Source organism: Notolepis coatsorum (assembly GCF_963971535.1).
Source record: "Notolepis coatsorum genome assembly, chromosome: 2".
NCBI lineage: Eukaryota > Metazoa > Chordata > Actinopteri > Aulopiformes > Paralepididae > Notolepis > Notolepis coatsorum.
In genome coordinates this window covers 185378488-185490039 of record NC_140166.1, presented here as the reverse complement: position 1 = coordinate 185490039, position 111552 = coordinate 185378488, and the positions used below count along the sequence as shown (strand labels likewise).

Here is a 111552-nt window from a genome sequence, read left to right as displayed (position 1 = left end):
CATGCATCAACGTGGACGTAGAACTTGACCTACTTCCACACGTAAGCACGGAATGTAGAACTAGCGTACGCACAGGGAAGTCGGCATTCATCACACGTGCGTACGCAGGCTCTATGGTCCTCCGTGTTGATGAATACCACTTTGTTCTACCGTCAATGCTCGTGCATGATTATCCATATATGGTCATGAAAATGAGGAAACACCCCCCATGGGATGTGAAATAATGGACCGACCCGAGCGGGACTCCGAGAAACTCCACGGAGAATGCACTGCTGTCGAACCAAGAAGACACTATCGCGTATTGTGGGATAAATAAACGGTGATGTCAGATATCAACGGCTCCCTAAGACCATTGCTGCAATTCTGCCTGGACAGCTCAAAATACTAATAAAGACCGTTCGTTGACCACTGTTTGGCGTTGGTTGTGTGTCATTATAACCGTGCTTGTAATATGAATGCCTTTATTAGTTGTGTTCGATTGGCTATATGATTTCTAGATGCATCTATTTTGTTGTCGGCTAATAAAGACCGCGCTGGAATATGACTGCCTTTTCCCGTGTTGTTTGATTAATACCCCAGGGATTAAAGTTCTCCTCAATTTTATTCCAAATCGCGATGGATCTCCCGTCAATTTTCTACCTGCTGCATATGATTTCTAGAGGCATACTACAATCTATTTTGATGTCAGTATTGGGTAGCCTATATAAACAATATAATACGAGAGCATATACAAGAACAATGAATCTCACTGCATGTATGATAGCCTGCCTTTCAATACATGAACTTGAATCCCATCATATACATAGTCTGTCCACTATGGTGTCATTGCAATGCGTTTTCTATTCTTTCTTATACAGTAAAAAGGGGGAAGAACACTATATTAATATGACTTGTATTCTGCTTACAGCTTCGAAGTTCCACTTGTTTCGTTTAACGTAAAGCCTTTTAAATATAATCAAAACGTGCCCGTGTTTCTGCGGTCTGCGCAGAATAATAACGAGTTGAGCTTTATGATTTATGATGAATTGAAAATGGGGGACCCTGATGTAAACAAGACGAAAGTTGGTCTGCATCCTCAATTAACAATTGTATGTACTGAGCTGTACTGTACTGTACCCATTCTGCAATCTGTTAATAAACTTTTCAATCAATCAATCAAGCTACGCGGAGCGCAGTCAGTCAGTAGCCTACACCCCGTATATTCCGATAACGCTATATAAACCATGCTGCATTCATTCTGAGAGAAAGATCTATTATTCCAAATGCTATTTATAGGGTTTTGACCATAATTACACTACTGTTGCTATTCTACAATGAACTATAATGAACTACGGTTCGTACAGAACATGCCGGTGTTATTATGCACAGAAGCTCATTTCCTTGTTGTAATAATATATTCTACCACTGGGAGCTAGGTACGCCAGGTCTGAAATGTGCGTAGATGTAAGCACGAAGTCAAGTTCAAGTTCAAGTTGATGAATCCCACTCTTTGCTTAGAAATGATCGTACGCACAGGGTAAGCACAGATCTGTGCGTAGAACACGTTGATGCATGAGGGCCCTGGTGTGGGTCATGATCAGGTGGGCGTGGAAAACCTGAAAACAGAGACACAGCTTTCTTCCAAAAAGAGGCCAGAGGAAAGCCAGTGGACATAACATGCACCTATTGCACTCTAGTACTTGAAATGTGTTCTTAACGAAAAGTGCATTACAATCAAAACGTATGATAACTATTCTTATTATTATGATCCCACCTCTGCATACCTTAAATCACATAATAAAGACCATTCATTCAAGTGTGTATTTGATATTTTTTATTATTATTATTATTATTATTATTATTATTATTATTATTATTTTCACACCAGCATCATGGACACTGAACAGTGATGTTTCCAAGACATCTGAGTGAACTGGTCTCCAATTTAACAAATAAAACACAAAAATCAACCCACCCCTATCGCCTTCAACTCCCACCCACCCCTCACATACCAAACTGCTTACATAAACGTATACATTACACTAGTAACAGACATAGTTATACCACCAGGCATGTAGTGATGGATGGATTCACGGTGTCCATGGCCTAGATCAAATGCAACGAGGAGAACAGTGATGTACAGAGTAATATAACCCTTATCCCTTGGTGTCTGGTGGAGGGGAAGCACTTTGAGCATATAGGGAGAGGAGCTACTGTATGTAAGATGATAACTCACTCATTGCCAGTGTTCATTTGTTTTACTTTCCTAATATCATTGTTTATATTTTTCTCTGTTACCTTTACCATGTATTTTGCTTTGTGGGGTCCTGTCAACATGTGACACTAACACTTGGTATCCAGCCTTCTTATCTGAAGTCCAATCATAGCTAAGTTATTTTACTTTGCCCTACAATTAGAAGATTTACTTCATTACTTGTATTTTCACATATCCCCTATAGATAAATGCACATCACCCTACATATACAGTATGCATTTCATCAGTATGGTCGGAGGTCAAGGTTTGCCTGCAGGGAAGTGCCCCATGGGGCAGGTTGAGTCAGACCATGACAGTTCGGTCAGTCGTGAGCATGCACTACTCTCTCATAAAGCTAGAAATCAGAAAGAATCCTCCAATCGGTGATGTCACTGGGGCATAAAAATCTGCTCCATAGAGAATGAATGGGGCTCTGCAGTGTGCAGTGTGCAAAATACCCAGTGGCAATCAGGGGGTCTCCAACCTAAACATATAGTGCTAATGATAGGCTGCAGTCTTCCACAGATTCAATATGCAATACAGAAGGCAATGGAGTAGACTATACACACTTTGCACAGTGCACACACATCGACAAGGCCAATAGCATTGTACACAATAAGGACAAGTCTCAAGCAACAACACACAACAACTATGCCTTGCAACAGAATCCACACCGCAAGTGATGAGAGGAAACAGCATGAGAGAGAGCAATTTGTAGTTTTCAATGGTAATCGATCACAGCTGGCTGTACTAAAATGTGGTGTTCCACAAGGGTCCATTCTAGGACCCTTGTTGTTTTTGATTTATGTGAATGATCTTGCAAATGCATCCAGTTTATTGTCACCTATATTATTAGCTGATGACACAAATCTCTTCGTCACTGACAAGAATTTTGATTCCCTTATTGATAAAGCAAATTCTGGACTCATTCATTTTTCCTATTGGTTTCAGTTAAACAAGTTATCACTCAATGTCAAAAAATCTAACTTCATTATTTTTTGAAATAAGAACAAAACCATTTCAGACGGAACCAAGATTTGTATCAATAACAATGAACTTGCACAAGTTTCATCAGTGAAATTCTTAGGTGTCAATATCGATGAGAAACTCTGCTTTAAGAATCACTGTGAAATTTCTTGATTGGAAAACAACCTATAAGATTCCCTAGATGGGAAAAGCAAGGCATACACACATTAGGAGACGTTTTCAACAAACAGGGTTTTTGTAGTTTTGATGAGATATGCAAAATTTTTTATCTCACCAAGTCCTCATATTATTTTTACGCACAGTTATTGGCATGTTTGAAGGCTCACGGTGTTCCATTAAGGATACCAATTGTACACCACAGATACCACAAATTCTTCTATGAAAGAGAGACATCGAGAGGTTTTGTTTCAGATTTTTATCATCAATTACTAACGGCCTCGTATGAAACCCTACATCTAGACTCAGTCTGGAGGAGGGATATACCAGACCTGGAGATAGACTTTGACTGGCAAGAAGCCTGGGCAAATGTACGCCTTGCATCAAGGAACCCGGACCATCAACAAATCAATCTTAACTATATTCACAGGACATACTTAACTCCTATAAGACTGAACAAAATGGGTCTTAAACAAGACTCCAAATGCTCCTTATGTACAAATGGGGATGAAGGGACATTTATGCACATGTACTGGGACTGCCCACCAGTTAAGATATTTTGGAAAGAAGTGACCCAGCAATTGTCAAATCTCTTAACTCTGGATATACCTGTACACCCCTCTGTATTACTGCTGAATGATGTCTTTGAGCATGCAGTACCTCCACAGCTAAAGAGATTGGTTTTATCCGGTATCACAGTGGCTAAAAAGCTGATAGCATCACGATGGTTTCAACCGGAAAAAATGTGCCGTAAGGTCTGGATTCTTACATATCTCGATGTGATTTATCAAGAAATATCAACAGCTAGAATTTTGGGTCTCAATGAATCCAAAATGGCAATGTGGTTAGAAGTGGTGGAGAGAATAAAAGCCAGCATATAATGGTAGTGTCTGGTTAGGAACAAATTATAATGGTTGGATTATCCAATGGGGGGTCCGGGAGAGGGGGGTACGAGCTGGAGCATATGTGTATTTGTATATCCTATTGTGTGTTGTCATGTTTGTTTATGTGTTTGTTTAAAAAATAATAAAAAAATAAAATACAAAAAAAAGAATCACTGTGAAATTGTTTGCAAGAAGGTTTCAAAATCGTTGGGCATTATAAAAAGGGTTAAAAACCAATTTAAAAAGAGCACATTACTAACTTTGTATTACAGTTAAATGTATCCTCACATCTCTTACTGCAATATAATTTGGGCCAGCACTTACCCATCTTACTTACAAACAATCCATAGAGCTCAGAAATCCTTTGTAAGAATTGCAACCAACTCTTCTTATTTAGCCCCAACCAAACCATTATTTAAACAACTGCAACTACTCACAATTTATGAGGTCAACAAGTACCAAACAGGGGTTCTTATGTACAAAGTGATTGGTCTTCCTTTATCTTTGCCTAATTTTTTTCAAAGTTATTTAGAGTTTCATTCTCATTATCATGCACATCTCACAAGAAGTAATAAAGACTTACGCATTCCTTTCTGTAGGACCTCTGTTGCCAAATTCTCATTTGTTTATCGAGGTGCAGTGATGTGGAATGATATACAAAATCTAACAGAAACATGTTCCACTTTAAATATATTTAAAAGTAAGCTTAAAAAAAGAACTACTCTAGAACATAACGTACATTATGTACCTTTTTCCTGTGGTTGATAAGTACTTCATTTACGTATTTTAAGCGAGATCGGGCTGGAAATAGAGTAACTGGACAGTGCCACCATGTCCCGAATCCTGGGGCCCTCGGCCGCAGTGGCCTGGGCGGTCTGGTCACCGGGCCGGGGGGGCACCGGGCTTGGGGTCACGGGGGGTCGGGGCAGGGGCGTATCTAGACCCAGCACTTCAGTAGGGCACAGAAGGGCACCAAAAACTATGAAGAAACATTTGGCTGGTTTTGGCCGGTTTGTGGGCGAAAATGGGTGGATTTTGTAACAATTTTTTTTAAACTTTATTTCGGTTTTAGGGTTAGGTTAGGGTTATGTTATTTAATTATTTGGGGGAGCCAGCCCCCCAAACTCCTGAAATGCATAGAAATCTATGAAATAAATAAAACAATCTGACATTTATATTAAAAAGAGCTAGCCTCCCAAACCCCTAAAATACATAGAAATCTATGCATTTTGGAACAGTTACTATATATATAGTCAAGAAAGCATTTAGTCATACTTAAAGTTTAAAGTGCTTTACTTGCATTGAACATTGCATTGAACATTGAGGAGACATCATTAGAAAGCACAATGTATGTTTCCATAGTTACGCAGATGACACACAATTGTACATCTCCGCTGAACCAAATGATCACACAGCTATAAACTCCATTTCCGCCTGTCTCTTAGCAATAAACAAATGGATGACGAACAACTTCCTAAAATTAAATGAGGGCAAAACTGAAATCCTACTAGTCGGTCCTATAACAAAAAGAGAAATGTTACAGAGCAATATGGGGCAACTTACTCCTTGTATCAAACCCGAAGTTACAAGTAAGTAACCTACACTGGCTTCTGGTAACATTTAGAATTGATTTAAAGGTCCTCCTCCTTATAATATACAAAGTATAAACATTGTGATCATCTACTACTGGTCTATTGAAGGTTCCAAGCCACAGTCTAAAGATAATCAGGGATGCAGCCTTTGCTAACTATGCACCAAAGTTATGGAACACACTACCTATGGACATTAGGGAAGCTAGATCTCTTAATATTTTCAGAAATAAGCTAAAAACGTACCTCTTCACCATAGCCTTCTAATACACCCCGCTGTTGATTGTACTGTAGCACTATTTTACTCTGGCCATTCTATTGCATAATTTTACTATCTATTCTACTATTGCACTGTATTATTGGTGTGTAAACCAGTCAACTTACAAAAAAGAGCCTGTTGGAGGATTTCAACAAGATAAATGCAGTGCAAAATATTTCACTATAATATTTCAAAGCGAAGTAAAAAATATTATAATAATTATTTGATCATGTTAAATGATCATTTGATCATGTTAAAAAGGGAAAATAAAAAACATTTGTTAAATTTTTTTTTTGTTTTTTTTATCACTGGGGCACAGATGATCATCAGTAGGGCACGTGCCCTAGTGATAGTGGTCTAAATACGCCGATGGGTCGGGGGATCATTGAGGCGTGGTGCTTTGGCCTTCTGCGGGCCTGGGCTTGGGGTTCTCATGGACCGGGGGCCTGGCGGTCGGGCAGGGGCGGGTGGGAGCTCTGGGTGCTCGGCTCCGCGCATGGTGGACCAGGATATGGGGGTGTTCTGTTTCTCTGGGAGGAGGGCGGGAGGGAGGGGTTTCTCTCAGGGGGATCAGAGCGGCTGGGCTTTGCCCGGCGAGGTCCTGTGTGTTGGGGGGTCGGTGGGCGTGGGGTGGGGCTCTCGGTGGCATGGGAAATAGGGGGCTTGGCTCGGTGGGGGGGAGTCCCCTATCCTTTCCTCTACTGGGCTGGCCCAATTGATTCAAGGGACCCGTGTCGCTGGGGGCCCGGTGGCACGCGCATCGGCCTGTATATGGGGGGCTCCTATGGGCTTAACTCAGGGGGGGATGTCTAGGGAGGGGGACCATCGTTTCCGTGGTTTGGCCCGGGAGAGTGGGGTCTTGGATGTTGTGGGGTCGTCGGCCGTGGGGTGGGGTGCTGGGTGGCATGGGAGGTAACAGGCTTGGCTCGGTGGGGGGGGGAGTACCACCCCTCGCCCCTCTACTGGGCCTGGCCCAATCAAATTCAAGGTACCCGTGTCGCTGAGTACTCGGTCCCGCGTGAGACGGCCCTGGGATGTGGGGGAGCCCTGTTTCTGGGGGTGGATGGCGGGAGGGGGGGGTCCCTCTCATGGAGGTCTGGGAGACTGAGCGCAGCCGAATTCAAGGGGCCCATGTGGATGTACTGTTGTGTTGTTGATGTCATTGTAGGTATTGTGTAAGTGTTGTTTGTCTATAAATGTTAATAAAAAATGTAAGTAAAAATTAAAATAAAAAGCAGCCATTTACCATTTACCATTTATACAAAAACATCCAGTTATGCCGATCTTAGTTGTAAGTAGAGGAAAAAATACAATTATCTTAGGTCCTGAAACACGTGAAGGCCGGTTTTATCATATAGCTATATCCCCCAGAGTGTGAACTCCCTTCCTTTCTCACTGAGGAATGTTAACAGGTTTATGCCCAACAAGTAGTGGTTGGTTATGAAATATTGGAGAGTCGAGGTGCCATGGGAAATTGACAGCACAAGATCTCATTGTGCATTGTGAAAATGTAAAAAAAAATTACATTGTGCCATGTTGGAATCACATGGGATATGATAGGGCCATATCGTAATTGGCATTTTGATATACTGTAGGGGTGTTGGAGTATACTACATCTTGTAATCTTTGCGGTAAGACTGCTGCTGTGTGGTAAATTCCCACAGACTTTCTACAATAATTTGAGGTTATTGTAGTACAATACAATGAGATTGACTATCTGGAAGGAGGAGGAAAGATTCATACTGATAGAATTGTTGGTCTCCTCATCTGACTTAGCAGATGAGGAATAAAACGTGTACGCCAGACAAACCAGAACTGTAGTTCAACTCAACTGATTTATTCAGGGCCAAGAGTGAATAAAAGGTTGCCTTTCACATACAAAAGATTATCAGAGAACATTAACAGGGCTGTCTGTTGTACAGAAATATCACAATCAGGTTTGCATCTCAAACCTCAATAATGTACATGAAACAGTCGGTAACATAATCTGAACATACATTGACCATGCTGCACACATTATACATGAGTAAATCTGGTTTCAGATATTAAGGATTTACACTAAACTTTAAACAACAAATGGTGTTTCCCATGTATTTTACTCACATAAAATGCAAACAGCACAGCAGTCTCTCGATGGTCGAAGGAGCGGTGGAGCCCCCAGACCCCCTGGGGTTGGGTCCGGTCTGAGAGCTCTCGAATTACAATTTGTCTCTTCCTTATATACCCAACTTCTAGCCAAAATAGAATCCAGTTCACTATTACAGTTGATCCAATCATGCATCTCCTGTGGGCGCCTTCTGTGAGCGGTGTCCTGTGAGCGCTGGCAGCCCCTCCCTCTGGGTTTCTCTGTGTGTCTTCTCACGGGGGGGGCTGGCCTGATGTCCTTCTGGTGGGGGGTGTGAATACACTTTGACCCTTTGGGCCAAATTACCATATAGTACTAATCTGATCACAGAGTGGGGGTGGAGAGTAGCTCTCGTCACCCCTGCTAGTTGGCAGAGTAGCTGTGATGACTTCTTTAACACGAGTGTAATCACCCTTCAAACCTTATTTCTAATATTATGGTTTACTCTTTTGATACTAAACAGTTGATTAATAGATCCATGACTCTTCAGCATGTAATCAGCATTTACATACAGTCAGTTTGAGTGAGGGCTTTGTGACTTGTAACTATTCCCCTATATACCATTTGGGTATGCAGCCTTCTCATGCGAGGGGGTTGGTGTGAAATGTCTGTCTCTCCTACATTATGACTCTCTAATTATTCACACATATTATTTATGAAATTCAACTCAATATTACCACATTTCCCCGTTTTGACGATTCTTATCGTCACATATGATATATTGACTTGATTTTCTATACATTCTAACCATACATAATAAAATTCATTTTTTCCAAAATTAATTCATTTTTTCAAAATTTCTCCATTTTTTCTTTTTCCAATCTAAACATTACACATTTAAAGTCTAATCAATCAACATTTTTTAAGATTACAGTATTCGTTTACATGATCTGGGGAGGACACAGAAATTATTATTCATTCTTTCATACATTTTGCTTCTCCTCTCCTGTTAATTCCTTTTCCAAGTCAGCCCAATCACATTTTGCATAATCAACTCAGTTGGTCTTCCCACCTCTCCCCCCTTTATGAACATCCCATGGACATAAATAAAAGTAACAATACCTACCACCTCAGCGCACAGTCGACAGGGAGGGCGGAGCATCACGCAAGGAAAAAATTTTTTTCACCATGTCGGCCATAACCTACACCTAATACTCTACCTATGTGTATGTGTTTAGTTTAGTACTCTTGCGTTGTGTCATAATCTATATCAGTTGTTACCGTTCAGTCACCTCCCGTCCAACATACCAATCAATCACACAGAGGCCCTTGTTCAACGCTTTGGTTGCACAGTCTCTGACCGTTTTCGCCCCCCCCCCCTCCACCCCATGTCGGCCAGCCTCAGCTGAAGCCAATGTTTGTAGGCCTGTGACCTCGTTATATTCTGTCCCATGACTGTATTTCCATGGATCTACAGACGAACGACTCTGTCAGTCTGGAGGTTTGTCTCAAACCCCCGGCCTTTGTATCCGGGGCTATATTGAAGGAGGGGCAGCGTCACAAGCGACCTTTCTTCACAATCCAACAATCTCCCACAGGAACTGACTGAACGGGTTCACACCATCGTGTCATAATCAAATGAAATGTATTCCTACACATTTTCCCCATGATCCCTCCACTTGTGATGGTCCATCCTCCCCCTCCGACTGAACTGCAAGGGAACAAAAACACAAAACAAATTTTCTTTACACAATATGTCAAATATTTCTCAAGAGAAGCCAACTGTTTAACCATTATGCAAACGTGATGGGACCACTTAACTGCCATCGATCTGATCCAATGTATCCCGGCCTCGATCTGTCCCAATGCATCTCATTCTCCAACCGTCCTCTCACCAGATCATAACAGAGAAATTTAAGAAACAAAAGGCAAATAATCAAAAAAACATTCCAACAGATGTGAAAGCAAATCAATGAAATTAACCAGCTCCAACCGCAGACCACCTTAATGGTTATTTAGAAAGAAAAGAAAATAAATCTAAACGCTAAATTCAAAGATTAAAAATAGAAAAGAACTCTAAAAATCTAATTCAATCCCTCATCCAATTGATTATGTGTGTCTGTGTGTGTCTGTGTGTGTGTGTGTGCGTGTGTGTGTGTGTGTGTCTGTGTGTGTGTGTGTGTGTGTAAATGTGAATGGGTGTGTGTGCGTGTGCCTGTGTGTGAATGGGTAATCAAGGCCTCCTGGCCCCCATCCCCCGCTCAATCATTCACTGAAATCAAAAGGACATCTCAATCTCACACATACATACAAAAATTAAATTTAAATAAAAGTAGTATCTGTACCAAAATAAAACTTAACACTTTGAATATGACCTAATCAAACGCTTTCATCCAATTTCTCATAGTCACATTCATTCGATCCTGAACATTTAGAGTTAGAAAAGAAATAAAAGCAAAAACCACCTGGCACACAATCCTCTACCGTTCACACTGATCATTTGAAACTAAACAAACACTTCCAAAACTCTCTCTCATACGACTCATTAATCAACCACAGACCGACAATGGTTTAGTTTGTTCCTCCCTCTTCAGCTCTCTCATCAGGCTACACTCATTATCAGGCTAATCCAGTACACACTTTCTCACCATACAGTCCTCACTGTATCTTCTACTCCTCACATCCAGAGGAAGTCTGGGAACCCCCTCAGCGATAGACCCCAAAACATACCCAGTGTCCTGAGAGCCAAAGCTAATCCTTCTAATCAAACAGGTAGCCCCCCAATGTAATTAACCTCATCTGAACTGGCTATCCTAATTCAATTACTGTGCTCACTCCTCCATCAGCTGTGTTCTGTATTAGCACGCTTCCTGTCTCAACATTTCCCCCGTCATAAAAATAACTGCCAACTGTTCTCTCACTCTACAACTGTCTCCTGCATCTTCACCTCTGACCCTCTCCTGTTGCATCTAATCTCACGCCATCCTGTCATAAAAGAACCGCCATTGTAAGCAGTTGTATACACGACCCCCCTTGGGCCGCTTACTGCCTCAAAAGGATTCCTACCCCCCGGGCAATATAACCTCCTCACTTTTGTCTCTTCCATGCTCCATGCATACAGTCTCCCCTGAGCATAAAGGCTTTTGACACAAAGACCCTATCTCCTCACTTCATGAAATAACTCCATCTGTAAATCATTAAATGGTTAATCACACTTCTCATCTTCCCAGAGGCAAGCCGCCCCCAGGTTTTTGAATTAATCACACATTCCCAGGGAGAAGGCCAACCCCCTCCCCAGCGTATAAAATTATTAAGGATCAATAAAAACAATCATGTCGATCACTGTAAACACAACCATATCAAAATTTGTCATTGCAGCAAGCCTCCATCAATAAATTATCCTACAAGTCGGAGGCTTGTGTCAACATTTTAACAGTGTATTAAAGATTTAACAATCTAAAACAAGCATCAGCAAATTATCCTGCTTCACAACTGGGCTTGTATCAAATTCCACTATAAAACATTTAGCAAATAATATAAACATTATCCTATTTAAATCAACAGTGTCATTAAAGCTATAACAAGTATCAACATCTGACATTTCAACATCAATGCATTCTATACAAGCATCTTAATTCAAGCTACATAAAACACAACATCATTATTCCAAGCTCACAATTGTACATGTTACACAAATTAAAAAAACTGGAAATACCCCATCAACTCTAATTATTATACATGTAAGCATGTTTCATTTCAACATAACATTATAGTGGTTAGTCCTAAATGTGCACCAAGCCTCAATTGTTGTAAACAGGTTTAGGAATGTTCCTATATTCAAACGTGACTATTTTTAATCAATCAACTACTCCTCCCCCCTTGGATAAAAATATTCCTGTGTCAAACGTGCGTATGTAAACCAACCACTAACAATGATACATTTCTTAGCCCGTGCACTTGTATCAAATCGCCAATGTACTAATAAAACTGCTTTCTCACACAGACAACAAGGCCCCACCAACAAATTATAATCTCCCATAAATCTGAGACCTGTGTCCACATAATAACAGTGTACTAAAGATTTACCTCATACAAACATCTTAAAATAATCAAATCACATTTGTACATCCTAAAAAAGCACATTATTTATCAGTCAAGTTCCCACCATGCTAAGTCTCATAACTGTAAACAGGATATTCTGGGAACGCCTACCACTGTATACAGGTGACATGTGACTATAATGTAGACGCTTTAATCAAAATATGATGCAAGCGATATGCCTTGGATAAGACTCCCCCTGTGTAACATATTTATTGCCCATTTATTACAAGTACAATGTGTGTCTGGTATATGAATCCCAGTGTAAGTTAAGGGCATGTATTTTAAATCATCCCACCACATGCTACACCTATATAATTTGTAGTAATACCACCAAAACCCACTCCCAGAACATTGTTTACAACCCACAGAATGCACAATGCACAATACACAAACACAACCATTTTACATAATGCAGAATATTCCCTTACCCGTTATTTCTGTCCCCCGAGCGAACTATCACGAATGCAAATAGACCCAATCCACGCTGTACCGCGCATGCGCAGTGGCAACCGAAGCGACTGTTATAACGTCGCTTACGACAACCAAAATCTGCCACGACATTCACAACATGCCCCGATATTCATAATCTGCCACGACATTCATCACGTTCTCTACCCCTTCCCCAACATCATTCTCAAAACTCGAAACGTAACATCTGCCGCCCGCAAACGCCACAAAACAACGGCATGCAAGCTAACTAGCTCAGCCAGCTCTAATGCGACGTTCAAGGCCCTCACGGGAGCCGTGCCTTTCAAGATCCGTTCATCCACGCAATTCGCTCAGTACCAACCAAAGCATTAACAACTCACACAAGCTTAAAATAGCCAACCACTCTAACAGAAAATAATTTTTAAAACATTCCCACCAACCAGCGCCGCACATATAGTTCAACACGAATCCTTTCTCCTACCTACTCCGCCTCACTTCATAGCACCGCGAACGTTACATACTCCCCACAACACCATGACGCCATCAAGCAGCGAATCCTTAATATCATATACCATCGTTACTGCATCAATAATAACCCTCAAAACGGCCACAATTTCGCCAGTCTACGTCTCGGTCCGCTTCTTACCTGTAATCGCCGCCACAGTGTTCAAACAATTCTCCCATAACGCCATTGTAACGTCCCCAGTTTCACCGCGGACTCATCCACAGAGCTAAGCTAGCTAGCCCCAACCAACAGTAGGACTCGCATCCGACCTATGTCCGCTGGTTATTAAAATATCATAACAAAATAACAATAAGCTCCTACGTTACGCCAATCATTCCCAACCACAGCCATAACTCATTCATGCATTTCTTAACCATAGCCATACTCTCCATACTGAATGTTTAAGCCTACCATAGCTCCGTTGAATTCCCACTAAGTACTTATCAGCCATTTCGACCGAATAGTTTTTGTATCACAGCGAACGTAATTAATCAACAGGCCGGTTTCGCTCAAGATTAAAAAGGATACTATGCCTAAGGACGGCAAATATATCTACATTTAAAACAGGCCGGTTGGTCCCCCAGACTTCAGTCCGTCCATTATCAAGCCTTGTCTTGAACACGCCGGCACCCTACACTTCTATTAATTACTACGTTTTTATCCTGTAATCGCACAGACCCCTGCGCTGATCATGCCAGGGTCTAACAATCTTTCACCATACTTGACTTGCATGTTCTGAAATAGTAACAGAGCCCTTAGCCCGACGCATTTATGCCCATACTGACCCACTCACGGTCCCCGTCCCGCCTATTCTGTGGCTACAAGCAGGGTCACAATGCACATTGGACACAGCTCTCCTTCCATTTCAGAACAACCAAATCTCCCCAACTTACCCGCGCCCTCTTCCTGAGAATAATTTTAGGGCAATTACATACTCAGAACGCGCTCCTGTCGTATACACCAGAATAACCGTGCTTCCTAGCAAGAAAAGCCTTTTACCTGCCGTCATGCGACGCTAATTCCAATAACCATGATCAGATAGTCTGCGCCCCACCAATACGTCACCCCATTACATGCCGTATCTTCTTGGTGCAACTCCCCCGTACAGTTCATAAAGTATATTCCATACGAGTTAACCAACCCAACCCCCGTGGCCCGCTGGGCCGAGACCGGCCTCCTGTGTCTGAATGAACATACAAACATAAAAAGCCCACGTTTGCATGTTCACTGCACAACAAGCGCGACCTCCATACCTCCGGACATCCTAACCTAAGTCACCGCACCCCCACCCCTGCATGCAGAAGCCATATTCACCGTGGGCCCCAAACAGCGGCGTACACAACCAACCTTCATCCTGTCCCTCTCTCTCCTCCATTCAGACAACAAGCCCCTCGTCTATAACTCCAAACGCAGCAACACCCCAGCTCTTTGCCCCGTGTCCCCAACACACAGCAAGGTCCAGATATGATACATATGACAAGACCCTACCGCACCTTTTCAGGGGGAGACACAAAGGATCCGGGTCACGGCACCATTTCTGTGGTAAATTCCCACAGACTTTCTACAATAATTTGAGGTTATTGTAGTACAATACAATGAGATTGACTATCTGGAAGGAGGAGGAAAGATTCATACTGATAGAATTGTTGGTCTCCTCATCTGACTTAGCAGATGAGGAATAAAACGTGTACGCCAGACAAACCAGAACTGTAGTTCAACTCAACTGATTTATTCAGGGCCAAGAGTGAATAAAAGGTTGCCTTTCACATACAAAAGATTATCAGAGAACATTAACAGGGCTGTCTGTTGTACAGAAATATCACAATCAGGTTTGCATCTCAAACCTCAATAATGTACATGAAACAGTCGGTAACATAATCTGAACATACATTGACCATGCTGCACACATTATACATGAGTAAATCTGGTTTCAGATATTAAGGATTTACACTAAACTTTAAACAACAAATGGTGTTTCCCATGTATTTTACTCACATAAAATGCAAACAGCACAGCAGTCTCTCGATGGTCGAAGGAGCGGTGGAGCCCCCAGACCCCCTGGGGTTGGGTCCGGTCTGAGAGCTCTCGAATTACAATTTGTCTCTTCCTTATATACCCAACTTCTAGCCAAAATAGAATCCAGTTCACTATTACAGTTGATCCAATCATGCATCTCCTGTGGGCGCCTTCTGTGAGCGGTGTCCTGTGAGCACTGGCAGCCCCTCCCTCTGGGTTTCTCTGTGTGTCTTCTCACGGGGGGGCTGGCCTGATGTCCTTCTGGTGGGGGGTGTGAATACACTTTGACCCTTTGGGCCAAATTACCATATAGTACTAATCTGATCACAGAGTGGGGGTGGAGAGTAGCTCTCGTCACCCCTGCTAGTTGGCAGAGTAGCTGTGATGACTTCTTTAACACGAGTGTAATCACCCTTCAAACCTTATTTCTAATATTATGGTTTACTCTTTTGATACTAAACAGTTGATTAATAGATCCATGACTCTTCAGCATGTAATCAGCATTTACATACAGTCAGTTTGAGTGAGGGCTTTGTGACTTGTAACTATTCCCCTATATACCATTTGGGTATGCAGCCTTCTCATGCGAGGGGGTTGGTGTGAAATGTCTGTCTCTCCTACATTATGACTCTCTAATTATTCACACATTATTTATGAAATTCAACTCAATATTACCACAGCTGCTTTCAAGGTACGCCACGACACAGCAATTTCTGGATCAAACCAGTTTATCAGGGGTCTCAGCGAGAAGGACCAGAAGTATAACTTAAATCTGGGATTGCTAAACCCCCATCCCGTTTCCTACGTTGAGTGGTGGTTCTTTTGATTCTTGGGCATTTGTTATTCCAAATACATTTAGATATCATAGTTTGTATCTTGCGCCAGTGGTCCATTGGAGGGGGCAAGGGGAGCAATGAGCTGACAAAGTTTATCCTGGGCAGTACGTTCATTTTAACTATGGATGCTCGGGCCTGTAATGAGTTGGGAAGGCTTGACCATCTATTTAGATCTTGGTGTATTTTATTGTATGTGCCTGTAAAGTTATATATGGTTGTCGGATTAAGGGTGGGATAAATCTCAATGCCCAGGTATTTAAAGTGTTTAACTATGGGGATGTCTGCGGGTAGTTGCACCGCTTTGGTCAACTCATTTAGAGGTCAAGTCAAGAGTTTTATTTGTCACGGCATACAAGTATACAATGAAATGCGGGGGGTCTTGCCCGCAACGATGTGCATAATACAATAGTAATATATAATAAGAATCCAATAGAAGGACATTGTGCAATAAAACAAGTAAACAAAGTAGGGAATATCGGTATATGTACATGAGTTATTTACAGAGCATGGTACCTTGGCAAAATTAGTGTTTTTTAAGTATAATGCAGCTGTTTGATTGCGATGACAGACAAATATTTAATAGACCACAGATATAGCAACAATTAAATGTCAAAGCCTGTAAAAAACTACAAAATAATAATAATTAAAAGAAATGTTAAAAAACGTTTCTACCAGCCTAAAACTCGAATATTCTTTTATTCACAGGAGATTGTGCATGTGTCGCTTTTTTTTGCTAGTATGGTGAAATTGGTATTACATTTAGCTCCAAGTGGTGTTAAAAAGGTCTTAAATTTAACTTGTTGAAACCTGCAGATACCCTGAGATAATAAATCACAAGGCTACATCCAGATCCGCCATGGGTGTGCAAGTCATTGAAGTATGTTGTATGTATCATACCAGGGGTGTAAAGTACTTGAGTAATTGTACTTTGTTACAATACTTAAGTACTGTTTTGGGGGATTTGTAATTTACTCGAGTATTATTAGGTTTGTATACTTTGTACTTTTACTCCATTACATTTCAGAGAAAAAAAAACGTTTTACTCCTTACATTTAAAATGCAGACCTACAAAGTACAAATCTCACAGGTCCAACCATTTTAATTAGTATATTTGAATTGTTTATCTGACCGAACTAACGTTAACGTTATGAATCCTGCGACCACAGGTAAACAGCCAATCAAATCCCCATCAATGGAAAATGAACCCGCCCATACCCATGCTGATTGGTCCTTGTGCAACACTAGAAAGCGGGGATCTTTGATTAAACACCTGCTATCAGAAGAATAGACAGTCAGATCCGCATTATGCTGTGGTTAATATTGTGATATTATTCAGGGTACTCCAGTATTCTGTCTTTAATATTGTGATATTATTCAGGGTACTCCAGTAGTCTGCCTTTAATATTGTGATATTATTCAGGATACACCATTCTGTTTTTAATATTGATATTATTCATGCTGTGATGTGAATGCCGTCCATGTTAGTTTACCTTCAATGGAGAAGTGCATTAAATAATTTTAATGCAAAAAAAGTGTCCCGTTCTTTCATTTCAGCATTGTCTATCGCAGAACACATTCCATTGTGGGCAGAGTGTATGCTTGGTTTCATTCCAGCCTTGCCTAAACACCAGCTGATGATTTCACTAATTGGCTCACCTCTTCAACTAACTCACCTGGTGCAATGTATAGTTAAAATGAAAACTTGGCCCACGATGGAATGAGTTTGAGACCCCTGGTGTATCCCTTTCAAAAAAAAATATGTACTTTTACTTTTTAGTACCTCTAGTACTTCAGTCCGACATGATATCTTGGAGCTATTGTTTCCTGAGGAACCCAGTGTATTACTACGCACAGTCAGTCAGAAAGAAGATTGAAGCATTGGAAATAAGAGGACTGTTGTATTATATTGTGAATGGTTAACACTTTTGTTTGCATGTTGTAGTACGTGGCTTAAAACCTTTTTCTTACCGGTCTGAAGCTGAGCCATCTCACTCGCAGCACAGTCAGAACTTTAACCACAGACTTATTTTTTTGTATCTACTTTTTCTCCCCATTTTTTAATTAGTCTCCCGTCCCCAATTTCGTATTGTCCAATTCTACCCTCCCCTGTTCTATCAAATGATAATGTTACTGTATCCTGATAAATGCTGTTAAGTGCCATACAACTATTTATTTTCCATTCGGTTTCTTTTGTTAGTTTTTTATTTATAAGTGCAGAGACAGAGTTAAATGTTCATTCAAGTTCATACATTTTGTCTCATTTGTCAAATTAAATTGTTGTATTTTATCAGATGCAAAATGCAAATAAGTAAATATGGCATTATATATCAGAGGTGAGTAAGACAATGAGACTGAATAATGACATCACACAATAGTCTAATGATTAGACTGTTGTGTGATGTCATTACGTATTAGTATTAGACTCTAATCCTAATGAGATATTCCTCTAATGACTTCGAAAACGGCCACAATTTCAGGAAAAAAATTAAAATTAATAAAAGAGTACAAAATAAAACGTGGTTTCGGGGGGCCCCATAGCTCTCAGGTGATAACTCTAAGCACAAACCTCATTGTAGGAGCACGATGTGTGAGTCAGCACAATACTACTTAACACTGACCGTGTCCTGGAGCAAGGGAGGGGGCAAACCCCATCCCTCATCACTTGCTCTTGTCATTCTCTCTCCTTCACCATGTGGCTCTCTGGTCTTTTGCTGTGGCTCAACCTCAAGGGAATACTGCTGTTTATATTTTTCTTTCTACTGATAGCCGGTCTCCTCAAAAATAGGAATCCACCCAATTTCCCTCCAGGACCACTGGCTCTCCCTCTTGTAGGAAATGTGTTCAGCGTTGACCCCAAGCAGCCTCACATCTACCTGACCAAGGTAAGGAGCACATTTTACATTGCATAGTAAGCAGGTAAGCACTCTATGTCCACACGACCACACCATTTATGACAGTAATTCTTAGATCCTGAATTATTTCCCCAAGATAAACTAAAGAAAGAACTGAACTAATTGGTAATTAATGAGTGCCGACATACCAGTATCCCTGCTACATATACATGAGATAATTCTCCTACCTCTATTACATAATACATCAATATTACAATATAACAGTATGCATGATTAACATCACTATCGGGACACCCTTCTTCTAGCCTTTGCTACAACAGAAATGTATGTATGTTGAATGTAAGCTGTATCATTTTGAAAACCCAGCAGATATGAGTCAGAATCACATGCAAGACAACAGGGAACCTATTCTCTGCTCCTGTGTCCACAGCTAGCCGGCGTCTATGGGAATGTGTTCTGTGTGCGTCTGGGGAGAGACAAAACAGTGTTTGTGTCTGGATACAAGATGGTGAAGGAAGCCATAGTGACACAGGCAGAGAACTTTGCAGACCGTCCCTTCAGCCCAATGGCCTCCAGACTCTATTCAGGGAACTCAGGTGAATAGAGAGAGTGCCTTCAGGTGAATAGAGAGAGTGCCTTCAGGTGAACATAAAGCTAACTATATAACAAAAATAAAACAAACTATAAAGATTATGATATTATAATGAAATATAGCCTATTTGCACTTGAAGGCACACACACACACACACACACACACACACACACACACACACACACACACACAGATATTGCATTACAACTTAGCTAAACCCTGCCTCCTAATCTCAATTTTGTTTTCTTGTTTTGTCCGGTTAGGCCTTTTCTTCAGTAACGGGAAGGTATGGAAGAGACAGCGTCGTTTTGCCTTGGCCACCCTGCGAAGCTTTGGTCTGGGCAAGAGCTCTATGGAGCAGAGCATCTGTGAAGAGAGTTGCCATCTACAAGAGGAGATGGCAAGGGAGAAGGGTAGGCGAATAGAATAATAGAGAACAAAATAAACATGGTACAGTGTCACAGTTGTCTGGATTCAGCCCCCGAATCATAAGTTACTTGTCCCACTTAATCATCTTTTTTTTGTATCTACTTTTTCTCCCATTTTCTAATTTTCTCCCATCCCAATTGTCCAATTCTACCCTCGCCTGTCTCGAACGCCGTTAGGCCATGCCTCCCACTGGCCGGCTGCAATGTGGACGAAGCCTTGCATCACGTGTCCCCTCCGGTACACGAGGAGGCAGCCGTCGCATCTTTTCACCTGCACAGCACGATCTCTCAGCGGCGAGGGTCTGTGTGGGAGGGTCACGCCGCCCCCGTCACTTCCTGATTCTGCTGCGCAGGCGCACCAACCGACCTGTAGGAGTCGCTGTCCACAACGTCCGATCCCCACCCACCAGCTTCCCACCCCTAACACTGCCAATTGCGTTAGTATGAACGACCAGCCAAGCTGGTAGCAATGGCGAGAGCTGGGCTCGAACCCAGCATCTCCTGCATTAGTGGCGATCGCCTTGCCCACTGCGCCACTTAGCAATAATAGAGCCTGAATTCAGCCAGTGAAGTACATTCAGACTGAATAATGTAGTGGAATGGAATCCTATTCAGGCAGCTGTCACAGTTGATTGAAATTCCTGACCCGGTCCACCTCCTCATGTTTCAGGTGAACCTTTTGACCCGGCTCACCTCCTCATGTTTCAGGTGAACCATTTGACCCGGCTCACCTCCTAATGTTTCAGGTGAACCTTTTGACCCGGCTCACCTCCTCATGTTTCAGGTGAACCTTTTGACCCGGCTCACCTCCTCATGTTTCAGGTGAACCTTTTGACCCGGCTCACCTCCTCGTGTTTCAGGTGAACCTTTTGACCCGGCCCACCTCCTCATGTTTCAGGTGAACCTTTTGACCCGGCCCACCTCCTCATGTTTCAGGTGATCCTTTTGACCCGGCCCACCTCCTCATGTTTCAGGTGAACCTTTTGACCCGGCCCACCTCCTCAACAGCGCCGTGTCCAACATCATCTGCCAGATGGTGTTCGGGAGGCGCTTCGACTACGACGACCACAGCTTTCGGACCCTGCTGAAGAACCTGTCGGAGACCATCCATCTGGAGGGCTCCATATGGGCTCACGTAAGACACAGCAGGGGCTCAGACACATCGCTAAACTAGAACGGAACACTTGCATCTAAATCACAAATCTTTGGTGGACCAATGGCTTCATTTAGCGAAAGTCTGATTGAATGTACAAGAATGACGCTAAGGGAAAAGTGTAAGTTAACTGGATAAATCCTTTGTTTTCTCTCTGCGTAGCTCTATGATTCATTCCCTGGAGTGATGAAGCGCCTGCCAGGGCCCCACAATGACATCTTTAGTAATTATAAATCCTTGGAGGTCTTCATCAGTGGAGAGATAGAGAGACATAGGCGGGACATGGAGCCCAGCAACCCTCGAGACTACATTGACGCCTTCCTTACGGAGTTGGAGAATGTAGGGACAGAGCCCACCATGTTTGTCTGTCTGTACAATCCGTCTTGTCTCTTTGTCCATACAATTGCATTGTCTCCTATGTTTGTGTTTATCTGTTCGTTCATTCATTCATTCATTCATTCATTCTCCCTGATAGCACAAAGGAGAGCCTGACCTGGGCTTTCACGAGTCCAACCTGGTTCTCTGTTCCCTGGACCTGTTCCTGGCTGGCACTGAGACCACCTCCACCACCCTGCAGTGGGCCCTGGTCTTCCTCATCAAGTACCCCCATATCCAGGGTGAATATTCATGAGAAAACTAATTTGTCTAATTTCTTGTACATAGACTGCAGTGTTCTGACCCGAGTCCTGGTTCTAGACTAAAGCCAATGGAGATCTTGACACATAATTATTTACAACCAATTATTAAAAAAAGAAAATTACCAGGGATTAGACTTAATCTATGTTGAGAAACAAGGTAATAGTGTACTCAACTCTGAGTATTAGCACCCAGGTAAATCATTTGAAAATGCCCTTTGTCCTTCCACTCAGAGAAAGTCCAGGCAGAGATAGACGGAGTGATCAGACAGTCCAGACAGCCCACTATGGCTGACAGACCCAACTTGCCCTACACTGACGCTGTCATCCATGAGATCCAGAGGATGGGAAACATTGTACCTCTTAATGGTCTCAGGATGGCTGCCAAAGACACAACACTGGGAGGTTACTTCATACCAAAGGTATGCGTGTGTGAGTGAGTGAGTATGTTTGATTGATTGATTGATTGATTGATTGAAAACTTTATTAACAGATTGCAGAATGGGTACAGTACAGTACAGCTCAATACATACAATTGTTAAGGGGATGCAGACCAGAGAAAGACTTTCGTCTTGTTTACATCAGGGTCCCCCATGTCAGTAATGTTGTTGATGACAGTAAATAAATCTTCCAGTTGAACCTGTCTGACATAATAGACAGGCATTTTAGTAATAATAATAATAATAATAGAAATACACATACAGTATTGTTAACTCACAATGTGAAAAACACAATACTGCCTGTCATCCTTCAGCAGTGACAATGTGAGGCTGAGATGCCTCTCCCCTGTTATGACAAGAGCCTGTTCACTCACTGCCCACACAAGCTATGGCTGTATTCAAGCAAGCTGAACTAGTTTCCTATCTTTTGTCATAAATCTCGTCTTCGTTGTGGACCAACAAAAGGACTGCATTCTATTAAGTTTTTGCTTGCTATTGTGTTACTGCAACTAAGAACCAACCATTTGAACGCCTGAACCGGTTTTCCTGTATTTTGTTTACTAGGGAACCAACTTGATGCCCAACCTGACCTCTGTGCTGTTTGACAAGACTGAATGGGAGACACCAGACACCTTCAACCCTGGACACTTCCTCGATGCTGATGGCAAAGTTTTGAGGAGAGATGCATTCTTGCCCTTCTCTGCAGGTGACCTTTGACATTAAACTGATAAAATTCAAGATCCTGAATTGTTAATGAACCAGCTCTAACCATGGAGTTTGGTCCAGATCGTGGGGTTGAGACAGAGGGGAAAAAACATATACTCATATTATGGAATATGTGTGTCTGTACTGTAGGTGCTAGGTGGGTTGTAGGAGTATGTTGAGGGGGTTGAAACAGAGTAAGTTGAGGTGGTTGAAACAGAGTAAGTTGAGGGGGTTGAAACAGAAAGTTGAGGGGGTTGAAACAGAATAAGTTGGGGGGGTTGAAACAGAGTAAGTTGAGGGGGTTGAAACAGAGTAAGTTGAGGGGGTTGAAACAGAGTAAGTTGAGGGGGTTGAAACAGAGTAAGTTGAGGGGGTTGAAACGGATACCCTTGCTTTCTTTCTCCCACGGGTGTCTTCTTCCTCAGGTAAGCGTGCGTGTCTGGGTGAAGGCCTGGCCAAGATGGAGTTGTTCCTGTTTTTCGTCAGCCTGTTCCAGAAGTTCCATTTCTCCACTGTGGATGGAGCAGAGCTGAGTACAGAAGGAATCGTTGGAGCCACGCGCACACCGTACCCATTCAAGGTCCATGCCCAGGCTCGTTGATCCACCTGCAGAACCTCAGTGGCGCAGCTCATATAGACTGTATACTAAACAGCTAGCTTTAACGGTAAAGAAAAGCCAGCTAAATCCATAACAGTATATTGTAGTAAAGCCAGCTAAATCCTTAACAGTATAGTAAAGCTAGCTACATCCTTAACAGTATAGTAAAGCCAGCTACATCCTTAACAGTATAGAAAAGCCAGAGAAATCCTTAACAGTACAGTAAAGCCAGCTAAATCCTTTGGACAAAATCGGGCTGAACATGAGATACTGTGTACTGCATGATTGATCCAGTTTTGCCTTGCCTATAGCAACTACATGGCTACAATTTCCTTCACACTATTTCACCTCATCTCACCCACTGTCAGTTGAGACGACATATAATCCTAATAAGCCACATGGACAGGACGCTTGTGTTGATGTCAGAATGAGGAATTTACTGTTACTAATTTGAAAGCTATTTTTAGTGTTCAAATCCTTGTACCGGTAAACATAAGATGAGCAATGTCTTCTATCAGGTTACATACAGTAATAAGTTAACACTTATTATTTATGCTTATTTTGATATATACAATAAAAAAGGTCATTATCAACCTTTGGTTCCATTTGCCTTCATTCATTTACGTCCCTTGAGATGCAAAACGCCTTTCATACACAAGCAGCAGAAAAACGGTCCCTCTTTTCAGACTCCAAAGGCCATCAAAACAAGAGCCCAATAATAATTAATTTGAATACCACTTCACTACCAGGGTGGCTGAGGAGGTAGAGCGGTCATCTGGTAATCAGAAGGTTCCCGGTTCGATCCCAGCTCCTCCCAGCAACATGAGCAAGAAACTTAACCTCCAACTGCTGGTTGCCTCCGCCGTCGGTGTGTGAATGTGTGAGTGAATGGATGAATGTGACACATATGTTGAATACAGTCTTGTTTGTCAAGAATCTAAATGGAGCAGTTGTAATATTTCCCACTGTAGTTAACACACATTATTATGGTTCAGTTGAACAGGCTGAACACAATACAGGCCTACTACTGCTAATCCCCTTCTTGTCCTACTTATACTGCAAGTCTCAGGATCAACACATCTGTTCTCAAATACCATTAACAGCCTTTTCACAATTTAACCCAACCCAAAGTCACTGGCAATGTATCTACAAGATAACAACACCTCCCTCTAGTGGGCTTTAGATATGTATTTAATTTATATCTAGCCGCAACTGATTAAGAAAAGAAAAACTCTTTGAAATAGAAATTTATTTATTTATTTTCCACAAGAAAACCAAAAGGCTTTAGAACTCAAACTCCATAAATTCATAAGATTTCACTTCTCTTACATTTTTACACAAACACACTAAATATGTAGGCTCTTTACAGTGCTATGCTTAATCGTAGTGCTTGAAGATAAATATAACCGTTTTCTATTATATAAATGGCATTGCTTGTAAAAATCAATTTATGTGTCATTCACTGCAAAGGAAACAAACAAAAGAGCTTTAACATAAATCTCTAAAAACATAAATGTCTTTTCCAGTGAACTTGCAAATATACATAATGGTGAGGCAAATGACAAACCCTTTCATATTTCGCAAAATATTCTAGCCTTTAAATTAAGCCGAACTATGAGGCTGGATGTCCAACCCACTACAGTACTTACAATATTAAAAAGAGAACAATAAGATAGCATTTCTACACTTGCTTTTCACTCTGAAATCCCAGCGGACCAAAGGACCGTAGGCACCATGTGGGCACAGAATGGAGGACCACGACGTGATCAACTGAAAAGGTATTTTGTCACCGCCTCGTCAGAGGGGATCTAGATCTCACTAGTGCTGATTTCAATGACCCAGATTAATTTAGCTCGGGTGTGAGTATAAAAAAGTGTTTTCACATGTTATCCATCGATTGCGTTCAGTATCAAGAATAATGCATGTGGAACTGGAACTTAATTTTCTTTTTTTTATCAACTGTAGCATAATTTAACATATCTATCATTAAAATATCAAAATATAAAATGTTGTGGATGAAATTACAATTTGCAGGTACAGTATGAAAGCTAAACCTGGGCCTGTAACCGACAGCTGGATCAAAAGCTGGTGTTGAAATCAGTACATTTGATAACTTGACTTCTCACGTTTTTTCCTGTTGATCGCTCACTACTCTGACTCACTACTAAGCAACACACAAGACATTCAGAGAATGCAACCTAACAGCTTTCAGTTTGAGCATGCTGCAAAGAGACAAGTCCAATCAGGCGCATAGAAAACAAACATAAATACACAAGCCCTGGGTTTCCCTTTTGATTGAACATATGTTGTTACAGCACCTCAGAGGTTGTCAGTTCATATGAAGTATGGGCTCCTTTTTTTTTTAACTAAGAAATTAGTAAGCTCTGATATTCACTGCAAAAGCAACTATTGGTGGCCAGCACCAAATATATATACCTCAATCCCCCTCCCCTTCTCAGACATTTCTGGTAGCATTTCTATAAAGATGACTCTGGATTAAAATATACATGGAGGTAATTCTTCTTTCATTTGTCCTCTGAATGACAGTGACAAGTAACCCTTTAGCTGCATAGTATGATGGTACCACTGTACAAAGATTTAAAAAAAAAATCATCTGATGTTACATTTAGCTGGCTTTAGCATTCAAGTAAGTCTCGTCAAGACCACATTCAATTTAGAATAATATCATTGCGCATTAATGTACCTCATTCCTGTTCAATTATATAGCATGACAAGCAATCAAGGCTAAGTGATTCTATGGTCTTCAACTCTAAGCCTGCAGCTAGCCAGGCTAACATAGGGGGGGTTGGGGTAACATGCACGTTTTATCCATAGGACATTGTTACAGGACAAAAGGCTCTGGACTAGCCTTAACTAGCATGGGTGCACACGGTTGTGGGTTACAGAATGTTCTATGTAAGGTTAGTCTGTTTCCATTGTAGTGCCGGATTGGATGCTATAAACTAGAGAAGTGGACGTACGAGGAGTATCTGTGATGTTAAGTGGCTCATTGATCAAGTCAGTCATCCTCGATCCCTCCCCCAAGGGCTGAGAGCTATTGTGCTTTAAGGTCACTTGAGTGCTCAATTGTGGGAGGGAGCATGGGGGTCTAAGGGTCGATGAACCCATTTTGTATACGAGATGCTGATCTAAGGTCAGGTTTTGCCATTTTCCCCTCTACTGAATACAATGAGACATTCTGATCCGTGAAGTAGGGTGTGTGTGTGTGGTGGGGGAAGGGTCTACTTGGAGGTGGCGGCAGGCACGTTGACAGAGAGGGCCCGGCGTGTTGCGTTGGTGACCTGCCGCTGCTGAGACAGGAAGGACTGGCCAGGCGGAACCAGGGAGGGAGCACGGCCCCCCAGTCGAGACTCGATGGCCAGCTTCTGGAAGCTCAGGCTCTGAGGAAAGACACAAAGGTTGTTATTTTTTACTGCAACTAGAATTTTAGACTAGAATTTGTCCCAATTCCTGTTCCCTAGTCTGCCTCACTTCATGCCTCATTGTTATTTTGTATAGACAGTAACTGTTTCACAAACAAGGACACAAAGTGTCATCGATGCACAGGGTTGACGTTCCTGGTTGTGAGCTATTGATTGAACAGGTCTTACATAAAGTGCCATGCCTATGAGCCGCCACTAGGGGCAGAGTGGCTAATGATGAGTTGGTGACATTGTTGGTCCATGAGGTGCCCGAGGATGAATGTGATAAAGCTCTGTTCTTATCACTTTACCTTGTTGTACCAGGCTGTTACAATCAGCTTCTCCTCATACTCTCTCAGCTTGGCCTGTTCACATTCCCGCTAGGAGACACAGAGAGACAGACCAAAAATCTATTAGACAGCTGCTCTAGAAATATCCTGAGATGTACATCAATATGACACTGAACACTTAACTGCTTGAGTGCCAAAAACTACATAAGTAGTTTCTGGGCCTAAGTCGTTCAGTGCCAAAAAATGACTTAAGTTGTTTCTGGGTCGTTTTTTCTCCGATATTTCTATTCATTATCCACCCTGAGGTCGCCAATGTACTGATTGATTGATTGAAAAGTTTATTAACAGATTGCAGAATGGGTACAGTACAGTACAGCTCAATACATACAATTGTTAAGGGGATGCAGACCAGAGAAAGACTTTCGTCTTGTTTACATCAGGGTCCCCCATTTTCAATTCATCATAACATATATGACATACATGACATACAGATAGACAGTACTGCTACATCTATACATTTATGACATATCAGATTTGCAAATACAGTACTGTTTAAGATACAAAAGTGTCCAGAAAAAAAGTGTATATACATTTGACGTAGAAACTGTACATTGGAGGAGGTTGGGTGGGTGGGGTGGGGTTGGGTGGGTGGGTGGGGGCTGTACATTGGAAGTGTGGGGGGGGGGGGGGGGGGTTGGGTAGGGGGGACACACACTGTACACTGGAATACTGACAAAGCCATGCTAGGTCATTTACTGTACAACTGGGTTAGGACATTTGTAGGGGCCAGTTTCGAATTGCAGTCTCCCGTAGGTGTTTTTTGAGAGTGTTTTTGAAAGTGGGTAGTGATTCACATTCCTTTACAGCTTTGGGTAGGGCGTTCCACATTGATGTGGCATAATTGCGAAACGTGTTTAGTCCCTTGTTTGAGCCGAATCTGGGTTTAACATGATTTGTGGAGCTCCCTCTGGTGTTGTAATCGTGGTATTCACTACCTTTGGGAAGTATTTTGACATGTACATGGGTACCTTGGTCGCGTAGTGTATCTTGTAGACCAGGCCCATTGCAAGTTGCTGTACTCTACTCTGTCGTCTACTCTAAGCCATCCTAGGTTGTCAAAGTGGGCAGGGGTGAGGTGGGTTCTAGGAGTCAGGTCAAGCAGTAGTCTGACTAGCTTGTTTTGAGATGTTTGTAATTTGTTTTTTTAGTGCCTTTGAGGTGCTTTGGTACCATGAGGTGCAAGCATAGTCGTAGTACCCTTGAATGAGTGCTCCTGCTAGAGTCTTCACGGTATTCTTGTTTACCAGAGAGGAGATCCGGTACAAGAATCGAGTTCGTTGGTTGACTTTTTTTATTACATTGGATGCCATTTTGTCACAGGAAAGATTAGCCTCTAGGATGGAACCCAGGTACTGCCAGGTACAGCCTCTAGGATGGAACCCAGGAACCCAGATACTGCCAATGTTCCCTCTAACGTGCGCCTGTGCGCGCACATGGCAAAACACTCCCGCGCACATCTGAAATCTGTTGCGCACAGAAACGTTTATGTAAAATAAGCATGTAGTTAAATTGACTGGCGCGTTGCACCGAATAACCCTGTTGCGTGTGACGTTACCTAGAGAAGCCCGCTTTCAGTGCTTTGTGGGTGTCGCTACTGTGCTCACACACACAACAGAGGAGGAAGCGGACAGATCCAACCAGCATTGATTCTGCTCACAATGCCAAAGCGAAAATGTACATTACAGATGAACTGCAGAGAAAATTCCCAATTTACCGTCCCGGTCAAGACTAATTGGAAACGGAGTGCAACGCGTGCAAAGCTTGACCATATGTTTCTGTGTCTAATAAAGGTGCTGGCGATCTCAAAGCTCACATGGACACAGAAAAACATTACAAATAAAGCTGTGTGAGGCGAGAGTTTGATGGCAAAGTTGACCGAATTGATTGAAGTATGCAGTTATATAGAGAGAGAAAGATGCCTCAAAATGATGTTTTGGTTTATAAGATGCTTATGATACAATCATTCTAAGGATTATGTGTATAATAAATTAGTTTTGTATACGAATTGCAAGTTATGCAAATGTAAAGAAATCCAAAACTGCATAGTGCACTTTTAAATTAGTATCTTTGTGAGGTTACTGTTTTCTAATTTACATTACATTGAAAAGATACAAAGATATATTTTTTAAAGCTGGATTTTCTAATACAGAAGAGGTATTATTTAGAATGTTACTTCATGTTTTTCTTGTTATTTATTTTGTCCAGTAAGACATGAAAATATATATTATTTTGTCATAGGTTGATTTAGTTATTTTCTTGAGATTTGTCAGATAGATTACTTTAGGCATAATACAGCATGTTGAGTAACTTTGGTTATATTTCATATGGCTTTACGCTCTGCTCTATTGGAACTGTCCCTTTAATCATATGCTATCATGAAAACGTTCAACCACGTGCACTCACCTACACCTGCCTGACCACGCCTACATCCGCTCACATATAAACGGGGGCATGGCCCTACTACCAGCTCCTTCCCTACTTTCACCACCTGGAAGTCCGTGCTGCAGTGCACCTTCTTCAGATCAGTGCTGTAGTAGTTAGTGTTAGTTAACACATTCCCGGCCATTTGGATCCGTCTAATATCACTCTAGACAGCCAGCATTTCTAAAACAGACTTGCATAGTCCGTGAGGCTGTTTGTAGAGCTAAATCTATACTTTATAGTATTGCTATCTGTCCATTCTCATTGTCAATTGACACCATAAACCGTCCCTTCAAAATGGCTTAAAGAAACAATTTTTTCATCAATAAGTTCTCATTTTATAGCATCTTGAATATAAGCGTTATATGGGATTTCGGCTGGTATATTTCCTGGAAGGCGAGATACAGGGCGCTAAGCTACTAACATTAAATCCAATGGTATTTCAGCTATAGAGAAGCTACAGTTAAAAATCAAACTGCATATGATCGGTATGACGGTCCACCATGAATGCATGAAAGGGGGGGAGGCGGGGGACGTCGTTTCTGATTATTGATTACCAATAACCGTGTTAGCTTCAGTAGCTACATTCGCTGATCGGGTGGATGGCTATCATAACAAGGCCTGATCTGCGTGTAATTTACGTGAAAAAGATCTTACCGTGGGCCGGTTGGATCCCCCAAAGGATTTCCCAGTTATCGATCGCCATCTGGTAGATCAATATGTCCATTGGCTGATCATATATTCCTTTACTGCACACTGAAATCCGCGTCCCAAAACGTATTCCGTGCTACATGCTATAGGCATAGCTTCAGGTTAGCAGAAAACTACATTGGAGATCCAGAAAAAACAAGACAACTTCTGCCACAGGGAACACTGCATTATCGAGATAGCGCCCCTAAGAGGATCTGGCCGGTAATGCACTTTTTCGAATTCAAAGAGTAGGGTACTTCTGCAGTGCTGCTCGGTGACATCGAGTAGTTATTCAAATGGAATAAAAGCCAAAACAACCTTGCCACGGACATGTCCGAGGATGGCCCTCTAGTGGTGGATCCGAAAGTACGCAAAGGGAGTTGCGTGCTTTGTTCCCCGAGCTCATGACGGCAGCGGCCCGTGCTAACGGGGTGCCGCTGCCGACGCCACTGCTGGCACCTGTTCCCGATGACATGATAGGTAATCTCTGGCAACGCCGTCCTGTGAGGGAGGCGAGCGTTGTCTGCCCGTTCTTCCCTTCAATGGAGGCCTACGTGTCGCGGGGACAGGTAATCCCCCGCATCATCGGCCTCACCCCCACCTACGTGCCTTTCACGCGGGTGGTGGGCTTGGTCCAGGGGTTAAAGGAGGGGGTGCCACGGCTTGATAGTCTGATGGCATATTCCCAAGGGGAAGTCGGCTAAGCAGTTGGCTGTCTGGAGTGACCAGGTCTACATCGCCTCGACCCAGAGCCTAGCTGCGACGTCCAACATCGCGCAGCTAGCACGCTTCATGTCGGGGCTGATGGCGGGCGGAGTGGTACTGGATGACCACCAGAAGTACCTCCAGACGACAGGAGCCATCCTGCATCTCTCGCAGCTACAGGCAATAGCTGCAGGGAAGCAACGTGCCCTGGCCACTCTCATCCAGCGCCACCTCTGGCTTGAGCAGGCGGCGCTGACGGACCACCGGAGGATCCCCCTCCTCATGGCCCCTCTCCGACGCTGGGCTCTTCGGCTCTGCGATGCAGGAGATGGTGTCAGCCTGCAGGGACATGGAGGAGCAGCGGTCAATCCTACAACCCCACTTCCCCCGGCCCGACACCACCGCGACCGGAGGCGTGACGTGGAGACGACGCCGGAGCAGGACTCTAGCCGTCGCCACCGCCACTGCTGGCCCTCCCAGCAAGAAGCCTCGTGGACGGGGAGAGGATGGCGCCAGTCATCCTGCGCCCGGGGGGAACGGTAGGGAACGACGGGGCCAGACGGCTCCCCAGCACCGTCCCTCCGGGCCAGCTGCTACGCACGTGACATTTATCCCTTCTGCCCTCACATCATGTAAATACGTTTTCGGATCAAATGTAGCATTTGAGTCCGCAACTGGTGTGCTACTGTTAGCTTACAGAGTTATACATATGTAGCATGTAAACCAAGGACTTTTTGAGTCCCTCTCTTCAGTCTGGTATTTTTTCTTTGCTTGAGGGTAAAGATAAAAAATAGCGAGTGGCAAGTTTTCCGCACATAAGCCAGAGCCGTGGATAAAACCAGTTTTTTACACAAACAAGGTTATCGGCTGTGGTTGGCGTGTAGGATGTGAAGCTATTACACTACAGGTGTATGTGCTTTCATTTTAGCGCACTATACAACTGGTGTCACGGCTCTGCCTTTTTTATTGCGTCATATCAGGGGTGATGTTGTTGAGGGGGGTGGACAAATAACGCCCCCCCCCCCCCCCCCCGGATATAGTTATATCCTTTACGAAACTGATTGGCCGAGAGGTTGTGCCTTTCTACCCATCAGTCTCCCTGACGAAGGTGTTCTCTCTCGTCACAGGGAGGGGGGGGGATTTCCCTGTCTCCCACACCAAATTAGGATAGTGGGACACGGGATTTCCCCGGCCATTGAAGACGTCACAGGCACGTTTTCTTATTGGCCAAGAGACATGTCCGTGAGTTACAGGGCCTGTGCTACAGACCGCTGTCATTGTAAAGGATAGATGATGCGATGCAGTCGAGACTGTTGGTCCTTCTGCTCTGCTCTCTAACAGTAGTGTATATTGGACCGTTTTGTCTACTTAGTCCAATCTGTTACATGAACCTTTTTCAATTGTTTCACTCACGTTGAGGTGTCTCTGGGAAAACCGCTGTCTTCCCCTCTTACATAAAGAGCAGAATTGGCGGGTTTTTATTCCCAGGCTCGTCGTATAAGAGCCCGTGTTTGTGTCTCTAGTACCGGCTTCCTGCTGCTCGTCCCAGACAGCGAGGGGGAACATTGTGGGGCTCTTTCTTGTTAGAAATTCGCTGTCACTGTTCTCGGGTTCTTTACGAGCATACACGCCGTTTCATAAAAGAAAGCAGCGTTTGGTCTTACGACGCCGATCAGCGCTGGCCCAGGGTGTTTTTCAATGATTGAATCCGCTTTTTGGGACCGGCGCGCCTTGGTTGCCCAACATCATAAAAACAGTTTTTTATGCGGTCGGCTGGGAAGTATTTTTGTATCTCTACCGAGCGCCAGTGCACTAGGTTAGACTCGAGGACTCGCGTACATCTCCGGGGGGAGATGACAGAGTAGATCGAACATTGGCAGGGGGGTTTCACGGCCGTTAGGTGGGCCACCGGGAGCGGTGCGTTCGCGTACTGACCGTCTTAGTGGCGGCCCCTGTGATGTTTTTGATCGACACGCGTACCTACCCCCCTCTTAGGACTGGGGGCAGTGCCGTGCCGGATCAGTTTAACCCGTTGTCCGCCGGGGCGCAGACAAGTTCTGGTACCGCGAAGGACCCTGAGCTTTTCCGGGGGGAAAATGCCAGGGCGGGCCGGACGTCACAGGGGTTGATGTCATGAATGTGTGTGTCATATAGATGCCACTATGAGTTGCCCTTAACAGTGGTGTGCATTGGTCCATACTATGTTGTACCCTTTTGCACAATGTTAGGTGGGTTGGTCCTTCTCCATTTGTTTCACCCCTCCCTCCCTGCTAAACCGGGGATGGGAGGGGGCTGTCGGGGAGGCTGCTTCTGTCAACTCCTCTATGCATCCCTGTGTAGGTCCCGGTCCTCCAGGCCCAGGCCGGGCCTTGCCCTCGTTGACCTGTTGGCCTGGGTTAACCCTTTTTAAACCTGAAACGCCTTGAACTGCATTGTATAGCCTGTGTATACGCACAGTTATGTTTCCGGGGTTTCTTAATGGGTTAAGGGAGCAACCATTTTCTGTTAATAAACATAGGGGGGTGATTGTCTTCCCGGAGTCGACTCTCCGGTTGAGCCCGAGTCTGACCCCGGCTGCCCGAGAGTATGCCCCCGCATGTTTCATGACGTCTGCCAATTGTGTCAAACTCTCTCTGAACCTCGACCCTGCGGGATTACTAAATTGGCAGGGTCAGGGTTCGTGGTGGAATCTGTTCGCTGGCGGAGTTGGCTAACTCCGACTCCACGAGGTTCGTGACCCCATGAGATTGTGACATGGTGCACGGCATACCGGTATACTGTTCTTACAGTTAGCCCCTTAGGCGCCTGCCTAGTCCGCAGTGCTCCGGGCGCAGGTCGAGTTCTGCTCTTGTTAAGACCTGTCGGCCTGGATTGAGGGATCAACCTCCTTGGAGGGTTGTCTCCCCGGTGCGCCAGCTGGCCCCACGACATTGTGGGGGGGAAGCCTCCTTGGAGCGCTTCGAGCGGCGTGCCAGGTGGAGAAGGGCCTTCACCTATTGTAGGCCCTGTCCAGTATGCTGGCGATGGGGGGGGTGGTGTCACCAGTGACCGTCTGGTGGGGTCTCGATGCCGCTGCCTCATTGACCTCGCCAGGCGCCTTTTCGGGGGGTCCTGGCCCCCGGGATGTGGCCTGGGGCTGGGGCCTCCTCCGTGCCCCGCTGCTACGGCCTTGCCACGAGGTCGTTTTTTTTTTACTCCGACCCCGCGATGTTGGGGGCTGTGACGTGGGTGTGACGTGGGTTTTTTGCTTCACGTCCGTTCCCTGGTGGTGTGCGGTATGCGCAACCGAGTAGTCACAGGCCCTTCTAAACAAAGGTGAGTCCCGCGGTCTGCTCACCCTGTGCATTGAGGTACTGTTCCCTCTTCGCACAGTCGGGTCCGGTCTCCCTCCCGTCCCTCACTAAGGGGGGCCCGGATCCTCCCCGGTATTCTGATTGTTGTAAGGGATCTCAGCGGGTACATCTGTCGGGCTCTCCGCTCTGCTCCGCTCTTGTGTTCCAATAGAGCAGAGCGTAAAGCCATATGAAATATAATGAAGGTTATCCTATAACCCTAGTTATATGAATATGGCGAGCGCTCTGCTCTGACTCACTGAGGACCCCATGTGTCTTCCGTTTCGGCGGTGAAAGACTGGGGAAGGAGCTGGTAGTATGGCCATGACCCCGCTTATATGTGAGCGGATGTGGGCGTGGTCAGGCAGGTGTAGGTGAGTGCACGTGGTTGAACGTTTTCATGATAGCATATGATTAAAGGGACAGTTCCAATAGAGCAGAGCGCTCGCCATATTCATATAACTAGGGTTATAGGATAACCTTCATTATAGAGAGATATTATTTTGTTATATAAAATAATATAAACAATAATTGTATATCCATACAGAGGAGGCATACTTTAAATATATTAAAATGATAAGGCATCTTTGAGTAAACTTCGAGTATCATTAAGTATCTTGAGGCTGAAGGCAGAGTGTCGTCTTTTAAAAAAAAATCACAATATGATCACCCTTGAAGTTGCATGATAATTCACTTAATAAAATAATGACGAGTCAGCCTCCTAAAAAGACAAAACTTAGTGACACGACTCACATCGCCGCCGCCAACTCATGCTGATGTCCCGAGGGAGAGTCGAACTCGACAGACCGCTGCACTAAGAAGTGAATTCACCGGGGACTTCAAGATGGTGGCCGTGCAGTAGACAACTCACACCACATGCTCCCGGTGATAATTGACTAAACTATCTGAAAACACGGCTTAAATCCGAATACCCCCAGAGAAAAGCGAAGGGGAAAACAGTTTCAAGACTACTCTATTGAGAAAATGAAATGGAAAACTCTAGAGTCGGAAGGAAAAGGCGATGGAGAGTCGGAGATAAATAGGCGCTCCACTAGGCACAGACAGACCCATGTACCGGAGGCTTTGGGCCTAGGAGCGATTAGCAAGAAGCTAACGGCGGTAGACACCAGGACACAGATGGCTAGTAGGGCTGAAATAAGCGCTGGCAAAGAGATACGCAAGGAAGAGATAGCAGCGGGTGTGGAGACTGGAGAGAGAGAAGGAAAGACGGCTATGACAATGGAAAACATGCGCTCGCTATTGAGAGAGCTCTTGTCAGAAGAAGCCGAGAAGAGAAACCAACAAACAATGGAGGCCATGCGCGCACTGTTGAAGGAAGAAGCGGAAAGGAGGGACCAGCAGTTAATGGGGGAATTTGCACGGTTGGAGGAAAAGCTGGAGAAACAAAACAAAACTTTATTGGCAAGTTGGGAAAGAAAGATAAAAGACGGGTGGATGGAAAGATGGAGGCATGTGAAGCTACCGTGGCTAACCTAGAAGCGAGGATGAAGGAACAGGAGAGACGATACACGGAAAGAGAGGCCTCGTTGGATAGCAGAGCTACGGACCAGGATCGTTGGGAGAGGGAGTGCCAGAGGCTCCAAACTGACAGTAAGGAGATGGGAGAGAATATGGAAAATATGATCAACTATGCTAAACGGACGAATCTGAGAGTGATCGGCATACCAGAGGAACAAGACCCGAAAGGACCGAGAGGAACAATGACAGAATACTACTCAAAGATACTCGGGGGGCTAGCGGGGGTAGGAGTCTTCACTAAAAATCCCAGGCTGGAAGCGGCGTACAGAGGGGCTCCCGCGAGAAGGAAAAAGAGAGGTGAAAACGGAACCGGGAGGAGGCCACTCATAGTGGTATTCACCAACCAACGGGACAAAGAAGCCATGCTAGACATCGCAAAAAAGAAGCGAGTTTTGACACACGAAGGATTACAAGTGAGGATATACCAAGACCTCGCCCCGTCCCTGGTCAAGAAGCGGGAGGAATACAGGGAAGTGAGAGACTACTGCTTTCAGGGGAAAGGACAGACAGGCTTTGTGAGAGGAGCCATTCTGAAGGTGACGTGGGAAGGAAGAACTACTTTGTGTGATACTCCGGAACAAGCACGACGAGCCTGTGGTATGACGGTGGGGACAGACCCAACGCGACTGAGACAGACACTTGCAGGGAAAGGACCAGAAGAAGAGCAACAGGAGAGACCGCCACAGGTGGATGACACGGGTAGCTAACAATGGTATATAGAAGGGAGGGGAAGGGAAATAATCTATAAAATCGGGCAATTTCAATGGTTCAATATATAGGCTGTACAGGTACAGAGACACTATGGATTGTAATTTCTGATTGAATTCTCTAGGAGAAATACCCCCATTCTTGAAATGCAAGGGAAAAGGCTTGTATATATATGGCAGGCCCCCCTTCTTGCCGGATAATTGATATGAATATAAGATATATATAGGGGCTTTATGTAGGAATAAGAGGTTCAAGGACCCAACTTAAAAGTGGGAAGGGGGGGGGGGGGGGGGGGGGGGGGGGGAGGAGAGAATGGTATATAATATGGAAAAGGGAAATTTCAATTTTTAAATATGTGGAATGTGCAGTTATAGTTAAGTAGTTATAGTTAGTTAAGGGCACTATGGAGAGACCAAGGGCCAAACATAGACAGAAGGAGGAGTGGTTAGCTAGGAATGGGGAAGGAAGGGAAAATGTATATTTCATAAAGGCACTGCAATTTTTGGTTTAGATAGGGGAAACTAATAGAGAGGGAAAAATGTATAGGGTATAAGGTCTGGCGACCTCTACCGTTCAGTATAGGTACTGGACACACACCGACAGGTAAACGGGATAGTTATATAGGAACACTACAGAGAGGTCAAGGACCCAACATAGGCGTGAGGAGGAGTGGATAGTTAGGATTTGGGGAGGAAGGGGAAGGGTATAATACATAAAGGTGCAGCAAGTTCTGATTTAACTCTACAAAAGATACCCCCCTTCTTAACGGGTAAAGGGTATAGCTTAGAGGTTTCCGTAGGTCATATCCCCTTTCTTAACAGGTATTGGATATGGTCGATGCCCGGTTGGTGGCGGATTTGGTTTTGTTTCAATGTTTCAATGTTTTAAGGTGATAGAGATCCAGGAGTTTAGAGGCTGAAATAGAGGGTTCCTCGAGATGGTTACGAGAGGAGGAAGGGGGGGGGGGGGGGGGGGTAGGGATACAGGATCAAGTTGAAGATAGTTTAGTCAAGTTGGACTTTAAATAGCAGAAATGAGAAAAAGGGAGCATGTGGTTAGAGCATACTAGGAGGGAAGAGCGGCAGGAAAGGGCTGTCAAAAGGAAGCAGGAAAGGACCTGTAGGAAGTCGGAAAAGAGGAGGGTCAGAGGTCCGTGCCCAATAGGGGGGGACGTTAGCTTTATATGTGGGGTTTGGGGGTACTTGTGTTTTTTCTCTTTTTTTATTTATTATTACAGGACACTTCGGCTGGATCACCACATCACAAAACATAGAGGAGAGAGGGGGGAGGAGGGCAAGAAGAGAATGGGAAACATAGGACATAAGGATGAGTAGGAACGAAATAAAATATATGAACTGGAACGTGAGGGGGATGAGCCACATTATTAAGCTAAAACAGATTCTAGGGAAGATAAAACGATTTTTATCTACAGGAAACACAGCACTGGGGAAGATCTCAAGAGGGTTGAGAATAGATGGAAGGGACAGGTATACTCGGCACCATTCAACTCACAAGCTAGAGGAGTAATAGACAAGTCGATACCATTTACTTTAAGAAATAAAATTGTAGACCCGGGAAGGAGATTTATAATATTAAGCGGTACTATAGTCTCCACGCAGGTGAACCTAGTAAATATATATGGACCAAACAATGATGACCCGCTGTTTTTTCAAGAACTGTTTATGAAAATGGCATGTCTCACAGGCCAGTTCATCATGGGGGGAGACTTTAACTGCGTGAGGAGGCCGGAATTAGATAAATCAGGGGGAGTGGATACCTCCCACGGAAGAACAAGGAAAGTGATAGATACGTTTATGAGAGACCTCGATTTGGTTGAGATATGGAGAAAACTAAACCCAGGCAAGAGGGAATATTCGTGCGCTTCAAAATTACTAAGTAGGCCATCGTTCTCTAGTTGTTTCGACAAGCTTGATATCTAAATTTACAGGAAGTGAATATGACAGTAGATTACTGTCTGACCATTCTCCGATGACGTTAACTATGAACATGTCGGAAATAGCGAAGGCACCCCCTAGATTCAGACTCCAAACCAAGTGGCTCAACAACCCGAAATGTATGACTTTTATAGATGAAAAAATAGACATATACTCCATAAATACAGACCAGACAAGTGCAACGATGAGATGGGAGGCATTTAAGGCGTATATAAGGGGAGAGATGATAAGCTATACTAAACATAAATCTAAGGAACACTATAAGCAAATGGAGGACATAGAAAGACGGGTAAAATAGATAAATAGATAGAAACTTTATTGCCATTTCAACACTGTTGATTGGGATTTGTCTTGGTGCCACGTACAGTACAGACAATGTTTTTTTTTATCCACTTTTTCTCCCATTTTCTATATTTTCTCCCATCCCAATTTCGTATCATCCAATTCAACCCTCCCCTGTCACGAACGCTGTTTCTTGCCTCCCACAAGCCGGCTGCAATGTGGACTAAGTCATACATAGCACAAGTCCCCTCCGGTACTTGAGGTAACAGCAGTCGCATCTTTTCACCTGCGCAGCTCGATCTCTCAGTGGTGAGGAGTAACACGTGGGAGGCTCACGCTGCCCCCGACACTTCCTGATTCTACTGCGCAGGCGCACCAACCGACCTGTAGGAGTCGCTGTCCACAACGCTTGATCCCCACCCATCAGTTTCCCACCCCCTAATACGGCCAATGTGTATTAGTATGAACGACCAGCTAAACTGAAAGCAAATGTGGAGCGCTGGGCTCGAACTGACGAGCCCAGCGTCTCCAGAATTTTGTGGCGAGTGCCTTGCCCACTACACCACGTAGCCGCCCTACAGTACAGACAATGTTAAAAACATACAATATAAAAACACAAGAATACAATATAAAAACACAAGAGTACAATATAAAAACACAAGAATACAATATAAAAACACAAGAGTACAATCCCCACAATAAAGAGTTTTACACAAACAATTAAAAAGAAAAAATGCTACAATACCTAAAATAAATTCCTCAGTGTACCAGTTTTAAAGTGCATATTGCCTTAAAGTGCATGTTGGCTGGTGCTAGCCCTTGTTGTGCAAAGTGCCTGTACATTTGTACTCGAGTTCAGGTGACGGACAGCCTCGGGATATGTACTGTTTTTAAAACGGGATGTCCTGCACCTGAGACTTTGGAGTCTTCTGCCAGAGGGAAGGGGGTTAAAGAGGTCGTAAGCAGGGTGAGAAGGGTCCCTGGTCACCTTTTCCCCTTTCCGCCGGATTTGTGTGGCATAAATGGAGGCCACAGGGTCCCTGATCACCTTTTCCCCTTTCCGCCGGATTTGTGTGGCATAAATGGAGGCCACAGAGGGGAGCTCACAGCCGATGATTTTTGACGCTGTGCGTACAGTACGTTCTAAATGTCCCCTATCATGGACGGTGGTGTTTCCGTACCACACAGTCAATGAGAAGGTAAGGACACTCTCTACAGTGGCTCTATAAAAACTGAGCATCGCCTCCCTGGACACGCCAAACTTTTTAAGCTGGCGCAGGGAGTGGAGCCTCTGGTGGGCTTTGCTAATTATGAGGCTGGTGTTAACTTCCCATTTTAAATTACCGTACTTTTCGGACTATAAGCCGCTGCTTTTCCCCCCATTTTTTGACCCTGCGGCTTATATAACGGTGCGGCTTATATGTGGACAAAACCCGAAAATCGAAATATTGCTTTTTTTACTGCATTGAAATGTTATTTATCTGTTCCCTTATTTACTGGGAACTTAAAGCTCAATATAAGAACGGCCATGCACCACCATTCACAGAATGGAGAAAGAGCCATCAATCTGTCAATCCTTTCCGTGTCCGGGCCGGGTGAGGTTTCCTGTGTTGAGTCAAATTAAGCCGCAGGCTCCACTCCTTTCATATGGTAATTAAACATTAAAACACATGCGGCTTATAGTCCAGTGCGGCTTATATATGTACACATCATTCAATTTAGCTGCTGCAGCTTATAGTCAGGTGTGGCTTATAGTGCGAAAAGTACGGTATCACATATGGTGATGCCGAGGAATTTGAAGCTGTCCACCCTCTCCACCTGCTGGCCGTTTATGTACAGAGGAGGGTGGACTGCCTCCCCGCGCCGGAAGTCAACTATAATTTCCTTTGTCTTGGAGATGTTCAAAAGCAGGTCGTTCTCCTTGCACCATACAGCAAAGCTATCGACTTCAGCTCTATAGGCCGATTCATCCCCGTTCTTAATTAGTCCCACTACTGTTGTGTCATCCGCATATTTAAAAAATCGAACAGAATCAGAGTGGGAGGCACAGTCATTAGTGTATAGACAGTAGAGCAGAGGAGAGAGAACACAGCCCTGGGGGGCCCCGGTGTTCAAGGTCCTGGAACTAGAGAACAAACAAAAAAGAAGTGGAAGAACAGCTATATAGGGGAGAAGACCCAGCAAAACAGAGAGAACTACGGGTATTAAAGGCCCAGTACAAGCATCTATCCACTACAAAGATAACATCGGACTTACAGTGGCTAAAACAATCATACTACAACCAAGGGGAAAAAGCAGGCAAGATACTGGCATGGAGAATTAGAAAGGCACAAACGGAAAGGATGATAAATACGATCAAATTGGGGAATGGGGTGGAAACGAATGACCCAATAGAAATAAATAACACCTTTAAAGAATATTATGACAAATTATATAAATCAGAATACCCAAAAGACACAGAACAACAAAATGAATTCCTGGACAAGTTAGAATTCCCAAAAATAACGGAGGAGGAACAGAAACAGTTTGAGCAAGAGCTAACAATAGAAGAATTAAACGAGGCGCTTACGGTTATGAATAGCGGGAAGGTGGCGGGCGCAGATGGGATACCAACAGAAATATACAAGAGATTCGCAGGGAAACTGCTACCCCACCTACTGGAAATGTTCAATGAAGCATATGAGGAGGGGACTTTGCCTCCATCCTTAAGATCGGCGATGATTTCGGTACTTAAGAAACCGGGAAAGCCACCCTCAGACACAACTTCATATCGTCCTGTGTCCCTCATGTCCTGTGATACGAAGACTTTATGTAAGGCGCTAGCTAGACGCATAGAGAAGTCGATTCCACATCTGATCAAAAATTACCAGAACGGATTTGTATTGGGAAGACAGGGATTTCATAACATTAGGAGATTACTAAATGTTCTTCACACTAAGAAAAATGAAAAAGACCATGCAGTTCTGTCATTAGACGCCGAAAAGGCATTTGACAGGATTGAGTGGGGATATCTGTTTGAAACACTTAAAAGGTTCGGGTTTGGGGAAGGATATATAAAATGGATCAGGATTCTATACACAGACCCAATGGTCGAAATAACTACAAACAACCAAATATCGACACCGTTTAAACTACAGAGATCTACCAGACAGGGATGTCCGATTTCTCCGTTGCAATTTTTATTCGCAATCGAACCATTAGCGATGACGATTAGGCAGGACCCGGGAGTCACAGGGATGAGAATATGGGGAATGGAGCATCGCCAATACTATACTTAACGAAATTGGATACCTCAATTAGAAATGCGAACGAAATACTAGAGAAATTTGGAGTATTTTCAGGATATAAAACGAATCAAAATAAAAGCGCACTTATGTTACTTAATAAAAGAGAAAGGGAAAAAGCGCCGGTGCACGTGCAGTTTGCGAGCTCCCCCAAGGGGTTTACGTATTTGGGGATAAAGATAACCCCGGAGATTAAAGACTTAATACAAAGTAATTACGATCCAATAATGACAGATGTAGAAAATAGCCTTGAAAGATGGAGCAAATTACCAATATCAATGATAGGCAGAGTGAATATTATTAAAATGACTATATTGCCTAAATTCCTTTACCTATTCCAGTCAATCCCAATGCCCTTACCGGAAACTTTCTTTCGGAGATTGAAAACGATGTTCACGCGTTTCATATGGAACAATAAAAAACCCAGGTTGAGACTGACACTCCTTTACCTCCCGTATGACAGAGGAGGGCTTAGACTTCCAGATATGAGGCTTTATTACTGGGCGGCACAGCTCAGGACAGCAATGTTCTACTTTCAACATGCAGATATACCGGCTTGGATGGAGATAGAAAAAGAAGAGACAAAGATAACACTAGACGCATATATATATTCACGACAGAGTAACTTGTTGATAAAAAATACAAAGAACCCGTTCCTCCAGAATACAGTAAGGATCTGGCACAAGGCGCACTTACACTTAGGTAGAAGAGATAAGTTATCGGGGTATACACCAATCTGGGGGAATGAGGAATTTAAACCGGGAAGGAATGATGGGGGATTCAAAAATTGGGCAGAAAGAGGTTTGGGTAAGATAAAAAACGTATACTTAGAGGGAGAATTGATGACCTTCAAACAGATAGTAAGCACATTTGAAATCCCAAGATCACATAGATTTAAATACTTTCAAATCAGGAGCTACGTAGTCTCAAAGAACGGGGGCACAGAGGAACCACCCACATCCATAATAGAAAGACTTACGAGGAACAATATGGTGGGAAGAGGTCAATTATCCAAGTTTTATGATGTGTTGTTATCAGGATCGGATGAGAGCTCTTTGAGCAGTTTGCGGGCATGGGAGAGGGACATGGGGGTAGAAATAGCAGAAGAGGACTGGGAACAAGCATGTGAGATGTCACAGACACTTTCAATCAATACCAGATGTAAACTCCTACAATATAAGTGGATACATAGAGTATATATGACACCAGAGAAATTACACAAGTTATATCCTGTGATACCGGATGAATGTACTAGGTGTGGGGTAGAGATAGGGACCCTATACCACTGTATGTGGGAATGTGAGAAGACATATTGGAAGGAGATATTGGAACTCATATCGGAGATGACAGAGGTAGAAATCCAGACAGATCCTAAGTTATGTATACTACACTTATACCCGGAGAAGTTCCCAGCTTATATTAGAAAGAGGAAATTGATAAATTTTTGTTTGTTACAGGCCAATAGAGTGATAGCTTTGAACTGGAAGGAGATACAGAGACCAGGAGCTAAACAGTGGTTAAAGGAAGTGTCAGAAAACTTAGCAATGGAGAAACTAACATACCGTAATTCCTCTAATAGTAACCGGTATTAAATTAAAAACCGGGTCTCTATTAATGACCGGGTGCGCTGTTGAGCTAAGCAATTATAAGCCGGCCTCCTAATACAAGCCGGGTTTCATGTATATGCTGGCCTGGCTGTGCAGTAAATACCATATAATGGTATGGTGTTAATGTTTACCAAGAGAGTAAGCCTACCTCAGAATTGTATAAAACGAAGTTATTATTATTATTATTATTATTATTATTATTATTATACAAGTATTGTGATTGCACTATTTTACTTTATTTAACTTTTTTTGACCATTTCATACAGTACTTGGTTTCAATAAATGAACCCAGTACAATTTACTGGGTTCAAACTGACACAAAATATTGATTTATTCATTATGGTCCATTTGAAAATTAGAAATATAGGCCTCTCTCTTATACATGCCTCCTCCTAATACAAGCCTGGTATCAGCTACAGTTGAAACAAATACAAGCCGGGGTTACTATTAGAGGAATTATGGTACATACAGAAGGGAAAAACAGAGTAGTTTGAAAGGACATGGACATCGTTTATACACTCCCTGGAAATGTAAGAATCTAAAGGAGAGGGATAGGAAACATGAAAGGTAAGGGAGAGGAAAGGGAAAATGGGAGAAAGGTTTAGGGGAAGAAAAAAAAAGAAGAAAAGTGGATGGAGGTAGAGAAGCCGAAGGACAGTTGTTTATTTTTATCTTTATTTGTTTTGTTTTTTATTCATTTTATGTTATTTCATTAGTGTATCTTGTATTGTATTTTTATATTGGTTTATTTTTTCTTTTTATTTTTGTGCTGATATTTCCGTGATTTCTTATAGGTAATTTAAAGGAGAGCTATTTTGCCGTTCCTTTCACGGGGTGGGAACTTTTACACAGTTCCTGTGAGTCTATGGAACACCTCTGAAGGTTCTATATTTCTAATCAGGTACTGAAAAGCAGCAGTGTTCTACCTCAGGATCTTGGGACATTTTAAGGCTGGGCTCCTACCACTGAGTGGCCTGGGGCCAAATGCCACACCGACTGCCACATTATTAGGTGGTTGAGGAATCTTGGACAGTGAGAGTCGGAGACGTGGAACCTGTAGACATGAATCCACACAGCTGGGGGACGGTACTGGACACTGAGGAAGGCCATTTATAAAATAGTTCCCCTTTAACGATTAACAATTAAGCATTAACAATAATTGTTTCTATGGTAATATGTCTGCGGAAAGGTCAATTGTGTTGTAATTAGGGAAGGGAGGGGATTGAAGGGTGTCTTTTTTATTTTTGTCATGTGCTGTTGTTTGTATGTATGTATGTTTGTGTAAAAGAAAAAATGTACAATAAAAACAGTTTAAAAAAAAAAAAGTGAATTCACCTCTGGGTACCGTACCTATGCGTCTATTAACCCTGTTATGAGGAAGTGAGTTTAACTCGCAGCCCGCTTACTGCCACAGTCACTTCTCAACACACCTGTTTCTGTGACTGGATATACTCACGGACCTCCGTTACATTCCCCCTCCTGTACAGGAATTCATCTACAAAAAAATAAACACTGGACTCTGCACCAGGTCAGACACCAGAGGTGACTGCATGGTCCAACGTAGACTGACCACGTTTGGCCAAAACGTCCTGTCCATAAAAGGCAGTCAAACATGGAACAGTCTCCCCATTTCCATAAGGGAAAGCCCCACCCTTGCTTCTTTTAGAGGGCAACTAAAAAAATGGCTGAAGTCCAACCAGTCATGTGAACACATGTGACATGCTGTTATGTATTTGTACATTTCTTTACTGTTTTTATGTGTCCTGTTTTTATGTATTTGTACATTTCTTACTGTTTCTATGAGTCCTGTTTTTATGTTTGGGGACAACGGATGGAAATTAGCCTCGTGCTAAATCCGGCAATTTTTACACTCCACAGTGTTCATTAATTTTGCATTGTCCCGTCCAAATAAACAAATTAAATTAAATTACATTAGACATTGAGGGAAATTAAGATTCTCAGATTTTTTACAAACCGCCGCTTATCAACTAACCGGTTAATCGGCAGGTGACGTATGTTGCTCAGTAGTTGCTGATGTCTGCTCAGTAGGTTTGAGTGTTTTGCTCAGACCGAAGAAAAATTAGAGGGAACATTGGTTATAGTATAATATGGCTATAAGGCTATTCCTCAGCATTTCAGGAATTACCCCAGACCGATCTATATATCTATATAACTTGCGAATGTATGCATGGAAAATTATCTCTTTTTTGCATCTTGACCGGAAGAAAGTCACTGGCTAATGTATTGTATCCATAGCTATAATCAGGGTCATCAAAGAGAAGTCGCCTATTCTCAGTCCTTGCCCCACAATGGTGGAATGAACTACCCACCCCAGTTAGGACAGCCGAATCACGTCCAATCTTTCGCCGTCGACTAAAGACACACTTCTTCAACCATTATCTGAATAAAAAAAAATATATATATATCTAACCCTAAATAACCGTACTGTCATGCACTTGTCCTAATAAACTAACCTACACTGTAGCACTCAACACTTTGATGAACATTGTTGCTCAGCTGATAGAGTTGTGCCCTTCCTGATGGCTTGTCGTACAGAACTTGTAAGTCGCTTTGGATAAAAGCGTCAGCTAAATGACTAAATGTAAATGTAAATGTATAATATACAATATAGTTATAGCTCTACAAACAAGGTGACGGATTCCTATCTATCTAGCGGTGGCGTTGCTACAGAGGGCTGCGTCTAATGGCCGGCACTGAAAGTGTTAAGGCCCAATCAGTGATTTATTTTTTACCATATCAATGTGGGGTATATTCACATATATTCTTTTGATTCTTCTTTATACTTTGATTTGTAGATGGACAATAAGCATTCTTAACCCATCTTAAATGGGAATATAGATCCGGTTTACAAACATAAAAAGATTTACACCTACAAAATATCGCAATTACAATTTAAAGCTCATATATACCTGTGGTCTTGTTTTAGTCCTTGTATCAAGAGCTCAGTCAATCAACTAGAGATTGAAAATGTGACATTTGTTTTTGTTTTGGTGGTGGGGCTACCCAATTGTTTACGTTTGGATCACTGAGTGGGCCTTTAAACAAATTACAAAGAGTGCAGGCCAGAGAAGATGAGCAGCAGAGTTACCTCCAGACTGAGGATCCTCTTGTCGCGGTCCGACATCTGGCTCTTCAGGGCCTGTATTTCAGCAGTAGCTGGGTTCAGCTTTGGGTCCAAGGCTCGGATCACCTAGAAACCCACAAATCACTGTATTAATCAACAATGTAGGGACGCACCAGAATTTGACTTGGTTATCTGCACAAGAACTTAGAACAATCCACATTCTAACAGGACAACACACAGGGTACATCTCACATCATGCAAAGACAGCACACAGACGGACATTAGACTACACAACCATCTTGAATCATATACACACTATACAGCATAATATATAGACTACACTGCATATACTGTAGACTACAGCATAGTATATAGACTACAACACAGCAGCATACTATATAGACTAGGGCTGACCCCTATTAATCGATTAGTCGACTAATCGGTCGAAAGGGGCCGTAGTCGACTGGCCAACCTCTTAGTCGAATATAATGAAAAAAAATAAAATAAAAAAAATAAAATAAAATTTAAATCATTCTTTCCAAAAGAAAATAGGCCTAGAAGCGTGGCTAACGCTAATGGCACGCATACCAGAGGCTAACTGCCTATGAAAACAGGCACAGAGGCACTGAAAGAGGATTTCACCCATCTAATGAACACACTAGACTAGACAAATATCAAGATGTATCCATCAGTGGACCAATTGCATGCTTTTGCAGAGGACAAGAAGCCTTCAGTCGACTCCTTCAGACATTAAGCACCCCCACAGCCCAAAAAAAAAAAAAAAAAAAAATATATATATATATATTTTTTTAAGTCGACCAATAGTCGACTAACGGCAAATTTTGGCCAATCCTAGTCGACCATCCAAATCCTTAGTCGGGGACAGCCCTAATATAGACTATAAAGCATAATATATACTAGACTACAGCATAATGTCATACATAGTTTACAGTGTGTATTTTATACATATGTTATGCATTGCACCTTATTTTATGCATTGCATCTGCATTTTATGCTTATTTTTGCTACTGTGAAGCACTTTGAGCTGCAATTCTTGTATGAAAGGTGTTATCCAAATAAAGTATATTATTATTATATATAGACTACAGCTAAATATATTGACTGTACAGCATAATAGATTATACAGCATAATATATAGACTACAGCATAATATATATAGACTACAGCATAATATATAGACTACAGCATAATATAGACTACAGCATAGTACTACACAGCACTTGATGCCATAGAAAGAACAGTTGTCAACGTACATTGCGAGCCTTCTCCAGATACATCTTGTACCTCTCCTCCATGGCCCTCATATCATCATCCTTCTTCTTCAGAGCAGCCATCAGCTCATCCAGTCTCAGTGCTTGGGGAACAGATACATATGGCATAACTGGTGTTACAGTATCCATAAAGTGATACTAGGGCCGGGGTATAACAATCTTAATACAGAATACAGCACAACTGGTGTTACAGTATCTACATAATGGCAATAATGATACACACATCAGCTCGTCCGGTCTCAATGCTTGGGGTTAGATACATACTGTACAGTGCAATAGCTGGAGTCACAGTAGTATCTATATACTGTATACAATACACCAATACACCTTTATGGGCAAAATGAGCATACAATATCATAATGTATATTAGGGCTGTACCAAATAGTTTGAAGCTAGTTTGAATGTTTTATGCGTGTCTATTCATTATGTTTGAAATAAAACATTTATCGTAACTCCAAGCTGATCAAGCGTGTCCTAGAATTCCGTACGTAAATCTAAGCAGATCAAGCATGTTTTTAGAATTCCGTACGTAAATCTAAGCAGATCAAGCGTGTTTTTATGATTTATGAAACACAGATTGAGAGGTGTGTGTGTGTGTGGATCGTTTTTACGATTGTGGATTCTACTTTTGTGTTTGTTTATTTTTGATAGACCTCTAAGAAGAAGCTTCACACACGAATCCACACAGGGAAAACAGCGACATATTTGTCTCAAAATTCCGTACGTAACTCCAAGCTGATCAAGCGTGTCCTAGAATTCCGTACATAAATCTAAGCAGATCAAGCATGTTTTTAGAATTCCGTACGTAAATCTAAGCAGATCAAGCGTGTTTTTATGATTTATGAAACACAGATTGAGAGGTGTGTGTGTGTGGATAATTTTTACGATTGTGGATTCTACTTTTGAGTTTGTTTATTTTTGATAGAAATCTACCCCCATAAAAATATATCTTATATTATATCTATGGGTCTAATAACGCCGTTGGGTCTCAGTGAGCTGCTTCTAGTCAACATTGCAGAGACAGATTGTTTTTTTCATTCGTACATTTCCGTTTTATACCGTTTTGAATAGAGTATGGTTTGGGTGTTTTTCAGTAATTCCAGGAAAAGGCAAGAAAAATGCATTTGACTGTAATCCAGTCATCACGTTGTAATTTTTCAGCTGATTATCTAATAATCCTGAAATCAACGCTAGATTATCACTATTATGTCTCCTCGTCCATACATGAAATGACCGTCGTAGTGGGGCGCTCCCCCCCCACCCCCACGCAGCCAACGGTAATAAGCACATACACCTACACACAGATCGCTTTGATCGCGGTAGAAATAAATGTCAGTTCAACGATCAAATTCATATATGATGTTCTTACCTTGTATCTGATGTAATGCAAAAGAGATAATCCAAATATCTTATCGCAATTCCAAATAATGCTTGTGGAGGTCCGCACCACACTACCGACCGTTTCACAATGACAGGCGGGCGGGCGGAGTTACTGATGCCATCATTGTATAGAAGTGGCTCGCCTGAATATTTAAACCCTGTCCAGATCGCCTCCTAAAAGACACAAGCCCATTTTCAATGATGCAATAGCTCCGCCTTGCAGTAGAGGGCGGTGTTGACCATCTGCCAGCTCAGACAGGGTCTGAAGACTATACCAGAGGCTGCAGCTATGAATTATGTAAGGGATAATGTATAGCTACGAGGTCATTGTCGCAAAATAATTGACCGACACAGAGTTTAAAATACAGAGGCGCAGCACCGAGGTGTTTTAAACGTCAGTGAAGGTCAATTATTTTGCGACAATGATCGAGTATAGCTATACATTATCCAGCTTATTACATGGCTAACTTACTAACAAATATACCCAATTCATTGTACACCATCGACAAGACGAGATCAAATGCAAACGCAGTTGTTCTGTGGCTCTGTCAGCCCAAATAAAGTGATTATTATTATCGGCAGTCGGCAGGTCTGTGGTCTGATTGCACTGATGACTGAGTGCAGCTGTGCATATGCTGAGCAGCACTGATACAGTGTTGTAGTGGGCTTGATTGCGAACAGCTGCGCACAGCGGTCATTATTGCTTGGCAGAGGTCCGTTATTGTGTGATAACGGACCTCTGACGCGCGCTATTGACCAATCACAAGCAAGCATTTCGGCGATTGTGAAAACGCCATGTAATAAGAATAGATATAGCGAACAAAGGAAATAACGATCATAAAAACGAGTAAACTCGTTATTGGCGTTATTCGATTGGCGGCCAATAACGAGTAAACTCGTTTATGGTGCACATTGTGTTAATCACTTTATAAAAAATTTCTTTTTTGATTACGTCATAAAATATGACGACAGACATTCAAAGCTTCGTTCGAATACTTCAATAGAAACTTTGAATGTTAAAAAATGACATTCGGTACAGCCCTAATGTATATACATTTTCAGTATACTGCCCAGCCCAAGCCCAGTGGTTGCAATGTGTATTGCTGTGCTGATTGTGAGACGAGACATACAAGTATAAGTCAGGGCAATATGGCCAAAATATCATATCACAACCTGTCTAAGTTTTGACAGTATATGTGACTATTAAATTTTCCAGTACAAATTACAATTTGATACAAGGTATTTTTATCTATCTTTATTTTGAAACACAACTATACCTCCTGGCTCCCAGGCCTACTTACTGGTCTGCGTGTTGTCAGGCTGAAGGTCCTCCAGTAACTCCTTCTTCTTCATGATCTCATCCTGGGCTTCATTCAGCTGGACCCTGGGTGTCAAACAACACAGATGCTTTAAAGCTGCATTACGTTTCCATCAGTAGGAATACGGGTATATGATCAAAGATGGTGGTTATATAAAATTGCGCACTAGTCCTCATTCCAAATTATGGCAAATCCTACCTAACACACTGATATTTCACTCCAGTGTGACATTTGCATGTTTTCGGTACATACATCTGTATATTCATGAAGAGTGCATCACCAATACTGGCCGCTCTCCAGACATGCAGCCACCACCACCATTCACTTACACTATAAACTGTACTTAAAAATACAAATAAGCAAAGCAAATAAACTATACTTAAAAATACAAATAAGCAAAGCAAATATTTTTTATTAAGATTGATAATCAATGTGAACATCGGTGGTGACAATAATGCAAATGCTAGAGGTCGACTGCTCCTGAACTCCTATACGAGGTCTGTGTGCCAAAACATGTTCAAGTCAAGAGTTTTAATTGTCACGGCATACAAGTATACAATGAAATGCGGGTGGTCTTGCCCGCGACGATGTGCAATACAGTGGTACAACATATAATAGAATCAAATAAAAAAACAGTGGTACAACATATAATAGAATCCAATAAAAAAACAACATTGTGCAATAAACAGGTAACAGGTAACATGGTGTGACATCTCGGTATCTGTACATAGTATTTACAGAGCATATAGGACATGCTAGGTAGCTTTAGTAGTGCAATACACTGTTCCTGTTGTTATACTAATTTAAAGTGGCCTTTCCTCTTGGCCATAAGTGTGCGTGTGTGCGGCGTGAGTGTGTGCCCGCTCGTGTTAAAGTGGCTGCTAGTGTGTGAGCGTGCACAGCGTGCGTGTCGTGTGTGTGCTCGTGTGTGCTTGTGTGTGGTTAGTTCAGTGTTCTGTGGCACTCAATGTTCTACCAGCAACACTGACCTATCTCAAACCCCGCCCTCTTTTCTTGATCCTCCAATCACAACTGTTGAGATAGTTTTGACCCCCTTTACTAGAAAACCTGTAAGAAAAATATCCATCTCTAGAGTCACTGGCTGAACAACAACACTGAGACAAGAATCATACTTACATGTGAGCATCAAGTTTCTTCTTCAGGTTAGACTGAAAATAAATAAGCACATGTCAAACCGTTTGTCTACACACACAGGCCTCCATTGTTCTTAGTAATAGTATAGCCAACTCTGTATGGAAATACGCAATCTCATGACAATACACTGTGGATGCTTTGAAGTCTTCTGAATCATATTGATTCTTTATTTTATTATTTTTGGTCTACGCTGAAAAAAGCTCATCTTCAGGCTGCCTTTCTTTGAAATGTTTTCCATTACGTCTTCAGTTAGAAACTGGCACCGCACTGGGTGCAGATGTTTACCTCCTTGCTTGCAATTTTCCAACTGACCTCACTCCCCAAAGTGGTTTTCTAATCATAGAAACTGGGTGAGTGCGGTGTGTGCGATGTGTGCTGAACTGCATAGTCGTCACTCCTGTCCTCCACTGGCTCCCGATTAAGGAACACATACATTTCAAATGACTACTCCTCACCTTCAAGGCCATCCATAGCCTGCCCCCCCCCCCCCCCCCCCCTATCTGACTGACCTCCTTCTCCCTTACCGCCCCAACCGATCCCTCCGGTCCTCTTCCCTCACCGTCATCCAAACTAACACATTTGGAGACCGGGCATTCTCACAAGCTGCACCCAGACTCTGGAACACCCTCCCTCAGACCATCAGAGACTCTTCCACCTTTAAATCCTGAATCAAAACCTACCTGTTCTCCCAAGCACACAACCTTGCCTACCCATGACCACCCTCCTCCAACCTACCACCTCCCTTTCCCCTTCCGACGACTCCACGACTCCAGTCTATGACCTGATAAAAGAGCACTGCTGTGGGCATTCAGGTTGGAGGTTCTCCCCGTGTGTGTTTTGGACTCACGTCGTCAGGCTCGGCTGCCTGGCCCTGTAGGGCCTTCTGAAGATCCTCCACCTGCTGCTGCAGCTCACTGAGCCGCTCTCTGCTCAACCTGGAGGCACGGTGCCACGCACGGGAGGGAAACCAGTACACAGAGCCGTGAGCTTGGCATAACAAGGCTTCATCTACATCGAGCGCGGTCGAGAGATACGACTGTTCTAAGTTTTCACATAGCATATACAGTAGTAAAACCAATATAAACGTTTAAATTTTGCATTTCATACCCTTTTGATTAGACAAAAAGAGAATCTAACTTTAGCTACGTGACGTAAAGACGCGTTTGTAAAGCTACGCTTTATCAATTACTCATTTTCAGCCAAAACCTCAAACATTTAAATATCTGAACCATGTAATACCAAGGTCATGACAGGAAGAAACTGAGTGAAAAGAACAGCAGACACACAGGCAAACAGAAAACGTATCAGCAACAGCACAACATGTACATAATAAATAAAAAACTAAATAAACTAAAATAAGTGTTAAATAGCTCTACATTCTGACAGCCATCACTGATACAGAGTGTTTGGTTAGTAACTTGGGTCTCCCAGTCCCTCCGCTCTGCAGGAAACAGAAAATAAATGTTCTGGTATCCCTTCCCACTTTATCCAATCAGGAAAGAGAACCCTAGATATTTGGGTTATTTTACTTGTTTCAAGCACATATTTGCTTAAAACTAGGTTTTATTTCTTATTTTTGTCAGACAATTCTTGCAGTGAGAGTTCTCTCTCCTGATTGGATAAAGTGGGAAGGGATACCAGAACATTTATTTTCTGTTTACTGCAGAGCAGAGGGACTGGGAGACCGATGTTACTGACCAAACACTCTATATCATGCGATGTCTGTCGGAATGTAGAGATACTTAACACTTATCATAAAGGAACACGCCAACATTTGGGGAAATTAGCTTACCGTCAATCAATCAATCAATCAATCAATCGATACCAGTTTCCTCTCTGTGCGTTCAGTAGAAAGCTATCTGGCTGTGTGTTAGCCTAGCTTAGCACAATGAATGGAAGCGGACAGTGACGGGTAGCCTTCGGGAGAGATGTTAGTTGGACAATGCCTAGGCTACCCATCACTGTCTGCTTCCATCCAGAGGAAACTGGTATCTGGTATCTGATCTCTCTGGAGAAGACTATAAGCTAATTTCCCCCAAAATGTTGGCGTGTTCTTTTAACATGTAGAACAAAAATATCACTTACAGCACCTTTAAAATCAGCTGACTGGCCCACAGTCACAAGCCCTGTACCTGTTATCCGTGTCCAGTTCGCTGCGTGTCCTGTGGGCCTCCTCGAGCTGGGCCTGCAGACCAGTGATCCTGGCGTTCTCACAGTCCTCCCGCTGCACGCACAGCATCTTGTTCTCATGCTGCAGCCGGATGAACTTCTCTCTGTGAAGCCACAAAGTGATGCAAGGTGAATACTTACAGACGGCCCGCGCTATCACTGTACTGCCCTACAAAAGGCAAACAACAGTAACTACTGGTGAAACTGAGAAAGAAACCTAGGAGGCTATTTCTACCCTACAGTATATTGTAAAGCATGTTGAGTATCTAGAAAAAGTGCTATAGAAATGCAATGATCATTCATGATAAAAAGAAAAATGGCATCTACTGTCCCACCAAAGGTAGAAAAGTAGATTATTTACATCTGTACCAATAATATCTTATATATTTTTTATTCAGATTTGATTTATCAATATGTAAACATCAGTGGTGACAGTGATGCAAATGCTAGAGGTTGACTGCTCCTGAACTCCTATAGGTCTGTGTGCTAAAAATGTACATGTTCTACCAGCAACACTGACCTCCATCTCAAACCCTGTCCTCTTTTCTTGATCCTCGAAGAAAGGAGATAATCTTTCATGTAATTTGTCTCCATTTATCTACTCATGTAGTTACTGCTGCCTTTGTAGGGCAGTGAAGATAGGTAGGTACAGACAGCAAATTGAAGTTAGCCATGCCAGGTACCGTGTTGGTGTCCATTACCTGTACTCCATGGGGATGAGCTCAGCTGCCAGGTTATCATGGCTAGGACTGCCAGCAGGAAACATCCCTAAGGGAGACAGAACAATGGTTTCAAAACTCTCATGGTCCAAGAAGCCTTTTCATTTATGACAGTGGTCTCAAAACCCTCCTGGTCCAAGAAGCCTTTTAGTTTATGTTTCCCACATTTTGTTTTGATTTGACTCACCATTTCTTGTTTTACTGTTTACATTAGCTATTTATTATTTATTTTTGTTGGGACATATTTTATTAAGTTGTTTGTTGTTATTGTTGATTTTATGTAAGGATTTCTGTTTGGCTGTTGAGTTCATGATTGTATGCCGTGTTGTCTTTTTTAAATGGCGTCTTTTTAGGCTGTGTTTCTACAGTCTTTTCAGCACTGGCCTCTTTTTCTCCTTTGATTCAACTGAAACGCAGTGCTAGAGCTCAACATGTCTTTAGTGCTCAGTGCTGAATGCTAGAAGGCGCTGCTCTTCTAATGAGTCTTCAATAGTCGCCTAGTAACAACAGCAACCATGACCAACACTTCCCTGAAGTGCTACCAGCTGAGAAAGAGGTCTTCATTGGAAAAGCAGTCTCAGGATATGTTGGGGAAAAGTGCAATATGAATGAAATTCTTCAGGGTCATCAGAAAGTTGTGCGTCCACTTTAGAGCGGCCAAGTGACTGCTTTGAACTAGCCGCATGAGGAGCATGCTGTAGTTACAGAGTGTCCGGATGAGATTATCCAATGACATACCTGCTTGTAGGAGCTGGTCCTGCTGTGCCTGTGTGCATCGCAGGTCCTCATTGGTCTCCTTGAGAGAGTCTCTCTCCATGATGATCCTCTGACGGCAGAGTCAGCAGGAGCAGGGCAGGAGAGGGAGAGACATGTTCAGCAGACAGTACTGAGCGTAGCAATGGAGGATTACACAGCTGGAGATCAAATCCCCTTAGTCACTTCTCCCTGTGACCGTCAAAGGCCTGTCTTACCTCCTTCTCCTTCATCATGGCTTCATGCTTCTCCTCAAACTTCTTCATCTCGTAGGCCAGGTTGTCTGCCCGCCGTGTCTCCTCAGACAGCTTTCTATGCAGCTCCTGGACCTGACCAACCACAAACAACCACACTGCTCAACCTCCTCTTTTTGACCTCACTATGGACCCTTTTCACAGATGTGTCACAGCAGGATAAACAGTTTTATTTTGCAATGGGTCCGCTTCATTTAGGTGTGCCTGCACAGACAATACTATTGACTGTTGTCAGTGCTAGCTCAGTGGCTAATCTAAATCAAGCAGCCCCATTAACACAATGGCGCCCAAGCACGGATATATCCGGCTTTCGAATCCATGCTTAATGGACCGAAGGACGGATATATCCGTGGCAAGTTGTTTTGGCTTTTATTCCATTTTAATAACCTATTCAAGGTCGCCGAGCTGCACTGCAGATGTACCCTACTCTTTGAATTCGAGAAAGTGCATTACCGGCCAGATCCTCTTAAGGGCACTATCGCGATAATGCAGTGTTCGATGTGGCCGAAGTTGTCTTTTTTTTTTTTTTATCTCTAATGTAGTTTTCTACTCACCTGAAGCGATAGCCATTGTCTGTTGCACGGAATACGTTTTGGATCGCGGATTTCACTATTTAATAAGGGGATTTATCATCAGCCAATGGACATATCGATCTACCAGATGGCGATCGATAACGGGGAAATGCTCGGGGGGGATCCAACCGGCTCATGGTAAGATCTTTTTCGCGTAAATTACAGCCTGATACTTAGACGAACACGGTTATTGGTAATCAATAATAAGAAACGACGTCCCCCGTCCCCCCCCCCCCCTTTCATGCATACATGCTTGAGGATCGTGCCGATCATATGCAGTTTGAGTTTTAACTGTAGCTTATGTATAACGGAAATGCCATTGGATATAACGTTAGTAGCTATTAGCCCTTTATCTAGCCTTCCAGGAAATATACTAGACCAAATGCCGTATAACGCTTATATTCACGGCGCTATAAAATGAGAACGTATTGCTGAAAAAAAGATTCTTTAAGCCATTTTGAAGGGACGGTTTATGGACTCAATTAACAATGAGAATGGACAGATAGCAATACTATAAAGTATAGATTTAGCTCTACAAACAGCCCCAAGTCTGTTTACAAATGCTGGTCGTCTCTAGTGATATTAGACTCATCCCAGTGGCCGCCAATGTGTTAATGTTACTAGCTACAGCTATGTTTACCCTGCTATGATAACCGCGCCTTCAAGTCATTATTGGAAATATGATGAATATGAGTAGAGCACATAAGACTCAACAAAGTTGAAATTAGGAGTGGTATTTTTACACGCACACGCGCGTGTGCACGGTTCAAGTCATATAAATCATTCTTATTAGCTCAAAAACAACTCAATTACATTTGTTATATCTTGTATTTTAAATAGTTATGTGTTGCATGATTTCTGAGATAAAACAAGTGCCTAAAAAGGTGTTATTTTACCATGTCCATTTTGTTGTTATTCCAGAGTTTGCAACCAAAAGCACTTGAATGGGTGACTTATCACTTCCAAACTGGGAAGTAGGAGCTTTCAAGGATTCATTTGAAGGCAACTTAAGTCTTTGAAAAGGGTGTCTTTTAGGTCCACATCTGTCAATCACCTGATTAATCAAATATGATATAATTTAAGAGAATTCAATTCACGTCCCATTAAAGGAGTAGTTTGACATTTAGAATTTCAGTTGATTCTTTTTCTTCAGTTGACACTGGAGGAAAACGTTTACACATAGTCCTTCAGTTTCCCAGAAATAGCATGTTAGCTTTATTAGCATTCCTCATTCAAACCAAGGGGCTTGCTGCAAGCATTATGCTAGTATTGCCCCTTGGTTTCACTGAGGAATGCTAATAAAGCTAACATGCAATTTTTGGGAAAACATAAACATAATCAACTGAAATTCAAAATGTCAAAGTAAAGCCTCTTTGTTAAAAGGACAGACACACACAAAAGGCTCTTTTACTACAGTACAGCAAAGAGCTCAAACTCCAACACTGGCGGTCTCACCATTACCTTTTTAAACCAGGCAAGTAGACCAAGAACATAATTCAACCAAGTCGAGTAGTTGCAGGCGAAGGGGACACACACACAAAGGAGTAGTTTGACATTTAGAATTTCAGTTGATTATTTTTCTTCAGTTGACACTGGAGGAACACACACACACGCCATGTGTGTAAGACTACCTGTCTCTTGTATGTCTCCAGCTGGGTACGGGCAGCGTTGGCCTTGCGTAGCTCCTCCTCCAGGCTGACGGTGTTTTGCATGTAGGTCATGTTCTTCTCCTCCAGGAGTTTCACCTGCCTCCTCAGGTCGCCCAGGTCCTCCAGCTTACGCCTGTATGTCTCCACCGACGCCTCCAGCTTCACCGCCCGGTCTGAGCAGCTCCTAGAGACATATATATATATATATATATATTGTAACAAACCTGGTAGTATTCAGGCTCGCCACGGTTCAAATACAAACAAATTCGAATGTCCACACAAGAGCAATATCAATCAATACAAGTATTTATTGAATTCAGGGCAGAATCCAGAGGGGAAAAGCAAAAGAATGGTTGTGATTCAGTCCAAGGGTCAAAAACATAAAACAGGCTCGCCGAAGGGATTGTTCACAATTCGGGGTAGTCGTCCAGCCCAGGGTCAATACACAAGGGGGTATCTCAGCCAGTCCAGGGTCCAGTACACAAAGAACGCCTACTCGCCTTTACCTCTCCTAATACTTCCTCTCACCATCACAACTCCGAATATCCAATCTCTCTCGCTCTCTCAATACCACAACTCCTACTCCGCTCAACTCACTCCTCTCTAACCTAGTGGAAATGTAGTGTGTGGGACTGGGTGTGTGCACGTGAGATGTGGGTGGACTAATGATGCGCAGGTGTGTTCCATCAGTACTAATCAGATACCTAATTGACTCTACTCCTTCCGTGACAGAAGTATCTCCCATCCTTCACATATCCATGGGAGGGGGGAGGAGATCTGTCACAATATATATATATATATATATATATATATAAAAAAACAGAAATACAGCGTGTACATTTGGTCCGATGCTCACATGATCCAGGCCGCTTTTATTAAATTGATGTTGTTAATATCCCAACAAGCTTTGTGGTCGACACGAGTCCTGGCCAACTAATGATGCATTACAACTTGACAGGAATTAGCCTTTTATTAAACTCAAATGTAAATTCAAAAGACTTTCCCAGAAACGTTGAAGTTGCTGTTAGGAGTGCTTATCAGTTCTTTAAGCAGCAGCCTTTTTAAACTGGTCTACAGAAAAACGTAAATGTTCTCCCCTCTTTAGGCCATGGTTTGGACGCCCTGGTCCAATGGCCAACAGAATGGACGTCAAAATGTTTTATGGAATATACAAGGGGACAAAGAGACAACTCTCTCTCTTTCACATAAACACACACACCTGAGAATGTCCAGCTCGTCTTTGAGTGCACGAGATTCCTCTGCCAGGCCGGTGAGTTCGTCGTTACGATGCTGAATCTCAACCAGCTGCTTCTCCAGCTCCTCACAGTGGATACGGTAGTCGTCCTTAGCAGCTTCCAGTCTGAAGCAGGTATGTGTGCACAGACGCATGCGGTGGAAGCATTAATTTACATCCACGTATTGCAAACAGGCAAGGGACATAAACACTGGAAATGCATTCAGATATTAAGAATCCTGCCAGTTATACTGTAGGTATACTTCTATATACACCTGCATATATAGCCCATATAACTCTGTATGATAGCATGTGCAATAATGCTGTATATATATATATATATATATATATCCACACCTGTCTGTACATACCTGCACATAATCCTTTTTACATATCTGTAGATACTATATCTGTACATATCCCTTACCTACTCTTACTAGTTACGCTGCTGGCCAGTATGACTACTACCATACTGTCTTTATACCTGTATCACTGTACATATTAATATAATAATATATAGTACAAATTAATATACATGTAACTCTGTACATACATCCGATTAGCACTACAGTAGTACACTTTACTGTTACATTTGCGCTCTGGTTGGATGCCAAACTTCTTTTCGTGGGTACTGTACTTGTGCTGTATAATGACAATAAATTAGAATCTAATCTAATCTACATATGTGCTCATTTGACAAGCGGGTTGAAGCATACTGTACAACAACACACACATACCTGAAGTTCTCCTCCTGTACAGACTCTAGCTGTAGCTGAAGCTGGCTGTGTTTTCTCCCCGAGGGTGTACTCGGGTCATCAAACGTGTCTAGCTGATTGGCTCGGTCTGTTAGAACATCATTCTCAGCCAATAGGCTGTTCCGTTCCTCTTGAAGAACCGTCACCTGACCGGGAATTAAAGGTATTTCGATGCATTTTCTACACCGATACATATATAGATACTGTGGAATGATTTAACACTATGGGTCAGTACTCAAACATATACTTTTTGATAGAGGCTTTTATCCAAAGTGGCCAACAGTACCATGTGTACTGTACATAAATGTTCTTTAGTAGGTGGCCCCAGTGGGAATTGAACTCCCAGTTGTTAGTGCCATGCTCATGAGCATTCAATCAATTGTATCAAATTATGTGAGGATGGTGCGTCAGTTTAGAAATCCCTTCCTCGACCCAATTATTTAATGCAAAGCAACACACAACATCTCAGCGTCCAAAGACAAAACCCAGGCGTCCATTGTTACTGTACAGACAGGCAGATTCAGCTGCTCTCCCCAACTGTTAAAACAAACAGTTATAACAAAGTTATTCCAGGCTGGCAGAACAGGGACACACTGCATCTTAAGCAAACACATGTTAATACATGGTTGGTTAGTTCCACCACTCTCACTCATTTATCCTGTTAAATCTTTGTTAATGGATGCTGGGGTGTCTGTTAGAAGTGAACTTGCAATTTTTTTTACAAGATGTCTTGGTACACTACAGTAAGGTATAGTAGGCCTACAGTGTATTATAATATAATATAATATGTTGAGGAATCAGACAAATATATTGGAATAATAACTACGGTACAACCTATTTTGTGTCTTCATGTCTAGCTTTTACACTCCTTTGGTCCATAACCAGTATAAATAACAAACTGATCCCGAGTTATTATGAAATATGAGGCAATAACATACAGTAGTGATTTCACCAGCCCACAGCCACAGAATAAGTATTCACCATGCCTATACAAGCGTGGTTATGAATTATTCAAGTACAAATAACAACCACTAAACAAGGAGAAGTGCAGAATATGAAATACACGCAGCAGAATTAAGGTTGACCAGGATCCCAATGGAGAGACATCGGTTAGCGTTGGTTAGTGAGGACAGGGCAACACCAGGTCGCTGGTTTAGATGGGTTTTAGTTTGGCTCGACGTGTCAGCCATGTTGGACTCACTTACCTCGCCACGACCGCAGGGGAGCAAAACTGGGGACACAGATCAACTCAATCTGTCGAGAGTCCAATTAAACACAGTGTGAGAGCCCTGTATCTTTCGTCTGGATGCACTGTGCTGAGGCTCGCCAGCCAGCGGAACACAGCTGGTCTCTCTTGCTTGGTGTGATGAGTGTGTGGGAGAGAGAGAGGGAGAAGAGCGATGGGTTCAGAGAGCTTAGTCCAGGCTGTGAACCCACAGCCCTTCTGCCACAGCAGCTCCAGACAATGGGCTTGAGCACCACAGTGCATCACACAGTTTATACTGTGCCAGTCAGAGGTGTGTGTGTGCGCACGTATGTAAAAAAAAAAAAAAATCTCACAACTCCAACTCAAGGCCATTTAGTCTAGATGAGGGGTAGATTATGGCAATACCTAATCCATTTCCGTACAGTAGATATACACAAGCAGCATATAGAAGTCCTATAGGATGATTTGAGTTTCTGCATCTGTTTTCACCTGTATATCCAGCTCCTGGCAGCGTTGCGCCAACTCCTCCTTCTCCGCTAAAAGATCTGTGAGATCCCCTTGGGCCTTTTTCAGCTGGTCACAGAGAAAAGAGTACCGTTAACTTCACTAACACAAGTGCATTTACATACACATAGCATTCTGGTCAAATCACAGTATATTTCAGTCACTCAAGAGTTTATTTGAAACCTGTAAACACCCCTGTACCAGCAAAGAGGAGTGCTAACATAACTGAACACAACAATTGCACAATTTGCAAATCTGCTAGCACAACATTAGCTTTCTGAAAAAGATGAAGACGCATGTTCTCCACTGCATCCGTGTGTTGCTTGGCAATCATTCTGCTAAGATAACTACATTGCTTGGCAGAAGAATGATTTTGTTATCAATAGATTCTTTTGTTGCCGTGTATTTATTTTATGAAACCTTGCCAGGTACTCATATTGCCATACTTGGTACTAGTTTTATAAAACTCACTTCAGGCCGGATATGGTTATTATATCACAGCTCCGAACAACGGCCCTTAGCTGTGATATAATAACGATATACAACATGAGCTATTGCTTAAATATAAACGGAACTCACAGACTGTGAAACCGGACAGTAAATGGTATGAGGTGTTTACATGCCTCAGTATCCTGGCATATAATATTGAATTATTCTAGTGATTATATTCAGGTTTCTCATTGTCAAAATATAAACCCATTCCAGTTATTGCGTTAATATGAAGGTGAAACCATATTTACGCATTCAAGCATTAAGCATGAGCTGATTATAGACTGATCATGTAGTGGGGGTTGTGATATTTGACCATAACCAGGGTAAGTGTCATATAATGAATAGTAATGTCGAAGTAAATACAATCAGTGGGCCTAATTTATCAAGCAAAACCTTTATATATATATATATATATATATATATAAATATACAACAAATTAATTTCCATTCCACTTAAAACTACTGTAGATAATGAATCCTTAAGAAACAGTTGCATATTTTGTGATAGGATGGCACAGTATCAACTTTCAACCTTTTACAAATAGGTATATTGATGAATGAGGCCCAATTGACCCTATTCACACAGGGGACAGGGTGTACCCAACCAGAGCATGACGTCAGAGCGGAACGGCCGCCGTGTGAATATGTTCAATGAGAGCACCCATTCAGAGGGATCTCTGCATCAGGAGCACCACTAACCTGATGCTCCAAGTCCCCAGGGGGTTCTGCTCCAAGGTCAGCTATGTTTTCCTTGCTCATGAGCTGAGGGGGAGGAGGAGAGGGGGGGGCACATTAGTGATTTGATTATGTAGTCATAGAAAGTCCTGTAGTGTTTCTAGCATGATTGCAAGGGAAACGTCAAAGCTTCACTGACCTCCTGGATGGCTGTCATGACAACATGCTGGACCGACTCCTCCAGGGTCATAATGACCTGAATGTACTCTGTTGATACACACACACACACACACACCATGAACATCCTTAATCATCATGTCTATGAGCAGGAATGCGTTTGTGGTGTCTTCTTCCAAATGGCTAAATAGTCACACTGTGCCCTTGTTGATTCGGGGTGCCAGTCTGGTTCTGCTTTTGTCAGTAGCTTGGCAGGACAATAATGGGACTATTGTTGGACTTAGAAACTCAAGTAACCACTCAAGTGGTTTTAATAGCCGCGTAGTGGGAGATCAACAAGAGGCTGAGTTTATTTTATTAACCGAGAACGCTCAAAAAAACAGAACACAAACCACCAGACCAAAACTAAAGCAACTGAAACAAAACAATCCATTTAAGGGTGAATGAAAGCACACCTGAGACCTCCTTTGATGAGTTGGCCCAGGAGTCGACAATGACCAATCGACCCAGGCGTCGACAAGGCCCAATCGACCGGGCAGTGACAGCCACTTGTCTCACCAACTAGTTGACTGCCAATCAGTGAGACAAGCGTCTCTCTCCCACAACCAGCATATCTCTTTCATTCCACAGTGCGTGGTCATCATTTGGTCGTCCTCAGACAAGCTTGACAACGGCGTCTCCAGTCTTCTCGGTCGTCCATACATGCAGCAAGCTCCACAGAATTCTCCACTCCTGCATCTCTCCTAAGCACGTCCACGTATGTCGGTGTGTGGGACGTCCTCGTGATCGACGGCCGTGTGATGGATCCCACAGCACCATCCTGCTGGCTGGAAGCTCTCTATGCCTATGGCAATGGCCAGACAGTTTCATCCTTCTGACCGCCACTTTTTCACTCAGCCTTGGTAGCCCCCCATACAGCTGCTTGTTGGTAACATGCTGGGTCTGGCCCATGTTTAGCACTGCACGCAGCATTCTCATGTAGCACCCATCCAGAGACTTCTGCAGGGTGGGCTTCAGGGTCCAGCTTTCACAGCCATATAGGAGGACCGACTCCACAGCCGCATGGAAAAAGTTCAACTTGATGTGTCGGGGGAGATTGGAGTTCCACACACTAGTCATTCCATTTAGGGCCCTCCATGCACAGATGTTTAAATACGTGCAAGGTTGTATTTTTAACATGTACACATTTGTACACAATGTGTGCCACCCAGGATGAAGAGGGCACAGAAGTACACCATGCACTGCGTTTCCCTTTCATGTATTCTGTCAATAATCATCACATTGAAAATAATATTAAAACAAAATTGTATTTCAGTCAGACAATGTTTAGCAAGAGGCGGCTGAGTGGCGCAGTGGGCAAGGCGCTCGCCACTAACGCAGGATATGCTGGTATCGAGCCCAGCTCTCGGCGTTGCTACCGGCTTGGCCGACCGTCATACTAACACAATTGGCAGTGTTAGAGGGTGGGAAAGCCGGTGGGTGGGGATTGGACATTGTGGACAGCGACTCCTACAGGTCGGTTGGGTGACGCCGGTACGGTGGAAACAGGAAGTATCGGGGGCAGCGTGAGCCTCCCACGCGTTACTCCTCGCCACTGAGAGATTGCGCTGTTGCGGTGAAAAGATGCGACAGGCTGCCTCCTCGTGTACCGGAGGGGACACGTGATGCAAGGCTTCTATCCTCACTACAGCCGACCAGTGGGAGGCATAGTCTAGCAACGTTCAAGACAGGGGAGGGGAGAATTGGAAATACGAAATTGGGATGGGAGAAAAAAATGTAATGAGAAAAAGTGGATAAAAAAAAAAGACAATGTGTAGCGAGCAGCCAGATGAGCCGTCCTGCACTGAAGAGCAGCTGCTGTGGTGCAACCAGTGTTGTAGTACTCAGGTCCGAGTCCTGGACTGATTTTCGTGACTCGACTTGGACTTGAGCACCGATTACTCTGACTTGGACTCGAGCATTGACTGTATTTGGACTCGGAAGGTGCAGACCGGCTGTCCCTGAGCAACGACCGGAGTGCTGAATGTCCCGTGACTAAGACGGGGAGGACGTGACCCTCTTGCGCCGCCCCTGTGCTTCAAATAGATCCGCTATCAACTCTATCTTTAATTTTTCAAAATGTACAGTTGCTATTGCATGCACTCATCTGTGTTTCACTACACACATGAGTGCATGCTTACCAACTGTCCGTCTGCAACACTACTATCACCGACATCTAAGAAGGGAGATCCCCCCTTGAACGGCCCTTCTAAGGTTTCTCTCCTCCACATTGCCTGTGGAGCTTTTTTCCCTATTGTTAGGTTTTAGTGAGTTTTTCCTTACCTTCGCGTGGGGTATGTCTGGGAGTGCTTGCATTCTTTCATTTATTTGCATTCATCTAAAAAATGTTTGGACCCTATGGTGTTCTTGTTCTGTTCTTGACTTATTGTTATGTTGTCTTCTTGACTTGTTTAAAGAAGACCTGTACGGCCCATGGGGACATTAACGTGTGTTGTCGGGCCCTATAAATAAATTTGATTTGATTTGATTTAGACGAGGACTCTGACTTGTTATAAATAGTTATTTATTTTGTATTTGTTTTGTAATAGGCCCTAATCATTAAGGTATAAGATATTGATGGCTAGTGAATTTGTTTGGCTATTGTGCCACAAAGTAAATAATCTCCCTTTGAAATGGTGACCGCTGTCATTTATGTTTAATGTACCGGTAGACCTTTTTTTATTTGTATGTCAGCTCAGACTCGAACTTGATGACTTGGACTTGAACTAGGGTAATGGGGACTCGACTCAGACTCGACTCTTCTTTGGTGATTCGGACATGGACTCGAACACTGGGGACTCGGACTTGAGATTTAGTGACTCAACTACAACAGTGGGAGCAACCAAACAAATCGGAAGCTTCTGCATGCAGCACTGGGATAGCAGGCAGCTCATGCTGCTACTCAACTCTCCTGAGATGCAGCTCAAACTCCCCCAGACCTTCCTACATAATGTGGGATTGTGCTTCATGCCACCACGGTAGAAACAAAAGACATAGTGTGTGTATGAGTTTGCTTGTGGCGAATATGTGTCAAGGAAACTATAAAAGCAGGAAGGGTCTTCATGTGTAGCGAGTGAACGCACATTGGTGCCAACTGCCAAGTGTGGAAACTTTCAGTTCGGCCGACATCGAGTTGAATGGGATCAGCCATCTTCTCGTTTACGTCATTTAAACAGGTTATTACCTCGGATGTCAGAATCATCTGCAATCTGTTGCCTTGTTAACTAGCTAACGTTTGACATATTGGTTGATGTCTATTTCCTCAGATAGCCTGTATATATATCTCCCATAGGCTTCAATAGAACTGGCACCAAAGTCTGTCAAGCCAAGTCAAGTCAAGAGATTTATTTGTCACAGCATACAAGTATACAATGAAATGCGGGTGGTCTTGCCCGCAACGATGTGCAAATAACATATAATAGAATCAACATTGTGCAATAAACAAGTAACATTGTGCAATAAACAAGTAACATGTTAGGGCATATCGATTATGTATATAAGTTATTTACAGAGCATGGAGGACATACTAGGTCCTTTGGTAGTGTCTTTTTTTTTTTTTTTTTTTTTTTTTATTGATTGAATTTAATAATGAATAAACACAATAATGACAAAATAGTTAGTTACTTGTGCAACAGGTTGCTCTGTAATTCACATAAACCCACAAGGAGTTAGATGGTAGAAAAACCATCTAGAAAAAGACAATACATTGACAAAACATTACTCTAAAATAAACACTTCTTGTGAAAGTAAAAAAAAGTAAACATGTCAACAATGTTGACAATATGTGTGACATTAGTTCAACACGTCACTAGTGTGAAATAAGAATCTACTTCCAGCCCCAGCAGAGAGGACAGATCAGCCTGCCCCAAGCACATTGGTTCAGTCGTTCCAAGTTGCTTCCTTGTGTTGGAAGAGTAGTTTCCACCGTCCGTTCCTTTAGCAGGCTCTGGAGACAGCATAATGCCTAGACTGTCCAGATCGGTCTCCACTGGGTACAGAGCTGAAAACTCACACAGTGGGGAGGGGTCGAAGTTGATGGACTGGATGTACTGTAGGACGTTCTCCAGACCTGGGTCTATACTGCCAGAATTCAGAGGGCTGTCAGCAGGAACTAGACTGGCTGCACTAAACCCTCCTGATGAAGCAGATATAGCTTGGGAGGACTGCAATGGTTCCAAGGAGTACTGCTGGCTGTATTTAGGCATGGAGTGGGCAGAGGTACTGTCGTTCAGCATCAGAGGGATCTTTCTCTTCATGGCCAGTTTCAGACTGGCAACTTCCCTCCTCAAAGCCTCGTTCTCGTGTTTCATAGAGATGTAATAGGCTTGGATGTTCTCCTGTTCTCCCTTCATCAGCTGAACATCACTGAGGATCTTTTTAGACACCTCCTCAGGAAACACCTTCAGCTCATCCTGCTTCAGATTGGACACATTGGTGACTTTGCGTTTGATGTTCTTCAGCAGCTGATCTCGTCCTCTGATGAAATCAGGATGTTGGAACTCTGTGTGGTCTAAATCCTGTTTCACAAGAACCCCATGCTTGTGGACCACCTTACGGAATCCATATATGTTGAGTTGTCGTACGAAGCTGGCCATGTTGTTGTGCTTGAAAAACTTTGGAAGAACCTCCTTGGAGAAGCGACCCTGGTCAAATACATGAAAACCAGTTCCATTTGGGCTCCAGCAGATGAGAGGGTCAGTTTCTGGGTCTTCCACCAGTGTCCAAAGTTTGGTCAGAAAAGCTGGAACGCTGCTGCGGCTAACGACCACACCTCCAGATCCACCGCCGTGAAACTTCATGCTCCCAAAACGACAAGGATTCAATAAAACAAAGCCACCGTTCACAAGTCAACAGTCGGAGTTAGTTAGTAGATGCAGAATGAGATCTTCTTCTTCTTCTTTAGAATTTCCGGCAGTCACAGAATTGTTGAATATATATCGAACACAAATGTTCTAGAATGTTCTATTATGACATCATACTGTGACATCACAGATGTTCTAGAATGTTCTATATGACATCATACTGTGACATCACAAATGTTCTAGAATGTTCTATATGACTTCATACTGTGACATCACAAATGTTCTAGAATGTTCTATATGACATCATACTGTGACATCAGAAATGTTCTAGAATGTTCTATATGTAAAAATAAGTAAAAAAAAATTGATGTCATAGTAGAACATGTTACATTTTTTTTTTACTTATTTGTTCATTCATGTATATATGTCTAAGGAAACCAACAGACAGTTATAATCTTACACATATGTGAAAAGATATATATAAAAAAATAAAAAAAATAAAGAAGATTTATTTTTCATAAAAATTTATAATTTCGATTTTTTTTTTTTTGTTTATATATTTTTTTTAGTTATTGCAAAACAAAAATTATTAAAAGTCAGTACTCAACACATAATGCATAATGAAACTAACAGTCAAGGTGGTTAAAATTACATGCAAGTACAGAAACAAGACAAAAAAAAAGTCTATAATAATATTTTAACCGTATACAGTGTATATACAGCGAAATTAACAATTATATAAATGCTTATATAGGACATACCCCTAATACCTATTTTCTAAAACCCTACACACATATGCTCCAGCTCGAACCCCCCCCTCCCGGACCCCTCCTTGGATAGTACCTCCATTATCCTTCACTCCTAACCAGACACTACCATTATAAGCTAGCTTTTATTCTCTCCACCACTTCTACCCACATTGACATTTTGGATTCGTTAAGACCCAGAATTCTTGCTGTAGATATTTCTTGATATATCACATCGAGATATGTAAGAGACCAAACTTTCCGGCACATTTTTTCCGGTTGAAACCAGCGTGATGCGATCAGTTTTTTAGCTACTGTGATACCCGATAAGACCAATCTCTTTAGCTGTGGATTTATTGCAAACTCAAAAACATAATTTAAAAGCAATACAGAGGGGTGTACTGGTATATTCCAAGATACGAGTTTTGATAATTGATGGGTCACATCTTTCCAGAATGCCTTAACTGGTGGGCAGTCCCAATACATGTGCATAAATGTCCCTTCGTCTCCATTTGTACATTGGGAGCATTTTGAGTCCTGTTTCAGGCCCATTCTGTTCAGCCTTATAGGAGTCAAGTATGTCCTGTGAATATAGTTAAGATTGATTTGTTGATGGTCCGGGTTCCTTGATGTAAGACGGACATTTGCCCATGCTTCTTGCCAATCAAAGTCACTTTCCAGGTCTGGAATATCCCTCCTCCAGACAGTGTCTAGTTGAAGGGTTTCATACGAGGACGTTAGTAATTGATAATAAAAACCTGATACAAAACCTCCCAATGTTTCTCTTTCATAGAAAAATTTGTGGTATCTGTGGTGTTCAACTGGTATGTGTAATGGAACACTGTGAGACCTCAAACATAGGCGTAACTGTATGTAAAAAAGCCATGTGGACTCGGTGAGGTTAAACTTTGTGCATATTTCTCCATAACTACAGAAGCCCTGGTTATTAAAAATATCCCCTAATGAGTGTATGCCTTGCTCTTCCCATAAAGGGAATCTTATAGGACGTTTTCCCATTAAGAGTGCATTGTTATTGAATATGGGAGTGTGATTATGCCATTTTTGAGGGTTAGGATATTTTTTTTGTGTTTCCCGCCATGTTCGGATTGCATGGGTAATTATGGGGCCAAATTTCCGCTCACAGTGCTTGATTGGAAGTTTAGTGTGTGCTATGTCCTTCAGTCTCTGTGGGGCTACTATGTTTTCTTCCAATTCTCTCCAAGATACCAAAGCCTGGGGATCAAACCATATTGTCAATGGTCTTAATGTGAAAGCCTTAAAATATTGTAAAAAATCTGGAACTGCCATGCCACCGTCTGCTTTATTTCTCTGTGCGGTGGATCTTTTTATGCGAGGTGGTTTGTTATTCCAAATAAATTTGTATGTGGAGGAGTGTAATCTTTTCCAGTAGCCCTCTGGAGGGGGTAACGGTAGCATTGAGCTGATGAAGTTGATTCTTGGTAATACATCCATCTTAACTATTGATACCCTTGCCTGTACTGAGTTTTTAAGTTTTGCCCACCTGTCCAGGTCGTCTTTGATTTTGTTCTGTATTTTTGTGTAATTGTGCTTCACCGTTTGTCTTATGGTGGGAAATATTTCCACACCCAAGCATCTAAAATGTTTTACCATGGGTATCGCACCTGGGAGGGTTGTGTCTTTTTTTGCATGGATGTTAAGTGGAAGGAAAGCCGACTTCGGCCAATTTATTTTAAATCCCGATAAATCACCAAAGTTCTCTATCAACTTGAGTAGATGCGGCAATGTGGTGTTGGGGCTTTGCATGAACAATATTACGTCGTCCGCATATAAACTAATTTTATGTTGTGTGCCCTTGATTACGATTGGTTCTATGTATTGGGATTGTCTTATATATTGTGCTAAAGGCTCTAATGATAGATCGAATAGTCCGGGACTAAGAGGGCAACCCTGTCTGGCTGAGCGTGATACCGGAAAGATTTCGGAGATGAATGTGCCTGTTGTAATCATGGCCGATGGGTCCTTGTATAATACTTTAATCATATCAATGAATCCTTTTCCTAACCCCATCCTTTCTAATACTGCCCATAGAAACGACCATTCCAGCCTGTCAAATGCTTTCATAGCATCCAGGGATAGCATCGCCTTAGGTGTGGTGTCCTCTTTGTCTGCATCTAGTACGTGCAGTATTCGTCTTATGTTATCATTGATCAGGCGACCTCTTATGAAGCCAGTTTGGTCCGGATGAACTAAAGACGTCGTATGCTTTTGCAATCTGATGGCTAATACCTTAGAGTACAGTTTGACATCGGTTCCGAGGAGGCTTAAAGGTCTGTAACTACCGCACTCGGTGGGGTCTTTGTCTTTTTTGAGAAGGACTGAAATGAGTGCGATATTGTGGTGTTTATGGAAGCTCCCCTCCTTGACTGAGTATAAGATCATATTTAGTAATAAGGGTCCAAATATGTCCCAACAAGAAAGGTACATTTCTGATGGGATACCGTCTCTTCCCGGAGCCTTACCATTTTTCATTCCGGATATGGCCTTCTTGAGTTCTTCTAATGTGATCGGTGCTTCTAACTGTTTAGCGTCGTCCTCCGAAAGTTTAGGGAGAATAATTTGATTAAGATATGTGTCCAATTTGTTTTGATCAAAGGTCGTTTCTGAGTTATACAAGTCGGAGTAGAATTCTTTGAATGTATCGTTTATTATTTTGGGGTCTGTTACAAGTACTTGTTGTTTTCTAATGGCAGTTATATCTGCAAATTTTGCATTAATTCTTAATCGCATGGCTAATAGGTGACTAGGTTTAGAACCTTGGAAATACTGCTGTTGTCTTGTGCTGCGTATTTGCATTTCCGATTTTTGTCTGTATATTGCATTGATCTCCGTTTTTAGAACGTTAACTTGATTTTCTAGTCTAGTTAAGTTGTTGTATTTTAAAGAATTAAATAACGTTGAGTAAAGCGTTTCCAGTTCAGACAGTTTTGTGCATTGATTTTTGCGCAATATGGAGGAAAATCTATCCGTGAAATCCTTGATCATACCCTTTACCGACATCCATATTATTCTGGGGTCTTGCACCGCGTTTGCATTCTCCCGTAGGAATACTGTGAGAGCTTCTTTGAGTTGTGTAATGAATTCCTTGTTGTTAAGCAGCATAGTATTAAAACGCCATCTTGGGGCCCGGGAAGATAGTATACCAAATGTTGCTTTTAGGATTAAATAACAGTGATCTGAAAGCGCATTGGGTATCATTTCCACTTCATATTTATCAAATAGTCTCGGGGATGCAAACACGTAATCAATTCTGGATAATGTGTTATGTCTCGCCGATCGACAGGAGTACTTTCGGGTCGTGGGATTAAGTGAATGCCATAAATCAATTACCCCTGTAGTCTTTGACCAATCTTTTAATGCTTTAGATGAATTTTTTTGTTCGCTGGAAAAGGCGAGGTAAGATTTGTCCATCCTTGGATTCCAAATGGCATTAAAATCCGCACCTATTATAAATGAGTACTCGGGATGGTTTAACATTTCATCGGTTAGTGAAGTGAAGAAACCCACTTCGTACAAATTTGGGGCATATACCGCTGCCAACGCTATTTTCCTGTTATTATGTGTAGACTCCTTTACCTATAAGCCCACTGCGAGGGGCAAGTGGACTGGCTTGGGTTAGACGCATGCTTGAAGAATTCAAATGTCCAGAGAGCTCTTATCATTTTGGATATGCCAATCCTTTTATTGACTTATCAACCAAAAATATATATACAAAAACTCTTTTTACTAATAACACTGACCGCCGACCTATACGGCACATCTACCTGAACACGACAAGACACGGTCAAAAACTGTATGGCTATTCCACTTGCGCACCTGGGGCTCATCACCCTCTCATCAGTATATATGGGTAACCACCCCCTGTGGTGGTTGCCATGGTGACTAATAATGCCACACCTCTGCACCGTGAGTTGAAATAAAACTAAATAAACAGAAGGGCATTTTGGCTCCAACACACCGGCCCCTAATTGAGAATGGCAGGAGGCCAGGAACAATTCAAAATAATATTTACATAATGGAGCCAATAAATGTATACAAAAGAACTCAAAAAACAATTATTTGAATTAGAAGCTTTAAATTGCAGCTTCTTGAAGCAAGCAAAGTTTAGTTACTGGTCTATCCAGTGTGCTCGTTTTTGTCTTCACTCGTGCAGAACGCACAAGTCCTTTCCTGTCAGGATAGGTCTCCAGGACTCTTCCAAGTAACCAGGAACCACGTGGAGCTGTAGCGTCTGCGATCAATACAATGTCTCCAGGGACAAGACTTCGTCTCTCCTTACTCCACCTCTGCCGCTCCTGTAGCAAAGGTAAGTATTCTCTCAGCCAGCGTTTCCAAAAAAGGTCTGAGATGTATTGGACTTGTCTCCATCTCCTTTTGAGGTAGAGGTCAGACTTCTCAAACAATCCAGGTGGCAAGATTGGAATTATTTTCATTGTGAGAATGTGATTGGGAGTGAGAGCTTCCAGATCGTTGGGATCTCCAGACAACTTAGTTATGGGGCGATCATTAAGAATGGCTTCGACTTCACACAGCACTGTATGAAATCCTTCGTCATTCAAGGTTTGCTGGTGTAGAACTGATGTTAGTATTCGTCGAATCATCCGTATGATGCGCTCCCATGCACCTCCATGATGAGAAGCTGTTGGTGGGTTGAAGCTCCACTGAATTCCTTCTTCCAGAAAAGCTGATTGTATTTTGCTGTGGTTTAAAGCAGCGAGAGCTTCCCTCAACTCTCTTTTAGCACCAACAAAATTGGTTCCATTGTCCGATCTTAAATGAGAGATGGGTCCTCTTCTACAAACAAACCTGCGTAGAGCATTTATACAGGAGTCCGTATCCAATGAATAAGCGACTTCCAAATGGACTGCTCTACTTGCCATACAGGTGAAAATGACTCCATAGCGCTTTTCAAAGGAACGTCCCCTTTTGACCTCAATCGGGCCGAAATAATCAACTCCAACATTGGTAAATGGAGGAAGATCAGCAACGATTCGCTCTAGAGGCAAGTCTGACATCTTCTGCTCACCCAACTTTCCTCTATGGCGTTTGCAGAAGACACAGTCAGACAGGACCTTTCTTGTTGCTGCATTGGCACTAGTGATCCAATATTTTCGGCGCAATCTGGAGAGAACATGGTTTCTCCCACCATGACCCATCTGTTCGTGGATGTGCTTTAGTATGAGAGTCGATACATGGAGGTCTTTCGAGAGGATAACAGGATGTTTAGATTCCTCAGACATTGCTGCCCTACTCAACCTCCCTCCAACTCTAAGCAAGCCATCCTCCAGAATGGGGTCCAGTTTATAGATGGGACTGTCTTTCTTTACTTCACCCTTTCCAGATGTCAACACAGCAAGTTCATCAGGGAACCTTTGCTGTTGAGTGAAGCAAATGATGGCAGACTCAGCTGTAGAAAGATCATCTGGTGTTAAGTTCTGGTTTCCCAATGCAGCTCTACTTTGTTGCATTTCCTGTTCCACTTTGTCTGCATCTTCATGACTCAGTTGGTTTCTTTTACGACTCATCTCCAATAGAGTCTTTCGTAATTTCAGGATCCAAGCAACTGACCTTTTCAACCTTTTCCAGTCAGAAAAGTAGGTGATCAGTTGGTGTGTGGCACTTGGTGCATCGACAATTACTGCGTTGATGGTGAGATCCTTTTTGACCTCAGGGTCATCAGCAGCAATGTTGTACTCCAAGATACTATCTGGCCACTCTTCCTCTGGTTTCCAAAGAAACTCAGGGCCTTCAATCCAACTTCTGTTGGTCAGCAAATCATCCACCGTAACTCCCCTTGAAGTTGTCAGCAGGGTTCTGAGTGGTATGAATGTACCTCCACTGCGTGACATCAGATGTTCTTTGGATGGCAGAAATCCTGTCTCGGTGGAACTTCTCATCTCTCCCAAACCTCCTTTTCAGTCCAAGGATGCGTTGCCTAGCAACAAACTGATTGTTTGGCAGAGACACTTCTTTCCTTTTAAAGGGAAGCTCCAAGGTGTAATGTCCGTCTTGCAGTTTGCATGAATCAGTCATGATTTCCATGAACTTCATATCATCCCTCGACATTTCCTCTTTGTCTTCTGATGACCTTTCATTAAAATCATGGTTGTACTGATTGTTCAGCAACTCCTCCAGATTTGTTATAGAGATCCTATTAACAGTAGCAGCGGGGTTGACATTCTCACTCCGCTGCTCACTGTAGCCTGATAGGGGACCATTAACGACCCACCCCAATAGGGTCTTAATGGCATATGGCCCATTGCCATGACTATTCACAATTTCCCAAGGTTCAAGCAATTTGGAGGCATTGGTACCTATCAATAACTCCACATCAGCTTGAATCCGAGGAAGTGCAACCCCATCTAAGTATGGCCACTTAGCCAACTCCTCTTGGCTAATGATGTTACTCGTGGTTACAGGCATCCTCTTCTGGGTGTAGACCTTGGGCAGGTCGTAGAACTGTTTCCCAGTGAGGCTGGAGATCTCCAAGTCTGTCAGTATGTAACTGGACACAGATGCCTTTGGGCCCATGGTATGTAAGCTGATTTGTGTTTTCCTTCCTGTAAGGTTCAGCCTTCTCATTAGGGATTCTGAACAAAATGTGTCAGTGCTGCCTGGATCTAAAAATGCATATGTTGTGATGATTTTGTCTCCCTTGCTGGACTTCACCTGTACAGGCAAGATTGACAGAGTCCCTTTGCTGCTTCCGGCCCCTGTTTGTCCACATGTTTGCAAAGAGATCTGTGCGTTACTCACCGAAGGTTTCTTTGGCTGGTTTGTGTTGCTTGCTCTCTCCTTCTGATTAATATGAAGAACACTGGGATGGGTTTGGCTGCACACCTTGCAAGTCAAGCGCTTCTCGCAATTCCTGCTAAGATGTCCAATGCGAAGGCAGCCAAAACAGATTCCTTTTTGCCTTATAAAAGTAATCTTGTCCCTGTGTGTCTTCTCCTCCATCTGAGGACATTGATCCAGAGTGTGATTTTTAGAGCAACATACACAAGTGTTGGTGTTGTGAGCAGATGCATTTCTTTGCTTTGCAGGGGTTTCGATGGTAGTAACTGTGGTTGCAAAACTGTCTCCTTTGAATTTTGGTTTAATTTGTGATTTCATTCTGTTCATGTTCATAGGTCTACTTCCTGTATTTGGTGGTGTATTTTGAATGTCTCCGAAGACTGGGTCTGAGACAATCTTTACCTGGCGCTCAATGAATGTGACAATATCCATGAATTGTGGTCTGCGATGGTGTTTTTCCATTATCGAACATACAGAGACTCTCCAATTCTCTCGGAGCTTGTATGGAAGCTTTGAAATCAATACTTTCATGTTCGCTGGCATATCGAGTTCCCTCATGTACTGGACATTCTCCATAGCATTACAGCACTCCCGAAGGAAAAGAGCATAGGCTTGAAGAGATTTTATGTCTTCAGCCTTCACTAGCGGCCAGTTGAGCATCTTCTCCATGTAAGCTGCTGTGATTTTATATTCATCTCCAAAGTGTTGTTCAAGTAGGTACTTAGCCATATCATAGCCTCTGTCTGGAGCCATGTGTTGACAGCTACGCACAAGCTCTTTAGGCTGACCCCTGGTGTACTTCTCCAAGAAGTACAAACAATCACCTCCGTTTCTCGTGTTCTTCTCCACACAATGAACAAAGGCTCTGACAAAGGTTCTGTACTGCAGAGGATCCCCATCAAAATATGGAATCTCTCTTGGTGGCAGTAAGTGAGTTGTTTGCTGCTCCACTAGCATTGCTGTTATCTCATTTTGCCTTTTTAATAGGTTACATACAACTGAGGTTTCATTGCTTTGGGGTGAAATTACAGTTGGGGTCGTTAGCTGCACAGGAGCTTCCATGTAAGTTGTATTGTCCTGTGCTCCATCCCAAGACACATGTTGTCTTTGTAAAGATGGCGGTTGTGTTTGAATGGGAGTTGGCTGTAACAACATAGATTGTTGTCTTTGCCAAAATGGGGGCTGTTGAATGGGTGTTGGCTGCATCAAGTGCATAGGTTGTTGTATTTGCCAGGGTGGTGGTTGTTGAATGGGTGCTTGTTGCTGTTGCATAGCTTGTGGTATTTGCCAGGGTGGTGGTTGTTGAATGGGTGCTTGTTGCTGTTGCATAGCTTGTGGTTTCCATAGTGATGGTTGTTGCACATATGATTGCTGTGCAGATGGTTGCTGCAGTTCTGGTGGTTGCATAGACGGTTGCTGTGGTAGTGATGTATATTCTTTTGCATGAGGATTGAGAGTGACTGAGGGTTCCTTTAACCTTGTTCCTTTCCTGTAGTAGGAGTCCATTCCATCGGACTGTGTGAGTGAAAGAGCTTGGTGACTGGGGGATTGAAATACTGCTATTCTTGCGTTGGTAGCTGCCAGTTGTGCATCAAGCTCCATCGTTTCCTTTTTCTTTTTCAGGATCTGTTCCTGCTCTTCCAGAGCGTGTTTATCCTTTTTTAGAATTTGTTCCTGCTCCTCCAGAGCGTGTTTATCCTTTAACGCTGCAGCGCGAATCACAAGTGAAGCTCTATCTGCCTCGGCCTGTAAGCGAGCTGCTGAGGTAGAAGATCCGCTGGACCTGCTGGACCTGCTGGTACCAGACCTTGTGTGACCTTTGTGAGCAGATTTTTTACTTCCCACATTAGAAATGCTGTCATTTGGATTAATTAGATGTTGCACGTCCTCCTCATCCTTATTAACACTTTCCACATTAGAAATGCCGTCATTTGGATTAATTAGATGTTGCACGTCCTCCTCATCCTTATTAACACTTTCCACATTAGAAATGCCGTCATTTGGATTAATTAGATTTTGCACATCCTCCTCATCCTCATTAACACTTTCCACAGGTTGTGTCATTTTTGTCCATGCATTCATGTGATCAATAAAGTCATTGACATTGATCATTTTGGCTTTGAACCAAATGTCATGTTTTCCCCTTTCCTCAGGAGGTACTATTGGCAACAGAGCCTCCTGGTTTGCTTCTGCTTCCTTGCATATGTGGAGATATTGCATAAATGCGCATTGCACCTCCTGTTTGCATCCACTTTGCATTAACCCCAAAATCGTTTTTTGCAAGTTAGAAGCCTTGTTAAATTTAGATTTATGTAATTTATGTAATGTGTCAATTTTATCCAATAGGGCTTTTGGTGTTAATTTACTCTTGCGTTTTGTGACCTGCTGATCGGTATCAACATTGTGTGTGATTTGACCTGTGTCCACCTCGGACTGTGTTTTAGCCACTGTGGGTGTGGGCTGTGACTTTTCAACCAATGAAGGTTCTTTACAATGAGTTTCAGCCGTGGCGGGCTGTTCAACCATAACGCTGGTCTCTGTTGGATTCTGAACACCTTTATCAGAATTCATTTCAGCAATATAAGACCAACAGATTCAATATGAAACGGTACCTTTGGTTAAATCACAATAAACAAAACCCACAGTTAATCATCACATGACGTTCTAACCAAACCTTGACACACACACGAACGGGTTGCACAATCATATACCACCAATGCATTGGAATTTTCCCTTTTTATATTTTTCTCAATTGACCCCGTGTGCACACATTTGTTTTTTATATGGCCATATAAGATATACCGGTAGCGCGCTACATACCTGTTCGTTGCGCAGCGCTGTCGGGGCCGTTTGACTTTATTCTTTGAACTTCGAAAAGTCTTCAAACAGCGCTCCTTGTCCGAGCGCTATTCAACATCAAACAGCGCTCTTTGTCCGAGCGCTATTCAATAAACTGCTTGCGCGCAGGACAGCTCCCTGGTCCGTTCCCTCGCCCAAATGGTGCTGGGGCAGGTGATGCCGTCCGCTCCTTGACGGTGGTGGGCAGCTCCTCCTGGTCCGTACGCTCCCCGACGGTGCTGGGTGGTTCCTCCCGGTCCGTCCGCTCCCCGACGGTGCTGGGCAGCTTGGTCCAGATTGTCCACGTTCCGCGCAATTCCAAGCGAAACGGTGAACCAAACAGTTGTCACTAATGTCTTTCAGCGGCCTCAAAAATCAAAACACTGTCCCGCTGATCAGCTGTTGAATCTTGAGCGCAGAGCGCGCTGTCTCGCTGATCAGCTGTTTGAATGAATCTTGAGCGCCGAGCGCGATTATCCTCGTCTTCCAATAAGTAACAAAGGCAATTGTCCTTTTCAAACGAAGAGCCTTAGTTTTTGACTAATGTAGACTCCTTTACCTATAAGCCCACTGCGAGGGGCAAGTGGACTGGCTTGGGTTAGACGCGTGCTTGAAGAATTCAAATGTCCAGAGAGCTCTTATCATTTTGGATATGCCAATCCTTTTATTGACTTATCAACCAAAAATATATATACAAAAACTCTTTTTACTAATAACACTGACCGCCGACCTATACGGCACATCTACCTGAACACGACAAGACACGGTCAAAAACTGTATGGCTATTCCACTTGCGCACCTGGGGCTCATCACCCTCTCATCAGTATATATGGGTAACCACCCCCTGTGGTGGTTGCCATGGTGACTAATAATGCCACACCTCTGCACCGTGAGTTGAAATAAAACTAAATAAACAGAAGGGCATTTTGGCTCCAACATTATGTACAATCCTAGCTATAGTTATACGCCCCTCAGCATCCGACCATACCCCTTTTAATTCGATATTTAATTTACGTCTGACGACTATGGCTACACCTCGAGTTCTCGTACCAAAAGAAGAGTGACTAATATTATGGTATATGTTATCCGCTAACGTATCTATGTCTTCCTCTAAAATGTGCGTTTCGCTTAGTAGAGCCACGTCCACATGTTCTTTTTTCATCAGTGTGAGCACGCTTTTGCGTTTGTGTTTGTTTATCCCACCGGTGTTCCATATCATTATATTCAAACTAGCCATAATCTATGCATGTTTTTGTGTAGTTTTTGGTAATGCTTCTGGAGTGCGAAGCTACAATAGATGTACATCCAATTAATGAGGTCCCGTTGAGAGCCGAGCTTAAAAACATATATATATACAAATAAAAATCCCCTATTTTCCCCTCACCCAGAGAGTCGTGGTAGTGTCTTTCTGTACATGCTAATTTATCCAATCTCCGGTTATACTACCGTAATTCCTCTAATAGTAACCCCGGCTTGTATTTGTTTCAACTGTAGCGGGTACCAGGCTTGTATTAGGAGGAGGCCTGTATAAGAGGGAGGCCTATATTTCAAATTTTCAAACAGATCATAATGAATAAATCAACATTTTGTGTCAGTTTGAACCCAGTAAAATGTACTGGTATACTATTTTTAAAGTGACCTTTCCTTAGTGGCCATAAGTGTGGGCGTGTGCAGCATGAGTGTGTGCTTGCTCATGTTAAAGTGGCTGCTAGTGTGTACAGTGTGTGTGTTGTGTGTGTGCTCATGTGTGCTTGTGTGTGGAGAGTTCAGTGTTCAGGGCTCTGATGGCCTGGGGGAAGAAGCTGAGCCGAAGTCTCTCTGTCCTAGCAGCTGGTGTTCGCAGGCGTCTGCCTAACCTGAGCAGCATGAACAGGCTGTTGTTGGGGTGGTGTGGGTCTTTCATTATTCTGCAGGCTCTGGATTTGCACCTCTTGTTGTATAGAACCTGCAGGGGTGGTAGTGCAATACCCGTGGTACGCTCGGCTGAGCGCACCACTCTCTGTAGGGCCTTCTTGTCCTGTGCCGTGCTGTTTCCATACCAGGCAGTGATGTTTCCAGTCAGTCTGGCACCAAGCAGAGCATTGAACGCTGGGATTCTGACCCAACGACACATCCTTCTTTTCTAGTTTCCTTGGTATGTGTGGGTGGATATATCAGTATAGATTAACAGCCATGTACCTTGTTTGCGTTCACATTTGACAGCACAGCCCAGCAGGAGCTGCAGCAGCCTGCCTAGCTCCACAGGGTCCGAATGCTCCGCCACCTTGGCCAGGTCTGGCAGGAAGTCAGAGAGCTGCTGGGCTAGGACCTGGGGGAGCAAAGAGAGACAATACAACATTTAGAACAAATGGACTGCATTTATAGATTCTTCTTTATAATTTTACTAAATATCTAGGCAAGCATACACAGGGAATTCTATTCACAGTATTCTCATTATGCGGCATGCATTTCGTACCAAAATGGGGCAATGCCATAAACACAGCTCATTGGGCTATGATGATTTAAATATAATCACCTGTTTGATTACAAAGAAAAACTAAACTTCGTACTGTCTTTTACTATCATGCACTTTGCTATAAAAAAAAATCATCCTTGCCTATATTACTACCTACTATGCTAATATTTCTTTACTACTATGAACTCAAGACTGTAGCACCCAAGTTCAACACTGTTTGACGAACATTGTTACTTAGCTACCAGAGTTGTACCCTTCGTGCTGACCTGTTGTCAGCTGAACTTGTAAATCGCTTTGGATAAAAGCGTCAGCTAAATGTAAATGTAATTGCATGTTGTTTAATTACAATGACCTGTTTAATTATAATCACATGTTTGATTACAGTGACCCTTTTGCCTACCAAGATGTCTGTGGTGATGATGTAATGGATACAAATACACCACCTACCTCATTATAGTAATCCACTATCATCTGAAGGATCTTCTTGAGGTTGTTCATCTGAGGAAATCACACACAAACTTGTTGAGTTAGAACCTCATTCTAAGGTAGGGTTGTCCCCTCGTGGTCCATTCATCGGTCAATGTGGTCAAGACTTTGCAGATACATTTTTTTCCTTCTTCCTATAATAAGAGTTATTTTGTGAAAAAATAACAAGCACATCTCCGGTAAGCATTACGTTCCCTCTGCATGATACCACATGGGGAAGCACCGTTTTACAGATGTGTATGAAATCAACTACCGTAATTGCCGGACTATAAGCCGCACCAGCTAGATATAGAACGAAAAATAAATGTGTACATATTAGGGCTGTCCCCGACTAAGGATTTGGATGGTCGACTATGATTGGCCAAAATTTCCCGTTAGTCGACTATTGGTCGACAAAAAAAATTAAATAAAAGTATAATATAAAAAAAATAAAAAAAAGGGTATCATTCCATTTGGGCTGTGGGGGTGCTTAATGTCTGAAGGAGTCGACTGAAGGCTTCTTGTCCTCTGCAAAAGCATGCAATTGGTGCACTGATGGATACATCTTGATATTTGTCTAGTCTAGTGTGTTCATTAGATGGGTGAAATCCTCTTTCAGTGCCTCTGTGCCTGTTTTCGTAGGCAGTTAGCCTCTGGTATGCGTGCCATTAGCGTTATCCACGCTTCTAGGCCTCTTTTCTTTTGGAAAGAATGATAAAAAAAAATATATATATATATATATATATATATATATATATATTATAATTATTTTTTATTTTTTTACCATTCGACTAAGAGGTTGGTTAGTCGACTACGGCTCCTTTCGACCGATTAGTCGACTAATCGACTAATCGGGGTCAGCCCTAGTACATATACATGCCGCACCTGACTATAAGCCGCAGGTGTCCACTAGACACCTGCGAGAGCGCCCCTGGTGGCCGTTCGCTGTAAAAATCCATAGATTAGCCGCATCGTTGTATAAGCCGCAGGGTTCAAAACATGGGGAAAAAGGTGCGGCTTAGATTTACTTAGTTTTACAGATGTGTATGAAATCAACTAATCACTTAGTTGACAAGATATTGATGACTATTAGGCTACCAAGAATGTATTTGGTTGACAATAGAAAAATCACAGAGAAGCACGAATGTACGATACACTTTACATTCATACAGTGGTTTGTGAAAATGTAGTACGGTAATAGTAGCAGCAGCAGTAGCTGGAAGAAGCTGTTACTCTGAAGGTTTTTTAGATCAATTGACCCGTTATCTCAGGGTTAATACGCTACAAATAAGGTGCACATCAACAGCCATATAAATAACCTTGCATCTCCAAAAGAGTTAAGATCAGTAATTAAGAAAAACAACCTAATTGACCTATCTCCCTAACAGTTGCGATTGGATGATCGAGAAAGGAGGGCGTTGTTTTGAGATAGGTCAATTAGGTTGTTTTTCTTAATGACTAATTACTGATCTTCGAGGGAAGCAACAGTTGTGATTGGAGGATCGAGAAAAGACAAGAGAAGAAGTTCTTCTTTTTTCTCGTCTTTCTAAAGTGGAGTTTAGAAAGACAAGAGAAGAAAGAGAGTAAAAGGCAGACAAGACAGAAAAGATAACAGAACAGTCATGTACCTTCAGTCTCCAGTTGTCCCCAACATCTTCTTTGATTCGACTGAGCCAACCCTCGCTGAACCATGCAGGATCTCTGCACCACACACACACACAGAATATCATCAACTCATTAATTCTCGGAATTCCTAAAAGGGACCCTATTGTGTAAATTACCCTTTCCTGTGTTTTGCATTGTTTTTACAGAATGCAAGGTTGTTCCAACACTGAGAAAATGTACAAGTGCTGCTTCTCCAGTTGACCTGTGACAAGAAACATCCCTCTTGAAACAAGCCATTCTGAATTTCAGGTACAATCGCCATAGTTAACCTCTTAAGGCCGACGGGTCCGGTACCGGTCCCAATATTACATCACGTCATAAATCAATCGGTCTCTAGACTGTATGACATAATGTTCTTTTTTTCCCCCAAATGTATCCAACAGTAAACATTCTAACCATGTCACAACAGCAGTCATAGTGTATATTTTCAGCAATATGTTTGTTTACCAATAGGTTAAAGTGTTATTAATGAAATATGAGTTTAGGAATTGTATTCAATGGGGCGGCTACGTGGCGTAGTGGGCAAGGCGCTCGCCACGAAATCTGAAGACGCTGGGCTCGCGTGTTCGAGCCCAGCGCTCCACATTTGCTTTCAGTTTAGCTGGTCGTCCGTACTAATACACATTGGCCGTATTAGGGGGTGGGAAACTGATGGGTGGGGATCGGGCGTTGTGGACAGCGACTCCTACAGGTCGGTTGGTGCGCCTGCGCAGTAGAATCAGGAAGTGTCGGGGGCAGCGTGAGCCTCCCACGCGTTACTCCTCGCCACTGAGAGATCGAGCTGCGCAGGTGAAAAGATGCGACTGCTGTTACCTCAAGTACCGGAGGGGACTTGTGCTATGTATGACTTAGTCCACATTGCAGCCGGCTTGTGGGAGGCAAGAAACAGCGTTCGTGACAGGGGAGGGTTGAATTGGATGATACGAAATTGGGATGGGAGAAAATATAGAAAATGGGAGAAAAAGTGGATCCAAGAAAAAGGAATTGTATTCAATAGATCACGAATTTCGACCGGAAATAAGTCCGAGGGGCCATTCTTCTGCAGTCATTATGATGAAGGAAAGACAGGGCTTTCAATGAGCGTTGAAATTTCGAAAAACTACATCTCCTAGGGTTCTCCAGCTTTCTGGAATCGAATGACTTCCTGATCATTCTTTTTGATTTCTCTTATTTATCGGGATTATATACCACAAAAACCGAACGTTATTGACATAGTTTGGAGCGCAGTTAGTTTGTCTCCCTTCTGTGAACATTTAGCAACCATCCCTGTTGAAATCCGTTTCAAAATGGCAGCGCTGTCTCAAAAATAAAAAGCAGACTGTAAATACAGTAGATTTCATTCTCTGTTCTTCATGCACGCCTGGTGATACTAAATCCAAATTGAACTCTGTCATTGGAACGAGTAGATTTGTCCCGATCCATAGATGTGCAACATCGCTATAATAAAGGTAATTTATATGCCTGCTATTCTATATTCTAATATTTCAAATTGTATGAGTCCGGATGGCAGGATTCAGTACTGTATCTACAAAACCTCATCGTCCCTGTATTCATTTCCTTAGATTTTTTGTACATGTGATCTCAAGAAAGTAATGAACGAGCTCAGTGGCAGTTTTTCATGTCTGGTCATTTTTAGCATGGTGTTATTCACTGTCAAAGGAAAATCATAATTCATATTCTCCTTTGTTTAATCACAATTTAAGCAAGCCTAATAGACACACTATTCCTGACACTGGGAATACATTCCCTGAGGTCCATAGATGTCCCTAGATACCAAGAACATGCAACATGGACCTTGTAGAAGTGGAGCAATCTTCCATTTACTTAGGTATGTATTTTTAGGCGGATTTTCAGAAAATAGGGCCCGGGCTTAAGAGGTTAATAATGTGCACTATGTGCGTGTGAAGAAATCTTGGAAAAATGTGCATGTACAAAATGGCGGCCCACTCATAAATCTTATTTCTTTTACCTAAAGTTGAAGCTAAAATATGTTTAGACAACAATTTTAAAGGTAGGTTTGATATGTTATTGCTGGATCTTGAGTGATATTTGATCTGCAATGACTAGTTTGACAGTTTGATCAGAATTGCTAGATGTGCGATAATTAAATAATATAATAATAAATAATAAAGTGTCTCGCTCGTTACAGGCGCGGAAACAGCCTGTTGAAAACAGGACTGAAGCAGAGGGGTATAGAGGAATGCTAGAATGTATAATCTTTTTTTTTATCCACTTTTTCTCCTCCTATTTTCTGTATTTTCCTCCCATCCAATTTTAGTTATGCCAATTCCCCCCTCCCCTTCCTGGTCGTTGCGCGCATGTGCCCCCCACTGGTCGGTCTAGGGAGCCCTGACGTCTATCACATGCTTCCTCCGATCCATAGGAGACAGCCAGCAGCCTCTTTTCACCTGGCAGCGAGGACTCTCATTGGTGAAGTGTAACGCGTGGGAGGTCACACTACCTTCACCATTTCCCTCCCTCGCTGTGCAGGCGCCCTGACCGACCTGTAGGAGTCACTGTTTACAATGACCAGATTACCACCCACCGGCTTCCCTCCCGCTGACTCTGCCAATTGAGCCAGTATGACGACCGGCCAAGCCGGAGGCACTGCTGACAGCCGGATTCGATACCAGTGTCTCTGCAGTGGTAGACATATATTCATGGCTGTTGAATTAAATAGTCTACTATACTGTACTGTAATACAACTGTTTTAGTTACACATTAGTGCCAAGACTAGAGGTCAATGAATTTATGCACCTTGGGTAAAGTAATTTACCAGGAGTGCTCTCTATCCATCTAGATCGTTGGTGTGATTTGCCTAGTTTTGGGGATATCTACCGTAGAGATGTCTGCCGTCACTTTCCCTTTCCAGAAATCATGACCCGATTACTTAAGATAATCCACAGACCTTGTTGTGAGCAGTTTCATGTAGGAACTATATTCAACACCCCCATAATAATGTCAATTATATAGAAACATTGCTTTTGAGTTTTTAGATCTTATTTTTCTGGCGCTTTGAGCACCACAAACCGAGTGCCATTCAGCTCCATTGTATCGGAGTGATGGCAGACATCTCTATGGCAGATATCTCCAAAAACTAGGCAAATCACACCAAAACTATCTGGATGGGGATAGATAGCACTCTGGCCCTGGGTAAGGGGGAAATTATGCTTTTATGAATTCTCTGTGAACTGCCCCTTTAAGCATCAGGCTGTGGTGTGTGTGATATGAAATATTCAACCCAGGAAGACTGACTGTATGCGATATGAAATATTCAACCCAGGAAGACTGACCAGGAGAGATGTGAATTTCCAGAGTAGACAAATATTGTGATTAATGGAGCAGGGCGACCAGTGTGTATGCAATGCATGTTGTGTGTATATAGTCTGAGTATGCATTTTTATGTGTGTGTGTGTGTGTGTGTGTGTGTGTGTGTGTGTGTGTGTGTGTGTGTGTGTGTGTGTGTGTGTGTGTGTGTGTGTGTGTGTGTGTACGTGTAATGTATGTGTGTGTGTGTGTGTGTGTGTTTACATCTGATGCAGTGCCTGTGACATTGCCACTCCAGTGGTCAATTCCTCCACAGTCCTGCAGGGTGAGCCGGTGTTGAAGGTCTGCAGCTGGAGGAGAGTCAGAGACAGACAGACGGTCAGACGGACCTCAACTCAAGATGAATGACACCAAAAATCTATGGTACCAATACATTGTTTTTCAATACTCATTCTTAGCAATGGAAAGATGGGTGTTAAACAGGCAAACGGAGAAAGAACCACGGAGGCTTCGCGACTAAAGTTAGTTACTTTAACAGTAGCCATGGTGTTAGGTGAACTAATCCATCTGCAAACCAGCTCCAGCTGTCTTTCAGATAAATAAACACTCCATTCTCCCCTCAAACATAGCTTCTGAAACCGCCAGCTTCTATCGGCACGTGATGAAGTCTTGTGGTAGTTAATTCACTATTTAGCTACCGATTACTCTACTACACTGCAGGTTCAGTTCAGGTTCAGTTCCATCCATCCATCCACAGTCAGTAAGCCATGTGATGCTGCCCTTTCCTCCTCAAATCCAACTCACATCTATTATAGGTCCTCTCGTTATTATTGACAGGATTAGTAAAGAGTAAATTACATGATCTCGAGATTGTTATCATATCGGATGTGTTTAGAGGTAGCCTACTTGGCGCAAATAGTAGCTAATTGGCTTTCAAGTCTAACCGATAACTATTATAACCGCTAATCATAAAACGAATAGACTGGAAAGGCAAAGAGTGCGTTATAGTATAAAAAAAAGCTGCATGTTGTGAAAAAGCGCACCCTGCATAAATCACTGATCAATCACCATCCATGGGTAATATTTCATTACATAGCAAAGATCGAAGGCGTGACATTCCACAACTATCTCCAAGTTAATTAGATTAGCAAACTAAATAGGATGAGGATCAACTCAATCAATCGGGGGATATTGTTTGTTTTTATGTAGCCCATCTACAAATGCAAAGTTGGTATCATCAACATTAATGTTCATTCCGGGTGCATGTTGGTTAGGTAGGCTGCAATGCAATTCAATTATTAAAAGAATAATCAAATACAAAGACTGGCGTCTTTCCAGGGTAGCCAGCGGATTTCCTATTTCTCGACAAGCCCTGCTTCTGGAAGAGTTTATTCAGACTAGCTACAAGCTACCACATACCTACGACCAGGTAAACGACAACGGCTATATGCCGCCTATATCACACGATCGGAGCAAAACACACAGCATTTAAACTCACCCATATTATAAGGCTCTCGCACAAGGCCGTCTTGTTATTATCCATTTCTTCCCAGCATGAATTATCCAAATATGTGTCTGTCCACCTGTCAACAACAACGCTGTATCCCTTTCCTCTGCATTTGAGCTCACCTGCGAGAGGCGGGGCTCCCTAACGTCAAATGCGCAATGTATAAATTCTATTACGATTGTTCCGCTGTTAAAACAACGCAATATCTACGTGAATGACAGAACGTTCTTGGAGGCGTGATTACCAAACCTAGCCGCATTCCTAAGCTTAACCAGTGTAGAAACAGGCGTCGGCCAATCAGAGAGCGTCTCCGAGAAATGCGGCTAGGTTTGGTAATCACGCCGATGGGATACCACGCCAATAGAACGTGAGATGAGCGCTTCAGCTCAGCTGGACCAATCAAATGTCAAGATCTGCTGAGATTGATGCCGCACAAGCTGTTGAAGAACCAATCAGAAAATACAGCCTTTTTGTAGACTACTCTATCGTTTGTGTTTCGTTCCTAACATGTCCCACTCTCACCACTTCACTTGTTGATTTCTCTGTATAAAATATTAAGATCAACAAATTAGTGTAGCTGTATAATATGGCACGATTTTTTTTGCCACATCAATGGTTAAATGTCTATTTGTTTGCTTGGTTTTGATCAATTGGCCTAATTTTCGAAGGACACAAGAATGGGAATACATTTGTGGGAGGGTAGCAGCAGTGCCCCATTGATGTACTTACTGTATGTTCACATAATAATGACTGATGACAATGCAGACCCAAGACATTTTCGACAGTGACTTCCAACATAAATAGCATCAAGGTCACTATGCAACCTTCATAAGACTGAGTAAATCCACATTACAGACCACTGAACAAGTAGTATCAGCCAGAAACGACCAGTAGTTTAATTTGGTTGTTAGGGCAAAGCAATGGAATAGATTCAAGTGGAATATGATTCCATATATCTGGGTAAATGTTGAATGAATGAAAACTTTATTTAACAGATTGCAGAATGGGTACAATACAGTACGGCTCAATACACACAATTGTTAAGGGGATGCAGACCAGAGAAAGACGTTTGTTTCCCGGTGCAAAAAAAGAAAAAGAAAAAAAACCTCTCCCCTCAAACCAATAAAGTTCCTCAAGTTACTCATTAATGTATTTCACGTGAAGACGTGTGTGTGTGTGTGTGTGTGTGTGTGTGTGTGTGTGTGTGTGTGTGTGTGTGTGTGTGTGTGTGTGTGTGTGTGTGTGTGTGCGTGCGTGCGTGCGTGCGTGTGTGTGTGCGATGTGACAAGGTGAGAGAGAGAAACTCACGTGAAGAGTGTGTTTCAAATAATCTTCATAACTTTAAGCCGCAGATAAGATATGGCAGTCCACATGTGATAGAACATGTCACCCATTTCCCACACACAATATAAATAACAGGTCAAGCGAGATAAAGATCAATAGCTAAATCTTTTATTATTATATTTTTTTAACAGTGTTAATGCTATACCTGCACCTTGTATGCCCATTACTGGGTGAGTATGACTTGCTTCACACTCATACAGTACAGTACATTCCCCTGGGAGCTGCCCAGTACAACCACAGTCTGACACTGTTGACCACTAGGAGCTGCCCAGTACAACCACAGTCTGACACTGTTGACCACTAGGAGCTGCCCAGTACAACCACAGTCTGACACTGTTGACCACTAGGAGCTGCCCAGTACAACCACAGTCTGACACTGTTGACCACTAGGAGCTGCCCAGTACAACCACAGTCTGACACTGTTGACCACTAGGAGCTGCTCAGTACAACCACAGTCTGACACTGTTGACCACTAGGAGCTGCCCAGTACAACCATAGTCTGACACTGTTGACCACTAGGAGCTGCCCAGTACAACCACAGTCTGACACTGTTGACCACTAGGAGCTGCCCAGTACAACCACAGTCTGACACTGTTGACCACTAGGAGCTGCCCAGTACAACCACAGTCTGACACTGTTGACCACTAGGAGCTGCTCAGTACAACCACAGTCTGACACTGTTGACCACTAGGAGCTGCCCAGTACAACCATAGTCTGACACTGTTGACCACTAGGAGCTGCCCAGTACAACCACAGTCTGACACTGTTGACCACTAGGAGCTGCCCAGTACAACCACAGTCTGACACTGTTGACCACTAGGAGCTGCCCAGTACAACCACAGTCTGACACTGTTGACCACTAGGAGCTGCCCAGTACAACCACAGTCTGACACTGTTGACCACTAGGAGCTGCCCAGTACAACCACAGTCTGACACTGTTGACCACTAGGAGCTGCCCAGTACAACCACAGTCTGACACTGTTGACCACTAGGAGCTGCTCAGTACAACCACAGTCTGACACTGTTGACCACTAGGAGCTGCCCAGTACAACCATAGTCTGACACTGTTGACCACTAGGAGCTGCCCAGTACAACCACAGTCTGACACTGTTGACCACTAGGAGCTGCCCAGTACAACCACAGTCTGACACTGTTGACCACTAGGAGCTGCCCAGTACAACCACAGTCTGACACTGTTGACGACTAGGAGCTGCTCAGTACAACCACAGTCTGACACTGTTGACCACTAGGAGCTGCCCAGTACAACCACAGTCTGACACTGTTGACCACTAGGAGCTGCCCAGTACAACCACAGTCTGACACTGTTGACCACTAGGAGCTGCCCAGTACAACCACAGTCTGACACTGTTGACCACTAGGAGCTGCCCAGTACAACCACAGTCTGACACTGTTGACCACTAGGAGCTGCCCAGTACAACCACAGTCTGACACTGTTGACCACTAGGAGCTGCCCAGTACAACCACAGTCTGACACTGTTGACCACTAGGAGCTGCCCAGTACAACCACAGTCTGACACTGTTGACCACTAGGAGCTGCCCAGTACAACCACAGTCTGACACTGTTGACCACTAGGAGCTGCCCAGTACAACCACAGTCTGACACTGTTGACCACTAGGAGCTGCTCAGTACAACCACAGTCTGACACTGTTGACCACTAGGAGCTGCCCAGTACAACCATAGTCTGACACTGTTGACCACTAGGAGCTGCCCAGTACAACCACAGTCTGACACTGTTGACCACTAGGAGCTGCCCAGTACAACCACAGTCTGACACTGTTGACCACTAGGAGCTGCCCAGTACAACCACAGTCTGACACTGTTGACGACTAGGAGCTGCTCAGTACAACCAGTCTGACACCGTTGACCACTAGGAGCTGCCCAGTACAACCACAGTCTGACACTGTTGACCACTAGGAGCTGCCCAGTACAACCACAGTCTGACACTGTTGACCACTAGGAGCTGCCCAGTACAACCACAGTCTGACACTGTTGACCACTAGGAACTGCCCAGTACAACCACAGTCTGACACTGTTGACCACTAGGAGCTGCCCAGTACAACCATAGTCTGACACTGTTGACCACTAGGAGCTGCCCAGTACAACCACAGTCTGACACTGTTGACCACTAGGAGCTGCCCAGTACAACCACAGTCTGACACTGTTGACCACTAGGAGCTGCCCAGTACAACCACAGTCTGACACTGTTGACCACTAGGAGCTGCCCAGTACAACCACAGTCTGACGGCTATTGAGCAGCTCCACTGGAGCGTCTGTCAGTTAAGTGCCTTGCTCAGGCTTGTTATTGAGGGACGGGAAAGCGATATTCATGTCCGGGGGATCGAACCAGCAACCTTACAAGCCTGTTTCTCTAACTTTTAGGCCACCACTGCCCCATATGGCATGCCATCGTTACTCATCAGTGGAAGATCCAATGCAATAGCTGTGTTAGCTTGACCTCTGCCATTCTGAGGCCCAGAGCGATCGATGGCTGCTATTTTTAGATGCATCTGTGCATTTTGGCCTCAATGTGTGGTGAAAGAGGCTGCTGGGTAAATGTTTGCTAAGCTATTTTTTTCTTTTGGCAGAGTAGTAGGTGGGTCTGTGACCAGGCTGGTTAGGGACACTCTGACACTGATGGCAGGTATGAAACACCACATCTTCAGCCACAACCCAGACTCTTCGTCACATCTTCACACACAACCCAGACACGTCATCACATCTTCACCCACTCCCAGGCATCTCCACTTCACTCATCATAGTTTTCTTATCTATGAACTTTGTTGTTTGCCTCAATAAAACAAATCTATCAACCAGCTGCTCAGACTTTCTGCTGTATTTTTTGTCATTTGGCTGAATATTGTTATTCTCTTTTTCATGTAGCACTTCCTCCCTGTAGAGGGAGATCTAGTGCAAAGATAGATGGGTGAGAGAACGATGGAGAAACGAGAAATCCAGTTTACAATATGACCAATATCATAATAATGTAGGTGATAAGCTACAAATGAGGTGCACATCAACAGCCATATGAAAAAACGTTGTATCTCCGAAAGGGTCAACATATCAGTAATTAGGGAAACAAAACTAATTGACCTACAGTATCTCAAACCCCGGCCTCCTTTCTCGATCCTCCAATCACAGCTGTTGCTTCCCTCAGACAGCAACAGCTGTGATCGGAGGATTGAGAAAATAGGGCGGGGTTTGAGATAGGTCAATTTTCAGTTATTTCCCAGGAGTTTTTTTTATTAAGTTATACATTTTAAATGGGTTTTGTGGGCTCTAGGGCCACAACATATTACCAAGATGAATTCAAGTTTAATTCAAGTAAAAACATTAAAAAGAGATTTTAACCTACAATACAAAAGGGCCCAGTGCCATCTACAGGTATTTCCCAACCGGTGGTTTATGATAAAGGAAAAGCATGTGGGGCAGACCTCTCAGCAAAGTCAACTTTGGGTGAATGATTGGCAGGGTCGACTCTAGCCTACTTTAGTGTGTGTGAGTGTGAGTGTGAGTGTGTGTGTGTGTGTGTGTGTGTGTTTTTGCCATGTCTTTGACCTTGCGTGAAAAGTCACATGACCAAAATAGAATGCATCAGACCTGAGGAAGGACGTGGGAAGGGGGGGGGGGACCCCTGCTTTTAAGCTGTCATTCCAATACATAAATTAATTAATGCAGTTTTATCACTGCATATTACAGTGTTACACGCTGAATACTCATTCATTTGGAATACAGTCTTGGTATAGAAAGCATGGAGTTATTGATCTGAATGTGTTGCTGCTGCATTCAGGCAGGTAGAGGCAGGCTGATATTGGAAGGCCTGGTTGATTATTAACTGGCCAGTCAGATTTATTTTGTACAGTGATGGTGTCAGGCAGCACTTCCCTTCCTTCCAGGAGACGTACACTCGGACTCTTCGCCTGTCCACAGAATTACTCGCTTAACAATGATCCCCTGCTACAGCTCTCAGCCGAGGTAAGTCTGTCTTTTAAGCATGACAATACAAACACAATGCATCCCTGCCACAGCTCTCAGCCGAGGTAAGTCTGTCTTTTAAGTATGACAATACAAACACAATGCATCCCTGCCACAGCACTCAGCCTCGGTATATCTGTATTTTGAAAACAAAGTCATTTCATCTGTCACTGGTGGATGGGTGAAAGGTGAATGGTGTAAGATGTTAATATATGGGTTGTGTGCCAGGTGATTATTATGAATTCTTGTAATTCATTATTTGTGTTGTTTGGAATCTAATTTCAGAATTATTAGAAATAAAGATCAACGATGACCATGCTTAATTATAACATAAACATGTCCCACCAGCTCTGTACATTTATATTATTGTATGATGAGAATAGTAGCAGCAGCAGTAGTAGTAGTAGTAGTAGTAGCAGTAGTAGTAGTAATAGTATTATTAGTAGTAGTAGTATTAGTAGTAGTCGTTTTATTCGGTTATCACACACAATACAATATTATGCACAATCATTCCAGATTGTAAATAAGGTCAACGTTCTCTGTTTTGGCAATAATTGGTACAGGCTACAGGCTGTGCCTGTCCTATATTCTTATTAAATTAATCTACCCTCCAAATTCAAAAGATTATAACAAAACTTTAATTATTCACATTTGAAACCCTAAAAAATACAAACCAGCTATCAGCTATAGTGCTATAATTTTTTTTTTTTTTGAAAACCAAAGGCAAATGACTCATTCTTAAAATTGATATCAGCATTGTTCCATAAGTTAACCCCAACAACAGAAATATATAACATATAACATATTAACATATAATAGAACGAGAAACATTTTCAGATGTTAGTTAACTAGTTATCCAAATAAACATTTGAGCATAAAAAAGTGATTCATAGTAAACTTGTAAATCAATGCGTTAAGTTGAACAGCTCCGGGGGAATGAAACATGTCAGTCAGTCTCCACTCTATCATGTGGCATTATGTCTATCAAAGCACTTAGGGCAGAGGATCTGCATCTAACCAATTGGAAAATAGATGCTTTTTTGTCATTTGGTGTCATCATCTTCTAAGTACCAGCTGAGTATCATTCAAGCTGGGTTTAACAATCGGACTGGGGTCAATATTGGTGTCATGTCACGTTACAGGAGAGACCATCTCCCTGAAGGTGCATTGGGTCAGGGTCAGCCAGGCCCACCAGCAGTCCTGCTACACATACCTGAGCAACCAGCGGCAACACAGACCAGCTACCACACGGTGAGGCATCCACACATCTACAGCATACATACTGTACACACACACAGTACATATGCATGCACACACACATACACAGTCACACTTTCTTTCTTTCTTTCTCTCGCTCTCTCTCACACAGAGAGAGAGAGACAGAGACACACCCCTCAGTTGACTTCTGATAACCCGTCTCTTGGGCTTCCGATTGTTTGGGGCCAGAGCTCAAAGCCTATTTTAAGTCATGTTAGCTACAACAGTCACGTTCCTTCAGTATCACATGACTGTCAATCAATTCATCTGTAGTTTATCTATTATTGCTTATCGGTACGGCAAACTCATTTTCTCCATTTGAATATGAAATGAATGGGCTGTGTAAGACATATAGTAAATGATATTCTATCTATTGCTTGAGACAGGCGTGAAGGATAATGTTTGTTTATTGTAGACGTTTCACTTGAATTTTGTTGCTATGGGGGAACTAAGTGTATTCCATAGAATTTCCTTAGAATGTTTATGTTGTCAAGATGAAACAGTCTATTATTAGGGCTGGCATCTGGCGCTGATTATCAATTTTATTAGGGTCATTATCATGGCAACAGTCACAAAACAGAAAACCTCTGCCAAGAAAAAAAAACACTTTTGTCATTGATGTGTCACTGCACAGAAGCTTCATCTTTACATCCGTGTGTGATAACAGACATTGGCTTACTGGAAGTTATTGTACAGGATATCTATATGTTATGACTTCCTGATACAATAGAGCTATAGAGCGCCGCTCCACTTCTTAGGACAGCCTGTATCTCCCAACTTCTAGGATGAGCATGTCACTAATGCAAACTTGTATGGGGGGTGCTAAAGGTGAGCGATAAAGTGGCAGTCAGGAGAATGAGGCTGGCAGGTCACTGCCAGAGACACCATGAGATGCCAACCAGCAAACTTGTGCTGTGGGAACCAACACACGGGCATCGATCACGAGGACGTCCCACATTAACCTACGTGGACGTACTCAGGAGAGATGCAGGAACAGAAAGCACCGGCGAGCTAGCCAGATGCATGGAGGATTGGGATGACTGGAAGCACCGATGGAGGGCCCGTCCGAGGACGACCTAAATAGATAGATAGATAGATCTAAAATAGGTATTTTATCAAAAAGCGACAGAGTACACCCCGATCTGAGTTATTTTGTTCTTTTTTTATTATCAGGAATCGATCATTTAACTTTGATTTATTTGACTTTGTTGCAACACACGTGTCTCTTCCTTCTTCTCATCTGTCATTTTCACCTCTCTCTTTCTCTCCCTCCTTTCTTCATTTATTAAATCTCTCTCTTGTCTCTCCTCTGTCCCTTCAGGATGCCTCACAGCTCTGTCCATCCGTGGGACACAGAGACCTGCACTGTCCTGTGTGCCTCCAGACAGCAATTTTCCCCGTCCAGACCAACTGTGGTCACCTATTCTGTGGTAAGAGAGAACACAGAGACACAAACAGAACAGCGGGTTCTGGGTTAGATGATAGGTAAGGGTTAAGTTGCTGTTGTTCACACATTGTTCTTCCATTCTAAATTCCATTATTCACTAATTCACTAACTATGATTTTATTTTTCAGCTAGGCAGTCTAGTCAGCCAGTTAACCTGATCAATCATCATTGACCAGTGACACATGAGTGACATCAGTATTTGGGTGTCATATGACTTGAGCCTTGAGGCCAGTCTTTTCAAATGGGTATTAATAATTAACTGTTGCCATGGTTTCTCAATCCTAGCTGTCACCCGACAGAGCTTCCACAAATTCGACTTCTCATATGCTCACTGTAATTTAAGGGTCCATTATTTAGCCACAAAATCACAGGCAAGTTTTTATATCGTTATGTTAGGATAACTATAATACTGATTTCATATTTCAAAAGTTGAGACATGAGTCTGTAAGAGTAAAAGTTATCCTGCTCTTTACATGCACTTTATACCAGTCATCTATAGGTTTATGTGGTTTATGTACAGTATGTATGAACACTGCTCTTGTTCTACTTCACCACTATTGTCTTAATGTCTGTCAGCTAATGTCGCACCAGTAACGTCCAAAGCAAATTCCTTGTATGTGAAAAGTATACTTGGCAATAAAGACCTTTCTGATTCTGATTAGTAACCTAACACAACTACCACTGCTCCTGTTCTACTTACCACTATTAGTAACCTAACAACGACCACTGCTCCTGTTCTACTTACCACCATTAGTAACCTAACAACTACCACTGCTCCTGTTCTACTTACCACCATTAGTAACCTAACAACTACCACTGCTCCTGTTCTACTTACCACCATTAGTAACCGAACACAACTACCACTGCTCCTGTTCTACTTCACCACCATTAGTAACCTAACACAACAACCACTGCTCCTGTTCTACTTCACCACCATTAGTAACCTAACACAACAACCACTGCTCCTGTTCTACTTCACCACTATTAGTAACCTAACAACTACCACTGCTCCTGTTTATACTTACCACTATTAGTAACCAAACACAACGACCACTGCTCCTGTTCTACTTACCACTATTAGTAACCGAACACAACTACCACTGCTCCTGTTCTACTTCACCACTATTAGTAACCGAACACAACTACCACTGCTCCTGTTCTACTTCACCACTATTAGTAACCGAACACAACTACCACTGCTCCTGTTCTACTTCACCACTATTAGTAACCGAACACAACTACCACTGCTCCTGTTCTACTTACCACTATTAGTAACCGAACACAACTACCACTGCTCCTGTTCTACTTCACCACTATTAGTAACCCAACACAACTACCACTGCTCCTGTTCTACTTACCACTATTAGTAACCTAACAACTACCACTGCTCCTGTTCTACTTACCACCATTAGTAACCTAACAACTACCACTGCTCCTGTTCTACTTACCACCATTAGTAACCTAACAACTACCACTGCTCCTGTTCTACTTCACCACTATTAGTAACCTAACAACTACCACTGCTCCTGTTCTACTTACCACCATTAGTAACCGAACACAACGACCACTGCTCCTGTTCTACTTACCACCATTAGTAACCTAACACAACAACCACTGCTCCTGTTCTACTTACCACCATTAGTAACCTAACACAACAACCACTGCTCCTGTTCTACTTCACCACTATTAGTAACCGAACACAACTACCACTGCTCCTGTTTATACTTACCACTATTAGTAACCGAACACAACGACCACTGCTCCTGTTCTACTTACCACTATTAGTAACCGAACACAACTACCACTGCTCCTGTTCTACTTACCACTATTAGTAACCCAACACAACTACCACTGCTCCTGTTCTACTTACCACTATTAGTAACCCAACACAACGACCACTGCTCCTGTTCTACTTCACCACTATTAGTAACCCAACACAACTACCACTGCCTCGCCCCTTAACCCTTCTTCAGGCCTCTTCAACCTTCCCTCACCTACAGACTTTGCACTTACACCTCTCAACCTGCTTATTATCGTTGGTAAAAATCCACGTAGTTGAAGCTTCACTGCCAGAAACAGATTTCATAGGACGTTTTTGATTACGGACTGGTTTGAGTGCAACACCATTAGACTCATTATGATATCAACGGTCATATGATTACGGACTGGTTTGAGTGCAACACCATTAGACTCATTATGATATCAACGGTCATATGATTACGGACTGGTTTGAGTGCAACACCATTAGACTCATTATGATATCAACGGTCATATGATTATGAACTGGTTTGAGTGCAACACCATTAGACTCATTATGATATCAACGGTCATATGATTATGGACTGGTTTGAGTGCAACACTATTAGACTCATATGATTGAAGTGTTTATCAGGGTGTTCTCTCTCCTGTCTGCAGCTCCCTGTCTTATTTCATACTGGAGACATGGGTCCTGGCTGGACGCCATCAGCTGTCCTCTCTGTAGACAGAAGGTATGCATGGGAAATGTATTAATAATCTATGACTATAACAACAATATGAATAATAATTGACAATATGTTAATTTGACAAACAACTAGGGCTGTCAGTTTATCGCTTTAATTAGATTAATTAATTACACAGCAAATGATCGCGTTATGAAAATTAATTACAAAAAATAAATAATAATAAAGTATATATATTTTTTAAATGCCATTTTCTTTTATCTCATTCATTCCATTAAAAACGTAGAATACACATTTACAGACTTTTTTTTATATGGTCCATTTGCATGTTCTTGGTATCGGATTCTAGGGACATCTATGGATCTCAGGGAATGTATTCCCAGTGTCAGAAATACCGTGTCTGTTACTAGGCTTGAGTAAATTGTAATGAACCAAATGAGAATATCAATAAAACATTTTTGTATCTTTGACTGTGAATAACACTATGCTCAAATTGACCAGACCTGAAAAATCTAAGCAAATTAATAGATGGAAGATGATTAAACAGAAGGTTTTGTAGATACAGTACTAAATTCTGCCATCCGGACACATGCAATTTGAAATATTATAGAATATAGAATATCAGGCATAAAATGGTTATGCGATTAAAATGAGATTAATTACAAATCCTGTAATTAATTAGATACATTTTTTTAATCGCCTGACAGCACTACAAACAACATAATGTGTCTTTCCTTCTCCTTTTATTCCAAATGTTTTATTTCAAAACAATATATATCCATACAGTACATATCTAAGTAAATTAGGCTACTTACCATTTCATCAGAGTAGGAGTCAATTTGACCAAATGGTGGATATCTCATTTTGGAATGAACCTCTTCAATGATCTAAGTGGGTGCAGTGGAACTAAAAGCAACTGACTTTCAGGTGAGCGTCCTGTGCCGTCTCTTCAGCGAGAGCCAGGCCGACAGACAGGAGAGAGAGGTGCTGGGTGAAATCACAGACTACAATAAACGCTACTCCGGTGCCCCGAGAAGGGTCAGTATTCCAGCCAACGTCTCACATAACCGCCACATGACACAACAACATACTACAACACTTTAGCACCTTTAGGCTCTAACAAGGAACCATATAGAGTGTATGCTTATTATGGGTCAAAAGGATTGTTCTTTATTGAAGGTGTCACTGGGAACTGAGAAATACAGTATGAGCCAATCCTGGAAGGATTTCCCACGAGACATCAACTCTGAGCCTTGAGCAGTTTCTTTTTAAAATGTATTATTGATTTATTTGTCATTATTATTATGGTATGGTTTTATTCTTAATCCCAGAGGGGAAACATGGTTTCCCACCAGAGCTAATACAAATACACAAACAAGAACAATCACATACAGTACAAGTTACATAACAGTAAAAAGAAGAATTATGCCCCCTGAAGTAGTGTTACTCTATCCTATAATTACTCTATCCTATAACTCTTCACCGTACCTTTATCCCCATTTCTATACCTACTGTACGTCAATAACTCACCTTGTTTGGTTTTATATCAGGTTGTCAAGATCTCCTTTTATGGCTGTGAATGTGACCTCAGATCAGATGATAAGATTACCATTATCATAAAACAATTACTTCACCATCCCATTATAATGGGTCTGGTAACGGGAATACATCTTATGCAACCCAGTGGCATTGAGACAGTATTGTTGAGTAATGCTGCACAATAGAGGCCTCTCTGTCTAACACACATGCAGCTGCGTTTCCTTGTCTTTTGATTCCTGGCATTGGTATCACAGTAACATGCGGTATGTGTGGAGTTATCAGGGTGGCCAGTTGCTGTTTGAAAGTTGTACAGCAGACTCTTATGTCCACAATAGAATTTACATTTTCATTCTATGATCGTCATGGGAGAAAAATACTACACTAATAATAGTATAGAATTAGATAAACATATTTCCAAACTTATATATTTTGACAACTCCTCCCTAACCTGTAATCTCTCTTTTGTATCCTAGGTGACAGACTACCTGTGCGACACGCCTTTGTTCTTGCAGCTGCTAGCCCGTGGACTGGGGACCATGGGAGGGCTAGTATGGCTTTTCTTCTTCAGGGTGGCCCTGTGCTGCGTAGGGACTGTGGTGTCCTTCTCCTCCCCAGCCCTGGAGGCCGCCTCCTCCTCGGCGACCCCCCTGGAGTCTGACCCCTCTCTCTCTGGCCTCCTGGGGGTCCTAGACGACGTGGTGGTGGTCAGCTTGCTCCTCATCTGTGTTATCAATATTAACCAGCAGATGGAGCCAGAGGGAAGGCACTCAGCAGGCCATACTGCCACCACACACACTACAGTCCTGGGGAACTCACTGTAGATAAGAAGCTGCTGGGGTTTCAATAGAAACTGTTTAGACATTCGATAATTGGATTCCTACCACTGGGTTGTAGAGAGTTCCTTTGTGGAGGCACACCACAGCATGTAGCTGTCAAGACGGATCTGTATGTCTCACCTGGTGGGGGGGTACAACTCCATGAGTCAAAGGGTGTTTACACAGTCCTGTATCAAGAGACAGTTTCTGCATTATACCGTCCGCCATCCAGTCTATCTTGAGAGTGAAAATCACGATTACAATATAGAACATACAGGTTAAGTCCTAAAGTCTATCTAGGGTAGTAAGCCCATTTCTGTTGACATTTCGCAAGAGGCACTATAGTTCAATGACCACTAAACTGGTATAAAAGCTCTTCCAATGCAAGTTCTTTCTTCCTTTGGGTGTGGGTTTACACTACAGTAGGTTTTTTATGTTGCATATTGATTTTATTTTCTTGTATCTCAACTAAAGTTCAACTATTAGTAGCATTACTCCCATTGTACCAAATTAGACAATAATATTGTTAACTAGAGCCGTCAAGAGCTCTTTCCCCACTGAGATATTGTGTTGGTACTATAATGTTGGCGTTCTTATAAATATGTGTTATACTGTGAATTCATGTAAATATGTGTATTATATAAAGAGTATTTATTATGTTTAACATGTCCCTTTGTTTTTTTATTGAAACGTTTCAAATCCCAAGGCACATTTCACACACGTATGTTTAAATGTTTAATTCATTCACATGTTAAATTTCACAAACCATTCAGCAGGAATCAGTAGTTTGACAACCAATTATATTCATCAAGTGATATACAGAGGACCAATCAGGTTCTCTTTTTATGTAGCCGGTGCCAACCTCTAAAAATAAACGCCAGCTCATCAAAACGCCTCTGGAAAAGGTGCAGTAATTGGAAGGAATTAAATCTTGTGGAATGCATATGAAGTCAACAAGAAGCTATAAAAGTTGAATGTTGCAAAATACTATCATGGTAAAAATCAGTACTCAACAATAATGTAACAAAACCAAGTATAAGTACCACAGAATGACAGATGCAGTAGAGTAGCTACTAGAGAGGGAACTTTGATAACACACATGTGATAATAAGAACAACAACAAAACAACAACACCAGCAGCAGTTTGGATACTTCTGAAAGCTGCATCACTGGTCCTTGCTGCACCAGGCGGCTGCGTTCCTGAACATGCGCAGCCAGGGTGACGGGCTGAGGGAGGGCCGCAGGTCACGCGGCGCCCAGGGCCACTGCCAGCCCAGGGTGCAGCGCTCAGGGTGGGGCATCATGGCCAGGTGTCTCCCGTTCTTGGAGCAGAGGCCTGCCAGACCCTGGGGGGAGCCGTTAGGGTTCAGGGGGTACTCCTCAGTGGGCTGACCTTGGTCATCCAGGTACCGGAGCGGGGCCAGGCCACCCGATATGGTCCGATCCTGGGCCAGGGGAGACCGGAATTGCATTAGCCCTGGTGGGGAAAAGAGAGGGAGAGTGGTGCAATCGATATCAAACACAGCTGACTAAACATATTGACCTATGATTATGTGCAACATGAGTCAGCAAAATGAGGCAAAGTTATGCAAGGTCAAATGATTTCCACTATCAACAACCTTTTCTCGATAATCACTCATATATTTGCCAGAACATGATGGGACATGGCTGCTGGACCTTTAGTAACATACAGTACAGCCAATGAATACTACTTGGTAGCTTGATCTGGGGCATAACTAGTCTAGTGGTTCCTAAACCCTACTCAACCTGGATTACTTTACTGTGGGAGGTTCTGTAATTTTAATTATTACCAGCCGCACCCATCATTCTTATCGTTGTTATTCATGACTTACATTTTTTGTCTGGAAAAGTAAAAACTCCAGAACAATTGACCTTTTCATTTTTTGGGGGCAAACTCACCAAACAGTGGTCATTCTATAATATAAATCCAGTTAAAATTGACACCTCTGTAATGTAATAGCTAAGAGTAGTAATTTGATGGGCATGACTGAGATCCTTTATCCAGTATGAATTTCATTCATTCATTCAACCTTTATTTAACACATTGAGGGTGGGCCCTTATTTTCAATACTGCCAAGATTACAACAGGCAACAACACAATCAATCAAATCCTTTATTTAACCACATAAGCATAATAGAACATAGAACCCCCCCCCCCCTTTCATGAAACATAATATACTGATAATATAGCGTTGATTTCAGATTGATTGTTGATCCAAGCGAGGAATGGCACGGTTTCTAGTGAATGCTTAGCGGCGTTTCCAGGGATTACACAGAATTACTCTAAAGCAGGCAGCTTGAGTGGCGCAGTGGGCAAGGCGCTCGCCACTAATGCAGGAGATGCTGGTATCGAGCCCAGCTCTCTGCGTTGCTACCGGCTTGGCCGGCCGTCATACTAACACAATTGGCAGTGTTAGAGGGTGGGAAAGCCAGTGGGTGAGGATTGGACATTGTGGACAGCGACTCCTACAGGTTGGTTGGGTGACGCCGGTGCGGCGGAAACAGGAAGTATCGGGGGCAGCGTGAGCCTCGCCACAGAGTTCGAGCTGCTGCGGTGAAAAGATGCGACAGGCTGCCTCGTGTACCGGAGGGGACACGTGATGCAAGGCTTCTATCCTCACTACAACCGACCAGTGGGAGGCATAGTCTAGCAACGTTCAAGACAGGGGAGGGAAGAATTGGAAATACGAAATTGGGATAAAAAAAAAAAGAAAAAAAAGAAACAAAATTACTCTAAAGCTACACTCATATTCACCATGGTATAAAACGGGAATGTATTAAAATTCAAGTTTCTTTATTAGTTGTCATACAGAAGTACAGAATACCTTTATACAAAATGCTTCTTTCTGTTACGCTCCAGAGACTGTGCTAGACACAAATAGATAAGTATAAAATAAAATAAGTATAGCAAGTATAAAATATAAGTCAAATACGTAGACACAAGTGTTCAGTATGTACATATGTACAATGTTCAATGCAGAGTAGAAGTAACTGAGTTACCATACAATATACTATACAATAATACTAATATACAATATACTATACAGTGCAAAGCAGAAATGGGATGAGGTACAATTTACAGTAAGGTGTAATGAGGTATGGGTTGTAATGCAAATTCTTTACCAATAAATATAAAGTGTGTTTAGGTGTTCTAAAGTGGGTAAAGTGGGTGCTGCAGTGAGTTGTTTGTTTAAAGTGAGTGTGTGCTTGTGGATGTGTGTGCTGTGAGTGCATTTGATGGTTGTTACATAGTGTTATTGTTCGTTGAGCAGCCTGATAGCCTGGGGATAGAAGCTTCTTCTGAGTCTTTCTGTGCTTGTCATGAGACTCCGGTATCGCTTGCCTGACCGCAGCAGTTCAAAGAGGCAGTTGTTTGGGTGGCTGGAGTCTTTGATAATTCTCTTAGCCTTACCCATGCACCGCTTGTTGTAAATGTTCTGGAGAGTGGGAAGCCCCCCTCCAATTGTGCGTTCGGCTGAACGGGCCACTCTCTGTAGTCTGCTACGGTCTTGTGCGGTGCTATTCCCAAACCAGGAGGTGATATTGCCAGTCAGGATGCTCTCTATTGTACATGAGTAGAAGTTCTTAACACTTTGAGTGCCACGCCGGGTTTTCCTTTTTACCCCCTTGATGCCACCATCCACTCCCAATGTTAACGTTAATATCGCCTAATCTATGTTTTAAATTATGGCTATGTGTCTAATCTGCCCATCGCTTATCAAATAATCATTTTCCAGTCAACATTGGCAAGGCAGATTGTATTTTTATCGCTTAATTTCCGTTTGATAGCATTTTGAAAATCACCCGTTTTCCGGGGAAAAACAACCCATTTTATGATAATCGCCTTTTACTGGAATATTCCAGAACGTTATCATTTGTCGGTCTATTTATGAATCGTTTTCAAATAAACGCTAGATGATCGATAGTATATGTGTGTGCTATTATTTCCTCATGGCTTTTACAGTCAAAACAGCTATATCACATTTGAAATTTATTGGGAGGATAAACCCCTTGAGATATGCCATCTCGTTTTCGAGGGGGTCCTTAACACTTTAATCGCCGAAGACGCTGGGCAGCGTCTTTCCCCGCCATGCTTATTCTGCCGAAGACGCTGGGCAGCGTCTTTGATATCAATATTTCAAAAATCTGTGATCGAAATCATATTTCTCCCCCGGAGACATGATATGCACTGTTGAGCCCCTCTCAACTCTCCAACGGTTCAAGAGCGCCATCTGGTGGCCGATCGGCGGATCGCCAGGGCGGAAACAGGAAATGAAAGCTGGTGCTCATTTCAATTCGGTCCGATCACTCGGTAATAGTCTCAGGACTCGAGCTGATCACAACGGATAGCAATCCGTTACCAATAACTCGATAAACAACATGATTTGGACGTATATACTATTATACAACCTGGAAATGGATCGGATATTTCTACATCCCATAATAGGAATATTTCAGTTCCACGCTCATCGTCCAACGGCGCGAGGAAGATACGGTAAGATCCAGCGTTATTTTTCAGCGCGTTCGATACTAACTGCTCTAATGATCATATCACCCACACTAGATGAATGATATAACGTTGGCCACGGAATTATAAACGACCCCCCGCCCATCCGGTCAACATCAGATCATACTTAGTAACTCCTAGAAGCAAGTCCAGTTGAATTTTTTTTTATCTCGCACAGATTCCTATCAAACTGTATTTCATCATCAATATAATGCATTTGGGGCTATAAATCAAGTTCTGGAGAAAGCTGCAGAAAACGATAAAAACATACTTATACTTTAGACCGTATTTTAGTATGAATATGTGAATGAAAAAGTATAACGTTGCTACACCCTGAACAATAGATATAGGACGTTGAATGGGCCATAGTAATGTCAATTTAGCAATACAATTTAAAAAGTTATAGCCCTGCAAAGAAGGGGAACTTCTCCATAGACAAATAAAGTTGGCAGAGGATGGTATAAGGATGTACATAAGCGTGGCAGAGAAAGGGTTAATACTCTTATCAACATGAGTCAACAAATGCTTGCTTTATGCAGCCATTTAACACAAAAGGATGACCCTCATGCATTGCAAATTTGCATCAAATTCAAAACAGAGTGATACACAAAATAACTTAAAAGAAAATAATTTAAAACAATAAATAAAGTGTGCATGAAATAATAGGGGAAAGAAAACTTTAGGAACTTGTTACATTCACCCACACAAGGGCTGAGTAATCACACACCCCCCTCTCTCTCTCTCACACACTCTCCCAGCTCTCTTTCTCTCTTGCCCCTTCCTCATCTCTCACCCCCTCTCTCCATATATCTCTCTCACACACACACACACACACACACACACACACACACACACACACACACACACACACACGTGACAGTATCAATGAGAGCATCAATAATACACCCGAGTGAAGTCTAGTAAAAAAATAATAATAATAATCTTAAAAGTTAATCGTGAGTTGGCGGCTAGGTGGTGCAGTGGGCAAGGCGCTCACCACCAAGGCGCTCACCCACCACGCTGGGTTTGAGCCCAGCTCTCCGCATTGCTATCAGCTTGGCTGGTCGTTCATACTAATACAATTGGCAGTATTAGGGGGTGGGAAGCTGATGGGTGGGGATCGGACGTTGTGGACAGCGACTCCTACAGGTCGGTTGGTGCGCCTGCGCAGCAGAATCAGGAAGCGACAGGGGCGGCGTGCCTCCAAACGCAGACCCCCGACGCTGAGAAATTGCGGTGTGCAGGTGAAAAGATGCGACTGCTGCTTCCTCGAGTACCGGAGGGGACACGTGATGTAAGGCTTAGTCCAAATTGCAGCCGGCTTGTGGGAGGCATGGCCTAACAACGTTCGAGACAGGGGAGGGTAGAATTGGACGATACGAAATTGGGATGGGAGAAAAATAGAAAAATGGGAGAAAAAGTAGATATAAATAAATAAATAAAGTTAATCGTGAGTTAATTTTTTTTTGGCGTTAATAGAATCGGGCAATAACGCATTAATACCGCGTTAACTTTGACAGCCTTAGTTAAAAACAATTAAAATACAATCAAAACACAGATAAAATCGGTTATAAAAGTTACATAGTACTGCCGCAGGGAGTTTGGAATCATGGTCTTAAATAGTCCATAAGTTAGTAGTGAATACATGTTAGTGTGTGTTGAAGCTCATTCCGAGAAGCTGGGGCATTAAAACAAAAGGCTGACTTATCAAGCCCAGACTGTGCTCAGGGGACCTTCAGCATGAGCCACTTGAGTGAGTTAGATAGAGTTAGATAGGGTCCATAGTTCCATTCCAGCATCATTGCGATATACTGTAATTTTACAGCAATGGCCTTTACGATAAATAGATACCAATGTTTATTTATCCTCTATTCCAGAGAAGACCAGCTCACTTCATCATACAGGATGAAGTGGTGAGTACCGTGCCATATTTATTCCAGGAATACATCAGAGTGCAGAACAGTACACTGGAATTACACACCGGGCATAAAAACTGCTATGCCGGACATCCTGCAGCAAAACAGTGTGAACAGCTTTACTGTACCTTCTCTGTGTGCCCCCCACACCCCCGGAGCAGAGCCCCCCACCCCCCAGAGCAGAGCACCCCACACCCCCAGAGCAGAGCCCTCCACACCCCCAGAGCAGAGCCCCCCACACCCCCAGAGCAGAGCCCTCCATGCAGGGCTTGACATTAACACTGATTGACAAGCTAAAAGCAATTGGTTTTGATAGTCTATCAGTGAGCTGGATACAATCCTACCTGGAGGGGAGAGAACAGATGGTGGAGGTAAACGGTACCCTATCCCCCCCCTCACAGTGAGCTGTGGTGTTCCACAAGGAAGCATACTAGGACCGCTACTATTCCTAATTTATGCAAATGACATGTAGTCAGCTTGTGACTGCAACTTGTTCCTGTTTGCGGACGACTCAGCCCTGCTGGTCTCTGACAAGAACAAGTTACAGGTTGAAAAAGCCCTCAGAGGGGAGCTCCAGTAGCTCACCATGTACCTCGACGCGAAAGCGTCTGGGAATACCGTGCTGCGTCACGGATCTGGTTGACTCCGAGTTCGATTCCCGGACCCGCCGTCATTTGCCGAATGTCTTCCCCTGTTCTCCCTCCCGTTTCACCCTGCATCTGTCGGTCATGCTTGACCAGAAAAAGCGATAAACGCAAAAAAAAAAAAAAAATGAAGTAAAAAAAAAAAGAAAGAAAAAAAGCCCTCAGCTCAGAACTAGGCAAAATCTGCATATGGCTCGCCGACAACAAACTATCATTACACATGGGCAAAACAGAGTCCATTCTCTTCGGTTCAAATAACAAACTCAGCAAGACCGACGGCTTCTCGGTTACAGTGGGTGACAATATTGTCACAAGGAAAGATGAAATTACCTACCTGGGTTCCATCCTAGAGGCTAATCTTTCCTGTGACAAAATGACATCCAATGTAATAAAAAAAGTCAACCAACGAACTCGATTCTTGTACCGGATCTCCTCTCTGGTAAACAAGAATACCCTGAAGACTCTGGCAGGAGCACTCATTCAAGGGTACTACGACTATGCGTGCACCTAGGATGGCTTAAAGTAGACGACAGAGTACAGCAACTTGCAATGGGCCTGGTCTACAAGATACACTACACAACCAAGGTACCCATGTACATGTCAAAATACTTCCCAAAGGTCAGTGAATACCACGATCACAACACCAGAGGGAGCTCCACAAATCATGTTAAACCCAGATTCGGCTCAAACAAGGGACTAAACACGTTTCGCAATTATGCCACATCAACACCCTACCCAAAGCTGTAAAGGAATGTGAATCACTACTCACTTTCAAAAACACTCTCAAAGAACACCTACGGGAGACTGCAATTCGAAACTGGCCCCTACAAATGTCCTAACCCAGTTGTACAGTAAATGACCAAGTATGGCTTTGTCAGTATCCCAATGTACAGTGTATAGTGTCCCCCCCCCCCCCCCCACCACCTCCAATGTACAGCCCCCTCCCACCCACCCAACCCCACCCCACCCACCCAACCTCCCCCAATGTACAGTTTCTACGTCAAATGTATATACACTCTTTTTCTGGACACTTTTTGTATCACAAACAGTACTGTATTTGCAAATCTGATATGTCATAAATGTATAGTGTAGCAGTACTGTCTATCTGTATGTCATGCATGTCATATATGTTATGATGAATTGAAAATGGGGGACCCTGATGTAAACAAGACGAAAGTCTTTCTCTGGTCTGCATCCTCTTAACAATTGTATGTATTGAGCTGTACTGTACCCATTCTGCAATCTGTTAATAAACTTTTCAATCAATTCAATCAATCAAAACACCTGACCACCGGCCAAATGCTGGTAGAATTCGGCTGTGGCCGGTAATTCTGTCATTCTACCGGCCGCAGTGGCCGGTGACTTTTTTTCTATGAAAAAAAAACATTGTAGTCTATAAAAGGCATCGGCAATAATTAAGTCAATCCAAGTGATACTACATAATACTACAACTCCCACAACAATTCGGAAAAGTGCATTACCGGCCAGATCCTGGTAGTGGTGCTGTCTCGAGAATGGAGTACTCCTTGTTTTCAGACCAGATGTTAATTTTTTTCATTCAGGCCTACTTTTTCTGTTAGTGTGAAGCTATGCCTTCATCAGATTGCATGGAATACCTTTTGCGAGGCCGAATTCAGTATGCAGTAAAGGAATATAGCATCAGCCAATGGACATATCGATCTACCAGATGGCGATCAATAACTGGGAAATCCTTTTTGGGATCCAACCGGCCACAGGTAAGAACGATTTCATGCTGCGATTAGCGATTAGCGATTAACGATTAGCATAGCCAACCAGCCGATGAATGAATGAAAACTTTATTTAACAGATTGCAGAATGGGTACAATACAGTATGGCTCAATACACACAATTGTTAAGGGGATGCAGACCAGAGAAAGAAGTTTGTCTTGTTTACATCAGGGTCCCCCATTTTCAATTTATAGTGACATTTATGACATACACAACATACATGACATCATGACACATCAGTGTATGATGCTACAATAACGAATGCCGTTATTGGTAATCAATAATCAGAAACAACGTCCCCCGCCCCCCCCCCCCCCCCCTTTCATGCATTCATGGTGGAACATGATACCGATCATATGCATTTTGATTTTAAACCTATTCATCATCACGCTATAAAATGGGAACGTATTGATGAAAAAATTATTTAGTGTGGTGATTTTTGGCTGGTGAAAATGCTGAGTGGCTAGTGACTTTGGAAAACCACTAGCCACAGTGGCTAGTGAGCCAAAAAGTTAATGTCAAGCCCTGCATCCATGCCTCTGTGGGAACAGCCACCCACACCCCCAGAGCAGAGCCCTCCATGCCTGAGTGAACAGCTTTACTGTACCTTCTCCGTGGGCCACCCACACCCCCAGAGCAGAGCCCTCCATGCCTCTGAGCCAGATGGAAGGGGAGGCCTGGATCCCCAGGCTGACAAAGCGGGACTCGAACCTGCCAGACTTATTATGGGTTAGAACCACTTCTGACTCTGGGAAAGAAAATGCAAAACAAATGTTACGACAGACGAAAAGAAAGAAACAAAGACAGAACAGTTGACTATTAGAAAAGTATTGACCTAAAAATAGCGGTCAGGTGGCGTAGCGGAGATTGTGCTCGTCACCAATGCAAGAGGCTGTGGTCTCGACTCCCGGAGTCAGCATTTCCTTGGCTTGGGCTGATCGCTATACTAACTCGTTTGGCTGGGTTAGGGGGAGGGAAGCCGTGGGTGGGAAACTGGCGTTGTGGACAGCGACGCCTACAGGTCAGGACTGGGCGCTTGCTCAGCGGAGGCAGGACTTGAGGAAGGCAGCGTGACCTCCCACGCGTTACACTTCACCAATGAGAGCCCTCGCTGCCAGGTGAGAAGAGAGCCACTGGCTGTCGCCGCACGTGTCAGAGGAAGCGTGCGGATACTTCAGGGTTCCCTTGTACCGACCAGTAGGAGAACATGCGCACAACAATCAGGTAGGGGAGGGGGGGAATTGGCACAACGACTAAATTGGGACGGGGAGAAAACAGAGAAAAATCGGAGAAAGAGAGATACAAAAAAAATTAAAAATAAATATATTGACCCATCTTAAACCTGCCCCTTTTTTCTTGATCCGATCAAAACGGTCACTTCCCCAACGTTTGTCAGAGGGAAGCGGCAGTCGTCATTGGAGGATCAAGAAAAGAGGGTGGGCTTTGAGATAGGTTCATTATTATAGCATCAATACATACAAGTACATTACTATGCAGAACCTTTGTAATGATTTACTTTATTTAACCATTTTGGTTATGGTCCCTATTATGTCCCTGTATGTCTTACCTCCGCCATCCTGCTCTTCTCCAACCCAGCCCAGCAGGGCGAGCAGCTGGCAGCCATTACACACACCCAGACTCAGCGTGTCGTCGCGGCGACGGAAGCGCTCAAACTCCGCCTTGGCCTGTGGGTTATATGCTACAGTGGCAGCCCAACCTAAGGAGAGAGAGAGAGAGAGGAGAGAGAGAGAGAGATATATATATAGTGGTTACAGGAATATCTTAGTTGTACCGTGTGTGTGTGTGTGTGGGGGGGGGGGGGGGGGGCTGGTGTGTGTACCTTTAGCTGATCCCAGTACATCTGCGTAGCTGAATCCTCCAACAAACACCACTGCCTTGAAGGGCTCCAAGGTGAGGGAGCCGGAACACAGGTCCTGCATCGTCACATCCCACACCTGCACACACACACACGAGGAGCGTGTAAAAACAATATTAAGTGATGCACACAATAGTAGTGCAGGTGGATGTTAGGACAGGTGAATGTGTATTCCTGTGTACCTCGAAGCCAGCCATATAGAAGGACACAGACATCTCTCGGTCTCCATTACTGC

The 111552-nt window shown here is 42.9% G+C and overlaps 4 protein-coding genes across 5 annotated transcripts in view; 2 read left to right on the top strand and 2 right to left on the bottom strand.

The window, feature by feature from the left end:
- Positions 1–18750: 18750 nt before the first annotated feature.
- Positions 18751–23970, top strand: LOC311247830 (cytochrome P450 2J2-like; the record flags this gene model as incomplete). Its single annotated transcript, XM_084337934.1, has 9 exons — positions 18751–18942; positions 19343–19508; positions 19768–19917; positions 20907–21067; positions 21248–21424; positions 21561–21702; positions 21955–22142; positions 22725–22866; positions 23291–23970. The coding sequence occupies 9 exons, from the start codon at positions 18751–18753 to the stop codon at positions 23464–23466; spliced, it is 1494 nt and encodes a 497-aa protein (XP_084194060.1). The 3' UTR covers positions 23467–23970.
- A 779-nt stretch (positions 23971–24749) lies between these two features.
- On the bottom strand, positions 24750–87878 carry hook1 (hook microtubule-tethering protein 1). The gene is made up of 22 exons (XM_084307351.1): positions 87759–87878; positions 86525–86610; positions 82957–83029; positions 81311–81361; positions 80587–80716; positions 63172–63239; positions 62997–63059; positions 61791–61874; positions 60077–60240; positions 59325–59465; positions 58088–58289; positions 55849–55959; positions 55616–55703; positions 54860–54926; positions 54122–54262; positions 52837–52924; positions 51972–52003; positions 50817–50899; positions 48118–48218; positions 46868–46969; positions 27197–27265; positions 24750–26864 (listed from the first exon to the last, which is right to left on the bottom strand). Exons 1-22 carry the CDS (start codon positions 87801–87803, stop codon positions 26706–26708), a joined length of 2148 nt encoding a protein of 715 aa, XP_084163477.1. The 5' UTR covers positions 87804–87878; the 3' UTR covers positions 24750–26705.
- Positions 87879–93076: 5198 nt separating this feature from the next.
- Positions 93077–100610, top strand: LOC311223646 (E3 ubiquitin-protein ligase RNF170; the record flags this gene model as incomplete). Its single annotated transcript, XM_084308419.1, has 6 exons — positions 93077–93105; positions 94248–94356; positions 95684–95792; positions 98225–98298; positions 99178–99288; positions 100263–100610. The coding sequence occupies 6 exons, from the start codon at positions 93077–93079 to the stop codon at positions 100608–100610; spliced, it is 780 nt and encodes a 259-aa protein (XP_084164545.1).
- Positions 100611–101381: 771 nt separating this feature from the next.
- pfas (phosphoribosylformylglycinamidine synthase) overlaps positions 101382–111552 on the bottom strand; it is a 54930-nt gene continuing 44759 nt past the window's right edge. For both annotated transcript variants that reach the window (XM_084307569.1, XM_084307570.1), the window contains exons 24-28: positions 111500–111552; positions 111282–111396; positions 111009–111158; positions 110049–110189; positions 101382–102081 (exon numbers count right to left, since the gene is read on the bottom strand). The exon at positions 111500–111552 is cut by the window's right edge and continues 39 nt beyond it. In XM_084307569.1, coding sequence (XP_084163695.1) covers positions 101771–102081; positions 110049–110189; positions 111009–111158; positions 111282–111396; positions 111500–111552 — 770 coding nt within the window. In that variant the 3' untranslated portion in view covers positions 101382–101770. The remainder of the gene's footprint in view (positions 102082–110048; positions 110190–111008; positions 111159–111281; positions 111397–111499) is intronic.

What these genes read in the sequence shown, in the direction of transcription:
- hook1 (XM_084307351.1), bottom strand. Translation starts at nt 87,803, where the DNA reads ATGGATAATAACAAGACGGCCTTGTGCGAGAGCCTTATAATATGG. An exon ending in TGGAGACATACAAGAGACAG is followed by an intron (nt 55,960 to 58,087) that starts GTAGTCTTACAC and finishes GTGGTTGGTCAG; the next exon opens with GTCCAGGAGCTGCATAGAAA. An exon ending in TAACAGCCTGGTACAACAAG is followed by an intron (nt 26,865 to 27,196) that starts GTAAAGTGATAA and finishes GTCTTTCCTCAG; the next exon opens with AGCCTGAGCTTCCAGAAGCT.